Below are 108,227 nucleotides of genomic sequence, written 5' to 3'. Positions count from 1 at the left end.
GGAATATTTGTACTCCTACAACCGAATAAGTCAGTCTTGCCAACACGCGCCCGTGTCTTGCGCATCCCGCATGGGCTGCAGAATTTACAGAAGTCTTGGAGTAATATAATGACCTAGCCGACAAGAAAGAGACCTATTCGGAATATAGTTTTAGCACAGCCGCACCGCCAATACGGTAGCACGGTACCGTTGCCAGGCTGGCCCATCCGAATTTACAACACGGTCGTAGTTACCGAGCTTACCACACTGCAGTGCTAAAGCTGAAGCCGATACGGGCCGCTTTTAAACGGGGCGCGCAGCGGCGATTTAGTCGCGATTACGTTTTCTTTTTTGCTTCGTCGCACTGTTCATGAGCACATGGGCTAGAACACTTTTCTACACGACAGAATTGCCTTGTGGCGGATGCGCACGCTAGGGCAAAGGCTTTGATGGCCGCCTTCTGGGCAATAAGAACTTTCCGCCGCTTGGCCCTGTGAAACCAGCGGGACCTTGATGCCGTCAAGCATACCAAGTGCACTGCCAAATGGTTTTAACCATGCGGCCATGCTGCGGAAACAACTAAACAGCACATGCATCGAGAAGGTTTGAGAACGGGGGAACTGCAATATTCCGCATTGAATCAGGGCGGAAGTTTAGGCATCGTTACAAACTTACATACTCGGCGCGAAATGGCCATTGGCGTTCATGGTACGTTCTTTTATATACAGTGTTGGAAAGTTTTACTTAATAACGAGATAAAAAAAATACATGGGCTTCTATGGGAGCTTCCTAAAGGAAACGCTATTCCTTATATCTATTATTATGTCCTAAACGGTTTCATTATAGCGAAGTTTTGACTACTTGTACGTGCCTGGTCATGAGAGGGCCTTGCTGAGGTCTAACCTCGGCTTTGGATTGAAATGCCATGTCAGCAGGATCAAATTGGCCGCGTTCCGGTCCTGGCGTTTGCGAATGATTTGGTCGGATGACAGTATTATATTTTCTACCGCGATGAAAAGAAGCGCGAACAGCGGAAAACGTGGCTTTCCGCACAATCGGCGCAGCCCAGCGTCGGCCGGCTAGCCGTAGGATCCGTGTCCAACTCCGATATGCCTTGGCTGTCGCTATGCAAATCGGCACTTTCAGTCGGCCCCGCCATAGCGCTAGAATCTTGTTCCGGCCGATTCTTTCGCACCGCGTGTGTGTTCAGAGAGTCGGGAATGACCAGCGTACGATAAGCTTTCCTTGTCATTATGCCCGGCAAGTAAAATGCGTCATGCTTTCATGCTGTCACGATGATTGCGTGCGTAAGAGAACAAGCGTTAAGTGCGAAACCAATCGTCGCTGGTTCCTAGGTCTACATCGAAAATATAAAAGCTTGAAGAAATAAAAACGATGATTGGAAGTGGTGCTGCACATGCGCGTCCTATTCTACGGTGTTGGTCGCCGACAGGACCGAAATGATCGCTTTGTACCGCCAAGAAATTCCCCAGAAAAAAACGCCCCCCCCCCCCCCCCCCCACATACGCACAATAGCTGACTGGACCAGCAGGATCGAGCAAATTAGTCACACCTACAGCAAACGTGTCGAGAACACACCCACGGACCACACCTTTTACATAACTGGGAAGCCCGCCTTTGGCCTTCTGGCGTGAACAACGCCTTAACCGCAAACTTCGCATCTCCGCCCTCACACAAGCCGCGGAAGCACATGCAACCACTCTGGCTCGAAACTGAGCCTCCTTGTGCAGTAGCCTCGAGGGCACATTATACACATAACGCACCTGGACCATTATCCGAACTCTACTAGATAGACACCACCAGCAAAAGCAAACCCAAAACCCGTCTCATTCATCCTTGAGCTGCAAAATGGCACCGACATCACTCAAACTCTGCAAGACAAATACATCCCGACGATCATTCTATCGACTGGGATGGAGCCAGTTACCCGCTGCACCCAACCCGGACCTCGGCAAGGACATCACCTTCGGTGAGTTCAAATGATCACTGATTACCATATGCCGTTCTAAAGCACCCGGACCAGACCACGTCACATACAAGGTACTCCGCAACCTTGACGACACTTCAGTTCAGGAACCGACAGACGTCTTTAATGAACACTTGCTCAATGGGACGCTGCCCTCCGCCTGGAAACATGCACACAACATTTTTATTCCTTAAACCGGCAAGGCACTCCTCCTCCAAAACCTTCGCCCTATCTCCCTCACCAGTTCCGTGGGAAAGCTATTCGAACATGTCCTCAACAGACTGAAACCCTTTCTCGAAGCCCCGGGATTCCTATCCAACAACCAATTCGGCTTTCGTCCCAGTCTCTCTGCACAAGACGTACTCCTATGCCTGAAGGAAACCTTATTCTACTTCAAGAAGCACACGGCCAGCACGCACGCAATTCTCGCCCTGGACATTCAAAAAGCCTTCGACAATAATAGCCACGACCATATCCTTCGCACCATGCCCACCACGGGCCGTGGTTCGCGCATATGGCGCTACATTCAAACCACACAACGAACGGCCCAGATCGAACTCGGTACTATATCATCACCTCCATTCTCCCTCCCAAACCGGAGCACTCTACAAGGGGCCGTTCTCTCCCCCTCCTATTTAATTTAGCCCTAGCCCCGCTGGCCAGACAACACACCAACATACCCGATTTCCACGCGGCAATATACGCCAATGATATCACCTTATATGGATGACTGAATGCTCCATAGGGGAAGCGCAAGATATTTTACAATTGACGTTTGATATCATCACCTAGAGCCTGACCAGGATGGGCCTAGAATGCTCATCGCTAAAATCGGAACTGCTCATGATCCGACCACTTCCCCGGGATCCACGCATATACCTCCGAATGTGTGAGAACATACCACTGGTTGACAGCCTCACGGCCCTTAGACTCTACATACAGGTCACTTTGGATGCAGCTTTCAATCTACAACTCCTAGACAAGCAAACCAAACAGGTCGCTGGCTTTACCTGCAGTGTGTCCACACGCAACCTCGGACTGTCGGAAAGGTTTCTTAATATGAGAGACGCCCTGATCACCAGCCGCTTACCTTGTCACCTTCCTTATCTCTTGCTCACCAAAACGCAACAAGACTAAGCTGATGTGCTTATTAGAAAGGCGACCACCTCAGCGCTGCGCTTACACAATCCGTCAGCACAAATCACTTACTCGTAACCGGCACTTAAAATACAATCTTGGAACTACTCGAAGCCCAACGAAGCAACCAGATACTTTGACCAACCCACACAGAAACCAGCCAACACTTCATCTTCATCTGGCCCCAACCACATGCTCGCCTGCCCTCAACTATCAAATCATCCCACCTGACATCCAGGGCCAACTGCGCATCAAACCTCTACCCAGATATACGAACCCCGGACTATAAGGGGCAGACGCCAGACCCGAGCTGAATATTACATCAAATACTACAAAGGCAGACGTGACATCCTGTACGTGGACGCGGCTCAACACACCCTACATCTGTCCCTGCCTACGAGGACGGCACCAGCGGGGCCTCAGCCACCCTCCACGCTAGCAACCCTACGGAAGCTGAGGGCGCCTGCGTTGCCTTGGCGCTCATACACGCTACGCAAGATCCCAACATCGCAAAAATCTGCACCGACTCCCAAGCTGCGTACCGCCACTATCAGCAAAGCATTATCACATCAACCTCCCGACTCATTCTCGCGTTAGGACACATGCTTACCCAAGATATAACCCTCACGTTGGTTTCATGGGCATAACTCGATACCTGTTAATCGGCGCGTTCATGCACTGGCTCGAGAACTAACCGTCCGGGTGGTGGTGGTGAAAACTTTAATGAACACAGGAGAATTTAGGACACGCAGGTCCTTGGGCCCCCGCACGGCCCCACCGCACTCAAACGTTCATGTCCCGGAGGCTCATGACGCTGGCAGCCCGGCCTGTGGCGATGGCTTGCTTGGCCGGGTCCTCGGAGCGCAGTAGGGTCTCCCATGCCTCCCAAGTGGTAAGGTGCTCCAGGCCCCGCGGGGGGAGGATCCGCCGGGCAGAGGAAAAGGATATGATCGAGAGTGGCTTTGGGGTGGTGGCAGAGGGTACAGGAGGGGTTTGCGTGAACTTGGTGATAGCGCGAGCGTATATAAGAGGAGGGTAAGGTGCGTGTTTGGAGCCGCCTCCAAAGTGTCTGGTGATAATTGTCGAGAGAGGGATGGGGTGGGGGGTAGAGCCGACTCTCAGCTTTGCAGGCCTGCGTGAGTTCAATGAATGAAATTAATGCATGCGCTCCCGTGAGAACCCTATATCGGAGGCCACCGGTGCCCGGTTGAGAGAACCTCGGGCTAAAGTGTTGGCAGCCTCGTTTCCGGGATTCCCGGAGTGGGCAGGCACACATATGAGCTCCATGTGGCGGGGCGGGTGTGCGGCGAGGGAGTTCAGTATGCGAAATGCAGAGACGTGAACTCTCCCGCGAGCAAAATTTAGTATGGCAGTTTTAGAGTCCGAGAGTATATACCGGGCCTCCCTGCGCGTGATGGCTAGGGCAATGGCGGCCTCTTCAGCCTCCTCCGAAGTGGCAGTGGGGGATATGTGAAGGGTGGCAATCGGCTGGAGGGAGGGGTTCGTTTGAAAAGTTGGAAAAGTTTGAAAAGTATTTATTTGAAGTGTGTTTCATACACTTCAGGAAGGAGGCCAAAAGGCGTGGTGCCTGACGAGGGGCTTCCTCCCTGGGGGTAAGCAAACTGCACTCGGCACATACACACACAAAATAAACAAATACAATAAATGTAGCGGTCGCCATTACACTTGCTGGCATGTTAAAAGAAAAACAAAGGAAAAACTGTACAACAATGTTAAGGTATCTTCGAAGTTGTTAAAATGCGTGCTGTTGGATTACAGGGAATTATAAAAAGGGAAAAAAATATATACAATCATGTTGACTGTTATCAATTTATAATATGTCACAGGATGTACCGGTTAGTCATGTAGTCAACAGTGCAATCACTTTTCTCTTGTATATTTTTTGAGTTCTGCATTTATGGAGGAGGTCATGAAAATTTCTAAAATTTCTGTTTTCATTCAAAAAGGTAGTCATCTGATATCTAATCGTTTGGAATCCGTAATTTGTTCTTGATTTTGGTGCTCTTATTGTCATGTGTCGAAGGGGATATGGGTTTTGCGGTAGTTCTGGTGTTGCACAAAAATTAGTTTCAAGATGAAATCTGTTATATGTTTCAAGTGCTAGCCGAAGAGTTTTTAATTGAAAAATTGTCAGTAACCCCAAGCTGTTCCACCACGAGTTAGTGCTATCCAAGTAGCCTAGATTAGCAATTGCTCGTATGGCCTTTTTCTGTAGTAAAAACAAAGCATTTAAATTAGTCTGTGTTGAGTCTCCCCATATCAGTAAACAATAGTGAAGATGTGAATGAATTAAACTGAAATAAAGTTGCTTTTTGAGCCATACTGGCAATAGAAGTCTAAATTTATTTAGAAGGCCCACTGATCGCGAAATTTTTTTTCTTACTTGATTAATATGGTCAGTCCACAACAGGTGTTCATTAAATATAACTCCAAGGAATTTTATTGAAGCAGAATTGACATCTGAGCTAGTTGGTTTTTCATTTTCAAAAATTATAAAGCGCACTTAGGACAACAGACAAGAGAGACCAAACCACACAAGCGCTTGTGTGGTTTGGTCTCTCTTGTCTGTTGTCCTAAGTGCGCTTTATAATTTTTGAGAATTTTATTGACTGTACACGTTGTAAAACATTCGAATTGTATAATATGATTGGCTCATTATCTATGACTTTATTTTTAGCTCTGAATATTACATACTTCGTCTTCGTGATGTTTAGTTCTAACCTGTTGGCCCTCAACCATAATGTAAGGTTTTCTAACCAGAGATTAGCTCTACATTCTATTGCTTGTAAACTCGCGTCATGAAAGAAAATATTTGTGTCGTCAGCGTATAAAACTGTTTCGGAGGAAGGAAGAATATTAACAATGTCATTTATGTGAACTAGGAATAGAATAGGACCCAGTATTGAGCCCTGTGGCACACCAGTGCGTATAAGGCCGTGGCTTGAAGGTATGTCGTTAATCATTGTGAATTGTACTCTGGATGATAAGTAGCTCTGAATAAGATTAAGTGCGGAACCTCGTATCCCATAGAATTGTAATTTGCGCAGTAAAATTTTGTGACAGACCGAGTCGAAGGCTTTTCTAAAGTCTAAGAATAGTCCAAGTGTAAAAATTCTGTTTTCTATATTGTTAATTATTTTATCCTTTATGTGAAGTAAAGCTTTTTCCGTAGATTTCCCTTTCTGAAAGCCATATTGTTCTTTCGCAATAGCTCCGGTCTTAATGAAGTACGAAGTAAGGCGGGTATTGATGACTTGTTCAGCAATTTTTGAGAAGACCGGTAAAACGGATATTGGGCGATAATTGTTAGGATCATTACAGCTTCCTGTCTTATGTACCACACAAACTCTTGCTATCTTTAATTTATCTGGAAACCTGCCTTCTTTGAGCATTTGGTTGCATATATCGGACAACAAAGGTGCGATAATATCAGATACGGCTTTCACTACCTCACCCTTGATGTTATCAGCTCCAACGGAGCAGTTATTTTTTAGACGTATTATATACGAAGAGATTTCGGCTGTAGTTGTTGGGGAAAGAAATATCGAAGGCTTTGGTATGCCTTTAAAATATGACATTGGATCAGTGCATGTTGTTTGCGCAGACTGATTTTCACCAACCGTCAGGAAGTGTCCTCTCCTGTGCATGCGGCATCCACCCACACGGCATGCGGTTCCGTGCCATAGTGTTTGTGGAGCGCCCGTGCGCGACCTCTGCGGCGGGGTTCGTGGTAGGTGGAGTGCATGTTTCTAGGGTGAGGTTTAATAAGTAGTTCGCGGTGAATGTGGTGGGGGACCTTGAGCTGTGTGGGATCCGATGCTGGTATCCTGATACCGAGGGTGTGTAGGATGTGTGTGCCGGTGGTGGTTCTCTCGAGATGTATGTTTTGTGTCTGTCGGTGGGCCTCGATAAGCTCACCAATCGTGTTGTGTAGGCCTAGCTGGAGGAGTTTTTCGGTTGATGTATTTAGGGGTGAGTGTAGTGCTGTCTTAAATGCTGTTCGGATCATGGCATCCAGGGTGGAGACTTCTCTGCCCGGGAGTTTCAGGTAGGGGAGCGTGAAGACAAAGCGTCTTAGGACGAAGACATGAATGAGACGACGTAGGTCATGCTCCTTCATGCCCTGGTGGTGTCCAGAAACTCGGAGGATTAGGTAGGATATCGACACGGCCGTCTGCTATAGTTTGTGGATGGTGAGAGTGTTTTTCCCAATGTTCTGGATGTGGAGGCCCAGTGTCACGGTTATGTGGACTGTGGGGCAGTTTCGGGTTGTGGGGCGGAGTATGAGGGGCTCCAACTTCTCTGTAGAGCATGAGAGTCCGATACTCCACGCATGTGCTTGGGTAAGGGTAGCTGCCGGCTGCATAGTATTCTCTGTCTCCATCACTGCCATGGGTGGTCCATAGCGTGATATCATCAGCATAGAGTGTATGCCGAAGGTGAGGGATGGTTTGTAGTTTGCGGGCAAGAGGGATGGGAGCGACATTGAAGAGAAAAGGGGAGAGGACAGATCCCTGGGGGGTGCCAACCACACTAAGGGTGTATGGTTGGGATGTGTGGGGACCGAAGTGAGTTTTGGGCCGTGCGGTTAGTAAGGAATGCTTGAATATAGGTGTACATACATTCACCTATGTTCATGGGGGAGAGCGCCGCCATGATCGCTTGATGGTCTAGGCGATCAAAGGCCTTGGAGAGATCCAAGACGAGGACAGCTTTTGTGAGGCCCGGTACGAGGGGGTAGATAATATCCTGTGTGAGCTGGAGCATGACGTCCTGTGCCAACAGGTGGGGACGGAAGCCCACCATGTTGTGCGGGTAGAAGTCTTGCTCCGCCATGTGTTGGGTGAGTCGGGCGGGTGCGACATGCTCCAAAAGCTTGCCCAGGCATGAGGTTAGTGAGATGGGACGAATATTTGCAGGTGTAAGGGGTTTATGGGGCTTAGGTATGAATAAGATTTTGGCGTCCCGCCAGGATTGCGGAAGGGTGCCCTCCAGCCAACATGTGCTGAAGTACCCCGTGAGCTGGGCAATTGACTGATTGTCCAAATTGCGGAGCATGCTATTGGAGATGCGGTCAGCTCCTGGGTGGTGTTAGAGCGGAGAGTCAGCAGGGCCACTCTGACTTCTGCTTGCGTAATCTCCGCGTCGAGGTTGGCCTTCGGGGTGCCTGCATAGGGCGAGCAGGGGGTTTGAGGTACCAGGAGTTGTATGTGTATTCCTAAATATGTCGATGAGTGCGTCGGGAGAAAGGTCGGTCTTGTGTATAAAACGTGTGACGTGGTGTTGTGTGGCTGTTTTGTATTGCGTAGGGTCAATTAAGTGGCGGAGGAGTTGCCAGCTGCGTTTGGAGGACAGATTGCCAGCGATACTATCGCAAATCTGTCCCTAGTTGGATCGGCAGAGCTCCTCAGAGTGTTCAGTAGTTTTCGTTTGCAGTGCGGCTAGCCGCTTTTTAAGGGTCCGATTGAGCTTGGCCCATAGGTGGGCCAGTCGAGTGTTGAGGGTGGGCGTATCTGGTGTTGTGGCAAGGGTTCGAGTGTGTGCGGAGACATCGTTCATGAGTGATGCCACCCACTGGTCGATGTCTGTAATGGAAGCGTCAGGAAGTGCCGCCCGTGCGGCGCGGACCGCATCCCAGTTGGTGAGTTTGTGTGTTAGGTGAAGGGTCATTCCTTGTACGGTACTGTAACGGAGAGGATGTAATGATCACTCTCTAATGTGTGATGTTCTGTGTTCCACGTGATACCCGCAAGGTTGCGGCTCAGTGTCAAGTCCGGGCTGGTGTCCGCGCTGACACTGTTGCCAATTCTCGTGGGGGTGGTAAAGTGGTTGTGTATTGTGAGGCGGAGCTCTTGTACCAAAGACCAGAGTCGCTGTCCTCGTCCTGTGGTGGTGTGGTAGCCCCAGTCAGTATGCTAACTCTTGAAGTCCCCTCCGATAATCCGATATGATTCCAGTCCCTGGATGCTTGCCTGCAATACGATGGCGATCTCGCAGTAGCGTTTACATTGAATCCATTGGATGAGATGGTTGGTGGTATATATTTGCAATAAAATAGATGATGTGGAGTGTGTTTCTTGTATGATTTCTGTGATCACGCAGGGTGTCTCGGAGGTGATCTGATGCTTTTGGTGTGTAATGGAGCGAGGCATGAGTGTGGAAGCCCTGGGTGTATTCGTTGCGTCCGAGTGAGCGGATGTGTAGCTGGGAAGTGTGGCAGGGGAATATGTTTCCTGAAGGAGGAGGAAGTTGGGCGTGGGAAGTGTGGGGAGGAGGAGTTGGAGGGGTGCATGCTTGCCCCGGATGCGGCGGCAGTTCCATTGCAGAATTGATAAGGAATTAGGAGGTCGCCCCGCCATACTGTAGCTTGGTTGGGGTGAGGGTAGGGGGGTTGGGTAGGGAGTTCTGTGGAGTAGGTGGGCGGGATTAATGGGGGTGGGGGGATTGGGTAGGCGCAGCGGGTGAGAGGCCTGCTCTATTGTTTGGAAGCGGGTGTCGTCCCGTGCAAGGCTCATATTAAGGGTGTGCACCATGCGCGTAAATGCCGCTTCAATTTGTTTCTCGAAGAGTTGGGACAGGTGGTCGATGAGGTGATTGAATTTTGCCTCTAGACGCGCGTCCATTTCGGCAAGTTTAGCGTCCATGCGGGCCTCTAGGGATTGAAGGTCGGTCTAGGTGCTCTGCTGTGCGTTTTTTTCTTGGGTGGGGGTGAGGTGGGGGTTTGGGAGAGGGATTGGATTGTTCCATGATTTCATTGGGTGTTTCATGTAGCGTAGTGGGTTGGGTGGGAGGGACGATTGGCGGAAGCGGTAGGGGGGTTAAGGTGGGGGTCTTGATGAGAGGGTTAAGACGGCTCACCTACCCTCGCAGGGCCTGGAGCTCCCGGTCACGGGGGTCCACCTGTGTGGGAGGAGGGGGAGGGGGGCTTGGTGGTAGCGTTGATTCTGTTGCCTGCTACTCTGTCCAGCCAGGAAAGTTGTCGAAACTGTTGGTCTTGGCGGCGACGAGACGATGAACGAGACTTGCTGGGGCGCGGTTCGCGTCTCGCTCCGGTGTGCGGGAGATGTGCTGTTGTGGTGAAGCGGGTGGTGAGATGTGTCCCCTAGCCTTGCATCCTCTAGTGCCTGTCATGTGGCCGCCTCCGCATAGTATACAGGCTGGGGTGCACGTCGGGGTGTCCTCTCGGGGGTGCGGGATGCCAGATCTTGAACAGTTGTGCGTACGCTGAAGGGTACACACATCCGCGCGATGCCCTGGTTTTGTAAGCGTCCAGGTGTCCTCTATATAAAGTGCAGCTGTTGAGTTCGCCAACCGTAGGAGATGGTTCGGGGCACCGGATCCCCCCCGGAAGGTGATAAGGATCGAACGGGTCTGGCCTATGCGGCGTGCATCAATGATGGAGACACTAGGGTTGCCCGTGATGAGGTTTTTCAGAATCTGTGCTGGGGTTTCTTCCCAGTAGGCGTTAGTGATTACTTCTCTTACTACACCATCTGAGAGGGGAGGGGGTGTGGGGCGATGTAGGCGGTGACGGCCTTGGCTTGGGTTCGAATGGAGGTTTGTTTGATGGCAACCAGGCGCAGCGCGTCGGCTTGTTTAGGGGGTGGATACGCAAGTTGGTGGCATCTGGGGCTTGGAGGTCCTTGGCTGCAATTATCAGGGTCAGGCGAAGCTGGCGCGGTCGAAGGTCGTTTAAGAGAAGTCCCCCGTTTGAACGAAACTCTATCTTGTAGGCATCCTCAGGCAACCACGGCTGGCGTTACGACCTTTGCGCCGCGAGACGCGTCGCGTGCCGCTGGGACGCTTAGTATACGGAATCTGCAGGTCGCAGCCGGTGGTGGCGTCCGCCTGGTCCTGGATTTTCGGTGCTCCTTTCTGACGGGCGGGTAAGGTCAGGATATGATTCCAGTCCATGGGATCATAGTCCTGTGGGTTGCTGGTCTCTCCGATCACTTGGACCTCCATACTGTCGATGTAGGGGAGGTCGAAGCGGCTTAGGCTTATCGCACGGTGGCGCGAGGCATAGTACGGCAGCTGATCGGCAAAGGGCGGTTTTCGGCCCATGGACCCACTTAGGGGGGACCGACGGCCACTGAATTTGAATAGGTGGTAGCGAAATGCGAAATGCGACCGCCGTGGTTGGAATCGAACCCGGGTCTTTCGGGTTAGCAGCCGAGCACCATAGCCACCGAGCCACTGCGGCGGCTTCCAATTTACTTTCGTAAATGTTAATACACGCAGCTTGAGAAAATACTGGGGCGAGTTCAATTTCATTGCTGAGAGAGCCTTAAAATTCGTATATATACTTATTTAAATACAAATTAATATACAGGAATCAGAAGCAGATAGTTTTACGTTAAATGGCTATGTGGGCAGACTTCTGACGCACCCACTTAGTCGTGGCGGCAAAATCACAGTTTTCGTGAATGACCTGTGCGATGTTTCTGCAACCTTCGCGCAGGCGGAATGCCCGGCACTGAAACTGAGCCATGAACATGTTTCAATACACCGATATACCGCCATCCATCCAACAGTGTGAGCTCCATCCCTGAACCGCTGAAAACGGCTATCATCAAGCCGCTTTGAAGGGAGGAAAGAAAAATGTTGTAGATTTTCATTCTTCCTGTCTTAGCACAAATTCTGGAGAAGTTTCAACTAGAATGCATGACATCTTTCGTACTAGAATGCATGACCTCTTTCGTACTAGAATGCATGACCTCTTTTGTCAACAAATTTTCAATCTTATCGGATAGGCACTATGGTGATGGTGGTGGAAGACTTCTATTCCGTACTAGGCAGTATGGTCTCGTTTGGGCTGGGCAAAATAAACTTTGTTAAACTATTCTCTTACCACCTCTATGAGGCATTAGAAGTGAATCTATTTAGCTGTGCGCTCTTTTGAGATATTTCTAGGGCTTCTGACTCGGTCAACCACAAGCTATTATTAACATTACTTCATTTATTAGGCTTCCGTACCCTACTAAAAAACTATCCGTTCGGACGGCATCAAGTGTAGTTAGAACAGGCTGCCATTGCACTGTAAGGATGAAAGCGGCTATAACAGCTGGAGTGCCACAAGGCTGAATGATCTCCCCGCTACTATTTTATTCGTTCATGAATGACTTAGCCGCCACTGTACACAAAGGTTTCGTTTTTCAATATGTAGACACCGCTGTCCTTGTAAAGCATACAAATTATGAAACAGCAGTTCATCTGCTACAAGAAAATGCTTGTTGGTTTACGTCACGGTTGTAGAGAAATTGCATGTCAGTGAACGAAAAAAAAAACGGATAATATGCTTTAAAACTACTTAAAAATTGGGAAAATTGAAGAAAACTAAAAATTGGCTTTTGGGGAAAGTAAATGGCGCAGTATCTGTCTCACATTACGGCGGACACCTGAACCGCGCCGTAAGGGAAGGGATAAAGGAGGGAGCGAAAGAAGAAAGGAAGAAAGATGTGCTGTAGTGGAGGGCTCCGGAATAATTTCGGCCACCAGGGAATCTTTAACGTGCACTGACACCGCACAGCACACGGGCGCCTTAGTGTTTCGCCCCCATCGAAACGCAGCCGCCGCTGTCGGGTTCGAACCCGGGAACTCTGGATCAATAGCCAAGCGCACTAACCACTGAGCCACCGTGGCGGGGTTTAAAAATTGGAGCAATCGACCAAACTGTGTATTTGCATGAGGCGCGAAATCACGCCTGCTACTGTAAGTCACTTAATTATATTGATTAAGTCAAATATTTCGGCATAAATAATCTTTGATTGTGACTTGTCAAGGCACTTCCATATGGCGCACATCTGCAGCAGACTGCGCAGAGCAGCTTGGGTTTTATGTAATTTAAAGAGCCTGGCTCCAATACTAGTTCAACAACTGTAATGCATGCATTGTCTACAGTGTACAGCAATACGGAATCACAGTATATTGTACCTTTGTTCGTCGACTTGGAAAGAGCGCATTCACAGATAGCTGAACAAATGCTACTAATTATCGCTTACAACTCTCTCACTTCAATATATGACTTCTTCCGGGCATTACAGTGTCCTTTTTTTGCTATTTTTCCAAACCGCTTTTAGGAAATTTTTGGAACTCGCAGTTTAAGGCTACCTATGCTACTGTCCGCGTTTTGCAAAGCCAGCGCAAGTTTGAGGTCTCCAAATCCAATAGTAAATTTGGAAGAGGAAGGCGCTGTGCTTATGTTCCTGAATTTTTTTTAATAGACTTCCAGACGAAGAGTTAGCGATACTTCTTTGAGTGCATTAAAGTATCTGTTGAAAAATTTCTGTTAACAAATTAAAGTTTTTCCTATCTCCCTGGTAAGTTGCATTAGAATGACATGATATGGTGATTAATTTGGTAAGGAGTATCGTGACTTCCCAATCTTTCAGTAAGTGGTACTTCTGAACCGCATAGCCAACCTACCAGCAAGTTTCTGGCGTTTGCCGGGTTAGTCGCGCATGCCCTTGCAATCTTTTTCTGGCCCACAATATTTCGTATTTTTGTTCTCTCTTGGCTATAATCATCATCATTATTATTATTATTATTATTATTATTATTATTATTATTATTATTAATAATAATATTATTATTATTATTATTATTATTATTATTTGTTATTATAAAATCACTAATAGTGGCCTAAAGCTTTCCTAGAGTAGAGTCGACTACCGGTGCTAAGATCCTTGGCCACGTCCAGCATGCCCTTTGAAATGAAGTCCAGAGGCGACATGCCCGAAGACGTGATGTCGACGAGCACGGAGGACTGAGAGTGGAACTTTTTTTAATGCTTCGGAAGAAAAAAAGTGGCGAAGTGGCCGCCAACTAGCCTCAGCATGCTCAGATCAGTTATTTTTCAGTTTTAACCTATCTCATATTTTTTTTTACCAGTGAGTGCTTATTGCTGTTCGCTAAAACCAGAAAGTCCACGGACTAGACGCTTTAGTGGAGGGCTGAAGATTACCTTTGACCGCTTGGAGTTTTTCAGCGTGCACTGACAACACACAGCGCATGGGTGTTTGCCGAGTTCATCTCGATGGAAATGTGACTGCTATATCCGGGAATCCCGCGACCTTGGGCTACAGCTTTAAGGTCATGTTTTTAACGTAATAGCGCAACGGCACACGGCCAAAGAAGAGAAGCAGAAGAAAGAGCAGAAAGGACGAAACATAGCGCGGTGTTTCGTCCTTAAATCCTTCGTCCTTAAACATGACTGTAAATCTACAGTACCAACTATCCCAACAATTAACTCTCCTTGAGCTGTAGTGTACTTGATTACTTGGGCTCAGCAGCCCAACAACAAAGCCACTGAGGTATACCCAGGCTGCTGAACCCAAAGTAGCTGACTCGATCATGGGTGTGAAGACAGAATTTCGACGGAGGCGAAATGCTAAAACGCGCGTGTGCTGAAATTTCAGGGCGTGGTCGAAATTAATCTGGAGCTCTCTACTACGGCTTGCATCATTTTTTGTTCCTGTTTTGCTGTTTTGCATCTGTAAATACATCAGTCAATCGCGTACCGATCACAGGTCGATGTCCATGGCGCTGGCCATAACCGCTTCGCTGTTGGAGCCCTCACATTCTTGGCGCTGCCTTGGTTGCTTGCCATATGATTTAGCCGGGGCGCTTTTCGGCACCCTGGTTCGCTCGACAAGAGCGAGCAGCCGGGATTTGTATTTGGAACTGAGCAGTCTCCATCGTTCACCACTCGCACTGTGCCTCCTCCGCTGTGTGTCATTTTCATGTGATGAGGTTTTCACTGTTCCTTTGAATATCCCTTGTTAGAGTACAGGGAAGTAGCGCACTATACTGAAATCCTAACAGCGCTCTTTGATCAGAGGTATAGCATCTGCCGGCAGCTGCCAGTGGAGGACCGCTCCCTCTCTCTGGGGTGTGCGGTGGGTTACAGGGCATGCGCGGAAGTCTTCATGGCACACGCGTAAGCGTTCCGCGTAGAAATGCACGCTAAGCTCCTGCCTTAGACATTCAGGCTGGGCTCCAACCTGGTTCCGTTGCTAGAAGGCGAGCGCGCGTGCAATCTCGTGAACAGCCGAGTGCCCTGGTACTCGGACACGATGCTCATCCGTGACCATCTGGTGATCATCCTTACGGACTCGCACGAAGCATAGGCAGAGTAAACCGCATCGCGCCACATTCGCTGCTGCCGCATTGGCAGTGTGCGTCCGGCCGCGTTCAGCCCATTTCGAGGCGTTCTGGATGATGACGAAGAGACAAGACAGGAGAGAAAATATCACAGCGTCTAAACTGGACATTTATTGCCGACAACCATGGTTTCAATTCAAATACAGCAGTGCTTTCCCTGATGTATAATTTCCTTCTTTCAAAATTAAACGTATAAGTTCTCACTTGTATGTGAATGCTCTTTTTCTTTGCAACCGGGAATAAGACGCGACACACACATACACACAGGTCCACATTCAAGGTACATCGTCTCATTTTTGTCTTGTCTTTCCAAAAAAAAAGAGAGGAATAATTCGCGGAACACTCAATCGATGACGTCCGATCAGCGCACAGCCTAGAAGAAGGGGATCACACAGCCGGAAAGAATTACAGCAGAGACATCAGTAGCCGGAACACACAACACCCGGCCTCGTTACGGGGGCTCATCACTGAGGGTAACACGTCACTATTTACTCCTAACTGCGCAGCGTCTGCGTAGCTGCTGGACAGTGGATCGCTGAAGCCAATGCTCTTTTATTGCTCACTACGGTGGGAGGGGCGCCGGCCTTCGAGTTTGTCCCGGTTGGCGCCGCCCCCCGACAAGGGAGGAAAACACGGGGCTCTGGGAAGGCTTCTCAAGGGGTAGCTTACGCGTTCTTATTTTTTTTAGACATACATCAACCACGCTCGGCACAATAATTACTGGCACGCCGTTGCGGTGCCCGTTGCGTGTGCGTACAGTTGCGGGAGGGGAGCTTGCGCTCTTCATAAGCCTGCACAGGGGCCGACGTTAGCGCGCGCTGACGCCATATTCGAGTGCCAGCACCGTTGAATTTTTTCTCGCAGGTAGGCTTTCCCGTTCACCAGTGTGTTTTAGGAAGTATTTTGTGCCATGAAGCAAAAACATATTAGCTTTCATCGCGAATAATGATTTGTGCACGCATTCGCTTGTGCACATCTTGAATCTCTCAATGTCGCTTCAGTGTAGGGCAAGGGGGGAGGGGGGGGGGGGGCTCTAGTTTCTGCTTCCCTCTGCGGGGATCACTGGGAGGGTCATGGAAAGAGGGGGGGGGGGATTCTGCCGAAATGACACCAGAAGCGGGCGCCAGGCGCGCGTTCGTCGGCCGCTGTGCTCCGTCGCTGTTCAAACCACGCGCCATAAATTTTCGCGAGAACGTTCACGACAAAAATCCTCTCTCAACGGCGCCAGTGAGGTACGCAGACTTGACACGCATACAAGACAGATCGACATGAAAGAAAACAAGTGTTTTTTTTTTCTTGTCTCAGAACAACTGCTGCTCTCAACGGGGAATGTTTATTCGGCACGGCGCGGGACCTAGTTTCCCTATTTTGGGAGGATCACAGTCCCTGTGTCACTCCCTCCTTCCCAGAGAAAAGAGGTGGAAGAAATAGAAATAATAACTTTAGAATGACGGCCTGTGGGGCGAGTTGGTGCATGACTGAAGAAACTTTAGCGCAACGACGACAACGTAAGAAAAAAGGACAACATATGCGCACATTTTTTATGGCCAACAATGGCCAACGGAATCACCACGGCGTAAAATAGCCGCTCGCCTTGAACAGCGTCGCCAACACAACGTCCTTTCTCGGAGGGTTGGCCCGCAGGCTTCGACACGTTCAACTCGGCGGAGACAGGCGGATGTCCATTGCAACGCGGCAGACAGGTGGGACTTATACATTCGTCACACACCAAGAAGTACAGCGCGACGGTCAACGCGGGTAAAGATGGTCAACTGAAATCATTTTTGACAATGGCAGAAGCACGAATGAAACTCTGTGTGCACCGTCATGTCACCACCCTGAAAATTTAAAGAGAGAAGTCCATGACGGGCAGCTTCCGCCATTCCTAAAGTGTGTCCACTGTGTAAACACATTCGCCTTCTTCGATGCTGACGTCGAAATAGAAGCAGACAGCCGCCATGCTCCTACGAGGAAACGCTGCTCCCCAAAGTGGCGCATTTCTAATCTGCACAGCGGGTGAGCCCTCTTTCTATCACGTCAACCAAAGTGTGGCCGATAAACGTCCGCAGTAAGTATGCGTGGTAGCTGGGTGTACCCGCTTCGCATCTCAACGCTAAGTTCTGTCGAGTTCCCACAGTACCAATGAGCACGAAATTACACGAGCTCAAGGTTTATCCACATATATTCCAGTACAGCAAGCAGCTTCAAGCTTTACAACCGACAGTCTGTACACGCAGGTGCGTACAAACACATTCGATAAAACAAACAGCGCGCGCCACGTAACAAACATTCCGCGGACACATGCGAATGCATCTAAGGAAAGATAGACTCCATGTGCTCCTACGGGCTATCGCGTGATTGAGAATGCAATTTCATTCATTTTCGCGCCGCGTGGGGCGCAGATGATTGTGCTGCGAGGCAGAAATGAGACCTGGTTCGACCTCCGTAAGCATACGACACAGGCTATGGAAAGGAAATCTCTTGAGGCGCCATCTACGGGAGTATACGGGCGTTGCTCTCGTTCGTGGCTTTCATCGGTGCTTGCGAGCGACTTACAGTCACGCGCCATGACACTTGGAAGAACTGGAATTACCTTGAGCTGCTGTAAAATGACGCACGACATTTCGGCAGAGAGGAAGACATTGTTCTCACAGCGTTTAACTCTTTATTAGAAGGCTACTAGGACGGTTAAACAAAGCTGATTTAGCCTGACGCCGTAAAGAAACGCACGTTATGATTGCATGTAATATGTGACAATTCACGCACCACACACCTCATGACAGTCTAGCTAAAGCCAGCTGATAAGATTTTTAAATCTTATCAGCTGGCTCCCGTAGGTAAGCGTATACATTGTTTTAACAATGTATACGCTTACCTACGGGAGCATAAAACTTCAAGAAAAAAATTATTTGGATTTGCGAGCCAACCAGAGAATGAAAATTTAGCGACGTATAGAATACATAAATTAGGCCAACTGAACGTGCGCTTTAGGCTGGGGACGATTTCTTGCTACTGAAAAAAAGAATTCCTTAACGCAATACCGCAGGCGGTATGCTGGACACGGCACTTATACGAGACAAATCGGTCGAGCGCTTGCGGATTTAAGGCGGACACTGTCACTATAAGGTCCATGCCCTTGCGCGTTGGTGCTCCGATATAATACCATCTGAAGCTCGCATCATTCCGTCGTGCCTCTTCGTAGGGCAGCACACAGAGAAATTGCGCTCGCGCTGAGAAGCGCTGCCTTTGGGCCTAGGGAGGAAGCCACATCTCCATTTCGATCTGTAAACCACCTCTGCTATGAGATGTGTCACTTGTTCGTATGCTGAGCCTGCTAGAGATTGATCACAAGTGCAGAACTTCCCCATCAGGTGAGTAACAGCGCGTTTTGATTTGAGTCGCTAGAAATGGTTCTGCAATTCGACTTGATCCACTGACTCTGGCACTAAGATAGGCTGGCATGGCCCACTAGCAGTTGCCTTTGTTCGAGGAATTTGTAAAAAACGCCCGGCATGCATGCGCCAGTTGATTTGTTTACAACGTCTTGGAAGTTTTTAAGCCGTTTGTGCTTTGTTCTGGTTGATCAGAACTGAATATTGCTCGAGTCCCGATGGCGTCAACAGCATGCCAGCTCTTTGAAGGAGTTCACGTTTCCTGCGCCGAGTTTTGCCACTTACACATCATTGCTATCTGCGCGAGTTGGCATGCCGGGTATATATATGCAAAAAAAAAAAAATGTTTATCCAACCTGGCCTCATTTTCTAGTGCTTCTTTTTTTGTTCACATGGGTACCAATCCAAAGCTCGTCGCGCAAGCCCTGACCACGAACGCACATGAGGAGAGGAGCTGAAATCACTATCTCATTTTTGCTAGTTAGTTTAAAGCATCCACCTTGCGACCTTGCACGAAATAAACAAACGCGTGTCAGCTTGACAAGGATGGTTTTCCACGCCGATAATATGCAGCGTGAAAGCAATTCTATACTTCATTAAAAGAAAAAAAAAGAGTTGTATTGCTTGAGGCCACTCTCTGTGTGCTTGGGGGCGGCAGGGGAAGGAGAAGGCTGTAGATAATTGTCTCAAGCAACGAATGAAAGCGATTTGTCATTGTCTGAATTGAGTATATATTTTCATGTATTAGTTCTTGGACGAGATCAACGACGATTGCTTCTCGCGCCCAGTGGAAGAAACGAAGAAAAATAAGCGGTAAAATTTCACCAACGAGCAGCGAAACGAGCCTCGCACGTCTGATGGCGGAAGCCCAGAATTACAGGGATTGTCCAGAACACGAACATAGCTGCTTAGTCACAGACAACGCAAGCTACGTTTACGTCACTTTTCGTGAAAACCATTCTTTTCTAATTAATATCTGCGTTACGTTTCTTGCTACACAGGGGTCAGAAGGAACAAATATGTATTTGCTTACTGAGTGTTGACCACAGTGCGCCGTGCGCCGTTGCTGGGGAAGCCAGCTAGAGATCAAGGTAACGTGTCGATGCGAACTCCTCCGGACTGGTTTTAATTTATGTGCGCCTAATGAGATGCAATTGCACGCGGTTGGCTTTCAGTAGGTGCTTTCCTGTCCATGAGCGATTTGCTAGCTTTCCATTTAGCTAAGCACTGAGCTTGAACTTTTCTAAGGGAGATCTCTTATTCGCGATAGGCAGGCAGGCGACCTCAGAGGCCTTCCATTTCAAGCCGTTCTGTGCTTCTTCAGAAAAGAATGAATTTCTCAGGCATGTATGCAGGCAAGCTAAGTCTGTCTTAACTGCAAACTGTAGGTAGTATTCGAAACACTTGGTGCGATATTCGTCGGGCGTTGTGACAGGCCAGTGGTAAGTCAGTAAATGTGCATTATGCATGGTGAACACACCATGCTGCTGACACACACGCAGACTCGGTTGGTGTGTTTCCTCGTTTGGGCCTATTGCTTCTTGCACTTTCCCTCAGTACAAACTTCTGTCTTGTGATTTTTTTCTCAGGAGCGCTGAAGCAAGATTTAGGCCCGAAATTTTTCTTCCGCACCTTACCCAAGATATTTAGAGATTAAAGTGTTGTTGCAGGCTGCCTTTAGCCGTAAATTCGTCACCGAATCAGTGCGACCTACGGAGGTCGTCTGCCTTCCGTCGGTTAGAAAAAGGCCGTGCGGCAGCAGTACTTTTAATCACAGACGTGATGAGCGGAACAGCTGTATCTCTTCATTTAAATCTACGTTTTGCGTTGCCCTTCTTAAGCGCGTAGAAGAGATGATGTGGGTACCTTAGCGTTTACTGCTGGTGTACTATTCTCATTCGCACGGGAAATACCTACTGCGCGATCCTTGGCCGCTCTCGACGATTAGCGAATAAAACAAACTCAGTGGAGAGAAGACTGGCAAGCCTCAGCATCGCCTACATGGCCATGGATGCGCGCATATTCGGGGGTGAAGGGTCTCGGCATTGCGGAAGTTGACAGCCTATGGTCTCTAGCGGCCTAAACGGGTGCCTGCCGGACAGCTCGCCCGACCGGAACAGTCAGCGTCGGAAGCAATACGTTCGCGAGCGTATCGCCGAAAAACCCTGCTCAGGCAACTTTGTTCGGGTCGAGAGCGTGTAGGCACAGAGCTCCGGTTCTTCATACGTACGGCGAATCAATGCCTGGTCGAAAGAGCTGCACGAAGCATCCTCTTCTGGTTGGAATTTGCTGTAATCATTCACTCTTAACGCTCATGGCATATTGAGCCAGTTCACCCGCACCACAAAAAAAAAAGAATAAAAAGAAATGAAGCTGAGAGGGCTGCAGCCCAAATTCACCTCGCATATTCATAAAGTTTAAATTTCTAGATGGCGGAAAACGACCGAGGAAGGAATATAATGAAGCGCAGTTACATTGCATAAGCTTGATTTACTCTTTACAATAGTGCACTTAATGGAGACTGCAACTCTTGCTTTTGCAACGACAGGGCAGTCTAAGAAGAAGTGCTGACATGTTGGACAAAAAAGACCATCGTATTTAAGAAACAAACGGGAGACAGTATGTTCCAAGCAAAGACAAAAGGCAAAAAAGAAGCTTAGAACGAGGGGGTGAAAGGACAAAACTTAGTGGGAAACTTGGAAAATAGTTTGGGCATGAAGAATCTCACATCTTATTGTCCTACACCCCTACAGCTCTGGACCCTTGCAAGGGCGCTGCGGAGGAAATGGCGGCAGCCAGCGGCGCGTTGGTTGCTTCGTAAGTAGAGAAGGACGGGGGGGGGGGGGCAGCAGCGGGGGTGAGTAGCACGATCGTGCATGTGTAATCGTTTGTGCTCCGACGTCTAACGACGGAGGCGATGGAAGACGGATTCCGCTTGTCTGGCTGCGGTTGTTCGGAACCCGCCTTCGTGAAAGTGCGACGGCTGATGACGTGTGGCGGGGAGCGGGGCCGCCGAGGACAGGGCCCTGAACCGTCGCCACACTCTTTCTACAACAGGCGACGCTGTGCGCACATGTGCGCACGCGGCACCTTTCGGACATCCACTTGGAATAACTTCACACAGGTAGCGCCCGCCAGCGCACCGTTGAAGCAAGGCGCCGACATAAAACAACACACGGCGCCTTTGTCGTTCTGACTTGTTTTGGCGCGCCAGTGAGAGAGCGCCGTCTGGCGGTTAACTGCGGATGATGAGGACGCGGGAACATTAAGGTTCATGCAGTCACCGGGTTGCTACAGGATAATGGGATCTCCTCTCTGCGTCACTTCACAGCGAAGGAGGTTGGCGGGCAAGCCCTATCGACTGCCTTCACGCAGCGGTTACTACGACCGCGATGCATTCACGGTGCTTCGAATGGGCGGGTTCCACGCACGACACATATGACGTCAATGTAGCGATAACAGGTGCCTCTGCATTCATCCGCCTCACTGAAGCTATGATCCTAAACCAGCCGAAATGAAGTGTAAAAAGCAACGGCATGCGAGACACGTTAGCGACATCACATACGTAACACGAAATAATAATACTGACCAGAATGCCTCACGACTCACGACAGATAGGATGCCATTTATTTACACTGCGGGGTCCTTGCTGACCGGATCGGCGCCGCACGCTACCTTTTCGGGATGACCTCAAATTATAATTGCTCCTCGCGTCGCAACATTCCTTTCTCTTTTCGGCTCCTCTTTTGCTATGGCTGAACCTAGCAGTGCGTGCTGTCGACATTTGAGGTCGCCTGTTTGTTAATGCGCATTTCATGTCAACGAGCACAGTGGTTGCAGGCGGCTCAGTGCAGCGGCAGTACGACTGCACAGCCAATTCTCCGCACAACGATTAATCAGTAGGCGATCTGTGAGCAGAAAACGTGCTCAAGAAAGCGTCCGAACCGTCTCTTCTTTTACTTCTTGACTACGGTACAAGGGAAGCGGAATCCGATTAGGCAGGCATAAGAAGGCAGGCCATCGACGGGTTGGGATGGCCCGTTCCAGAGAAAAGAGGAGGAGGCGGAGAGACGACGTGCACTGTCTTCGTTCACGAATGCATCGTGTGTACGTAACTAAATGGCACCGAATCAGAAAAGAGAGAGAAAAAGAACAACTGCCACTGAAAAGCCCCCACTCGACGCCGCAGCGTCCGACTTCCACACGCGCGATGCACTGCAGCGACCGCGACCCGCTCTTTACTCAGCGGCGAGACACAAAGCGAAAGAAAGGAGTGAGGAATGCTCTGGGGTGCTGTTTTTGTACTGCAGTAAGGCTTACGTGCATCCCCGGAGTGCAGGCTGCTGTGGCTGGAGCTGCGAGTTAATAAGCGTCGTGTTACGAGCCCACACTGCTGTGCCACTACAATCTTAAAGAGCCTGCATCGTTCGGTTTAGGCAAGCGGCGTTTGATCGCGGACAGGCACTGAAAAACGCGGCGCCCCAAAGCTGGCACGTCCAAGTCTACAACGCGGACGCAAATGAGAATTCGTGCGACGCCGAAACGTCATCAGAGCTTTTCCTTTTTATAACGGCGCCTTGCCGAGTTCAAGCGTCTGCGCAGTGATGGACGCCGAACGAGTGATTCTGAAAGAATGCAAGCACTTCAGTGAAGTGCGCTGTTCGTGTGATTGCAAGAGATGACGCTAGCGCGTTGCCTGTTTTGGAAACAGGCGACGTGCCAATGTGATCGAAAGCCTTTCGTTTCATAAACCGATGGAGTCGAATGGCAGTAAACTCTCGAGAAAAACGTACCGAAAGTAACGCTACTGTATTGAAGACCTTTATAAACATTTAAGCACTCTGTCCCCTCAACAGTATAGCACCTGTGCCCCTATGGCATGAAAATTATAAGAATGCGCCTAAAACCACAACCTATACCACTTCATGGATCCGAGTTGTGCTCAGGAATGAATCCTAAGAAAGGTGTGTGCGTGTGTGTGGTATTGCAGTACGCGCCTCGTTCGAAGCGTAGCTGTGCCATTTTCTCACCGAATGAGGCGCGTGCTGTCGACTTCGTGCTCGGGGAAGTTAACCACCGCGATAGTGGAACAGCGGAACGCAACAACGGGACCATATAATAGACTCTGTAAAAGCTCAACATGGAATAACTCTTCTCTCGTGCTCGGCTCCTACTAACGACACGTTCTCGTCCTGAGACAAACTCTCCGTCTACACTCAGCCCAAGGCTGAAACGCGTTTGGGCAGGCCCGGGAAAGATGGCGGCGGGTCCCAGTGGCCACTGAGGCCCGACCTGCGCAAGAGGGGGACTCCCGTGGCTTGCCCCTGGAAGACTTGGGATTTTGCTGCTTTGGCACGCTGGGGGCGACACGGGGACGGCGGCCGTTCCGATCACGTGACCTGTCCGCCGCGCGCCCCCTTCTGGGTCCTAACCCACGAACGATTCGCGGGGAGAGATTCAACAGCAACGACGGTATCGAAGAAAACACGCCTCTGTATGGTAATACTCCTACGACGCCTCTCGGTATAACACAGCACGGTGAAACTCAACGAGCGTACGTAAACGTGTCGACGCTACGGCAATCGCAACAGGAACACGATTCACATCTTATACACGTATGTATATACCTATTTATATGTAATCTCAGCGAGTGGAATAACAGCTTGAAACATGGAATTCAGTCTTTTTTTTTCTTTTTCCTAGGGAAGGGCAGTCTTTTCTCGAGCGCGGTGTTGTGTGCACCATAAAGATGAGTAGCGACCTGCGGCGCCCGAGTCGGGAGCGTCGCCGAGACGGAGTTCCTTTCGCAAGCCATGGCGATGGCTGGTTCCCTGCAGCGGCACTGCCCTTAAAACCGTGCTTCCTGTGCAACACTAGGTACACCTTCTATTCTACAACAGTTTCTCTAGAAGCCACATGTGAACAGCTTCGTTTTGCATTGAGGCCTAGCGCTCCGTTTATTCGGTATTGCTCAAGAAAAGAGACTTAATCAATGTAACTGAACTGCAATCGGCAAAAATGATAGCGCTCGCCTATTAGACGCAGCCACAAGTGCCTATTATCGTTACTTTAACTGGCATATGGTTGTGGTTTACCTTGTAAAACCACAGTTACCTGAATATGTTACGCATATTAGCTACGTAACATGACTACGCGCAAAAATAACAGTGTCGTCAAGAAGGTTGTCCTGCTCGTGAGTCGAAGCACAATATCAATGGTTGGCGCAATTTTAAACGTTTCGTATGTAGAATTACCCACGTGAGCACAATTTCGAAATGAAAGAGAAGAAAAAGCCGTTGTAAATATTTCATCAGCAATAAAACAAGCATGTCCTTTGAGCAGATTTCTGCGGCGAATAGGCTAAACGAATTACAGTTTGAATTGTTGATCTGGTAACAGATTGCGCTTTAGCTTCGCGATCATTCTTATTGCAGCGTTGCAACCAACATCTCATCGCTCCTTTCAGCTTAAATAACGCGGTAAAACTACGGCATCCTTGTACGTAAAACATGTGCGGTGTCACGACAGCCTTCGTTTCTGTTCTTTTTTGTCTGTTCGTTCGCTTGGCTCTTAAGCTCGGCTTTTAAAACCTCGTGTAAGCCGTACTATTGCTTTTATGCGTGAATAAAACGTTATATATAGGTTTAAAATTAACGCGTAAAAGGTCTTCAAAAGAAAAGAGACACGTGCTTGCATGTATTAAAACCACGGTCGAGGTATTTTCGAATAAATTATTACAAAACGGTAACAATAAGGAGTGGCATTAAAAAATCACAGATTGTCACTTAGCTGAATAAATATGGCGATGAATTAACGAGAGGAATGAGAGAGGGGAGAAAAACGCAATAGGCTTGGTGGTAAAAAAAAAAGAAAGAATGAAAGAATGACATTCGCTCGTAGTCCCTGGATTAGCCTAGACAGTGCGCTATCTAAGGCACTGAGTCAAAACCTTGCCCAACGTCCCAGAACATGAGAACGTTCGCTTAGAGAGTTCCATCATAGGTTTTCTTGTCAAAGAGTTGCGCATGTCGTCATGCAGGACAGTACGCAAAGCTTTTTTACTGTAGCGCGGTTTGCTTTGACTCGGAAACAAGAATTCAGAATTGCTCCGCTCGCGTATTTTGCTCACATGCTCAAGAGCATCGCAGATTTCGTTTTTCAATCGTTACAAAACATGAATAAGTATCAGAAGGCGACGCAGTGAGTGATGGCGGATGCCGAGCACTTGTGCCCCGGTAGGAGGTGATGGGCAGAGAAAATATGTTGGATTTTTGTTGTTTTCGTGCCCTCATTTTGTTCGCTGTGGACTATGCTGAAAAGGTGCACTAGCATGCAACCTCCGAAATGATACTGCAGTTAAGAGGCTTTTTTAATGAGTACTTGTTCCGACACTAGCGTGGTGGCTCCTCAGCAGCCTTAGCGGAAAGTTCTGCTTTTCGTATCGCACAGCACCTGTCCACACCGATATGTGCGTACGTTTAATAGGACAATTTGGGCGAAGGAAATGCATGCTGCCATTAAATCCTTTTCTCCTGCCGGTCAGGTGCACTTGGAATCCATTTCGGCATCCGTTCATAGTTATTTTGCTTTCTTCCAACTACAAAGCGGCCTTTTATGGCGTCACTATGTTCACAAAAAGGAAGGGGAAGCACAAGCGTGTTCCCCACGAAATCTTGGGTAGCATATGCCGTGGCCAATTGATGGCGGGCGGCTGTTAACAGCCGCGTCTACCCATTGAATCTTCTACTTGACCGCGTAAACACTATGCGATCTGTGGCCGGAAACACAAACGGGGACAACGCAAAGAGGGCGTTGCCGTCAGGTGGATTCAGCCTCGGGTCAACGCTGTCCGCGACTCGGGTCGGCCTCGCTCGTCGCGAAGGGGCGTGGGGGGCGAGAGAGAGGGAGAGGAGCCCGTCTCCCCAGCGGCGGCCTACAGGTCGTGTCCGAGGCGGTCCAGCTCCTCGACGAGGAAGTCGATGTCTTCCCGGCGGACGCCCGAGTTGGAGACGATGTTCCGGAAGAAGTTCGGCTTGTCCCAGATGGGCTGGTAGGTGATCATCAGTGTGCCCGTGTTCATCATGCGCGCCTTCAGCTGCGCGGTCACCTGCGTGACAGAGGGGTGGGTGAAATTCGGGACGGCCTATAGCGAGCGCCGCTAAGCCTTTCGGCCTACGATGCTTCGATGGAAGAAGTCGCGTTTTTTTTTTTTCAGAATAACTACTCACACATAAAGTAGGTGAGTCCGAAAGAAGGAAGAACTTTGGTAGGATTTTGGTACTAGGTCATCTTCCGCATACGTCATAGGCAGTGGTGTTGCAATGCCTCGCCTAACATTCGCTCCATTGAACAGTGAACGTCTATGGAAACGACCAAAATTACGAGCCATTTTGGGCGGCAAGAAAACGATTCCTGAAGACTTTACAACTCCGATCAGTTCTTTCCAGCGGCTGAAAATAGAAGGACTGGGTTTTCTATTGGTGAAGGCCGTGTTTGTTGAAGTAAACAGGAAAATTGTGCAAAATTGACATTTTCAGAACATAGTCACTCTAGATCTCGTTTTATTGCTGTAAGTCAAGGCGTCTACTTTTGTCGTATCGGTCGCACCGCAGCTGGGCGGTCTAACGCAGAACGCTCAGTTCAAAGGTCCTAAGATCAAACCTTTGCTAACGCCGTGCTTTTTGTCTGATTTTTTTTCACATAAAATACAGCCGTTAGTTTCTTGATCTCTGTGCCCAATTCCTATTAACGAGGCCTCAGAGGTAATGTTCGACCAGTCTCTTCTTTCAGCGCCCTGATTGCCTTGGTCACCAACTAACGGTATTTTACGACATCACTTCTGAAGGCATACGTGCCGCGCAGGTTGGTTCCTTTTCGTGGGGCTAACAACAATCAAACAAGCGAACAAACAAAGAAGCAAAGAAATGAAAAACAGCCAGTTATAGCAAAAAAAAAGAAACAGAGAGTACTCACAACTCCCAGCTCCTGCTCCTTCTCCTTGTTGTGCGGCTTGCCGCGCAACCTCTTGGGAATGTACCAGAAGCACACGTTCACTAGCTCCGGCTGCAACGAGGAAGCGGTGCAGAAAACGTTGTGAATTTCGTGACGACCTTTTTTCTGATCAGTTAAAAGGTCACTTTGAATGCGCTTACTATCAGCCTTTCAACTCGTTGGCTGAGGTGAAAGGTCACAAAGGTGCATGCGTCTTGACCTCTGGAAAACAAATGACCCCTGCGCGAGCGCGTCGAGTTTCGTCCCTTCGTCTCGTCTCTCATTGCGCAAGCGCTCTGCAGCTTACCCTCGACGCGAGTAGCGAAATCGGGACTCACCTCTAGTAGTAGGTAGAACATGTCTGGCCTCTCCTTGATTTTCTGGACGAGGTAACTGCAATGCACAGGGCGCGTGATCATCATTATTTTTTTTGCGTGCAGCTCGTTTCGTTTCAGCGTTTGCTTTGGAAATAGCGCCACAAAGACTACTTGGGAAGAGCAATGCTCATAAAGTGCTGTTGCTATCATAGAGTTTCTCAAGTTCGGACAGTTTCCTGAAAAGAGGCGTCACTGTCAAAGCGAGTTTCTTAAAGAGCCCTCCATTCACCACGAAAATGACCGGGAGTTTTGTACTCCGTATTTGGCCTGGCTCGCATTCGGATGAAAACGCTAGTTCGTCCTCTAAAACTTGTTACACCGAAAAACTCCCTTCTCTGCCAGCACGCTTTTCGCTATTTTAGTAAATGCATTGCAAATAAAAGTTTGGTCTTCAGCGCGTATGAAAATTGGCAGAACACTTCTAGGAGGCTAGCCTCGAGATAAGTAGTATCTTTGCAGCTTTATCCATTTCTTCGGCCAATTAATGGCCAAATCAAACTCGAAGTTTACGACTCCCGGCATAGCTTAGGTGAGTGAACGATTGCAGCGTCCCCTTTTAATCTCGGTAACTTTGAGGATCTCTACAGCTCCCACCAGTGGCGTTAGCAGATTGAGAACTTGAGCTTTACCTGACAGGGCTGTTTGAATGCATGTCAGCTTTCGAACGCTCTCACCAATACTTACTTCGACATGTCAAAGAGGTGGTCGATCAGGCGTTCGAAGCCCACAGTTCCCTGAAACAAGAGCAAACGAGGGAGATGTGAGTTGCGCATAGCTGAACTACTTTAGAAAGCTGTATGACAGCGTTCCACGTGACACTGCTGAATGCCTCGGGTCAGACAAAGGGTTTTTGCTTGACAGGAATGCCGTCATTTACTGGTGACTTTTTCTTCCTGCGCTTTTGCGATTCCGCATAGCTCTGAATAATTTTTGGCTAAAATTCGTAACAGACTCGCGGGGGTCGCACAGTGGCTGTTGGGTTCTATATACTGAGCACAAGGTCGCCAGTTCCATCCCTGTCGTGAAAGCCACTAGGGCACACTTGAAAGCCGCGCTTCCGGCCCTGCCCCATAAACGCACGTCTGAATTATTGCCATTCATATTTAAAAAAAAAAAACTCCACAGGAAGACAGCAGCAACAACAAAACTGCGCATAAAGTTGCGGAACATCGCAGACCGTTCATCACAGAAGAGAAGCAAAGAAAATAGCGTCGATTCCATTGAAGTAGGGCCCTTGCATTACAGACTCATTAACACTAAGAATGGCTCAAATAATCCCAGTTTTCGCATGTTATCTACGTAGTTTAGCATTTTGATCTATTTCTAGCTTTTTATGCGCGTGCATTATTACTGGCCACAGTGTTCTGAGCTACAGCTGGAAGCATTTCTCATACACATCGAAATTTTCGAAGCGGAATTCTGGCGAGCGTTTACTCAGCAGTTCGTGCAGAGACCCTGCAAGCAAGAAACGGCCGACCGCTCTTCGCCCTGCCGTCCATCGTAACGAAACATCTTTTCGCGACATCTCAGCCATGAACGCAAGAGGGTCGGGCCGCCCGCAATGGCTCGCGTACCTTGGCCCTCCACATGAGCCACAGCTTGAAGATGTCGTTGTGCCTTCCGCACTGGGGCACCTTGTCCCCTGTGTCAAACGACACGTCGTAGTGTTTGTCCTGCTGGAACAGGTACTCGGCGCACATCTGGTTGCAACTCAGCAGCAGACCCTGCGCATGCGCACACCGCACGCACGTTGAGCAGAGGACGAGAAAAAATCTAGCAGGGTTGCAAGAGTAGCAAATTGGTTGTACCACCAGCAACAAATGAAACGCAAACAATACAAGTGAAACACGAACAGCCAAATGAGAAGATCTTAGGTTGATTTCATTTCGAAGCCGCGAAGGATGTTTTGCAGAGGCTTAATCAACCTCGTTTGTAATCCCTGTCTAGGAGCATTATTATATTTGTGTTTTTGTTTTGGCATTTCAGTGCTCTTGGTCGCGTTTCATTTGTGGCTGATAGTACACATCGAAGAGACGAAAGCGCGCTGCTGCACAAGAACAGGACATGTTGCGTGGTGCGCGAAATATAATTTTTTTATCAGCAGCAAGGATTTTTGTTCTTTTCTACGGTCTACGTCAAGCTTATATAAAATAGAAGCAAAATAAAAAAAAGAAACAGGCACTTCGAGTATTACCACTCAATGAACCCATGGACTCGATGTCTATTTGAAGTCAATTTTTTAGCGGGAACAGCATCAAGGAAGATAGTACAACAGACACCGGGTTCTTGAGTTTTTGCACTCAGAGTGTGCGTGCTTACGGACATTCTTTCTTTCTCCCTTTTGTACAGCATTGTAGGCATAACCTTAGTCAACACTAAACCGGCAAGAAAATCCTCCTAGCGTGCTCGTTGAGAGAGAACGAATCCAAGGAGCGAGAGAGAATGGCAAGTAGGGCGATTTTTTGAAATGTTCTTACTACGTAAAGCACGTATAACAAGGCTCAAAGCACGCGGGTTTAGGTTTTGTCCAAGTCATGCACTGATCGATGTTGTGGAGAGCGGTAAGCATGACAGTGCGTGCCTATGCTTTTTTCTTCTAGCATCCTCAGTGGTTTCAAACGGGGCCTTGCAACAGGAATTCATGAAATACGGGTTGTCCGTTCGGCGGTAACTTGATTCGTTCATGCACTCGTGAATCATCACGCTGCTTTTCTCTTCCCCCGTGTGCACGATTCATATTTTTATTTCTAGGGCACGAGTTTTCAGACATTCTAGATTGAATTGAATTTGAATTGATTGCAAAATCCTTATCCCATTTCAATGAAACTAGTGGTAATGAATTTACAGAGGCATGTTACACCTCGCGCCTGCGCAGACGGCACAAATATATATTTTTCTTCTTTGACTGGGCACTCACGTCCTCCTTGAGGTGTATCGTGGAACACTGCAAGTGCGTTCCCATGAGCTTGTGGGGATTCCATGTCACCGAGTCGGATCTGCGAAGGCAGCAAAGCTGATCAGTTCACGGGATTTCTTATATCTATGTGCACATGAATATCACCGCTCAGACTAGTGCGCGCATTGGATGTCAGCATGCGTACATATCTTTTCCTGGTTAGTTACGCTATGATGCGGTGGGCTTTCGCGTAATGCCGGACACTTAGTAAAATGACGGCCAATAATTATAACATAGAAAGGAGGATGTGAATTTTTGTCAGATTATTACGTGTGCGAGAGTACCTTTCAATCCCATCCAAGAGATGCCGATGTTTCTTAGAAAGGAGACATCCACCACCCCAGGCAGCCTGCAAGAAACCAACAAAAAAACATAAATACCTCTTTTTAGCACCCACGCTTTCAGTGCGCTGGCTCCAGTGAGAACGAAATTGTGGCTGCTGCGCTTTTAAAAGCTGAAGGGAGTACACAGTTTATGCGGGCATCGTGCCCGAGGTCTTCGTCGGCCGTCGTATTCGGCCGTCGAGTTCATTGACACACACTATGCTTCACTGTTCTTTGAAAATGACTCCGTTAATAGCGTCCGCTGTGAACCCTATTAAGGGGGTAACGTGATGCTGGCTTTCTTGATGCTGAAGCTCTGTAAGACAGCGCCATTTGCCCGCGTCGTACTCCCAGAATGGCAGTTTTAAAATACTTCTAGAAGGTTATTTTATGCGGCTTGAAATAATATTTGACAGGTTCAGGCTTGCGCAGTTGTTCATTACAAAAAAGAGAAAAGACAGCAGCCTGCAGCATCTCTCCCCACCCCCCCCCCCCCACACACACACACACACAAACACACACACTGTGCTCGACTAGTAGTCATGCTCTCCTGGCGCGCATCAGAGAAGAGTATAAGGCCCCTCACGTCGACGTGCAGCCACAGCCCGTGCCGCTGGCAGATGTCGGCGATCGGGTGGATTGGGTCGAAGGCGCCGATCACCGTCGACCCGGCGGTGCAGTTGACGAAGAAAGGCACGTGGCCGCGGGCCTTGGACGCCTGGATCTCTTTCTCCAGCACGTCCACCATCATGCGCCCACTGCACACGCGCAACCATGCAGTGAACTGTGGACGGCGCGGGCGGCCTGTTCGGGGCTCCGATTTTCGGAACGGCAAGTCGGCATATTTTCGAGGTTGTTAATAAAGTAAAGCACGCAGTTGATAACTGGTGGCTGTCATGCAAGTTAAATGTAAGAAGGTGGGGTGGGCTTAGTGTGTCTTATAAACACCTAGATGCGGCAGTGCGGTGATTAGTTCCACCAGTTTCGCAAACGAGAAAAGAAAGAAGAAACTGAGAAAACAGCTGGTTTCACTGGTTTCAGTTCAGGAAACAACAGTCGCTTCTGGTGCGTTCCCAAACCATTTGGATATTCTCGAGCTGGCCGGAGCCGTTAAATAAGTAATAATTATTAAAAGTGTTTGCCATTTTTTGATAAAGCGAACACATAATGTTCCAAAACTACCCTCTCACGTGAAGTGAATGGAACAAGAGTGCATGCGTGCTTCTTTGTCTGACTGGAAGATCAAATAAATGTTCAGTTGCAAGTTAGCGCTCGTGCTGTGTGCTCACTGTCCGTTTTGTTTGCCCGCGCTTAACAATTTTAATAATGAGTCGCGAACTATAGCCCAACATTCTACCCTTCTCTTTAAGAAATTTCGCCTCACATCTGTTTGAATTGATTTGAAATACTGCGGAGCGATCGCCTCCAGCATTAAATGCTGGAAACTCTATCATCAGCGTACGTTTAAGGTATACTTTAAGTTTACTGCGAAACCATTTAAAAGGAAACGCATTTTATTATATATATATATATATATATATATATATATATATATATATATATATATATATATATATATATATATATATATATATATATATATATATATATATATATATATATATATATATATATATATATATATATATATATATATATATATTTAGCTCTCTGGGTGATCATGAAGACACACAATGTGGCACAAAAAACGCTAAGCTTTTTACTACTCCGATCAGCGCAGCGCGCTTTTCCACGCACACATACACACACACAAAAAAACATTTTTTGTGCAACTTAGATCAGCGCAACATGCTTTTGCAGAAAAGCGTGTTGCGTTGATAAGAGTTGAATTAATAAAAGTTTGTTTTGCCGCTTCTTGTCACTGTTTCTATGGGTTTCGCCGTTCAATTCGTTGTGGTTCTGCTCTCCACGTCTGCATCCTTTTATATGCTTTAGTTTCCTTGCTCACGTGATGACCTGTAAAATATGTCACCCCACAACACACAACTAGCAAAAAAAAAAAAAAAACACACGCACACACATGCAAGTAACTGCGCCAGTGATTCCTTGCGTGCTATGGAGAGGGAAAAAGGAAGAGGGGGCTGAGAGGACGCCTCTAGACCTGCGGCGTTCAGCAGTTTCTCCAACGTGCGCGCGTGCCACGACGACGAGGTGAGCGCCGCGGAAGCAGCCACGCGAAGAAGCCGCTCGCTTGGCGCGCAAAAGACGGCGCGCGGACGGGCCTCGCTAGCTGACTTTTAATAACGATGAATCACCGCAGCTGGCGCGTTTGCTGGCATCGCGCCCCGCGCGTCGCCCCCCGAATCCCCTTTGGTTCCCGTTCAATTTGCCGTTGGCGCACCGGCTTAGCGAAAACGACCGGCTTCTGCACCCCACCTCCCGAGACCGCGCGCCTGGCTGCTTCCGCCGGCTCCGACTTCTACACCGCGAAGCGTCGCCGGCTGAAGCGCCGCCTCGCGTGCTACTACAGTGTCTAACGGAGCCACCGCCGGTAGTCACACACAGCACGTGGCCAGTACTGTGCAGCGTTGCGCAAGCCGAGCGCGAGCAGAAACTAGCCTCGCCAGCGATGTGTAGTGGGGAGCTTGAAGAGAAGAAACCGCGATGGCCGCTTTTTCTGTCGTATGTAAGTGCCCGACTCAGGCTCGAAGTGCGAGCTGTTCAAACTGGGTTTCTTGGTGGACGACACCGAGTACAGCGGCATGCGGACGCGCCTGTGCATTAAAAACTTTTCAGCCAAGTTTCGGGGTTTAATCCTGCGCCTGACCGAAGCGACAAACACAGTCGGCGGCTTACAGTGTGCTGCGCGGAACTAGTCTCCCGAACGAAATCGATGCAGGAGAGGACGGCTCAAGGGGGAGAGGGGGAAGGCGTCCGTCGTTATGCGCGCAGCGGGCTAATAATTAGCCCCGCTGGTCTGTCATCCGTTATCAGGCCCACGCCATATTAGCTGGCGACAATGGCCCGCGGTAGCAGCCCGGGAGCGCCGGCGTGCCTGACGATTAGTCGCCTAGCTCGGGCTCGACGAGGAAGACGCGCTCCACAGCGCGACGCCAGGCTCTGCCCACGGCTTCGGTGAACGAGTGTCACAGCGCATGCTGTTCGGGATTGCGCGTGGATTTACGGACTTCCTGAATGCGTTCACACGAGCGTCCGCTGTTAACGAAGCCGCTATTGAAAAATAAACGTCATACTGTGCGCCAGAGCTTCGTGCAAATACAGTTTTCACGCGACGCTGGCGAAGTCGACGAATCCCACGTATACCACTCATGATAGCAGGTGCATTACGGGTGACACCTCTGATTGCGCTGAGAGAAGCCTTATTTACGTGCGACTGTATTATGCTGCAGTTCGTGCCGTGCAATAGCCCTGTGCGTGTATGTGTGCGCGAAAGAGTTTTGTGTTAATGAGCTTCCCTGCATTATTATCAATCTCTTCCTGAAGTAGCATTCCAGGTGGATTACCAGGTTAACATCTCCAGTGTTCATTAAAGAATGCCTTCTCACTCCGCTTGGGGACGGGGGAGACGCTTTGAGGGTTTTAATGTACGCCAACTATCTCTAAGAGAACGTTTCAACGTCGTTCGCTTGCGTTTATCCACTGATATGAGCTATGCCCTTATCACTGTTTGTCGGTAATGAAGTGGGGGCTATCGCTCAACGCAGTGATTCAGCTAGACCGCGTTATGGATGCTCTTTGTACGTGGAAGCGTCAATCGTATCGACGACTGTGACAGCTTGGCGTATAACAGCACAACTGCAAGCCTCTCATGCGCTGCTGTAACGCTCGAACAGTTTTTAGGACTTGTCTGCCAGTTTTATGGCTCCAGCTGCGTCTTCCACTGCAGTGTGAACAAATTGTGAGACTGAGCAGAGCTCTCGAACACGCGCTGCACTCTTGTGCGTTCTTGAACCAGGCACTCACTGGCTGAGTTCGGAACGTTCAGTAATGCATTGAATTTCAGGCCGTTGTCATCATCATCAGCCTGACCACACCCACTGCAGGGCAAAGGCATCTCACATGTCTAAAATGAGAATCAGGAAATTTAAATCGATACCAGCAAGAAATAGGATAACGTAATCTCTATATTTATAGAAAGTTCTGAAATCAGCATATTCTCATTTCTTTAGCCTTCTTAATTCCGTTTCTTTAAAGTTTTTATTTCAAAGTTCTTACCATTATATGTTGATAATGTCGCTTCTTCATATCGACACATCATCAATCTGAACTCATTTCTCAACACCTGTCCCTCTGCATACACCAAATGGTTTTCTGCGCGTATTTTTTCAATACGTACATTTGTAGCCTAGCCTCATTTTTCCATATTCTATTTCTTTATAGCGCACGCACGCCGTGAATCAGTAAACAACTTGAAATCTCAGTTTGTACCTTGTTGTTTGTCCTGGAATAACTATTTGCAGTCTACGTGCAGCACCTGTTCTTGAACGAGATAAAGTACGAGGAGAATACTATAACACAAGTAGGCGTCGACACATTTCTTCGCCTGGAAGGCAGCTTGCTTTAGAACTCACCACTTGTCGACGGGAATGGAGACCACGTTGTCAGTGCCCAGGCCGATGGTCGCGCCGGCACCCTTAACCGAGTAGTGGCTCTGCACAGAGATGCCAGAAATGGCTCATCGTTTAGCCGTGCAGCCGCAGCTATTATCGCATTCCACCGTGTGACAGACGCCAACTGGTGGAAAGCTCGCTCACACGTAGTACGTCGTGCGTGAGGCATAGGTGAAACTTAAAAAAAAAATAAAACTCCAAAGACTCCAACTGCCCCACGCCATGCAAGTAATAGTAAGGGAACACAAAGCGTAAAAACGTTCTCTAGCATACAAAATTCATTTCTATAATATACGGGATGACACTAATGGAAATAATGAGATGTGACACATTTTGGGAAAGGATTATGGTCGATATGGACAGAGAAAGGCGCCTTGCGTTGACGGAAAGTGCCTTTACTGCCGCTCAGTCCTCTTGAGTGATGACCACTTGCTCTTGCCGAGATATCCTGGTTTGCAGCAGCGCAGGATAGCTTGAGCGGGGCGTAAATCGGCGCTTCCTGCAGGCGTCAGGCGCGACATCCGGGTGTTCCGATGGTCTTGCATCACTTCAGAGCTACGCATGCCATTCTGATCCGCCAACGCTTGTCTGCACTACGACCCACTGCTCACCAGATTTTTTATGGGACTTTGAATAAAAGGGCGACCGAGTAAGCGACAAAAACAAGCAATAGGCCTGTATTTTATAGCATCATCAGCGTCGCTCGAGTTATAGCTTTTTATTATGGCAGCTCGTTACTTTTCTCTCAGGTAAAAGAGAAGCTTTGGCCGTCACTTCCAGAGGTCTCTGCCCGTGATTTCATAATATTTGTTTTTTCAGTTGTCACACCTTCCCCGGTAACGAGAGCACGCAAAAAGGCACTCGGGATGATGGCCGCCCGAGCGGAATGCATCCGGCTCATTCCACGCAGCTGATTCCTGCCCCGTTGTCTCGCCGGCAGCAGACACGGCTCTTCAGCCACGCCGCGCACAGGTCCCGTGGGCGAGCCCAGCGCTGGAGCAGATGACGACCGAACTCCAGAGAGCATAAGCGGCGCTCGCCGGTCTGGGCCCCACTGCAAGACGCCTTCCACATCCTCCTCCTCTCCCTCACCTTGGGTTTCCGTTTTCTCTTCCCCTATGATCATTCCCGGCGTTGTTTCTTTGTAAGCAGGCAAAATGATCCCTTTGTGGAAAGGGAAGATCGAGGGGGAAAGGGCAGGTAGCAGCCAAAGCGCGTGCCGCATAGATTACAGAATCTCCACCCGTTTCGTGTAACGTTTCCCAGGCAGGCGCGCCCACCGAACACGCGTGACGGTGCTCCGCCGAAAGGCGCGGGCAATTTGCAAGTTCTCCTCCCACACCGCTTCACCCACGACGGCTTCCCCGGCGTACTCACCATGCCGCCACACTCTCCTGCCCGCGCTCCCTTCTCCCCATGCGCGGCACTGTTTTGTCGAACCCAGCACGAGCGCGCGCACTGTTTGTTATCAGCGGCTAGCAGAACGTCATCCTTGCGCACTGGCGCCGCGCGCGCCAACGATTCATGGGCCGCTCCCGTCGGTCGAACCGGGAGGACGTCCGAAAAACGCGCGGCGTGCGCGAAATGACCGATGTGTCTCTCGATCGCCGCGTACCCGGAATTTCCGCCGAGTGCGCGTGGCTCCGGCAGCAATTTTCTCCGAACAATTTGGAGCGCTCTGTCCCAGCTAGCGGCGGGTCATTGCCACGAGTAGGTTTTAGAGAATTTCTGAAAAACTTCGATTATGCAAACTATGCGGAGTTCAGGGGACTTTCGCGCCGAGTTTTTACGCGTTATCGTAGACCCTTGACTGCAGTGAATGGTGAAGGATGTGGTTCGCTGCGCTGAATGACTTGGCACCAAAGGAGGTCGTTTCGGAAAATACTAAGAAATGCTAGTCTGTCGCTGTGCAAACAAAAATGCAAGAAAATCACCCCGTAGCCCTCCGATATTTATCGGGACTTTATCTGCCGATCTTTTCGCGCAAGGTTAGCCTGCGAATAGACAGAGATGCATTTATTCCGAGAATGAAACGGCCGAAGTCAGCATATGGCGATGTTAGGAAAACTGTCTTTGCTTTCGACTGTAGTGGTTTCTCTTCATATCGACGTTATTACAGGCGACTATTGGAACAGAGAACAGTGAAGCATTTCAGAATAAAGTAACGTCAAATTAGTAGCGTTCGTATCGCCCATCCATAAAGTCATCTAGCTCAATCATTAAAATGAACATTCTTTGCAGAAAACTACGTCATTAATCATTTATTTGAACCTTTCAGGCTTTCTGGTTAAGAAAATTAGCTAGCTCTGGATACTTAGACTTAATAATAAATATCATCTGCATGTAATAACAAAACATCCGTCTGATAATATTGTACCGGGGCAGCTGCTTTCATCAATCATCAAGCAGCTTTTGTCACAGGTGAATAAACGTGTTTTGTTCTTGGCAGAGAGAAAGAGAGACAGCGTCCGTGCGTGTACGTGCATGTTGAAGATTGTTTTAGCATGCAAGACAGCGACGTGTACTACACTCAAGAAAGCATTTGAACAGCAACGTTGCTTTACGACAGTGATGTGCTAGTGCATCATTAAATCACACTGTACTGAACCTAATGACGCGCGTGTTCATAACATGGCGGCCTGGAGAGTAAATTAATTTACTTTCCATTAACTGCGCGCAGTGTGATCGAGGAATGCGCCTTAACTGCTGCTTGCTAGTTCACTGCTCATGTAATTCACCGACTGGTGTTTTGTTGCGGAGTGACAAGCACGGCGCGTTGCTTATTCCTAATGGCGCCTGTCTCCCTTTGAAAGTGCACCGATATATCAACTAAACTTGAGCTAATTTTTTTAGACTAAACTAAAGGCTTCATTGCCGGAGAAGGCTGCGCAGATGAGTGAAATATTCTCACATACAGTACCCATAAAAGTGCTCGCTTTAGAATATTCATATAATTGGATCAGTAGTGGCGATGCATCGGTGCATTGACTCCATTGCTAGTTGGAACAGCAAATTTCCTCTTATATTTGAACACTCAGAGGCCGACATCATCCGGCCATACTCCCGCCTTCCCTTCCCATCTTCCAGCACCCTGGTTTGCGAAAGCGCGCCTTCCTGCACAGTTGCTCTTATTGCAAGGGTGCATCCACAGGCGAACATCATCAGAAAAAAAAAAGCAGCACTTGGTAAAACAGCACAGTGACCTTACTGTCGTTGTCGGCCGCTGTGGCCAGGTACGTAAGCACCTTTCCTTTCAGACGCGATTTCGGTGTGCCGGTTCAATCTTGCTGACGCGACCGATTTCACATTCGGTTGCGCTGTCACGTAAGCGCGGGAATGAATTATGTTGAACCACATACTTCATTACTTCTGCCAAAACTTGACAGTTGGCACCAAAAAATCTTTCTTGCACAAAAATGATTGTCGCTACTCTGCAGAATATATTTTATTCTCTATTATACTCTATGTTTTCCTAGAAAAAAAATATGGATTTAAATTTACCGTTATGATTACTTTCTGCGGCTTATTGTTTGCAGATTCAGCAAGCCATGGTCATGAATGATCTTTTCCCGCCTAACTTGAGTAGCGAGTTTTATTGTGGTTCTTGAGTGATCTGACGCCCGACTGACTGAAAGTGAAAAAAAAAAAAAGTGAACTGCGAGCAGCTGCATGGCACAAATTGTACGACATAACGCCAGCTTTGTTTATGGAAGGAAAGCGGCATGATCCGCGGGAATCACGCCGGACCTGCGTCATGCATCGCGCAGTCTTTGTACTCCGAACGCGCGTAATCGGCCAACCGGAATCAGGAAAGACCAAGAAGAAAAGACAAGAGGCGCCTTCGGCCCATCCTGCAGCCCGTACCAAATCCTGGTCGGGTCAGGATGCGTGCCTGATACCGGCAGTTCGGAGTCAGAAATGCGTGCCATTTTTGTTTCTTCTCTTCGAACAAGTGGAGCGGTATACGCACCACCGCGAGTAGTTTTCACTGAGCCCCCATATTAACTTTCCGGCTTGCTGAACATTGAAACAGGGAACGCGTTCAGTCTCGTTCCTGCCGGCGGCTCTCGGCTTGCGGGGAAGTGACGCCGAAATAACGAGCGTAAGCGAGCGGGAGAGAGAGAGAGCGGAGCCGGGGAGAACAACTGCACAGTCGGAGGACGATGACTGCTGGGCGGGGAGGGATTTGACGTCGAGAACGGCTGAGCGCGTTCTTGGGCGAGGAGATCGGGAGCGCCGCGCTGCCGGCGGAGGATGATCACCGAACGCGGGTGGATCACGGACTGGGCTCGCGGAGCAGGACCCCGATCACGGGCGCCATATCGCGGGGGAAGCTGTGATCGAACCTGGGATTACAAACGATACCACCGCGCGCTTCGCTTCCTCTCCCTGGGCGACCCCCCTGCCAAGCCACCCTTCTCCCCTTCTACGGACAGTTGTTTCAAGAGGCCGTGGGCTGTAGGGGGGGGAGGGAGGCCTAATCCGCGCAAGATGGGCTCTCCCGTGTCGCCCAACTCGCCGATCAATCTCGCGCAGCGAGAACCACTTCATGGCTCCCCGGAGGTAAGTAATTACGCTGACAGCCGCGATTGATTCTCCGTCGACCGCGGCCCCGTCTGCACCCCGCTCTGCCCGCACGACCCTTGGCTCGTGGTGCGGCCGAGGTCCCCGGGAGGACGCGTTCCTGGCTCCGGCCCCAGCGAACGCGCGCCGACAGAGAACAGATCGCCGCTGGCAGATGAGAGGGCACCTTGCAACGCTCGGGTACGCCTCCGCTCCTATGGCTGTGTCGGAAACTCGCGTCCTCCCTTTCGGTCATGCGCGACTTCTGCTACCACTGTTCAAGGCAGCACCGTTCACTTGCTAGAAGTCAATTTCACGTCTCTAGTACTGCCTATTATCTTCTATTGTAGAGGCAGAAACTTCAAGAAAATGGCGACTACCTTCACTTGTGAAGGATAGGCAAGGTTAGGTTAGGAAGAGTACGCATCAAGATTTTCAAAGAACAAGAAAACATATCTGTGCCACTAGTGGGCTGAAGAGAGAGCTCTTGTTTGTATGAATGTGCTTTCTGTACTTTTTTCACTAAATACTTCAGTGGCAAACTGCATCACTTCTTACTCTTTTTATATGCTACATCAGTTCAACGTCAGCATCATCACTTTACTGTAGGGTCACTGCGTGCTGTTTGCGGTTGTCAATTTTCCCCTGGCGATGTCACCACAAGGGGCTTTCATGAACGACCCTAGCAATGTAAATGGCATGCACGGATGACAGCTTCCAGCCTTGTTTTTCAGGGGTGTCGCGATATAAATGTGCACTATAAGCCAGTCACAGAAGAAAAGCAAAAGGAAGGAAAAGTATCGATAGTGCGGAAACCTCCCTCCAGAAAACTGCACCTAACCTATGTGAATCAGAGGTTGAATCGTTCAGTGATAGGAAGATCGACCCCAGCTTGGACGCCGCACCAAGATAGGCGTCGATATGTAAAATATGGATACAAAGCTCCGCGTCTAAGCAATTTATGGCGCAATAGTGACCCAACGCAATAGTGAATGCATGATAGGAGAGAGAGAATAGCAGAAAGAGCAGCTATGAGCAGTGCGTGTCACGTGTGACTGCCTTCTCAGGAACAAATGCCTCATCTCTAAAGAACCATATTTTGCTGCAGCGCAGCTATTCTCCAAAAGACTAGCCTGTTTTCGCTCTTTGTACTGTAGAGTGGCCAAAAAAATAAACGACCATTCCCTCAGCAAGAACAAGAAGACGTCAAAACAAAAATGGCAGGACAATTCGAAACACATCCCGGCGCTTTTCTTCTTTCACTTTCTGTCCTCCACTTTTTTCTCTTGTCCTCCGCTGTTCTTGCAAGCTGCGGTTCCGTCCCGCGGCCCTACACCGAGCAGTCAGTGGCTGCAGTTTCCTACCGACAAGGCTGCACCAGCTTCGGCAGCAGTCGCAGCGAGCACAACGTGCACGCGCCAGCCGCGCTGACTCACACTGCGCAGCACGTCAAAATGACAACTGGAGTGTGGGCGCAGAGCTGGCGACAAAAAGACACAGACGCACAGGCGTACTTCCACGCACACACAATAAAAGAAAAACAGACTGGAATAGTACACACCGGGAACTGTCGCAAAACTGGGCGCCGTCGCAAAAGAGCCATTTTGGCCAAGAGCGGGAGGGGGAGGTAGAAGAGGGAGGGGAGCAAGCTGCTGCCACCACGGCGCTTGCGCTCTGCGCCGAAAAAGGAAGCAGCAGAAGCATGTGTGCGCCCAGCGCGTGTTCCGGGCGAAATGAAACCAATAAGGCACGCGCCGATTAGTGCCGGACACGCGCGCGTGGGGGAGACAGGGGGCGCGGCTCGTCCCGCCGCAAGCTGTCGCCACCGTCGCTGCTTCTGCTGCCCGCGCTTGCTGCGACCGGCGCCCGTTCCCTCGCTCTTCTGCTCCCCATTTTCTCCATTGTTTCCCGTTTTTCCTCGCCGATCGCGTTCGGTCGTCGGGAAGAAGACGGTGTGCGTCCCTCTGCTGCGGGGCGTCAGCGCACGTGACGGAACGGGAGCGCCGTCGGCAGCCCTTTCCGACTCTCTTACATCGTTTACAGGCCAGCATCACCCAAGCATTGCGTTGTGGGTGTCGCCCCATGTTCAGTCTGTGTTGTGCGAGGAAGGCAACGTTTCCTAAAGCTGTCTGCAAGAACACTCAGTCGGATATTGTTGCATAGAGTATTCGCTTTTCTATTTGCGCTTGATCTGTTTATATTTCTTTGATTCTAATCTGATTCGTCAAACAGCGCAGGGGTGAAGAAAGTGTTCCATGCTCTCAATATGGCACAGGCCCACTCACATCTTCGGAGGTGTACATGACGAGCTGTGGCAGTGCCTTGAGTCCCAGTGTCTTGTAGTTGGGGAACATCTTGTGCCGCGCCGCCAAAACGGCGTACAAGTTGGACACCGAGCCGCCTGCACAAACAATAAGAAGGAGGAGGTTAAAGACAGGCAGGCAGCCAAGAAGGACGAACGCATCACTCATGTTCTATAGCAACTCCTCATTACCGGGCACTTCCATCTGATAGTTGATAGTCACCGCCTGTTTGTGCTAGTCCTTCGTCTTGTGTCCCGTTCGTGTTGCGCTGTGAGCGAAAATGAACACTTACCAACTCGCCCAAATTTCCGCCTTGCTATCCATCTGCCTGTCTACTTCAAAAGACCGTGTAAGTTGTTGAGTTTTCGCTGAATTATCGATCGCATCTACGATGTAAAGTTATCCTCGCTCAGTCTCTTACGACGTAAACTTGAGTACGCCTTAGCGCTGTCTTCGAATCCCACCAACCGAGTCAACCTAAATCTCTCTTATCCACCTTAAATCGAGCAATAAATTTGTTCTGTGTGAAAACTTCTTGTGTGTCGGCTTAAAAGATCATTGCGGCAATTATTGCTGAAATCTCGCGCAATAAATAATTCCAGTACAAAAAAAGAGTTGACAAAGTTAGCGCGGCTTAGTCGCACGAAAACCTTGATATTTTAGGCACCCAGACTGTCGCTTGATCAAATGAATATTCAAGTAAGATGGTAATTGTATAGAGCCTGCGGAAAATTATTTTTCGATTAATTTATGATGCATAATCTGCCGCTACCCGCAAGGGCATTGAACTTCGTTGTAAAAGTTAATTTGAATGCATCTCGCTTTTCAATGGTCATCGCGAACGACTGAGCGCACTAGCGACAGACGATTATGAGGCACAACCTTTGTCCATGTGTATTCGTATTTTGATACATGCGTACTAGATGAAAAACGTTTGGGAAGCCCATGCCTGGCGAGCAAATGCGTCTTAATGGAAATGTTTTGCGATCTCTTCCGGGGAAAACTCCCGAGTCGGGAGCGGGCGTGGCGGAGAACAGAAAAGGTCGCGAGATAAAGATAGAGAGAGAGAAAAAAATAAAAGAACAAGCTGCCGCTCGAAATCGACAGCTTTAAGTGACAGAATGTCATTACGCCTTCTGCAGTGGTTTGTTTTGTTTTCTTGGCGAACTCGACGGGAGCGGCTGCAGCTCGCGATATGGCTTCTCCAACAAATGATCAGTGAGGGGAATAAAGGTTGAGGGCTGCTGGTTTGCTTCAAAAACTGAAAAGCAAATTTACGAGAAATGAGAATAAAGGGAGGCCGCTGTTTTGTTTTGAAAAAAACTCGCTGCGTTTACGGCGGCGCTATTCTTCCCCGTCTGCGGAAGAACACTCTGCGGTCGAGCAGACCCTAAGAAAACAAGGCCTATTTGTGACCAGTTTTTGTAGGCCCTGCCTGAAAGGAAAACAGATTACTTCGGACTTGACGCTGAAAATCTATGCTGGAAAAAGTACAAAAATGACGCAGTGAAGAATAAAAAATTGTGTTACGACTGAAGACAAAAATAGCGGAAGCTACAACGTAAAGAGATCCCGCATGTTGTATGCCTGGAAGAAAAAAGAAGCCCGAAAACTATATTTTTTTTGATAGTGCACTTTACGCTCGTAGCAGCAGTTCTCTACCGGTCTATATTGAGCAAATGAAGTGCCCGCACTGATTTTCTTTAGCCCTTGATTAAACTCACTTCTACTCCTTCTTTCCTCTTTTCATTTCTGTGCGTGGTCCTACGATGACAAAGAAGACAACGGCGCAACTCTTTTCAAAAGCTGAAAAGCAAATTTATGGGAAATAAGAATAAGGTAATAAGGCCATGTTTTAAGAGGTAGAAGAAGAAGAAGAAGTCTTTTAGACCGCACCTCTTTTTTTTTTTTTGACGAGATTGGTTGCCTCAGGGAATCAATGAGCGAAGGTGTGATGAAAGATTCAGTAATGATTTAAGTAAGGGAAAAACGTTAGCTGATTTTATGAGGTCCAGTAGTGAGCGATGGTAGAGTCCCTGCGTGCAGGCAATGCATGAAGCAGGGTTGCTCGGAGAAAGATCCGCTACCTTCAGGTGCCGGATCCTTGTAGGCTTGAGAGCTGGGTTGAGCGTGGATCGCCGTCGCCGTCGGTGTAACCGGAAGCCGAACATAAGGTCAAACACGTGCATGCAACGCGGGCACGCGGACTGCCTCCGCTAGCTCAGAGGTGGAGCCTTTGTGGTACGTGCTGTAGCGCGCCGTCGACCGATCGCCGATTGCACAATAAGGAACACAGCGCCGCGTGAGCGGAGCTCTGTCCCTTGGACAGTCTGCTGCTGCGGCTCTGCGAAACGCGTCACCCGCGCGATGCCTCCCTCGATCCGCCGAGGCAGTCGCGCGAAGGTAAATTTACGTAGGAAGCCAAAGCGGAGCTCGAATGCTGTGTAGAACCCAGTGACAGCGACATCAGTAGCACTGCGGAACTGAAGCGCCAAAATGAAGTGTTCGACAAGCACAAATAAAAGAAATATAATTGGTTACCTCTCTGCTACTTATAGCAGTTTTAAACACTCCAATTACAATTTCAATGACTGCTTTAAAAAAATCTTTTAGTTGTGTACATTTGGTTAGAAAGTAGAACGCGTTTTTATTAAAAATATATTTATGCTCGCGTTTCCTCACAGCAGCGGGCAGCGGTTCTTGTGCCATCCACCTTGACTATTCTGCGGCTTCTTCGCCGCTGCTCGCCGCTATGTGCTGGCCTTTGCCGGTGCATCTCGTCCTCTCGTAACTTCGTTGCGTGCGGCAGCTCGTCTTTGATCATCGTTAATTTAAAGCGTTTGGTTAGTTTTTATCCTCGTGCTGCGTTTTCGTCGACTACGTGTGCGCGCTTGTTTTTTGCCATACTCCATTCGTACGGTTTTGACGCTGCTGCCTTCGGAAGGTCGGTGTGGTTCGAGGTGAAGAGAGCACAGCACGCGAACTGGTTCTCCGTAGGAAAGTGTCAACAGGACAACTGCTCCACTGGAATCACATTGCAACTGTAGGGTGTTACAGTCTCCTTGGTACTGTGGTATGGCGTTGCCACTGAGTGCCTATACCAGTCAGAAAGGTGCCTTATAACATCTGTGTGGGAGATGTCTGGTTTGACTTTCGGATGATCGCTTCGTAGTTTGTACGAAAGCGCACGTTCCGTAGTGAATTCTGTTAATATCCTGGCACCTGCAGTGGAACTGAATGATTTTGGTATATCTTGCACTCAGTGAAATAACGCATGATAATGATTTGTGTTTGGGATGAAGAAACGCTACGATCAGCGTACACTTGGCAGTGATTTGAAGTATACAGACGCTTTATGTCCCTGTAAATGTTGGGCACTATTTTTATAATAAAGGAATATATGACCCTATCTCTTGCAAATACGAAGTGAATGGTGCCTTGAACGTTTTCGCTACTTACATATTACTGAGTGCTAAAAACTGAAACTTAAGAGGGTTTCACATTGACTTTTGTAGATTCAATGATGACGTGACACTGCCATCTTATTATTATTATCATATATCAAAGAAGAGAGTGCTGTATGTCACATGTCATGGTCTTTGCAAAATGCCCTTCGCAAAATCTCGCATGGCCAGATGCTATTTTTATTTGCGTGTTAGAAACAGAGCAATCTTTAATGAGTTCAGTTTTTTTTAAATCTCCCTGGATAATCTCTTGGAGCAAGTGCTTGCTTTAAAGTGTCCTGCGAGGGCAAGCTTATTATTCGTATTTGCTTATCCTCCCGTGTCTCCCCTTACTTCATCATTCTGTGAACGCTTGGTTTTGTTTCATGTGGTCTGCGTAGATTTTCACTGTATTGACGAAAATTTGCGACCTCCATGTGCTTTAAAAGGCAGCCCTAATTTCACCGGGAAGTGCTCCGAAAATTAAAGCACTTTTATGCCATTTTTGTACAGCAGGTAACCAGCTAGTTTTCTGATCTTGAAAATTTTAAACTTTTCTCGTGGGTTAGTTGAGCAAGCTCAGTTGTCAGTATTCCGAGTCATGTGTGTTGTGGTTTTCTCCGCTCTGTTGACGTCACTGATGAGGTCGCTGCTCACCAGCCAGTGAGGATTTTTTCTGGATGACGCCAGACGGCGCCTGGTTTTCGCTCCGTTGAGGGTTTATGCTATCGCATAATAAGTTTGGTTCTAAGCCTTTCTCGTGCAGTGACTTTAGAGCTAATAGAAAACAGTTTCAAAGCATTTGCGTAAATTATACGTTTGCATAATTTTATTTTTAATTGTAACGTTAAGGAAACCGCGTCACATGAAAGCTACCACAAGTTGATGACACGAAGATTGAGAGCAGCTTTCGCATGTACAACGCTTCCGCGTTACTCAGTGGCGCAGTAAAAGCACACGAGCTCCTCTATCCCGCTGGCGCGCTGGAGCAATGCTTGGGTGCGACAGATAAGGTCACGTGCGCCTCCAAGTGACGACTGAAACACTCCGTGTAGCCACATATATTTCATTTGGCTCCATATCATAAAAAAAGGCTTCATTGGCGGTTTGAAAACGCCGCCTCTTTCACCTTTCGAGCCGCTTTGCGGATGACGTCCGCAGATGGACAAGTGTACAAACGCGAACGGGATGCGGGTCACATCCGTTCGACTCTTCAGTAACCTAACTCACGCGAAGGTATGCCTCTTGAGGGCACCAGGTAGGCGCGATATATCATGACTGAAGTCCTTAGTTCCTCACTCGAGATTATTCATTTTTAACTCAGCTCTCTTTTCCCCTTTTCATTTATATCTTCGAATTGCTTTCCCTAAGTGCAGAACAGCAAGCCAGTGCCTGCTTCTTGTTCACCCTCCCCGATTTTCCTTCTCCTCTCTCCCGTTCTCTTCCTTCGACGCCAAAACTGTTCACGTAATACGGGATACTTTCAGTGGCTGACTGGAGCACGTACTTTCCGCGCAAGAAACATGTATAATGCTCTCCCGGTGCAAACAATGGGGAGCAATAAATGAGATGCTGTGTTGGTGGCAGCACTCACCGGGTGCCAGTATGCTGTCTCCGTTGGTGTAGCCGATCAACTCCCGCATCTTCTGCATCACCACATTCTCCATCAGGATGAACACGGGCGCGATCTCGTACGTGAACCTGCGGAGGAGACGCGCCGCATGCTCCTGAGGCCTGTATGCCGCCAAATGCTGGTGGCGCGTGCCACTATGGAGGGAACAGTGGGCGCCTTCAGACCAGACTTCTATGGAACGATCATGACCACGCGTAATAACTTCGACAACGTTCGTGATTTTCTGCGGCGTTTTAGGCGCGTTTACTCGAAAGTTGCCAGTCGTCTTTAAGTGAAGCACACCCTATAGCGATCGGCGTTCTTACTCCATCGACTGTCGAGTGCACACGTCTCCACCGCTGAGCTTGCTCCTTCGCAAGTTCGCCCAAATTAACAGTGTGTTCTCCTTCCCTTCGGCATAGGCGGCCTGCTGTAATGAATACGTGACAGTATCTCCTGGCTGTATCACAAAGCAATTAGCATTGCTGTCCGTACTAGTTAGGTATTAAATTTCCTGCCTGTGGTTCAGTCCTTCATTGTAATTAAGAAAACCATCTCTGGTGCACACAGCACTTGATAAACGTATCGAAACCTTTTACTTTGAAATACTTTACTTGACAGCAAGACAAAAAGAGAGGATTTAGCCGAACAAGTGCGGCGCTGTCGCTGTGAAAAGCTGAAGTGATACAGTAGGCCCAACTTTTATGCATGCTTAGAGCGACACAAAGCACGCGCCAGAAAAAGCGACTACGCGAGAAAGCGCATCCTCACATGTTGGTGTTTGCGGTCGCGCACAGCCACTCGCCGGCCAGGGAGACGATGTCCAGGCCACTCGACAGTTGGTTGAAGAAATGCGGGTGACCTGCACGTAAGCAAAACGTGCGCAGGCAGAGTTAGTGACGCTTCACCGGGGCACCGCACATTTCACTCGCTGCGCTTTGCAGCAGTGACCGTTGGACTCGCTGGTGCTGCACACTAGACAACGTGATACAACTTACACAGGCAAGAATGAAGACTGAACAGTCACCGCGAACACACTAACTGCATGCTGGCTCTTATGCGCTGACCAAGTAGGCGCTGATCTTCAGTCGCCATAGAAACTGTGGCGTCTGTTCTGTCTTCGTCTTTGTATGTGCTCGCTCTCCCATTAATACGAAAATTTCGACACGCGGATTTTAACTTAGTGGTTAATTCTCATCTTTTTTCATCGTTTGTGGAGTCCCCGAGCAGCGTTCAGTAGTGCACGCGGAATATCTGTAAAATAAAATTAGAATGACCAATATTGAATGTTCGATGTATCGTTGTAACCAAAAGAAAAGGGAACTTTTGGACGTTTAAGCTTTTCGCTGCCATGCCATCCGCATATTAGAACAAGGGTAACAATGAAAGAAAATACCTGACTTTTTATATTCCGTTTATAACCTGAGGTGAGTGACTTTCACTTGCCTCGTGAGTTCTAAAATCTCCTTTAAATACCTAAGTCAGTATAATATCGTCACGTTTTCAAATCTACGATGAACCTGGTGCTTGCAACAAACAATGTCTAGTCACACATTCCATCGTGTGCTTGCCATCTGGATCGCCGTCGGGAGCAGTATTACCCCGTTAATACGGTAACTTGGGCTAGTGGGTAATGGCTTACTGGATTCGTTTTCTTAGCGGCAAAAACACAGGTACTACATCTTAGACAACACACGAGACACCCGCTAGCGTACTATATCCGGGGCTGCATTCGCTTGACAAGCCCTACGCTATCTGTTCGCAACCCCATGAGTGGTGTGCAGATAGGCAGACGCCAAATGAAATAATGCAAGCACATGAAAAAACAAACTCATCCCATGTTCTCTAAAAAAATTCGCCTCTCGAACAGTTTTCGTTTTCTTTGAGAGCTGATGAAAGCAAGCCTCTTGCTCACAAACAAAAATTAAGACGAGAGTTTTACACTCCCGTCGGTTTCATCAAATTTGTGATGTTTTACAGCAGCATTCATGCGCTTGTCCGCGTATAATTTTTTAGTGTTTACACCACGAACGAAATGTCCAGATGTCGCTGGCAACTGTCTGTTTATGTAAGCGCGTTTCTGACTCAATTGACCTAATGTACGCCGTCGACCTATGCTCCAGTTTCGCGGTTCTGCAGGGATGTTGTCAACGCCAACGCATGAAGCGCAAATCTCTCTGTCACTACCGTCACGTAGCTCAAAGTGCGGATATTAGTTTTATAACAGCATTAGTTGATGAAGAAAACGATGTGTAATGCACAAAGCGAGAGTGCGTTGCAGTTTAACACGAGGAGCGATCGGCAGCGTGATAGCCTATAGCGCTCTCGCGCAGTGGCCTGCGAGGTTGTTCTGTTCGCGCCGCCGTGGGCTCGAATCCCAGTTGCGGATATTTATTTATTTCACTTGGCTCAAGCCCACAGACACCGGAAGCATACAAACATCGCACAATGTTCACCCATTGGAATATTGCTCTCGCACTAATAATGCCGTCTTTTCGTTGTTGGAATCTTCGTGTGTAGACATCTGTTCACTTCAGTAACTAATTATTTGCAGGCTAGCAAAAAACATTTGAACTATTGCTCTGGCATTTCGAACCATGGTGAAAGGATAAAATAAGAACGTGTTGGCACCTTGTAAGATTTGTATTTTGGTAGAACCGTCTGAATAATTGTTTTCACCAAGCACGCATTTGCTAGCAAGGCGGCCTGTACTCTTAAACAAATCGCTTATGTGTCAGATATGATATACTGGTAAGAATCTTAAGCACAGAGCCTTAATTATTCAATAATTTGAAATAGGAAAGCCCGAAGGTTAATAATATCTACGGCAAAATGACGGACCAACAAGAAAAAAAACATTCATTTTTTGTCGATAAAACTGTTAATGCTACTGCTTATCTTCATTCATTTCAACTTGGTTGACAAATATGGTATTCTGCACATCTGAGAAGGAGGATATTTTAAGCCCGACAGGACATCTGCTGCCAGTGCTAGAGCTTCTGGAAGCCATTTGGATGAGTGTCAGGTCAATAATATGGCTCGCTAAGTCTACGTCCTCTGGAAATTACAGACCCCAACCTAGTGAATGAATTTTCCTCAGATTTTTTTTTTCAGAATGTTTCCGCAACGCGGCAGTGTCCGACGGACAAGAGCTAAGCACAATGACTGCTGGATCTTATAAAAGAGAAGCCGCACACGCAACCACATTTCCGTCAAGACTGAACAACGCTTAATTGTCTGCGTGCGGAAATAGACAAGCACTTTGAGACGGAATAGCCGCGCTGAAAAGTCACTGAGTGCGCTTATTCTGCTGGCGGGTATCATGCGCGTAAAAATTGGTGGTGGTTTAGCTCTGGTTAAACCTGGAGTGACGCGATAGCTACAACTGGTCGAGTGGAACTTGCTCAGTTGAATTGCAAAGTCAGTCTTTCACCCCCCCCCCCCCCCCCCCGTTTCACTGGGTGTTCCTTCATCTTCGTCCTACTTGACACGACGCATGTGCACAGCTGTGACAGCTCGGTTTCGCCGGCACGCCGCGCCGCTGGTAGCAGCAGCTGCTCCGCACCACGTGGTCAACCACGTGACAGCGTGGCGGTGCAGCCACTGGGTGGCGGTGCAGCTGCGGGGTGGCGGTGCAGCCACAGGGTGGCGGCGCAGCCACAGGATGGTGGCGCAGACACAGAGTGGCGGCGCTGCCACGCTGAAGGCTCAAAATGCTATCCTAATGTAGCTATCGCTACAAAACTCGCTCTAGGAGGATGCATACTTTTCTGTCTGATGAAATCAGTCCCGGACACCGCAGCCGTGGCCTAGTTGGTTGGGCGCCCGTCTCGGCTGCGGGAGGTGGTTGGTTCGAAACCCACCGCCGGACACCCACCGGTAAAAATGGGTACAAGCTGCCCCCGGCCTGGCGCCCGGCTTTCTTTAGAGGTGTTCGCTTCGAAGAAGCTCCGCAAACCCCGCTGCGCCCCTCGCGGGCTAAGCCGCGGTTTCGAACGACCTCGCAGCCTGCTAAAGTTGGTAGGGCACTCCGGTCAACGTGTGATCAGCAAAGCAGCAGGCCACGACTGCGGTTGCACAATGTACAGACGCAGAACATCTTTCACAAAAACAGTGTTGAGCCCATGGTTTCAAAACCACTGGTTTCCGCACTTTCGTATGCGAATAAAGTGTTTGATTTAATTTCCCACAAGCTACGCAGCCTAGCCACTCCTTTCCCATTCGCACATTGCAGCACAACGTTTTCTTGTTTGGAACTTACTGTAAAGAGTGCACCTCCGCAATAATGTACTTATTGCAGTGAAGCAGTCCCAACGTGCCATTAGCATTTGAGCATATTTTTCTACGCATTATTGATGTCCCCACTGAAGCGCTGTTCACACCAGTGCTTTAATTTTAATTTCATATAAGGAATGCATTTCGCCTCCTCTGAGGCGTTCAATGCGAAAGTTTATTCTAATAAATATGCTTAAAAACATTTCGGAAAAGCAGGATGGTGGAAAAGGACTACTGACAACGCTGGACAACAGTCTAGTTTGCCATGAATGTGCCTGCCTATTTATATTTTTTACATATATGTTTTTTCTAGTGCGCGGTATGTCAGAGGTTAAAACAGCGGCGCCTGCGAAGCTGTGACCCGTATTTTGCTTTTAGCGTGGTAGCACTTATAGTGGTAATTGCCCGCATTTAGTCGTTGTATGTTTGTCTGTCTGTCTCCTTGCTTGAAACCTGCTCAGTGGCAGGCTGCCTACTTGCCCACTGAGTCCTTGGCAACTTGCCCAGGTGTTGTCTGTGTGTGTGTGTGTGTGTGTGTGTGTGTGTGTGTGTGTGTGTGTGTGTGTGTGTGTGTGTGTGTGTGTGTGTGTGTGTGTGTGTGTGTGTGTGTGTGTGTGTGTGTGTGTGTGTGTGTGTGTGTGTGTGTGTGTGTGTGTGTGTGTGTGCGCGTGCGTGCGCGTGTGTGCGTGCGTGCGTGCGTGCGCGTGCGTGCGTGCGTGCGTGCGCGTGCGTGCGTGCGTGCGTGCGTGCGTGTGTGTGTGTGTGTGTGTGTGTGTGTGTGTGTGTGTGTGTGTGTGTGTGTGCGTGCGTGCGTGCGTGCGTGCGTGCGTGTGTGCGTGCGTGCGTGCGTGCGTGCGTGTCTAAACAAATGCGGATTATCAGCGCTAGCTGGTTCACATCGCGCTTTTAAAATTATTGTGTGTTGCTTTGAATGCCTGCGCCGCGCAAGAGTGTGTGGCGATTCTGTTACTGTTTTGGGAGGAATGCAACGAGCGCTTTACAGCGCGAGAAAACTGATGGCCCGGACTCTGGCCGGGAATCTTGTCGTGCAGCCTTTTTTTGGACAGCAACTAGAGAGCGCGCGTTCGACAAGTCGCACGTTTGTGGCTATGGCCTTGCGCATACGTTTGTTCTGCTTTCTGCAGCGTTTGGAACTCGACGCTCCGACTCTGTTGCATCCATGCCCGTCTCGAAACGCGACTGATTGACGCGAATGCGTTTCAGGCGAGGCTGACAGTAAGTAGTAAGCGTGGTAGGCTTCCTTCAATTGTGTGCCGCTTTCGGGAGCAAGGGAGCAAAAAAGATATGAGCGAGTGCTGGAAGCGTTGTCAGGAAGAGACTACGCTTCGAGTGGGAGGTTTTTACTTTTGTATCCTTTCTTGTTTCTCAGAGGGCAATAACAGGATTAAAAATATATTTTTGCATTAAATACACTGTCAGAACTCTGCAGAGAAATTTACGTTTTAACTGTACCTAGAGAAACACCACGCGAGAAAAGAAAAAATAATGAGGGACACAGAAGAAGGAAGCAGAAAAGGATGAGGAGGTGGCGGGTAGCCTCCGCGTGAAGAACACAACGGCCCTCAGCCTGCGAGGTTTCCCACGCGACAGTGTGCAGGCTTTCTGCTGGCAGGCGACAAGGAAAGGCTCTTACGAGAGCCGTACCGGCGTCAAGGATTGTCGCGGGCAGCTTTTGCTACTTGCCCCTCTTCTGTCGTCTTTTTTGTGTTTTCTTTTCAGTGCAACCCAAAAGGCAGACGACGTCGGCCATTCGAAGCGCACCTGACGGAGACGGCTTTGCGCAGCTTGCGTCAGAGTCGGGGCTGCCTGGGTGGTTCCCACCAATGTCCGCCGCTATCTCCAGTCACGCTTCGCAAAATCTGCGCTCGTGTCACCACGGATTGAACGCGGGAATCCGTTGCGCATTCAAACCAGGGGGGCTTAAGTGGGAAGGGTCCTGAGGGCCATCGAGGGGCACTTTTGGAGAAGAAGCAAAAGCGCTGGCGTGAATCGAGCCAGCGACGAGCGTGACGGACAGGTGACACGCTCTTCATAGATGGGTTTCGTGTTGACCCGGTTCATTGTAACAGGAGGCGTTTTTTATCCGGTTATTGGTACGTATAAAACGCATAAGTAAAATTAAAAGCCCTTCGTTCTCAGGGTTATATTTTTCGGAATTCATGACGGTAGGGGAATAGACGCTGGGATTTATAACAGTAATTTCAGAATTCGCTCTCTTTACGATTATTTTCAAACCGTACAGAATATTGTACTTATGAAAAGTCGCTTTGACGCGGCATATGAAATATGTTTACTCTACAACCAAGGCTACGAAAGCCAGGTTGAACTAAAAAGTGTTCACCACTTCACATGTTTTTCCTCTGGTTTGCTTCTAACAAGCCTTCCCCGCTTTTGTTGCATACTGCATTGGTAGTATTTACATGTGATTGTAGGCCTCCAGGGTCATGCCGTTTCTAACCCTGAAAAATATTTTTTTTTATACCATAACGGCCATTTAAATTCTGATGGCTCGAAAGCAGCATTGGTGAAAGGTGGTGCTTATGACGTTAATGCCAACATGTATTTTGGGAGTTTCATTTTAGCGCCCACTAATAGACCCTATGCTCGAATAAAGCCTCGGCTCAAGCGGTTGTGACGGTGGGCATTTCGCCAACAAAAAAATATTGCTTTTTGTTTTTAAACGGGTTAATCGAAAAACTGAAGTCGGCTGAAAATAAGCTACAATGTAGAAATTCCATGAATTTTTCTTTTTCAAGTAATGTCAAAACAAAAGGAGTTAAATAACGTCTGCAAAACATACGTGCTGATTCTATTTATATTCAGAAATGAGCCGTACATTGCTTATGTACTGATAAAAATAAGCCAAATTCATCCGTTCAATAGAAAAGTGTCTTGGATACCACGGGATCCAGCCTACATGGGGGCCTTCTTGTAAGCTTGCACCACCCAGTTCGGACTGTTTCAAGCATTTTGTCGCTTCTTCTCTCTTCAGTAGTTTCTCGCCGAGCGCGAAGGACATGAGATCGGCGGAAGATCTGTACTCGAAAGACGATGACGATGTGATCTGAAGCCGCACCACAGAAGAACCAAGGATGCTCCACTGCTACATTGAACTGGAGTGTATTTTAGTTTCAGTGTATTCTAGTTCATTTTACCGCTACCGAAGTGTGAGAACAAAAAAGAATGTTCTCATGTCAGCGCTTGGGACAGAATCCTGCTTTCCACATTTTGTTGCTTTCATCGGAGAAGCTCACCAGTAGCCTTGACTGCACCCACTAAACGTTCTAATATGTAAGCGTTGTTTTTCTTGAATATAGTACTCTTCACATAAAGCTTTCAGGAGAAAATTGGGTCCAATTCAGTCTATTTTTTCTATAAAAACCAATTCCAAAGTTACATCTTGATATTCATCAAATTAGCAGCGTAATTTTTCATTATTTATTGGTGCATAGTTGTTCTAACATGTAAAGCGTATCATATAACACCTTCAATAGCGCTGCGGTTTCTGCGGATAACAACCACATACGTTTTTCTCAGCTTCTGTCGAAGTAGATTTGGCTCATTTCTGAACAATCTTTTTTTAAACGTAGAAACGTAGATATTTTTATTATATGAATTAGGTAAGCTGGTGGTATTCGTAAGGCGCCTCATTAGCAGAAAAGCATATTTTTGGAAGGCACTTTTTGAGCAGAAGTCACGTACGCCGGGTTTATTGAAACCTGTTTGAGATGAGTGAATAAAAAAAATATTAGGCTTTACCCCGTTATGAAGAGCCCTTAGTGCAGAGTGTTTAAAAGTAGGCTTTCAAGATTTTTTTTTTCTTAAAACAAACGATGCACTGTATATGCGAGTTATTTTCGCATATTTTCGCAGTCCGTTTTAGCATTCAGGTGAACACAACGCGACAGAATACTTGACATCGCCAATTGCCTAATTAACTAAAATAAATATAATCTTTTCAGTGCCTGTAGTTAGCATGTATGTATATATTGGAGCCTTAGGCTTACAGGCGGTCGTGTTCCTAGGCGGTTCCATCTGGTAAAATTCCTGTACCACGCCGTGTGCCGGAATATTCGCCTCTGACTTCTAGCTAAATGCACGTAATGGCGCATGGCGACAATCGGCGCGAAGCTCCTCCCGGCATGACGCACTTATGCCTATAGCGTTTCGTCTGAGAACGGCATAGGGCAGTAGGTGAAGATAACTTTCTTTTTGCCTTTCGTCCACCGAAGTCGAGGAAGCGCCGTGCACAACAGTTTCATGAGACCCGCAAGTAGCTTTGCGCTGATCACTACCACCTTGCATGCGTAATCACACGGATCGAGCTGGGAATGCAGGGGCAAATACCTCGAAACATAGACATGATATGAGAATTATACCAAATGGGCTAGTTTATGAATATAACCATTTGTAAGATTATAATGCTAGCATATTCGCTAACTTAAGTAACTTGTGAGTTTATTAATAAAATTTAGTGAATTAGGATTGTATCCACCTGTCCGCAAAACCTGCTTTTTGTATTGCTCATCCTTTGCTGTAAGAAGAGGAAAAAAATTAATATTATTTTTGAATGCGCTGAATAATGTTCAGTCAATGTTTGGTGTTCTATAACTGTACTGGAGATCTGAAGAAGCTTTTGCACTGCCATTTTATGTGAATATACCTTAGGAACTTTAGCACGAATTTATTAGGGAAGCTTTCGTTGCTCGTTCAGCGCACGACGGGTGCTGCGACTAATGAGCTGCTGAATCTCGCATTAAGTAATTTAGTGCGAGAGCGCTACTTGACGGGGTAAAGCGCAACCAAAAATTTTGTTTGAAGCCTCGTAGTAACTTGGGAAAGCTCGGCTCAGTTCGTAGGAGCATCGCACAAGTTTCAGCCAATAGAAGAAAGCTCGGGTGAGTTCGGAGGAGCGTCGCCAGCTGTAGCCAATGGGAGGAGGGCATTGCGCCAGCTGCCGCTAAGTGGAGAGAGGATGTGAAGATGAAGAACGAGAAACGTGGTTGCGTGCACACGCAGATGCCAGAAGGAAGAGGCCAACGATGAACATATGCTTTCACACGTCTACTCGGTTTAGTTACGTTAAAACCCTACCACTTTTTTCCACACTAATTTCGACGAACTTCGCTCCAAGAGAAAGCTCAGGGATGCTCCGTCATTCTTGAGACTGACCTTCAGAATGACGGGTGGAACCATAAGGACACTAGATCGAATCCACTACTCGAGCAGATGTTCTGCAACTGACTGTAGAAGCAGCTAGTGGCGCCGTGTTTCAGTGTCAGCTTTTAAATAGGAAGGTGTGGAGTTCGCGTCGTTTTTACAGCACCTGCAAAAATGACTTGGCTCATAGGCTACTGTCAAAGTGCAGGAAGGTTTTATCAAGAAAATAATTACTGTCGGATCCATATTGTTATCCTTCTATTTTATATCGTAGTTTTAGGGGAGAGGGGACGTGTAGAGAACGCGTCATTTGAGACTTTGAGCGCGCGCGGAACAGTTAGTCACAGCCGACACGACAGATGTACATCGTATGAGACCTGACGCCACGACAGCACTCTCTCGCCTCACTATGTTGCGTTCTAAAACCCATTCGTGAAGCATTTTCATCGCGACATGAGCATCTGCAGAGGCAGGTCGACCAAAGTTCACGAGAAGAAACGCGAGAGCCTCACCGTGAACGTGATCATGAGTGCAAGCGATTGCGGCGTCAAGACCCGTAGGTGCGCGCTTGCGAAGGCGATGCCGCAGGAAGTTCACGACTGGGAGATGATGACATGAACACGTGCGAGCTTGTGAGTGGGTGCGCATGAAACAAGACCTCAAGGTACGGGTTCGCGATGGCGAAATGGAGCTAAGGCTGCGAGTCTCATAGTCGTAAGAGTAACTGCGCAGGATTTTTTTTCTGCTACTTATGTTATATTTTGCGGTGAACATCAATTTACAAAGCTGAACTGCATACCACCGGATCAAAAACAGAAGGCGCTTCATAACCATGCGACGCATACAAACTCATTAGGGTGTGAAACAGCGGTGAGACTGCGTGACTTCTGGCTGGAAATGACAGCTCACAGCAGGAGACACCGTCAGACGTCGAGACTTCTGTAACTGGTTCATCTATCCCGTTCATCTATCCACAACAAGCATATCTAATCACCGCATTGGTAGCTGTGCAGAATCCCATCCTGCAAATTCTCGCAGCCCATTTCGCTTATTACTTCCACCAAGTACCAGTCACGACTGAGACTTAACTTTGAAGTTATAAAATCTCAGCAGACCCGCAACCCCAGGCCTACCGGTATTGGCAGCAGCGTGATGTAGATATGCAGCATAAGATAGTGATTGTTTTTTGCAAGCGCACGTGACCGGTGCTTCTTTGCGGGCGTTATGTCTGCGCCACGGCCCGTGAAAACGAAACCGAAAGTGTAGGTGAGAAAAAAGTGCTTTAATAAATTATTGACAGCGCAAAGGGCCATGTATCCTGTATTTCTAGGATTACTGCGGTCCTGTGTACCTTTACTACCCTCGCAAAAAGAAGCGAGTGTTTGGTGTCTCTGATCCTTTAAAGCGTGCACTGCCTCAAACACACTAACCTTGCGGCGGAGCCCTACCAACAAGCTCCTATGCGCGCACAAGCATAAGCCTAAAGTAATCGTGCTGCTTCTCCACCATGCCGTGTTACCCTTTTCATGCATACTGATATTTTTGTTTCACACCAGACATTTAGACCAATGCTCCTGTTGACCCCCCCCCCCCTTTTCCTCGCTCTCGCTGTGGAGAGGTTGCTTGGGCCGTATCATATAATTGAGCCTCCAGACTCCTGACGGTTGGCTGTGTCCGACACGGGGGAAGCAAGGTCGTATACTTTCTACATATATCACGTATAGGCTGCTTTCTTACGATTAAATTGTTATAATTATAACTACTGACGTCCTAGGTCTCTAATGTGTCCTTTTTATTTTGAGGGCCAGAATGATCGCTGCTCGCTGCGCCGTTATCATAGCTGCTTTTATTCCCACGTGTATACTTGATTTTCATGTATATGCACCGTTTGTGGGCTGTATCGAACTTTGGTAGTGCTATTTGCTCTAACTTAATAAATCATAACGAATAACAAGGAACTTTCATAAAAAAGCCTAGTTAAAAACATTTTGCAGGAATCAAACCTCCGGGCTTTGACTGTATGGCATTGTGTGCGAATAAAAAAAAACACCGAAAAACTTTATTTTATCTTTGTCTGGAAAACTGCGGGAGGCGTAATTGTGTGCTAATAAAAAAAACACCGAAAAACTTTATTTTTTTTTGTCTGGAAAACTACGCGAGGCATAATCAGTGCATAACCCTTGTGTAATATATTCTGGTATCGGCGTTGTCCGAAGACGATGAGTGACTAATCGAATGCACGTTGATACCGGCGTGTGGTATGCGCCTCCAAGACAATTTAAACTCCGACGGCAGTGTGACCGCTCAGCTGCTAGCTGCGTACCAGATTACCCGTACGCGTTGGTTAACCAGCTTCCGTCTGTACAGCTAAACAGCACACGCAATCAAAACCGCCCGTAGCGAGCCATCGTCGTGGGCGGCGAGGGCGGGATCGGGCCTGCGGAGGAGCCGGGGTAGGGAGGGGGTTCCTCTTCGTCCCTTTCGCTTCAGGGGCAGTCCTTTCCCGAAAGAAAAGTGGGCGGGGCCGCCCGCCAGGCCCCCGCCCCCGTTCCAGTGGGGCTGCCCGAGCGAAGCATCCAGACGGAGCATCGATCGCCTGAGAGGGCCGATTATCTCGCTCGGTGGACCGCGAAAGAGAGGACGCGCGCTCCTCTTCGCGGCGCGACACCATCCGTCTTACTCGGCTTTCAAACGTCGAGCTGGAAAGCGCGCGTGCGGAAAAACGCTTCCTCCTCTCCCTTCCTCCGTGCTCCTGCCTTTTCACCCCACCTTCAGGTTTAGCTTCTGCCGCGATGGAGGGAATCAAGCAAGAAGAAAAAGAGAGAGAGAGGTAGAGAGAAAGGAATGAAAAACACGTCGATGGAAACAGGCACCGCTGCATCGAGCGCAATCCCCGCCGGCGGCGTTAGCGGGATCCGTTGCGTAAGGCACACCGGCGGCTGACGTCAGTGGGCTGCCGATGGTGTAGTCGGTGCGCGTGTGCATCCCTTCCTGCTTTGTGCTCTGCCGAAGCGGACGTTGAGTAACGCGGTGAGGCCGGCGGAATGCGCACTGCGCCAGACTGCGCCGCCGGAATGCGGCGCCCCGAGCATCGCGCGTCACAGCTGCAGGCTTCCCGCGTGCCTCTTCCTTCCCGCTGCTCGATCTTTGCGTCGGAGCTGCCGGCACTACGGGGCGCACCCTGCGGCGTGTTCGATGACGACTTTGATGATATACAGAACCAACATCCAGTAAATGTGACTGCGACTGTCTGCCGCATCTCTCGGTGGCTTTTATGACCGACATTTACGCACGGGCAAAACACGTAAACGTCTTACGCACGAGTCGTCTTTTTAATAGGGCTCCTGGGCTCGTAATTTTCAACGATTCTTTGAACAATCAATTACACAAATTATTTATTGTTTATCTGTACTACGTTTGTCACTGGAACCACTGAGTTACATTATGCGCTGGTCTACTATCAGCATTGATGGTGAAGGCGATAGCTTATGATAATATAGGAGTGAAATAATGTACAAAGAAGGGATTATTACAAACATGTCCCCTTTTCTTCCCCAAAAGCTGTAAACGGTATCTTCAAGTTTCCGTGTAAAATGCGTCCTCGCATAGCTTCATTTTTCACTTTTTTTGTCATGAATTATGCTAAGCAATATTTGATAATGACGGTGCTTGTCACTATTCACAAGGTGTGACATAGATATAAATTTGTGCCCTAGCTCTAAAGCTCGAAGAACTTATTTTTTCTTTGTGGACTCTGCGCATACCAATGCACTCATCAGTGACAATCAGGTCAGCCATATGATACTTTAATAACATTTGTGACACAAGCATACAGTAGTTCGCGTACACTCACCTTTCACCAACGGGCACTTTGCAACTCGCATATTAACTCCTCTCTTAATTAGTGTTTTTCTAATCACATGCCTCATTAACATGCAATATTGACGATAATTGTGAATTTTTATGACGCAAAAGCACCTGCGGCCAAAAAGCGCCATGGCACAAGGCATTTTCGTTAGCTCAAGAAGGGGCCAAATCCCAAGCATTTTACCCCGAATTAACCGTACTCCAGGCCAGGGGAAGCTTGTACCCATTGTATCACCGGTGGGTACCCGGCGGCACTGGGGATCGAACCCCGCACCTCCCGCATGCGAGGCGGATGCGAGCATACAGTATTAAGCTACCATACAATCTGAAAGACCACACGACGTACATATAAATCTCTGCTTTAACCAAGCCCTACGAACGTGCCTGCGTAGCCTAGGGGTAGCGTGTCTGACTCGCGATCCAAGGGTCAGGGGTTTGATTCCCTTCCCCTCTAATTACTCCAGTTTTCTTTCCAGCGCAGTTAATTTACTTTACACACTTACACGTCGTTCTGACGTTTGAGTCAGGTTGCGACCTTGTAATCACGATTTATGTAACGTTTTGATCACTTTTTTAATTTCGCCTGTCCACGTGTGACGCCAAAATTTTCGACCAATCCGGAGTTTCGCGACAGAACGCCGGACGCCACATTTTTTACGCTGAGCAGGGGTCTTTAAGGTTATCGCTTTAATAGTCTGTGCTCAAACACGTAGGAAACCAGCGTAAACTTGCACCACACAGCTGCAGTCTAATCCACATCCACAGCAGGTCGGAGATAAGACATCTAACAGGCGTGGCAGCAAGATTGCTTGGAGCAACGGCAGAATTTTTCTTGTGCGGTCATAGTACGGGACTCGTCTCAGACGAGGGAGACAGTGGGCACGAATACCGGGATGATGTCGCCGATTGCAGTTGGTACTGTATTCGATGAACTATGACTTTCACGTCATACTTATTCTCAATCTTTTTTATTTTTGTACACACAATGAAAATAGGGCACCGCCACCATTTTTCTGCGCCTATCACTACCTTTATACCAATTTGCAGGCTCATTTTTTCCGCGGCCTCTTAGAATTTAAAAGCAACTTCTCACATGACACGAGTGGCACCTGCAAAGAGCTAGCTGCTTGGTACTAGTCGGATGACTGCCGAAGCTAACGTAAATAAATTAAGTGCATGAAACTGCGATGACAAACCTAATGTTTGGCTATTTAAAGTGCTCGGTAGTGCAGCTCAATCAAAATTAGCTGAACAGTTCGTTGTGCAGGCGCCCAACACATACGTATTTTGGGAGCATCAGGTTCAAGCACGGAAATTCCATTCCGTTAGAATGAAGAAATTTTAGCCTTACATTTTATTGCAAACATTGAAGACATTGATGACGTCTTTTATGCTGTTCCAAATTCCAACAAAAGTCAAACAATCGTCAACACATTTGTGGTCATATCGACTAAACTCTACTTCTTGTGCAACTTCAAGCAGGCTGAAAAGAAAATTATTGAAGGTAGGAGCCATCTTAGACCCAACTCTGAACCGTTGAAGATAGCCGCCCTGAAACGTGAACTGCAAGCAAAGTGTCACAAGACTGTGGGGCCCACGGCCTTCCTATGGCTTGCCGCGTAAGGCTGCGCGAGACGGGCATACGTTATTGGCGTCGCTTGGGTGCAACAGCACTGTGCATGTCCGGCAAGCTCTTTGATGACAGCGCGGTGAGCATGCACGAGACCTAGGCGTTGGCTTGATAAGAGTCAAGGGAACTGCGCACCAGGATAGTTGAGTGCGGAAGCTCTCACCGTGCGCATCGCGGTTTGGGCTTCTGAACCCAACCACAGATGTGTTCCTGTACCATGCCTACGGAGCGGTATCCTATCAGGCTTTCCAGCGGCAGTCTACCGGCAGCGTAGAAACGCCACCGTGCGTGAGTGGCTGTCAAGACCACAGCCCCGTCAGTGGTATTACGTTTAGCAGACGCGTTATCACGTTTGTCCGATCGTCGTATTAGAGCCATGGTTTCCTGGCAAAGCCGTTGCGTAATCTTTGTGCGTTGTAGCGCGTTTGTGTCGCTGGAAGCGTACCGTTGACAGTTTTAACGCTATAGAGTTGAAGGCCTCGTTGTCCATAAAATCTGGTGTCGGCGTTGTCGGCGTCGGCGTTGTGAGCGAAAAAAGCAGGCGGTGTCCAGAGAAGCAACCTAGGAAGCAGGTGGGCCACCTAGGTCACGTGACCTTGCAGCGTCATCACAACCTATCCATCGGATAGTGAGCAAACTGTCCACCGTGGCAGGTGACACTTAATGATTGGTCCCTAGGAAACAGCAACCTGGCCCACTCAAGGCCCACCACTGGGAGCACCTGCCATCGCAGGCCAGTGGCGCATCGCTTAACCGCTGCAACACTGTTCCAGAAGGGGTATGAGGACACCCAAGGGATCTAGAATCTAAAGTAGACAATGATCTTCTGATATGGGCATAACCTATTAACGCTATCTCGTCATACCCTTCAGGCGGAGCTTAAGTGCCCCCCCCCCCCCCCCCCCCAATTTTTGTTTATTCTCTCGTGCCTAATTCAGAATATCGCAGTGTCAGAACAGTAGCGGCGATTCTCCTGTTGTAACGAGAAAGAGCTCCGGCATTCGCATGGCCTCGTGATGGTTTATTCAAAGCAATCAGAGACTGTATTGACGAACATGGTGAAGTTGACTTCCAGAATACTGCTGGCATTAGCACAGAGCAGTTCCTAGAACTTTTGCAGTTTTATCTTAACTCTACCGCTAGCTTTCATGACGGGCAATTTTATGTTCAGAAGTCTGGCATTTGTATCGGTTCTTCTGTAGCTCCTGTTTTGTGCGACATATTTTTGGCTTCCTTTGACAGGTGCCTAAAACTACAGCTTTCAAAGCATTCGGTGTTCCATGTGTTTCGTTATGTTGACGACTATCTTGTGATATTAGATTACAGTACTAATCTTCACCTTGACAACACGGTTGCTAGCATTCTCGCCACCTTCTCCTCTGAGGGGCAAGGACTCCGTTTTACTCATGAAGTAACAAGGAACAACCGCATTCAGTATCTAGATTTAAAATTGCATTTTTCTGATGTTCATGTCTGCTGGGCTTAGTCCCAGGTCCAACAAAAGCCTCCTACCTTATAAAAGTGCTCATTCGAAGTTAGTGAAGCGTAGCATTATCATGTCGTGTTGTTTTTTCTGCCCTTCATAAGTCATGTGTTCACTCTCTTTCATCTAGTTTCCATAATCAAGTCAAGCGACTTGAATCCGCGGGCTACTGTCAGGAAGTAATTAGCAGCTCATGTGAGTGCCTTCTTCAGAGGATGAAAAAAGCAATGAGGAAAGATCCAAGTGCCGTCAGGACCCCTCCCTTCGTCATGCCATATTTTCACTGTCTTTCCCACAGCATCAAGAAGGTGGAAGGCAAATATGGAATAAAAGTAGTGTTTTCAGCGCCTTGTAAGTTAAAATGTTTGTCCCATGCTCCCGGAAGAGAAAAAAGAAACAAGCTCGGAACGCAGGTCTTGCAAGAAGAATCATCAGACCAAGTTCACCAGGTGTGCCTCCGAGATTATCTACCAGATACTTTTATCTTGCGGGCGGGTTTACATCGGCCAAACTGGCTGGTGCGTCAATGAGCGAGCCCTGGAACATAGACGATCGATGCACACCGGCACAAGCAGCAATCTGCCATTACACTGCAAAAACTGTGACAGCCGCAACTCCGTTCCTTACCTAGACAAAACTGCTTTCCTCTCCTATGCACGCAGCAAAACTGAAAGGGAGGTTATCGAAGCTTTCCTGATAGCCAGAAGGGGTGACGACTGCGTTAGCTCGCCCTCGCTGTTGCTATCGACACCAGAGCTAGAGTTTTTAGAAGGGCACGTTCGTGTTCACATCGGATCTGATTAACCTGTTAATTTCTGCTGATGTTTCTTTCGTTGAACCCTATGGTGATAGTGTTTTTCTTATTTTTTCTTATGTTCTCTGGCCTTATTAACAATGTGTTTTTCACAAATAAAATCCACTTGGAAGTCTGCGCTTTGTCTGTCGATTTGTGTGCCTCTCGTCCCGTCTTGTTCGCGCAGTTTATACCCTTTTTGTTCATGTGAAGGAAGCGAGCGGTGCGAAGCCTGCGCTTTGTCCTGCACTCCGAGCGCCTTCCGAGCGCCTGAACAAGTCGCCTTCATCCAATCTTGCTAAGCACTGTTCGAAATGCAGTGGTTGTAGTCCTTTGCTTGATCAAACCAAAATGTTTTTTTCGACACGCTAACCAGCTAACTACAATGGTTTCAGAGGCCTATCTAATCCGTAAGAATGAGCACACGTGTACTGCCGACCCCATGATGGTTCTGCATGAAAAGGAGTTTTCTTATCTTGACGCGCCTGCATGAATACTTATCCTGATGCGCTTGCATGAAGGCTTTTGTTTTGTTTGCGGTTTCTTTCTCTCTTTTTCTGCGTTTTTTGAATAAACGCCCAGTAGCGAGTAAGCGCTTGTGTTAGTTGGTCTTCCTTGTCCGTTGTCCTGAGTGCGCGTTGTTTTTTCCATGTTACTCTTTAGGCTTTGCCAGAGTTTCGCGTTTGTTTTATCTCGCCGGCGCGCAATCACGGGACTGCCAGGCAACCGTCTACCACCGTGAAGCCAACCCTCTGGCCGCATTTCATCACCTCTCGTGGTGGCAGCGTGCCGCGCTGAGGGCAAGTCTGTTTTGATACTCCGTGTCCGTTTGCTACAGTGAGTTTTCATGCATTTCTTGCTTCTCGCGGATGTCATTGCAGCCACTGTGTCAGGGTGTTCTGCTCCGAACTGCAGCAACCGCTCGGAGTGGTTTTACTCAATCCCATATGGAATGGTTGCTGCGCATGAGCCGCGAAAAGCCCATTTCAAGAATATGCGAGGTAACCTAATTCTTGAGATATGGAATGCGCTAATTTTATATGTATGAAAGCAAAATATATATCATTGCAAGTTTAACAAGACAACCGAAGCGAGAAAAACAAAAAAAAATGACGCGGGTTGCTTGAGACTACTCTTGGTTTTCAATACAAAGAAGAAAACCACGTTTCGCGCTGCGGTTTTATAACCTTTACAGCAGCTGACGCTTCACTGTTTAAGGCAAGGTCTTAATTTGATGTTTGTGTTTTATGTCGCGCTCGCGGAGGTAGAGGTACGGACAATGTAGCGTACGTTATGTAAAATATATCTAAAGATGGCATTGCGATATTAGGCTTTTTCAAAATCTAGAATGGCATCGAGCAATATATCACACCCGCTCAGGAATGCAGCCTCACTGTTGCTTTTCGATGCAGCTCCTTTACATCGAGCATTAGATTGGCTTCTGCCAGCAGGTAAAGCAAGTCATCGATTAGTGCGCTGAAGGCTCAACAGTTTGAGAGATTTCGATTAGACAAAAACTTAGCGACAGCACGAGGCACGAGAAGTGGCTGTGCTTCAATGGTATCATGTGTTTCAAATTATTCGATACGGGTTGTTCATCTGAAACATGTGAAATATATGTCGTTGCGATGTGTGTGGGTGGATTGCACGACAATACGCACGTTTTTTACTTGACAGAGCGCGATTGAACGACGATCAATTAACTAAAATATTCTCACTTGACACCCATTCCTGCATTAGAAGCGGAAGCTCAGCTGGGCATTGTTAATGAACTCGTGGAGCAGCGTCGTAGTGCGCGGCGCGTGAAGCATCAAATGAATTGCGTCAAGAGATTTTGGGTGGGCTAATTAGTTACGAAGCATCGTGAAGTGAACAGCAATCTGAGACACGCACACACATAGGACAAAGAATGAAAACGAATACAGCGCTGCATCAAGCTACTCTTGCTGCAGCTGCACTGGCGCGTTGCTTTGATTCGATATATTCGATACTACCTGCACCTCCTTTGAATCCCTCTCCTTGGCAGCGACAGTTGATCACAGGCAACCGACCACTCAGTGACAAGCGTAATGCTCACCGTTCACTGTCACAAGCAGGGCCCCCCTCCCGATTGACTCGGTGGGCGCGCTTCAAGCGTCGTCGAGGCAAGCATGAAAGGTCATGTTTTGCACATCAGTTTAGTTTGTACAGCTCTCCATGATGTGCATCTCACATGTTCATTTATCACAGAGGCACCTCTTTCCTCTTTGCTTTCAGAGCTCTTAGCCATTCGAGGCGGTTTACCCACATTGGCAAATCACCTCGGTACCGCACCGATCACTCTTGTATACAAAATACACACAAGCAGCTCGGGTGCTACACCGCGCTACCAGTTCCCTGGACATCGTTGGTGATGTGTGCCCGATAGTGGAACCACTTCTGGGCGCTTTCCGCGTTGCGTGCGCTAAACGCCCAACCTCAATAAAGCTGACAATAGCTCTCATCCACTGGATGTGATACACCCTTTACATTTGCTGAAGGTATCCGCAGGGGACGCAGTCCTAAAAAAAAAATCTCCCTGGCTCTCCACGCGTGCTTTAATCCGACCGCATGGATTCTTCATTGTTAGGGGTCTGACTCGTCGTAAGGAGATAGCACTGCGGATAATTCGAGCTTGTCCTGCGCTTATTCCTTCGCTCAGTGCCTCCTGGACATCGCAGATTCCCCACTTACATGCCCCTTCTGCGCAGCTCCGGCCGCGGAGGCAAGGGCAGACCACTTTCTGAAATCTTGCCTCGGACTGTGGGCAGCGCGCAAGCAACATTTGCGCAACAATTCCTTCCACCCTATAGCTGCCCACCAGAGAACAGCACCCGGACGCAAGGGCCTCAACACCGGGCCTTGTTGGCATTCAATGCCGAAACGAGCCTGTACCTTTTTCTATAATTTAACTTATGCCGAATGAAAAATTTGTCCTAAAACAAACTAAAATAACTAGCGCACTTATTCTTATTTGGTCTTAGACTACAAGACCATACTGCAAAGTTCAAGGCTTTGCGTATGGAGAGTGACCTGATATTTTTAAATTTCCTGATTGGTAACGCAGTTCGAAACACCGAACGTGAAAAACATGCCTCAGAATGCTCCTTATGTTGGCTTCCCCACGCTGCACATTCCTACGCTACGCGCAATGTCGTCACGGGAACAGGTTTAGTTTGGTTTGGTTTATGGGGGTTTAACGTCCCAAAGCGACTCAGGCTATGAGGGACGCCGTAGTGAAGGGCTCCGGAAATTTCGACCACCTGGGGTTCTTTAACGTGCACTGACATCACACACTACACGGGCCTCTAGAATTTCGCCTACATCGAAATTCGGCCGCTGCGGCCGGAATCGAACCCACGTCTTTTGGGTCAGCAACCGAGCGCCATAACCACTGAGCCACCGCGGCGGCCACGTGAACAGGGTCTACATTCTAGAGCTAAGTATTTACAGCATTATATGCTCAAGTGAAGCCATTTAGACATTTTGTAAGATGGGAAAGCCAAGTTGACGAGTTTTCAAACGCCTGTTTCTCACGCTTGATACCTCTAACCATTACGTCGATTCAAACATTTTAAAAGCTTAACTCGTCCTCGATGCTGACAGCCTTCAATTCCGCAATATGATCTTGCATCCTAAAACAAAAATAAAAGTTGATAAGTTAATTTTAGTTAATCAGTATTGAAGAAGAACATCGCAGGGCTCGTGCAAGTACAGCGTTAAAAACGCTTTAGTAAGCTACCGGCAAAGCGCCCCCTGTTTCAAGGCGCTTCAGAGCATTACCCAGCATCGGCCAGTACAACACAGAAAGTAACGGGCCACAAAGCGATCCGCGAAAGCGGTGTCATGGTGGATACTGCGATGTGGAGGCAAACTTCTAAAAGTGTAGCATTCGTATATATTCCCGGTATTCTCATATAATGCCCGCTCTCATTTACCCTTTCCTTTCCTCGCTCTAGAAACTCGGCGCTGATGTGCATTTATCAGTAGCCGCTTTCTAGGCGCCCTCTTTCGAAAGACCTCTCGCGGAATGCAATAACAGAGCGTCTGCGTCGCAATTCGTCGCTGCGCAGCTCTTTTGAGCGTCGAGCGAGCGAGCGCCTCCTTTGCATCGCGATCGCGGACGCCACTGTCGCCACGCAGGCTGGGCTTTCATCTGCGCCCGCTCGCGGCAGACGGTCCCGGCGTTGGAGCGGGAGAAGGGAGCGAGGCCGTCGAGGGCCAATATCCCAATTTGCTTTTCCCTCCGCGTGCCACGACTGCCGCCTTGAGCCGACGCGTGCCGTCGCCCGCGTGGCTGCATCGCTTTCCCGCTCGCCTCAATTTCACGGACTCTCTCCAAGTCTCCCCTTTTCCCTCGGAGAGGATCGGGAATGTCGAGGGAGCCAGGGTGACAAAGCGACGACGCGCGCTTTGGCCCGCTGTATTGCTCCCGCTCCTCCTTTCTCTGTCCCCCTCTCCTTCGGCAACGGGGCCAGCTCTCAGTCGCGCAACCATCGAGGCGGCAGCCGCCATTGTCCAAAGGCCCCCGCCGCCGACACAAATATTATTTCTTCGCCGCGTGTCTCTGATCTGCCTGCTGCCAGGCGCCCTCTGATGCGGGCTGGAGCCCCGTGGTCGCGTCTATCGCTGCTGCTGAGCAAAGCGCAAAGAGCCCCATTCGCCTTGGCGCAGTGTTGTTGTTTGCCGTGAAAAGGAAGCGAAATGAAAATGCAGGTCGGCTAATCGAAATAAAAAAATAGGTAGGGAGAGAAACAACAGTTCACGCCCGCAACGTCGGTCGTACATCTGTACATCTTTAGCAATTAACTTATGGCCTGGATCAAAATTGTACAGACCAGAGTCTACTTTTGAACCTTGTTGTAAGGAGCTTGGACAATCGACAAGGTACCGGACTCCTAAGGATTAGGATGTGGGTCCTTCTCGCTTTTTCAAGTGGTACAGCTTTAGGAGGCACGTAAATGTCCCACTAGAAGGCTTATATTTACACACCCTGTGGCCTCAACAATTTTAACTCAGGCCGAACTCAGCTTGCTCCTTCGGCGTCCCCTCATGTTTTAAGTTATCAGTCCATGTACCCTTGTACTCGCGCATCTTGGGCATTGCAACCAGGTTTATATCTTCTCAACGGCTTCAGATCAAGTTGTAGATTTTTAAAGTTTGTATTGCAAGCCATGTTGTATTTATTTTTCTTGTCCTTTGCTAGAGGCCCGTGTGCTGTGCGATGCCAGTGCACGTTAAAGAGCCCCAGGCGGTGAAAATTTCCGGTGCCCTTCACTACAGGGTCCTCATAGCCTGTGTCGCTGTGACACATGAAACCTACGTAAACCAAACCAAACCATCTTTTTGGGGCCATCTCTCGGCCTCAACAACGACTGTCGCCGACGGAATTTCATGTAATGGGTATAGTAAGCCTTTCGCCTTAAAATTAATTGCTTAATTTTTACAAATCTACTCCACATTGTAGGATTCTCCTGAACAATGGATCAAATAAAAATCTCTACGAGCTGTTCATTTACCCCTAAAGCAAAAAGGACAGGCACCTTTGCCTAATTTTATTTCTTTCGACGGCTGGGAAACGAGTGCCGTGTTAGTAGGACTGTGCCTGAACTTACGTTTCGTACAGCGACGATGGAGGTCGCACCAAGAGTAAATGAGACAAATAATCACCTGCGCTTGAAACGGGGCTTGCTCGCCTCACCTGTGTGCCTGAACGAGTGACATCTCCAGGACCCGTTTCCACGGAGTCGCGCGGTGTTGCGTGTGTTGTGCAGCACCTCTCGTCGTGCGGCACCGAGCTTATCCGTTCACGTGCCGGCTACTCACGAAGCCTGTCGCGCGGCGTCGATGGTGGGCCTCAACTCAACTCAACTCAAAAGCAAATAAAAAGCCGTTTTTAAAAACTATTCAACATCTTCTTCATGTTATTATTACGTGCACATCCGTTCACTCTGAACGGTGCCCCAGCATCAAAAGTCAGGCCTCAAGTAACCGCGTAGAGTTTAGCAAAGATGCTTCGCCTAAATGACATCTGACAACGTCTGTGGCACGAAAAATCTGCCAAGAAAAAGCACTCCGAATGCGAAACTCTGGTCGGAGGTCAGCACAAAAGCGAGAGTTCGGTCTCTCCTTGCTATTCGCGTAGAAAACAGCGTGCACAAGCGCACGGGTGAAGGAGCGTACCTGTGCGCACTTGGTACTTGAGTGCCTGGGCGCAGTCTGCGAGCACGCGCTGCAGCGGCTGCGGGTCCTGGGGCAGGTCCAGGTCGAGTATCTGCATCAGCTCCTCGGGCATGTGGAAGTCGAGTATCTTGCTCGAGCGGTCCTGCTGCTGCTCCACGTACGCCCACAGGATGTCGAACACGCGTCGCAGGAACTCATGCGTCGGACCGGAGTCGTCTCGGAACGGGTACAGGTCTGCGCACGCGCAGAGAGAAAAACAGTAAATCAACCAAACAATCGAACAGACAAGCAAACACTGCAGTGTCCACGAGCTTTAAGAAGTTGTGAATGGTTCACTACTCATGGGATCTCAGTCGAGCGTTTGTTTTTGTGCCCTAGGACATCCTTATTTTTTTTCTTTTAGCACTGGTGCACGGAAAACCTACTCGCGCACAGGTTATTAATAACGCAAAAAATGGGGGGGGGGGGGGGGGGTAGAGTGTATAACATCGGGCATAATAGCTTTCGACGAAATGGACATAACTGACAAGCAAGCATAGTATAGCGATTTTCTGCATCAGCAGAAAATCACACTTGTGCAGGCGCATCAAATAAAATATTATAGAGTACTGCTTGCTCGGGGAACTGAAGCAAGACATAGTTGGTGGACTAGTTGAGTTAGCAGAATACGTGTTTTGACATATGATTATTAAATACTCATAGGGAATTATTCACTACAGATTTAAAACGTTCATGGTAGGCAAACGTGCAAAAAATTTCTAGATTATTGAAAGATACCGCAAATGGCGCTAATCATAGAAAGGTAGCTGAAATCATGAAAATGCTGCTGTGGGAATTTCATGGGGAATGAGAATGGCCTCTCGTATTTCTTTATTATTTAAATGTCACCACGGTGGATCAGTTGCTGATAGAATAATCGCAATGCTAACAACATCTGGAGCATCAACCTCACCGTCAACAATGGCATCAACCTCAACAGCAGCCTGCGGGCCTTGGCAGGCAATGGATGTTCAACACACGCGCTGCACCAGCAGGCACACCGCATTACGCGTTTTGCTCATAGCTCAAAAGAAGCACAGTGGAGTTATTGTACAATTCCACGCCCATTTTGTACTTTCTTGACGCTCTACAAGTTTCTTAATGAAATTTTCACGTGTCTCGAGCGGTTAAAAGCTTGGTTGACAAAATTTTACTAGCGCAAAATTCGGTCAATATTTGGTCTAGGCGACCGCGAATAATACTGCTTCTGTTTTATGCCCGTATCATTTAGCCATTTTGGCTTACGTTGCCTGGCACAGCCGCCATAACGATGAACAATATTTGTATCACCAAGGCTTAAGAAACGCGAACACACCTATGCGTTATCTCTCGTGTTTGGCGCACCACATAAATGCAAAGCTGCTCTCAATTAGAGTTTATTAAGCACTTGCAGATTTATTTCCGCCCAAGCACGGATAATGCTAGTTACTTTTTATGGCTGAACGCAGTAAAGAGGAAAATTTCGTTTTCATAACCCGTGTTCGCATTTCATTCCGGTGCCTAATGCAGTGCAAGCACGCAGTAGTTTCATGTTGGGTCAGCATCTCACTTTTGTCGATAAAGAAAGCACCCTCGACGGCAAGAACTGCAGAATACTGACTGCAGGTTCTCTGAAGTCGGAATGAGACACAGTTATAACTACATAAATATATAAAGTATGGTGCCGGCCACACAAGGCGCGGCCAGTTGTGAGAACGGTGCCGGTTCTGTTTCCTCTTTCATCGTCTCCGTAAAGTTTGCGTCCACAAAACATAATGAACATGCTTGCAACTCGCTCCGCTTTCTATTCTGTTGTACAGGCGCGATGGAAACAAATGCGAACAGAACGAAACCTAGGCGCTCCTTTGGTTATAGTGTATGGCTTATGGATTTTTAACGTCCCAAAGCGACTCAGGCTATGAGAGACGACGTAGTGAAGGGCTCCGGAAATTTCGACCACCTGGGGTTCTTTAACGTGCACTGACATCGCACAGCACACGGACCTCGCACAGCACACGGAAAATTTCGCCTCCATCGAAATTCTACCGCCGCGGCCGGGATCGAACCCGCGTATTTCGGGCCAGCAGCCGAGCGCCGTAACCACTCAGCCACCGCGGCGGCCAGGCGCTTTTTTGTTCGCATTTATTTTCATCATGATTTTGCTTCTGTGGTAGCAAAATGACGCTACAGTCGTCCGTGATGCATTCTAGGACGACTCTAACGTCTTTTTCTTTCCACCCAGGTAAAAGCGCGATGAAAAGAAATCCAAGCAGCGGAGCGCGTAGGCGCCGTGTTCTTCGCGTTTCTTTCGTTCACGATAGCGCACAGGTTATTATTTTTTTCCCTATATTCTGATGACAGCAGCGAGGAGGTTGGTGCAATGAGTTGCACGTACAGCAATGTACGAAAAACAAACAAAAAATAAGAGGTCCTGATTTGTAGCAGTCACTGCTAGCTACTGATTTATCTCTTAGTTTGTAGTTTGAGGTCTCTTTGAAGGAGACAAAACCGACAGTCAGCAGAAGATCAAGAACACCTCTATTTGTCACACTCTTAATACATACTTTAAATGGCCGCAGCCTCTTTCTCTTAACTCAGTAACCGTAACTGCGGGTGATGGCTTAGACAGATGATAAAATAACGACAGGCGACAGTAGAGGGGCTCGAATAACCGCCACTTTTAAATTACCGCTCTGGGGACATTTCTATGTCCTTGCCTTGAGTAAATATTCACTACGGTGGAGGAGCATGGGAAGGTTGCACCACGCGTTGTCCATGCGAACGAGGAGCGCAGCGCGAATGGGAGGCTCTCGTAACCCACGGTCTTGAAACAGGACGGCGGCATCCCTGGCGTACACTCGGTGGGATAACCCGCGTTTCTGGCGAAGAGCCCAATAATCCACCGATCATTCCGTCCTCCTGGTCCTCTTCCGAAAACAGGGAGCACATGGTGGGGGCTATAGAACGGGCAGGAGTCACGTGTGTTTAGACTGCGGAGAGGCTTAGTTCCCTCCACCGCAGTACACCACATCTCCAACCCCCCCCCCCCCCCCTTCCTCTTCTGCATTTGGCGATGCTCTGGGCGCTCTTTAAGTCTACTGCTCCCCGCACCGCAATTAGAGGAACAAAGCCAACGGCGCTAAACGATTGCGCTTTCCCTGCTACGGGCGTCCAGCCGCCACCGCTTTCTCTGGAGGCGCCCCAGCGCGCAGAATTCATTAGCGGAGGCCGCAGCGGGAGGGCTACCGATTCGAGAAGGGGGACTCCCTAGTGGGGAGAGCGGCTGCGGGATGCAGAGAAGGAAGGGGAGTCTCAGTCGCGGGCATAGGCTTCCCCGCGAAAGTCGGCGTTCAGCCTGTCGACGCCATGTGTTGCTGATCGTTTGTTCCCTCGCGTCCTTTTTTTATTATTTACGCCTCGTGAGGGAGCAGTATTCGTGGGTGCCTTTATTTCCCCCCTCCCCTCCCCCCATTTTTTCCTCGCACTTAGCCATGCAACTAAACACCACAAGAAGAAGCAGCAAAAATTTAACTTGGTTCGCGACCTCTGCCGCTGACGGAACGCTTCTGAAGATGATAGATTAGAAAACGCGTGCTCGTGGTGAATATGAGCGGAGAACCCCTTGCTGCAATCGAACGTACAGATATTGCAAGCCACGAAAATGGTTTTTTCTAAAAATATTACCGGCACAGCACGTGAAAATTCTATTCAAAAGGAAGGTCACTTCTGCTGCATATGCGCAATGCGTATTCCAAAAAATAAAAAAAGAGCCGACGCTGAGGTAGCGATCGAATATCGAGCGTTATCACATCTAACAAAGGTCACCGTTTCGAATTCCTGCCGCGAGCTAGGATTTAACTAGTAAGTATATGCTGCACGAAACGCGAATTCGTATGCCACCATCACGAACATTCTGCGACAAACGGTTGAGCCGCAATGTTCATATGAAGATTCGTAAAGGCGTGGAATTTGGAGTACGCAGGTCGCCGGCTAGAATCCCTGCCGAGAGCTAGGCTGTAACTTAACTAGTAAGTTTATGCTGCATGGAACGCTGAATCGTATGACACCATCCGGAATGTTCCGCGGCTAACGATTGACCCACAAATTTTACTCAAATGCCGGGACTAAGTGGCCCGACTTTGACACCTGCCAAACGAGGACACCTGCCGAGACCGTTTATAACTGTTTGTGGTGGTGAAGGATCAGGCTGCCACCTCTTACAATTTTATTCCATTATGTAACCACCTCTGTTACCGTGGCAACCACTGGGATACAGTGTCGTTGCTATAGAGGCCGCCACCTTGGATTCTATCCGTTGAATTCAGCATAACTCGGAGGCTCGAAACGTGACCAGTGGAGCTAACGCTCTAAAAAGTGCATTGAGCGCCGCCGAAAGGTTGAAAATATTGCCGCGATGTTCACTAGTGCCGTCGTCCAACCGCTTCGAGAAACGTCGCCGGCGCGACGAAACGAGCATTATTTCTGCTCCGCAGGTTTACTTACCCCCCATTGAGATTTGCAATGTATTTCAGCTCCAGCTGGGCCCTGTCTTGTGTGAGACTACATGCTGTAGTCAAGCCTTTTGTCAGGGCTAGGCCATGCGGGCTCTACTCTCACGGCTGTCATATGGTGCTCATGTTTAGAGGTCTACTCAGGACTCATTTCAGGGAACGATTCTAGCTATTTTTTTTACTTGAATAAAAAGTTCTCAGAATGACTTTACTAATCTAAAGTTCTAATATGTACCTCGGTCCTCATTTCCTGCATCGTTCCGGCAGTGATGTACGTTGGAATGCTATCCCAAACTACTCCCAGGATGCCTCTCGAATAATAGCTGGTAGAAGCGCTCGTGAACCTGTTTTTTTGTGTCCCTTACTCTGTCCGTCGTCCGGTATTTTGCGCTTCCTAGTTTACAACATGCATCACCAACTAGCCCGGCAGCTTGCTCTCCTGAAATGGTTCACAAGTGTGACGTCCCGTCTTTTCTCCGTCAGGTAGTTACACGCAGTGACCAAACGCTCCGCGAGTTCTACCTTGAACGATTAATAACTGGACGCCCCACTCCAGTTGTAACCTACACAGTGCTGTGCGCGTGTGTGATTTAATTCCTCTAAAATGAACTAATCACGCGCACAACCTGGACACATTTCTTATTGTGTAAATAGTTTGTACATATTACTTCTCCCCCTGTCCTCTATTCCTGTCCCCTCACCTCTTTCATTTCATTTCTCCATTCTGCCTGCTGTCCTTTATTTCCGCTGCCCCAGCTCAGGTGCTTCAGTATCGACGGCAGTTGCCGGGGCTAGCAAAAATCTTTTCCTTCCTTTTTACTATTATTTTTAATAAAACCACTACCACCACCACCAGTGACGTGGAAGCAGTTATTGCGGGGGGTGGAAGGGGAGGGAGCAAATTTATAGGAGAGAAGGTGCAATCTCCTCCTTTCCTCAAGCGAGAGATTTTACACGAAAAAAAATTATGCTTAACTTCATTTTTCGACGAAAAGCGTCTAATAAATAAGTGGTTCAAATAAGACCGCCCTTCATCTCGAAGAATGACCTATATATCGTCCACTGGTGGCGGGTTGGCAACTTTCGACTGCATGGAGTGGCTCAGCAGGCAAGTGATTTTATTTTAGGGTTGGGTGCTCTTGTCATTCATGCGTGCACATTCATTTCATGATTCGTGCAAGGAACTGCATGCTTGCGTTTACTTTTCGCTTTACTGCGATGCTATTGGGCTTTTTTTTTTCATTATGTCGATAATTCTATTTCGCGACGTTAACTTTTTTGCGTTTTCACACACAGTTCTCATAAAAATAACATGCAGGAAATTACAAATTGTAAATCATAACAAAATCACAATAAACCATTTGAGCCAAATCAGTACAGATTAACTTGAGGATACGAACCCAGGCCCGAGCACTGCGTTCTGCAGTAGTCGGCGCCGCTTCCAGGCACCAGCCTCTCCTCTGAAGCCCACGTAAGAAAGAAATAATTGAGACAAACTTGAAACACTACATTAGCGCCGTAAACGGCAACAACGCCAACGCTTTCATTAACATAAAAAGGTAGAAACTGTCACCTTTGTGTGCGGTAGAAAAACTGCGAGACAGTTCAGAATAAATTTCAAGTGCATTCATCAGAACGAACTAATACGGGGTTCTTTCCACGTACTAAAGCCTTTTCCCAACCCTAAAATTGTGCTGCTCGGACCATTTCACTTCAAACCAAAATAATCTATATAGATTGGCAGCAGTGAACAAGCCAGTTGAGAACTTAAAATTTCAGTGAATATGAAGGACAGAGCGGCCTGTCTACTTATTGTAGGCCCCGTTAACTGTAATTGGCGAAGCAGATTTCTAGAATAAGCGCTACAAAGGCGAATGCAAAATCAAACTGAAAATAAAGCCTAATGGCTAAACATAACAAGTCAGCGGAATCAAAGAGCGCCATATATAAGTCTGTGCGTAAATGAATCAACAAGAAAAAAAGAAAGAAAGAAAGAAAGAAGGAAAGAAAGAAAGGAAGGAAGGAAAAAAGAAGAGAAAAAAGAAGGAAATAAGGAAGAAAGAACGAAAGAAAGAACGAAAGAAGTAAAGAAAGAAAGAAAGAAACTACAAACGTTATACACTTTAGTTTTGCGTTACTTAAAAAATCTCAAAACGATCCGGACAAGCGTGTTGGAAAAAGGCGAACGGAAAGTGAAAGCCATCGGAGAGACGATAAACAAACGAACAACCCAGGAGGCTCAAAGAGAAGGAAAAGTGCGAGCGCGAAGGGTGTCCGCATGGCACAAGCAGTATGCAAAAACGGCTCGCCGCTGAGTCCGCGGACCCCGACCGACAGCCGACAGCTGCCGCCGAGGCGGGACGAGAAATGGGTCTCGGTCCGGTGGCGGGAGGGCTCCCCCACGCGCGTTCACGAGTCGCTGGCTGCGCGAAGCGGGGCTGCCGGCGCCCGATAAGGTGCGCTCGCGGGGACGTCATATTTTTACAAGCGGAATCCCTCCATGCCCGCCACCAGACCACGCCAGTGGAAACGGAGGCGCACATCTCGCGGACTGGCTGCTACACGAGGGTCGGCTGAGCTACGCCGTATCGACCTGCCAGGAGTCGGCGTCTCTGCCATCGCTTACGGGCCCCGCGCACACGACAATGCCTTCCCGCTGCATGCCAAGAAGGGGGCGAGTGACTCCGGCTGACGGCTAGCGGCCCCCAGATTCCCCTCTGAATGAAGCCTCACAAGTGCCCTCACCCTCCGCTACACACCCCTCCGTACGCACAACTGGAAAGTTTTGTGTACTCACTTGCTTCGCAGTCCTCCATATACGTAATAAGCATAGCATATCCGACCAGCAGGCTTCAATTTCTCGAGCCCAATATTTGGTTCTCGACGTCTTTGTGTTGGAACGCTTCTTAGCCGAAGACTGCCCCCCCCCCCCCTCCCCCCGCCCCATTTCTCTTATTTGGGAGCCATGCTATCGACGCTCTCAGCCCGGTCATGGGGGCTTCACTTTCGACCGTATCGCTTACTACGGCCAGGAGGTGACGCCGTTATCTAAGAATGCCAAGTGCGCCAGCAAGCTGTTGAACGGGCCCTGTCAAGATCGCCACGCTGAGAGCGCTCACCCAGCTCCTTCCTGCCCTTTCTCTGCCTCGGCTGTATAATATTTTTACTTCGCCGTTTCTTGGGAAGGAAAACTAGAACGGAGCGTTCTAAGCGGATCGCCAGATCAATACAGGGCCGGCCGATGCCGATTGCACCACTTCGCCGAACCGTGTATTAGACGCGGCTGGAGGCGCCATGAAGCGTGTAAATAGAGGGAAGAGAGGGCTTTATTCTACATCCCTCGAGCCCGGATAACACGACGGAGAGGATCGGGCATATTTTTTATTTTCTGTTCCGCTCTGCGCGTGGTGCTAGATGACAGCGCAGCTTTAGTCCCCCAAAGTGAAAGCCATGAAATTAGCTACACAAACAATGTACACTTTCCTCATCCTAGCTTGTAACTCGTGAAAACGACTGCAGTGTACGACTCCTGTTGGCGATAAAAACTGCGCTCATACCAGAGAACTGAATTGAAGCCCGAAGTGAGCCAAAATACGGCTTGAAGCCAGTGCCTGACTGGCAAAGCAGTTCACGCAGCGAAGAGGACAAAAATAATACGTACGACTAAAGCCGTACCTCCTACCCGGCACTTATCAAAGTTACTCAATCTTTTCTCGTATTTATCATTAGAATCATCATCGTCAACAGCCTGACTATGCCCACTGCAGGGCAAAGGCCTCTCTCATATCTCTCCAATTCACCCTGTGCTGTGGCAGCTGCGGCCACCCCATCCTCGCAAACTTCTCAATCTCATCCGCCCACCTAACTTTCTGCCGCCATATGTGCAATCATGGATGAATTTTAGAGTATTCTGAAGTAAGCATGACATTTTTTAACGCTGCAGCATTAAAGGTCCCGTTGTCCTGAAAATCCGGCGTCGGCGTTGTGGGCGAAACATCACGAGCATGACTCTGGAAGCTGGTCCCCAGACAGCAACCTAGGAGGCAAGTGGGCCACTGGATCGTGAGCAAACTGCCCACCATGGCACGTAGCAGTTAAATTAATGATTGGTTGCTCGCGAAGAGCAACCTGGCCAGCACAAGCCCCGCCGCTGGGAGCACCTGGCATCGCTGGGCAATGGAGCATCGATCGCTTAACCGCTGCGCAAGGAGGGGCATGACGACTCGCAGGGATCTATGGATGCAAAGTAGAGAATAACCTTCCGTATATGTGAGAATTAACCCACTATGTATGCCATCGCGTCATACCGTTTAGGCGGAGCTTAAGTTCCCCCTCCAAATTTTTCGGCTGTTTCGCTGAAGTACGAGAGTCCTAGAGAAGTATGGCCTAAGCATATCGCTCAAATTAGGCTGTTAAAATGTGAACGAATGGCTACAAAAACGTCGACATAGACGGAGACAACGCAGGCACTCTGAGGAAACTAGAGAACAAGCTTCTTATGAAGAAAATGCCCCCCCCCCCCCCCCCCCCCACATAATAAGACTGAAAAAAACTCTCATTGCTGTTGTCACCCATAGAAAACTATACACATGTTCATGCGTTTTTTAGAGTAAGCGCAAATCTCTAGCCCATCTTAACACACCCATTATATGCGTCCAAATGACAGCGCAGGTATTATGGCGCAGCGCTCATAGAATTTTACGTCTTTGTAAGATAGATTAGTTCCAGACTTTGACCGAGTGTTATCCAACTTCACTGAGGCGCGTTTTTGAGCCACTGAGCTCAGCAGTGAAGCTGCGAGAAGAGAGGAATACGCGAATGGAGGCGGATAAGCGGTGCGCTGGTTCAACTTCATCTCCTTTTTTCTTCCCTAATCGTGCTAATATCGCCTCCAGCATGCTAGCGGGGTTACAATTACTTATATACATATATAAGCCGCCGCGGTGCCTCAGAGTTATGGCGCTCGGCTGCTGACCCGAAAGACGCGGGTCGAATTTCAATGGAGGCGAAATTCTAGAGACCCGTGTGCTGTGCGATGTCAGTGAACGTTCAAGAACCCCAGGTGGTCAAAATTTCTGAAGGCCTTCACTACGACATCTCTCATAGCCTCAGTCGCTTTAGGACGTTAAACTCCTGTAAACCATGAACATATCATATCAACGGAGGAAGCATAGATGTACAGTCGTGGACAGAGATTTGCGTTATGTGGATTCGCGAAAAAAAAGAAAAATTCTGTGATACCTCGCTAGCCGGTCAGCTAGTATCCTTCCAAAGGATAAAGAATTCAAGTCCCCTCGTCCTCCTGAGTTTTCATTGACGCTGTTTGCCTGACAGCGCAGAACTAAATTTTCTTTTTCGTGAGGCTGCAACCTGTAAACTTTGTCGATCACTGTGCACTGTGTTTTCTTTGATAACAGGGTCCCCCCTTTTATTTATTTCAGTGTTCATTGAGCTAGCCAGCTTTAGACGCTGCCAGGCGATATAACCTGAATAAAGTACTGCAGCGGGAGGCTCAGCAACACTGCTCGGGGGAAAGAATGCCACCGCACCATCAAGACTGCAGCGCGGTTGGCGCAACATGTCCCGCATTCCGGCAAAACGAGAGCGGCGCTGATAACGGAGGGCGAGGCACGGCAGCAGGTGCCGTAGACTGGTTTGCCGCTCCAGTGGATGAGCAGCGCATAAAACCGACTTCTTTTTTCTTCTTCCTCTCTCCCGCACCCGTTGTCATCGAGGGAGTATCAGACTGGCAGAGAGAGAAACAATTTGTAGGGTCGTATGTCTGCGACTTCCTATGGGACAGGAATGGCCGGGGACGCGGAGGGAACGTCGGAATGGCACACAGCTGGTGCGCACTAAGCGAGAGAAAGCAGAAGGAAAATAGACCGCATTAACGGCAGACAGGGAACGAAAACGGGAAGAAATAAGAGGCAAGGGAGGTAGCAACGTGCATTGCGTCACGGCAAGGCATGTAATAGAAAAGAGGAGGCGGACACAGCTAAAAGTGAGGGAAGAAACGAAAGACGTGGGGATAAAAAGGAATCGAAGCATGCAGGGAACAATGACTTAGCAGCGCTGAAAGAGGAGCCTGCCGAAAATCGCGAGGGGGTGCCGGGCTTCAGGGAAGGGGAGAGGGGGGCGTTGGCGCAAGACCGCGTCAAAAAATAACGACGTCGGGATCGGGAGGCGATGAACGAGCGCAGTTATGAAAACGGACACTCCCTCCCAGCTCCCCTTATATTCCGCTCTGGCGCTCGCAACGCGACGCCATGATTGCGGCTTTGCCGCCGGGGGGCGCGCTGAGCGGCAGCGCTTGGGTTGACATCTCGCGGCAGTGGCCCGCAAATCACGGCACCGTCCTCTCCCGCTACCGCTGCTGGTCGACTACCGCACCGGCCCAAGGCAGTTTCGGCTAATAACCGCCTCGATAGTAGACCAGCGCATCCGCGAACGCGACGCGCGTAATGTGAGCTTCGAAAGGAAGTCGTTATCGGTTCTCACTGAGAATAGGTGCACGTTGTAATCTCTTTTTTTCTTTATCGCCTAGTGTTTGGATATCCACCTAACACGAGGAGGTGTGACGTTCGATCCCCAGTGCTGCCGGGTACCCACCGGGGCTCTTCGGCCAAAGGTGCCCTTCTACCATAAAAATACATAATCTTTTTCCCCCAGTAGTTATGCTCCTCGGCAACTGACTTTAAAGCAACGGGTTTGATCCCGGCCGCAGCAGTCACACTTCGATGGAGGCGAAATGCTAGAGGCTCATGTACAGTGCGATGTCAGTACACGTTAAAGAACCCGAGGGTGGTTGAAATAATCCCAAGCCCTCCACTGCTGCGTCTCTTATAGCGTGAATCACTTTTGGACGTTAAAACCACATAAAACCTAAAAAAAATCATCTCCTTTTTCATTTGTGGATGCTGTATGCCAGAGCACGTTAAAGTGATTTCTGTTTTACCATGAGTGTGCAGGAGTGAAAAAATAGCTGTTCGGAATCGTGTTATCATATTCTTGCGACACTTATTCAGGCGAAAGCCTTTAATGGCTCATACTCGCGGCCACGAGCCTGTCCGTCCGATGTCACGCTCTTCAGCGACTCGATAAGGAAAAAAAAATCTTTGGGCACGATGGGATTCGAACCATATGTCGTTTTTCTTGTCTAGGAAGCTGGGAGTGTTTGCGGAAAGGCGTCCAATCAGACGGATGCCTCCCAAACGGCTTCCAGTGTCTCCAACGTTTAAGATTCACAAACAATTGTGTACTTGATCAACATCTTAACCACACATCAGTGACACAAGCAGCAACATCGCGCTAAAGGCTTTCGCCTCACCGCACTTTAGATGATCAAAGTGTCCCCCTGAATTTTTATTACTCTTTTTGCGTCTACAGGTTTTTGTATTTTTCATGTATTGCATTTATTGTATTTGTAGTTATTGCATTTCGCAGAAAGGCACGTTAAAAATTACGCACATGGCTGACGTACGCTAGGACACAGTACATCGGTGGCTTGTCGGAGCTTCAAATGAAACTGTATGCACACTGCAACCCCCCCGAGACTGTAATGCAGTGTAATGCACACTCTCCGGAGGAGAACGCCATTATTTATTGTTTCTCTCGAGTGCCATCCACGCGTTGATGTCTGTACTGCTGTTGTAGCATTCCTCACAGTGGAGGAAAACACGTAACTAGAAAGTGCAAAAAGTGATCGACACTCTTAAAATAAGTGCGGAGAAGTAATAAAAACTGTATTTCTTAGCATGAATTTTTCACTCTTACGCATGTTCCAACGGTCTCTCCGAACAACTCTAATTACATTAACTAGATGGCTAGGTACACGACCGACTTGGTGAGGCCACGTGCAAGGAAAACATACCTGTGTCAAGTTATGTTTTACTCTGGCGGCGATTTGATGGCGCCACGTTGCTGGCTTCAGCTTACCAGGACCCGAAGCCTCGTGGCTTCTGGCACGCAAGAATGAGATGTATTGGCACTTCAGCTCTCGTGCTCCAAGTCACCACGATTTCTGATGTGAAACCCACCAGCCTGTCACCAATCGTTCGTACGCGCGAGATGGTTCTATAATTTAGCCTATGATTGGCTGCGAAAAGCGTTTTATAGCCTCCATTTCCCTGCCAACCAATCTAAAAGCAAAGAAGAGACTTCAACAGCTGCGACAGCAATGGAGACGAACTTTCCCGCAATTTCCACGAACTTTCACTTGTAATCTGGACTTGTAATTACGCTACTTATTTGTCGTCTGCCACGCCGAGGTCATTACAGTGTGGCTACAGGTGCCAGATCTACGTCATCCTTTTACACGCCGTTTCGGGCGGGGGCGTTCTTGTTGCCGGCGTCACGGGAAAATCTTTGGCAGATATGTCTCAGGATCACTGAATGCTTGCGAAGTGCCTCGAACAATTTACGCCGGAATTATCGCTCGGGCACCGTGAAGGTGGCCATCTCAGCACGGGGCGTAAAACGAGTAAGCAGAGGCACTTTCGGACGAGCGCTCGAATAGCTGGGCCTTTCACCTCGTCCCTACTTTAGCGCGTCTTCTAAGCTGGCTATTCCGCGTCTCTATGATCACCTTGTGACGGTTGCACTGAGATGAATCTGTAGCGGCGCTGGCATCGCCAGCGGCGCTGATGAAGATGAAGTTGGCGTGACCTGCCTCGAGCAGAACAGAACGCTTTCGGCAACCGGCCTGGCCAGCAACGTGAACAGCCCGCTCCGCCGGCTCACCAGCCACCGCTATCGGGACTCCAATAAATGTGGACCACCCACCAAAAATGTAGCATCCGTTTCCAACACATACATGTGCAGCCCTTGTCAAAAATATACAGCCCAAAGGGTTTGCTTCTAAATGCTGCAGCGTTGCTCGTTTGGCTTCGTTTTGCATCCACAGCCCTAATCTCTCCAAAGCGGGAGGGTCCTGAGTCTTCTACCCCCCCCCCCCCCCCCCCCCCCAAGCTTGGGGCTGCCAAACACGGTGAGAGCCCCGCTACCCAGCTTACAAGTAGATCCCTCGGGCTGTATATTTTTGAGAAACGCTGTACGTGCCACATAAAAGCAGCCAACCTGTTAAGCTCGCAAAAAGTGATGTGCAAGTACACAGACAATGTGGCCAAGCAGCAAGCATTAGCAGCTCTGTAACACGGTTACCGCATACTCTGTATGATACGCTAAGGGCCCTCCGTTGGCAACATTCCTTTCATAGCTGATTTAAAAGAAAATAAAATGTTACCTCTTCAATACTCTTTCAGAAATTTGGTTGCATTACAGGGAAAATACAACAGCATAACATCCAAATGTAATTATCTCATAGAAAGTTTTACTGCATGCCGTCTTACACACCTGATCGCTTTTCCCGAGTTCCTTCTCATCTTTTCTAGTTTTTTTTTTCTCGCATTTTCATGCTTGCTTGCTAAAGAGGCTGTTTGCTGAAAACGGTTACATCCATAGTTTCCTCACTGAGTGGTTACCCTCCGGGTTCTTTTGGGGTAACCACAATTTTCACCGGCACATGCTGCAGCTCCACTCGGTGAGGGCTCCGTGCAACTGTTGTGGCTGAAAAACTGAGTGGTCATGTCATGTGGCACTTTTTCGTGACGCTTATGCATGGTTTCGCGTCAGTGCTCTTACACGCAGTGCCCTTACAGTCTGCTTAACCATGTATAGCAACTGGCTTAAACGGGTGGTGGTGACAGCAGCGCTTCGCTAGCAGATGTCGATGAGATGGGGCCTCCCAGCCTGGATAGGCGCGTATAAATAGCACAGCAGTGCCTCGGAACGTACTAAAGCGCGACTCAATTCAACAGCACCATCCTCTCACTATCCACTGGACGTCCGTATTTTAATCTTGCCCTCTGATTGAGTGTAACTCCTGCTCATTAGCCAGCTAGATGGGGTGTGCATGTGAAAGATACTGAACTTTATCAGTTAGTATCCAATTTATAAATCTGAATTCTAGTATTTGCATCGGGTATTTTTTTTGTTTAAGTTGAAATGTCCTACCCCTGATTACAAATAACGCACATCATGTCTTATGCAAATGCAGAGAGGTAGTTTTCTTTATAAAATTTTTTCCGGGGTCTGCACGGTGATTTCACTCGCGCGGAGTCGCCGCGAACAAGAGACCGTTCGTTTAGCCCTAGCACAATGATGCAATCACGGCAGCAGCGAACGCTTAATCAGCCAGCACCTCGCCCCATCCCTGTCAAGGAAGGTGCCGTCAGCGAAGCGTCGTCCGCACACGCGTTCTTCGGGCAGCCGGCTTGGCGGCGCACAATAGCTTGCAAATTTAGCGGCGGAAATTTGATCAGCGTCTGCCCCGCGCGCACGCGTGAACAGGGAAACGAGGTAGGATTAGATCGTGTTTCTCCTGGGCTCCGTGAGGAAAGGAAAACAGAAAAAAAACACGCTGATCCCTCTGCTTGGAAGTCGCTAAATGATTCTGTATGAGGTGCATTTTCTTTCTTCTCCTTTGACGGGCTTATCCGTACGCAGACGCTGTTTTGTCACGCGAGACCGGGGCCGACGAAAACTGGCGTTACGTGCGTAGATCTTGAAAGGTGCCACACTTCCTCTGTCAGCCGCTTTCTTTCCTTATTCTTTTTTAAAACCTGACGTCGAATGGCGGTTCTGTGCTACCACACAGTCGGCTGTTAGATCAGGACATTTCCTAAAACGCATGCGTCCAAATATTACAGGGGCGCAAGTCTTACCTCGGATAGTTAGTGAATCCGATTCTTATTTCCTCTGTTCCCTGAATAAAGATGCTGCCGACTTCGGTGGCAGTGGCTCAGTGCTGGCGGTATACCGTGACTCAGCTTTTAACTGTCACATTTAGCTCTCCCCAGCGTACAGCACGTGCATTAAGGAAGTTTTCAGAACAGTCAGAGATAGTGTAATCGCCTGAGAATGTCAGCTGCATATGCACTTCAAAAATGGCCACAGTGGCTACGAGAGAAACCAATCGCAATGAGACCAATCGCACAGAGACCAATCGGAAAATATGGATATATAAAGCGTAGTATTTTTTTTACGCAGTCTCGTATCAGCCAAGCTGCCGATGCAAATATGACCCTTGCCCTGATGTACAGTGTACTAGTGTTTCATTCTTTTACGGCTACGAACAACGGATTAGCTGCGGAGTTGAGGAAGCGCTGGCAAGGCACGCTTTGTGGTTGCCAGCTGGCCCCGTTCAGCGATCTGACACCATTTCCGGCGCAGCAGGCAAATGGTTACACGTGCCATTTCAGAGGACATTGGAAGGTCACGCAGGCGCGCTGGTTTCTGGCAGCCTGCACTACGGCAAGTGTACCTCGATCGAAAACAATACGGCCATTTTTCTAAGAAGATTTATGTGCAGTACACGGCCAAAAATACTGTTTTTCTTCCGCCCTTGTTTCTCAATGGCAAAAAAAAAGTGAGAGGATGAGAGAGAGGGAGGCAGTTGGGTGCTTTGCAGCAGGGTATCACTTTTTTAAACACTCGCATTTGATGCGTGTTTGTACAAGGAAGGTTGGGGGTGGGGCTCCTTCATACGAGGCCAGAGCCAGGAAACGCTCGCAGGATTTGCGTGCACTCATTCGCACCTGTGTGTGGCGTCGGGATACGCTCGGGAGCCCGTAATTTCATTCAGTGGAAGCTCAGCAACGGAGCAGACCACCACTTTAATCCTGGAGCAGATGAACAGCCGCCTGCTTGAGCCGTACGGAAAAGATCAAGGAAGCCACTACCGAACCCGAGGGCTGGCTTAAACCAGGCCTGACGCGTGGGAGAAAGAACAAACTATCTAAAGGGGGACAGCACGAGGCCGAGAGCTGGTTGAGAGCGCTCGCTTGACACAGCGGCTATTATGCGTGGCATGTTAGCGAGTGGCGGCATGGGCCCTTTTCATGCGGATAAAAAGTAATTCGTAACGAAGAGCACTGTAAAATTTCCTATCTTGGAAGTCTTCTATGGCGCCGCGAATCTTTCTTATTGGGATCCCGCATTTAATTAAGATGTTAAATAGTTAATTCACCAGTCGTAAATGAACAACGAGAGCACAAAAATGTGAGATTTAATAAGCGCATATGTTAGCCAGCGACATTTTTCGGCTGCGCCCTCCTATGGTCCGCTGGTGCATATTGAGGCCTTGGCTCAAGCAGCGCAGTTTGCGTGGGACGCATGATATTAGTGATTCTAGAAACACAGGCCACACAGAGATAATCTTCTTAGATTTTCATCACGGTGTTGAATTTGCAGGCGTAAAAGAAAAGTCCACAAGCACACTCACTGTGTTTCTGCACACAGTCGTGCTTGTGCAAATTCAGTGCTTCGCAGCTGCCATCATATTTCGAACACGCGTATGCCAAAGAAAAAAAAAAGAACTGTGGAAGTGAACGGCGGCTAACACTTAATTAGCCAAACTGCTTGTCTCTTGCTGCAATACATATATAGGAGGCGAAATGAAGACGAAATTATTTTTCGTTTCCATTTGAAAACGGAGATTTTCGCGTTAGCTTCTCGTTGCGTTTACATTCCTCTCAAAATTATTTTATTTCTGGTTATTGCTATAAAATTTATTCATTCGACCCTCATCGCTTTTCCTCGATTTTATTTTTGATTTCCTCAAGATCTCTCAAAATTGGTGATTTCTTTTTCACTGATTCCTCCATTTGTATTTATGAGCCGCTTGAGATAAACCTGGGTGAGTTTTCTCCTGTTTGGATCTACACCAAACCCTAGAAAATCCCCCAACATGGGTGTGTGCCATCGCTTTTGAGGCAACAGCGACAACAACAAGAGCGAAAGACGTCCAAGCGAGCAAATAATAGCCATATATCGGGGACAAATACACGAGTAAGCGAAGTTTGGATGGAAGCCTTTCTGGCGGTTTTGTAGTCCGCTCCGTTATTGCAGTTTCTACAGTGGCACAACAGGAAAACATAACTCGATAACAACACCTAGCTTCGCTGCTGCGACAACGTGAAACGGCTTTCGATTTTCGCTCGCAGCTTTAGAATGGGATTGCCCGGAGGGTTTGTTGTGCGTATTCCTGCGACCAGGCTGAAAGAACGTCAGCCGCCTAGCTGCGCATACACAGAGCCAGCCGTTCTGGTACCTCGATGCCTTTTCTTCCCTCTCCGGGCGGATCGATGAGCCGCGAAATGTGACGCCGCTGCCGCCGCATCCCGCGCTTATCGGCCTCCGCACCAGGGGGACACTCCATTTCCTGGCGGTTACACGGCACCGTCGGTGATAGGGGACGTCACGCGGAACCCTCCGGAAGGTGCAGCCGCGCCGCCTTTATCGGAGTCTGGCATCGAGGTTTGCACCGCAGTGTAGTTGTGCCATCGAACCTCCCACCCTCGGCTTTTTTTTCTTTTCTTTTTTACCGTGCCAAGGGCGCGAGCGATGAGAGCCATCCGCGGAAGTGCAGGGACGTGCACGAGACGTCGCCCGCTATGATAGCGGTCCACGGGAGCGGAAGCGTGCGCCGTCCTACTCCGACCGCAATCAGGGCCCATTCACGCCCGGCCTGTACCGACCGCACACGTCGACGGCGGGAACCGGCAAGTGCGATTCCGCAATGCCAAAGTAAAGCACGTTCTCGTTACTCTCGTCTAGTCTCGGAGAAAATTAACTACATGCAGAAAACATTTGCGGTCATTGTGCCATAAGGCTTTTTTCTGTTTTGCAGGCAAGCAACACAAATTCAAAATTTCTCTCCATCGTATTGTGAATGTCCCATGAATCCACTGTTGGTACCGCGCTTTCAACCGCCATGGTGCGCACTAGTCGTTTTTCGTCATTTGCCATACCCTGTCCAATGGAGTGACGTTGTAGCTGCCGCGGTTGCTCAGTGGTTATGGCACTCGGCTGCTGACACCAAAGACTCAGGTTCGATCCCGGCCGCGGCGGTCGAATTTCGATCGAGGCGAATTTCAAGAGGCCCGTGTACTGTGCGCTGTCAGTGTACGTTAAAGAACCCCAAGTGGACGAAATTTCCAGAGCCCTTCACTACGGCGTCCCTCATAGCCGGAGTCGCTTTGGGACGTTAAACCTCGTTAAACCATAAACGAAGTGACGTTGCTGCGCCCTCCTTGCGACGGTCACTTGTCGTCACGAAGACTGCCGCTCCACTCATATTCCCAGTCCCTCCACGCTTCCGCACATCACGTTACATTGTATCCAGTTTGTTTAGCGCACCCAAATCCGCATGGGCCACGAAGAATAGGCACAGTCCACGGCTTTGGGTGGCTTATAGTGTCGTGCTGTGCACCTTCCATCCGTTGATGGAGCTAGGAACAGCGTAAATTAACTTGCGCCCTTGTTCCGTTTAAAGCTGTGGTCCTGACATGTTCGTTCAAGCGCATCTCAAAGAGTCGCCATTTAGCCAGCTTAATTGTTCTGTGTGAGGAGTGCTGACACATCATATCGCGCAGTTTCTCGTGCCGATCGAGTGCGCAGCAGTCTATGGCTAAACTGCTTCACATATTCTCGCATTTCAGGCATAGTAGACAGTGCTGTTCGTGTATCTTGACAGAAAATCCACGTACCTCACTGCAAGAAAGCACACCGCCAATTGGAAAGCTCTTCTCTGATTTCGAAGGCTTCTTTCAGAAAAAACCTGGCCTCAGACTTTCACTGGCCGGTTGTGATGTGCTCCAGTGGCCTCCATCACAATTCGTGATAAAATCCGCTTTATAATTCTCTGCAGACGTTTAAAATGAGGGTTCCCTGGGCATCGCCGTATTGCTCGCTGGCCCGTTGAGTGCACCTGACGCTATCACACTGAAAGTGGCAGCGGAACCTATTTGCAAGAGCCTCGACAGAAGGGGAATCGGCCTCTTCCTCACCCGATGTAAAAGTCTCTAAGCCGGAGGCGCGGGGTTCGATCCCCAGCACCGCCGTTTACACAGCGGTTTTCCAGTGCTTTACCCAGGGCTGGCATTCGACCGTGGTAGAATGCTGGAAGAATGGGTCTTGGACGCCACCTTCTGCAGAAAAAAATGCTTTAGCCTCGGCGCTGTTCGCCTAAGCTGCCTTTGCGCCATCAAAATGAAATCGTTATCACCACAATCCACTGTTTTATTAGGTCATTCGGCAAATTAACGCGTTCAGGATTACATATAGGTTGTGTCGTACAAGCTTGGTAGCCTTAATATCAATTTTGCGCGCTACTGCCATTCTTTGGTGGATATCACAACCCGGCACTTTAATTGGAAGGAACAAGCGCCCCAGCTTTCTTCAAATCGAAAGTAAGTTGAAATAACAAAAAAAGAACCTTCAATACCCGTCACATATTCTCTCACTAAACCCATTCAGGATATTTATTAACACATGAATAGAGTTCAGTCAAATTTAACAATTAATTTGCAAAACACAAACATTCGTTTCAAAGCCTTTCGCAATATTGGAGAAAAAATGAAATGCAGTGATTCAGTCTATCACTGAACATGCTTTTGTCAAATACGTTGCTGTTTTGACACTGAAGACCATCCCGGACGCATAAGCCTCTAGTGAGATATAGATAGAATTTGCAAGAAAATGGGAGAGTTTTATTGCAGTTTTAAGTTAGGGAACTGCTTTGTTTCGTAGTAAAATGAACTACATATTGCATGACATCGCACAACAGCATCTCAGCGAGTTTCTGAAATCAACCAGTGAGCATACTTTTTAAAATGAACATTTATTTCTCTAACGCCTGCAAAAAAAAAAAAATCGGAGCTTGCGTGTAAAGAATACAAACTTCTCACAAACAGTTAAGTAGTTTCGTTAAACGTGGCCACCATTAAATGAAAGCAACGCTTGTCCTGTGTGAGCAGGAATTAGGTATATTTCATTTATTCCGGGTATTTCGCCTCGTCGTTGTTCGGGACCGATAACAATGAAAATTTGATGGATGACAGGTGCTCTCCGACTGATTACTTTGTATTAAGCATGGCGGCAGCTATTTTGGCTTATTTGGCGGCCAAACAATTCGAACACTGTCTTGAAACAAAGGGGTGAGCTATACACTGTAAAACAAAAGAAAACAAAAAATAGGAGCATTAGCGGAGTCGGTAACCTCGCTCTTACGATTTATGGAGATCCTATGTTACCTCCGAAGCTGCTTTACACGTAAAGGTGTAATAGTTAGGTCGGATGTTTTGGCCCGTGCCTTAAAATCTGCATTTTCATATAATTTTGCGAGTTGCTGCAATGTGTATTACTGCCACATGTCGGAAGCGTAGCTTTTCAACAAAAATCTTGCCGTTGGTGCTCATATAAATTAAGTGGCAGGGTTTTAACGTAGCTAAATGGGGAAGACATGCGAAAGCATGCGTTTATCCTGGTTGGCTCATGGTTTTGATTTGCAGGGTCGTCGGCATGTCTGGCGACGATATTAAACTCAGGTTAAGCTCTGGTCGAAATTAAGCTGATCTGATTTGTTCGCGCCGCAGATGGAAGTTGATGAAGACGATGGTGTGCAATGCATAGCATAGTGCTTTCGTGTATTGGCCAGCGAAGCTAATCTGTTCGCGCCGACGCGGGTTTGAAACTCAGTCGTAACCCAGTCGCGACAATGTTTATTTTATTTCTGGACCCTCAAAATCATGCAAGCCACAAGATTCCTGGTTGGGTTTGACCTCGTGAAGTAGTGCTTTCACATTAAAATTCATTGCGCAAAGGCAATGTAATTTTTTGACAGTTTCCATATCCTTCATGGTTCATAATTCGAACGAAAACAGAACAGGAGACCATCCGAAAAAATGCCCATGCATCGGTGATGTGCCACTCAGAGACTATAAGATGATCCCTTAGGCTGTATAAACGAAGGAAATTGGCCGTTTACGAAAACTAGGCATGAAAGCACAAACCACACAAGACAGCTCCGCGCTATTAACTGCTCATTTGTCTGATGTCAGCGGAAATAATTAACCTCGCAAAAAAAAAGTCTTCCGAATGTGAAAATATACTGAAATCAAGGTGAGATGAGTCATAAAATTTATTTCTTGCGTCAGACAAATTTATAGCTTTGACTGTGAACCTGTTTCGGGTAGGGCAATCTTATTTTTATTTTTTCTTTGGGTCACCCAGCTAACGAATGTAAATCTGTTTGACGTCCACTGCTCAAGCGTTTGGTGATCCCTCGCTGTGTTGTCGTGTACAGTATATGTTTTATGGCTTGCTTTGTTAAAAACATTATGCTGCTAATTCAAGCAGTCATGTGCCTACTAGCTCAGTACAGTTCGGTTTCAGTCCCCCCCCGGAAAGACCGATTTGTTTCGTGTACGATTAGTTGTCCGCCGAAAGCGAGCTTTTCTTGCAGAAAATGTGAATTTTCATTTTCCTTAACCACTGGATATTCGCGAGACTTTTGCGGCAACCTGGGTATAACACAGCAATCGGCAGTCGCTCCGGCCCACTGCCTGCTATCTGTGTACGGATGCTCTTAATAGCACGGCTACCATTTAACTTCGGTTTTGGGAGGAATATTGAAGGGTTAAATACGGGCTACGTGACGCCTCTCTGAGAAGCCTCCCGGTCTGGGCTTCGTATAACAGCTTTCGCTGTATGCTAAAATGGCACGTGGCGGCGAAATTTGGAAAACAGTCTGGGACTGGAGGAAGGAGGGAGGGTAGGATGGGACATCATTGCACGGCATTTGAGCGTGAGCAGTCAAACCATTCTTTTCTCATTAAGTTTCGCGGTATCCATCATTTTATAGCGTGTAAAATTTACCACACATTCAACCCATTCACTCAAGCTTACTTTCATGTGAAGTGCGGCAGTGAAAGTGGTCTTAAGCCCAGTAGTCGAACGGCTTCCTCGGCCTACGTGTTACGTGAGGTTGGCCGTAAGCCCTGATGAGAAGTTGTTCGTAACCATTGCCGATGGGGCGTGTCTGAGGCGTCAAACGTAACAATATCTATCGTTTACGGAATGACAACCAAGCCAATCAGCCTTAGGTGATGAATGCAGTTTGAGAACCGCTTGGTGTATTGCGGGACGCCCCCGTTCCAGGAAGGGCCATTTCCTTTTGTTGTTCTCTATTAGTGCACGTTTATTAGGGCACCACCAGCAAGTGATATGATCTCTGAGGCTTTTCACGTACCCTATGAAAAAGGTGGTGAGCAATAGTTGGCGTGTGGTCCGTTAGAATATGGAAGTAGCTTGACAGACAACGAGAAACGTAGACGTGCACCTGGCCGCAAGTTCGATTGAAATAGCTAGCCCTTCTTTGAATTGGACCATGTGCGTCTAACTCGCACCGCCAATACGTCGCAAGCAAAGAGAGCTTTACGTTGCCCTGAGCTCAACTTGAGCGCTCCAAGCCGTCACCATAGGCGCGTTTCAAGCCCGCGGGTAGCCTCGTGTTTTGTTTGGATCGACAAGCCTACCCACAACGAAACAGAGGAGGCTAGAGCATCTGAGTTCCTTCGCGAATGCACCACGCATTCCCTCGTGCCCGGCCAACATCATGCGCCTATATACTTGCGAGGCCCCGGCCGGAGTAACGTCACGCAGAAGTAGACCTACACGTGTACACCTTCACTGCCGGAGCACGTGCAGGCTCGCCCCGACTGTATCTCCTTCATTCGACTATCTCAGAGTAGTTACGAGGGCGGCCGGGGCAGAAAGTTATTAGAGGGCCTTTTCCCTTTCGTAGGTGGGGACCGGCTTAGTACTGGTTTTCTCCTCTCTTCCAGGAATTAATCAAGCTTCCTAGAAATGGCAGAGTTACTAAAAAATATCGTGTCACTGCGCTCCAATGGTTGGCTGCCGCACAATCCCACTTCTTTTGCTGAGCCGTCCAGGAGTCGCTGGCACGAACAGTACTGTCAACGACGAGATTTTTGCAGAGCGTATATTCTAGTGACGTCAGGGGTAAATGGAACATTGTTGTTACGTCAAAGTACATTCACCCGCGGCCGTATATTAAAGCGGCACGCTGTGCCTATGTGCGAGCTCTTCAGCGCCATGTTTGTGCACCAAGAAACTTCGCCCTTGAATTTCCGATACCCTGTGCACCATCAAGGGTAAGCTATGGGACTATGGAACCTCATGCCGCTTATTGACGCGACTTCACGCAGTGCAGTTGTCACTGTACGTATAATGCGGGCGTGCAGAGGGCAGTACTTTACTGCACGGCAAGAACGAGCAGGAATCTGCTGAAGAAACCGCCTTTCTCTATTGTAACCAGTCGGAGCGATGGCACGCGGGATGTGTTTTGCAGTTTTAGCGAAGTACACTGGCTGTTGATAATCATCGGCCATTCAAAAGAGCGTAAACTTTGCAACATGCAATGTGTATTACGTGGCAACCGATTTTACTCCGGATGTGTTGATCTGCTACGTAGCGCGAGACAAATGCCATGTTTAAATAGGAAAAATGAACGTTGCAAATGTGGCTAGTGTGCGGAATCACGAACGCTGCGGTGAAGAGCTCAGAATTAATTTTAACCGATTTCATTCGTTAACATATTCAGCAGAGATGAGCGCCTCTGAATTTTACCCTATTCGAATCTATTAGCGAACGGCTGGCATCGAAACTGTGGCACCGGACCCAGGAGCTGAACGCTATAGTACCCTCTGAGCTGGCTCAGTGGTCATGGCAGTTGGTTGATGAGCCCAAGGACACGAGTTCGATTCCGTGTTACGGTGGCTGCACTTTATCTAAGGGGAGAGAGTTGGAAAAACGCCCGTGTACTGGTGTTTCAGTTCCTAGGTGGTCACGCGCCAAGCAGGGCGCACTTTGCCACCTGCATGACATCACATTTTACTACAAGAATCCCAGAAACTTCCCGTGTACCATTTAGCACCCCCCTCTCCCCCTCCTCACCCCGAGCTGAACACCTTCCAGGCCCATCTTCTGCAGAAGGTCCAGCTCAATACCCTCCTGACCCCTGCCCGTCTCTTTCTCTGCCGCATCCGCTCCGATCCGTGTTGCCCCTGTAGCGGCGCAGACCTCGAGAATAGTCTTTTTCAGCGTACGGTTGCCACTGAGTTCCCTCGTTTCGCCCACCCTTCACCACCCACTTGAGCGGCTTGGCTCAGGTCGGACTGCCGAAGCGACCATGGTTGTCCGCCAGACTGTAAATCTCCTGGACATTTAGTTTTCTTCCTGAAATAAGTCATCTCCTCTATTTATCTGGAAGTTTATCCGAACTCGTCAACCACAGCGGGCCTTATAATAGCAAACAGGGTTGCTTTGGCACATAATATCCATGAATCAGTCAGTCATAGCGCCGAGTCATTGCAAAGGATATATGTCACATGTACCTCATGGTGAACATCTAACTTAGCTCAGACATCTGTCTGTCCTTACGTCAGCACTCTGGCATGTCGCATGTTATTAGTGCGGTGTCGAAATACTGTGCCATATGCAATATCTAGCATCCAGACTTCGTTGGATTTTATATGAGGCGAGGGGCGTGTCAAACGCAGCATCCAACATCAAAAGTTTGTCCACTGAGTGACATTAGTTTGTCCACTGAGTGACATTACGCAAAACTTTTTCTAAAAGCGGTTAGCAGTGGTATTTTTGTTGAACAGCAGCTGACACAAGGCTTATAATCCCATCAAGCACAATTAGATTGCAAAATTCAAATAAGGGTTAAGAGTTACTGCTCAGGCCCCTGAGGTGCGTTAGAGAAGTGGGTCCTTTAAGCGGCTCGCAACCCAAGCGGGAGGGGGGTGGCTCACCTTGTCAGGGTAGTAAAGTCGGGACACGCGTTTTGATCACTGACATCTTTTTGTTAGCCATGATAAGCTACGTCTTCTCTGTCCAGCAACCTTCGCACTGAGTGTGTGCTTATCACATGCTTGACATCAAAATTTGCCGTTTTAAACATTCTGCGCCCGTTGAACACGTTCGGCGAATGCCTCACCCAGTGTATTATTAGCTCCTTACGCCCCCTTACTTGTCGGCTCTTAACATTCGTCAGCTCTCGGTACTTAATGCCTTTTGAAATGAAAGTATACGCCCAAACGCCCAGACCAGCGGTATAAAATAGGGTGCTTGACGTCTTGAGTGATACTGTCTTGAGTGCAAAAAAAGAAAAGATCAACAGTGCATAATTGCAAAGAGGTAATATTACGTTATTATGCGCTACTCTTTTTCGTTTGAATATTTGTCATGTAGTATCTACTGACTACCTCTTCGTTAGTTATGGAGACTATTTTAGTTCAGTACCATGAGCATGCTCCGGCTCTTATCGTTTACGCTCATCCCCATGAAGTCGTTTTCCTCCCTGGCCCTGAGTATTACTATCTGTGTAGTAGTCTGGCACTTGAGACCTTTTTTTCTTCACGCATATTTGTTTCTTACGTCGATCCAAATGCATCCGTTACGATCATTGTACTTGGATGAGTCTTCTCTATTGCATAAGAAGGAAAAGATTGTTGTAATTTTTCGCGCCTGCTGCTCAGAAGTATCAAGATAGCACGAGAGGATAACTGCAGCAGTCTTCTACGTTTTTACTTTGCACTGATGACGTATTATTTTGTGTGCATATAAATTGTTCCTTGTGTCAATAAAGGCCTTTAACTGCGGGACAGCGCTTGTCGCGCGGTGATTTTTGCTCGGTTTAATGCGTTTGCCAAAAGTAAACAGGCTGACGTGACCGCGGAAAAAGTGGGTTGATGGCGGAGCGACAACACTGCGGTCGCGACTCGCCATCCCTCGTCGACTGCGCGGATAACCTTTGTGACGTGAGCATGCACCATCGCTATCCTCCTCCGGATGATAAGTTTCCAGACAGCACGAGAAGCGGTAAGAGCAGCCTCGTTATTAGCAAAGATGATACTTGTCCGTTTACCCTGAATGCGCCGAAAATGGCAGCCAGTCTTGCGAATTAACTTTTTCCTCCTGCATCTGCATGCGCCCTGCATGCGAGCCACCAGTGTGCAGAGCCGAGCACGCTCTGGCCGCCATCGCCGACGGCTAACGGTGGGTCACTTGTGAAGTATACGGTAGAAAATAGTGGCGGCTTCCCTTCTGTAGCTTATTCGTTCCCACTGCAAGCGTCCTCTATCCGACAATGAAAGAAATCGGAGAGAGACACTTGAGCTTCGCCTTAAGGGTATGACGCGATAGCGTATTGGGTTAATGCTTATATATGCAGAAGTGTTCATTCTCTACATTCATAGATCCCTGAAAGTCCGCATACCCCTCGTGGCGCAGCCGTGTAGGGCTTAAGCGATGGGCCACTGCCCTGCGATGGCTGGTGCGGCCACCGGTCGGCATTGTGGGGCCCTGGTTTCTTTTCCCGAGCGACCAATCATTAAGTGCCACCCGCCCCGATGGGCAGTTTCCTCACTATCCGGTGGGCAGGTTGTGATGACGCCGCAAGGTCACATGACCTAGTTGGCCCACGTGCCTCCTATAGGTTGCTCTCTGGGGACAACCTGCCAGAGCCATGCCCGTGATTTTTTGCTCACGACGCCGACAATTATATAATTATAATTATAATTGGTTTTGGGGGAAAGGAAATGGCGCAGTATCTGTCTCATATATCGTTGGACACCTGAACCGCGCCGTAAGAGAAGAAATAAAGGAGGGAGTGAAAGAAGAAAGGAGGAGAGAGGTGCCGCAGTGGAGGGCTCCGGAATAATTTCGACCACCTGGGGATCTTTAACGTGCACTGACATCGCACAGCACACGGGCGCCTTACCGTTTTTCCTCCTTTCTTCTTTCACTCCCTCCTTTATACCTTCCCTTACGGCGCGGTTCAGGTGTCCAACGATATATGAGACAGATACTGCGCCATTTCCTTTCCCCAAAAACCAATTATAATTATAATTATATAATTGTCGGCGTCGTGAGCAAAAAATCACGGGCATGGCTCTGGCAGGTTGTCCCCAGAGAGCAACTTATAGGAGGCACGTGGGCCAACTAGGTCAACGCCGACGCCGGATTTTCTGCGTAACGGGTGCCTTTAACGCTGTCGCGTTTAAAAAGTGCAATATCCAGGGCCACAACAGCGATATCTGCTCCAGAGACGTATATCCCCAACCCGTTACACTCAACGTCGCCAGCATCGGGTCTTGCTCATTTTTAGGGACACGGAACCAGAACAACCACCCGGCGATATTTTACGCTTTTACGAGGTCCGGCGTTGATAATAGCGTAGTTTACACGTCTTGGACGAACTGTTACGGGGATGGCGTCGACCCAATTAACCACCACGCCCCACCTTCGAGAGAGAGAGAAGGGGAGCGGTTTAGGCAGGGCATGCGTCTGCACATGTGCACTAAAGACGCAACACTCAAGCGTTAATTGTTCCACGAAGAGCAAGCGGCCCGACAGTCTCGTACTGCGCTGCCCAAATCTTAACGGCGGAAGTCGTTATATTGCTGGTTTCCAGGAAGTTGAGCGCCATGCCGGAAGTTGACCGCCATGTGGAAAACCTCGAAGAAACCGGCACAGCCACTTGTTGGCGCAGAGCAATGAGCAGGTTACTTGTGGCTGATAGCGCTTGCAGAACGACATGACTAATTTCTATGTGATTTCAAATGAGTTCTTAGCTGATGTTTGAAGTCACACGCAGCGCCCGCTATGCAAATTTTAACGTGTGTGCGCGCTAATAGCTGTTACGAAAAAAACTGGCAGTGGCTTAGCTCGGCTATGCCAGGATATACGTAGCGAAAACTAAGGCATAGTTTGGTTAGCCTTGGTTAGTTTTGATTGCAAGTACAGGTTAGTCTGGTTGTCTGGCTAGAGTTTGTAACGTGGTTCGTCACGTGGATGGTCACGGGGTGCGGTGGGACCACGGTGGGACTGCGAGCACGGCGAAACTGCGAGTTCGTGGCCAATGTAGCTTTCGCTACAATATGCAAGAAAGCGTAGCTTCTGAAGTCAGTTTTTTGTTTAGTTCTGCAATCATTACTCATCCTGTAATGTCAAGCATGCCTGGGTAGACGCGTTGTAGCTTCTGACACGTAGAGAGATACGTGGTATGCCCAAGTGCACCAGGAAACGCATTTTCGCCGCTTCTTTAGGCCTAGCCTATGATGTTGCCGCTAATGTGTGCTCTGTACGTGGTGATCATTTAATAACGCGGGCTCGTGTCTAGTAGAAGAGACGTGACAGAATAGGGGCCGAAATATCTCCTGAGATTGTGGTTAAAAATGGGATATCTTTTGTAGCCTAATTTCAGGGCTGACGGTATACCTTTAAAGCATGCAGTGGCTCAGCCTGCACTCCACCCCCCGCGTCTTGTTCTCGACCGTTGCGAGGCTATATGGGTGGGTCGCCGGTGGCTTCCCATCCACCTTGCAGCCGAAGCTGCCCCATTTTATTCCCAGGCTTTCCACCTGTGGGCATCGGATTCGATTACACTGTACTTTTGGTAACCAAAGCTGAAGTATTGAATCAGGTGGCGTATTTATGCAGAAGATCCACTTCTCTCACACAACGTATTAGTGCTACTTCAATGAGTATCATGGAACTTATCTGATCTCATACTGCTGCGAATATTTGTAATGTTAGTTTGTTGATGTTCAAAGCCATCGACGCACGGCTTTATCACTTTGTGACTCGAGATGCGACCAGATTTATCTCGAATGATAGCAGTTATGCGTAGCTAATTCTGCGTTCTTCATATTGTAGTGGTTGCTTTGCGTGCAATATCTCCAAATTTCTTTGCCAGTTTCAAATTGAGGGCTGCCTAGAGCACCGGTGATGGTGTCCTTTGACGACCGCCGAGCACTTGTGTTGCTATCGCCGCCGCCGAGATGTTCAGTTCCTTGTGGGCGCCAGTCAGCCCACTAAAACATTCGTTTTAGTGGCACCTCAGTCTGCTCATCTGCTGTATCCAATGTTTGTGAGCACCTCACATCTGCTTTAACAGAATTCGAGGCAAAAGGGAGAAAATTTTCTTTAACATTTTTTGAAATGCCACACGTTTCTGAAGTAAGCATCGCTTAAATTTGAGCCATTACTATTCAGCCGGTACAGAGTTGAAGTGCTCTTGTTTGCCTCATGCGTCTTGAAAATTAAAGCTTTGGTGTAAAACTAGTTTTAGGTTCTTTCAGTGAGCATAGCTTTTTCTGGCTATTAAGATAAAGATACGCCTTAGGGAATCCTATGCAAACACATTTGGAAGAAATCATTTCGTTCCACAACATTAGAATGCATTTCGAAGAAGCTACCTTGCACTTTTAAAGTCAACGAAAGGGTATGAGTGATACTAGAAACTGTATTTTGATTTGGACCCTAAAATTGGCAGCGAATAATTTCGGAAGTGTCGGGATTTTAAAATAGTGAACTTTGGTTTTTACTACCCCGCATCGCAGTCGCCGAAACAGATAGCAAAATTATGCAGAGCACACCTGTCAGAGAGTTTAGAACTGAGATTGACACTTTTAATTTGACATTATGTTGTGCCATTGTAAGACAAATAACACTTTCTGTGCTTGCTCTACCATAGTAGCCCTCTTATATAAACTGCAGTTTAAGAGGTCAATTCTGTCTTCCTGAAATGTTCAACCAAGTGCAGTATATCGAAATTTGATATGTTCTCTATTTACGAAGAGTCGGCGTTGTAAAAATGTAAATACACAATTTCGAATTCATCAACTTCCGGCGAGTTCTTTCTGCACGAATGCCCAAAGAACGAACCTCCTCAGAACTTGCAGCCCTCGAATCCTGAACAGTGAGAGGCCTGGAGGGCGGTGACGAGATCCATGGCGTTAGCTGAGCGCGAAGGGCTAAAAGTCACCTGACGGGCTGAGACCCTCCACTCACGTCCAACCAAGCCTTTTTGCCGAAGAAATAAAAGTTTTCATTTCTATCTCTTCATGAGAACTTACTTGAACGCGTGCATCAAAACTGTTTGCAAGTTTCACTAGCGTCCAAGTGTTGTGTTTACGTGCAGAATGCTTCATTCAAAAAGGCCGCCATGCTGTCTCAGTGGTTAGGGCTCTCGGCTAGTGAGCCGTAGAACCCGAATTCAATCCCAAGTGGTCGTATTTGGGCACATCTGTATAAAACCGTTCCCCGTACGCACACCGTTGCGCAGGCTACGTGCACGCGATTGGTCTATTCTGCCTACGAACGACCTCAAGTATAAACTCCTTGGTTTACAGTTTCTGTAGGTAGTCGTCCATCTTTATGAGCTGCAAAGTTGCCTGAGCGCACTTGTTTACATGCTGTAATGACAAGGTCGTTTTAAGTTATTGCATATGTGACTCCATTCCTTCCATTGGTATGGGAAAGCCAGCACAGATGTGCAGAGAATTTTTAATAATAAACCCCGATGTTAACTACTCAAAACTGAGCTGAAAGACTGAAAAAAAGGGTTGTAAAACGACGGCATTGAGGACAGGAAAATGCATGTTGCTTGAAGGCCACGAAAAGGCGCTGAGCGTATTATGACGTATCAGTCTTTTACTTGTATTCAAATTACAGCGACGGCTATAACTTATCAGGCACGCGTTCGTTTCTTCAATCAAAACGCCTCTTTTATTTAATAACTATGGCTCCGAGCAGCCATACCAGATAGGTTTTTAGGCTGCTGCCTTCAAAAAACTTGCACCGACTGGAACCAGCCCAGCAAATTCATTAGTAGCTGGTGTGGTCACTTAAAAACCTCAGTGCGTCATCTTTTGCCTTGTTTATTTTTTTTCGCTTCAGCAGCCTTCACATACACACTGACTTGCAACTAGGTTAGTTATCTGGAAAACAGAGGTTTACCCAATCAGACAATCAAGCGATTAGAAATGGGCACGCTGACGTACAGCACACGTCGCACTGCGACACTGAACCTGTGCACTTACTTTTCTCCTTGAGATGCCAACAAAACACACTTTCCCGTGGCTTCATTTTCATTTGTTCCTTCATGCGTGGTTTCTTCGCAGTTTCACATTAGACGGTGCGCAGTGACGTAGACACCGGGATTCTTATGGGTAAAAAAAAAACTTCAGAGGTAATAATAGCATCCTAGCCACTGACGCTTCCTTTCTTCTTTCTTTTTTCCCCATTAGCTAACCTTGCTGAGGAAAATACCTCCTGGGGAAGATGTCTTGTTGCGCCACTGATATAGCGCGCCTTAACTGGCCGTTTGTTTACGAAACCGTGCTCAGGTTTGTTCACTAACCCCTGGCAAGCCGTCTAGGTATGCGGTGCGCTAAACCAAGAGCGGACGGTTTAGCAGATTTCAGGGGCACAACCAGCGAAAGAGAAACTTAAAAATTTCGTAAACAGAACTGGGCACGCGCTGTTCGTTGCGCCTACCCTGCAATTTTTTTTTTCCCCTTGGTTAGTCACGGTTTGCGTTTTAACGTCTTAAGACAGTCCCAGCGTGCTTTTAGTTATCGATTGTGCGTAATCTCACTTCAGCGTTTGTTTTGGGACTTTGAAGTTGTTTTGCAGTTTATTACGCTGCACTTGCATGACGCCACTGGGACACCAGTTTTACGAAGAGGTATAGTCCAGGACATCTCCTGACATTGTGTACGCAGGAAAGTGCCCCCCCCCCCCCCCTCCCCAATCCTAATTTTTAACGTGATTGTGTTGAGGAGCTCGTGTCGCAGAAAACCCGGTGTGGACGTCGTTGACCATCAGCGAAAAATCCACGGAAGATCCCCGAAAAATTCCTAGAGAAGCAACCTAAACCACATAGGTCACGTGACCTTGTGGCGTCATCACAACCTTCTCAAAGGAATGTGAGCAAACTGCCCACCGTGGCAAGGTGGCAGTTAAATTAATGATTGGTCGCGAGAGGTTGCTCGGAAAGAGCAGCCCTGGCCGCACAAGTCGCACGGGAGGCAGCACCTGCCATCGCGGAGCAGTGGCCCATCGCTTAACCGTTGCACCACTCCCTCAGGAGTGGTATGAGGACCCCCAGCAAACTTTGGATATAAAGTTGAGAATTACCGATTCCGCATATATGGACATTGACCCATTAACGATATTGAGTCATATCCTTAAAGCGAAGCTTAAGGGTTCCCTCTAGCTTTTTTAAGCTCGACCCAGAAAAATTTAGTCCGGCAGAACATTTTTAGCTTGCAAAGAATGAGATTAAAAGGAACAAATGCCGAGCCTTAGGTTATATAGCTTCGAAACAAAAAGTAACTAGTCTCTGTACGTCTGGCATACCTGGAAGAGTCATGGTTTGTAACTCATTTTTCCGATCACACAGAGTACTCTTGCGGTCTTTTGAAAAAGAAAAAAAACACCAGTTATTTCACGAAGCAGGGTCTGCATGCAAGTATCCTTTAGTGCTTTATAACACGCACCGTTGTGTTCTTTTTATTTTTGACACTATCCGTGGCATACCCACCACGGCAAACGTATTGCATCGCATTAACGAAGAACGGCCAAGGGCGCCGGAGCTTGGACCGCTGCCCGGCGGTTCGTTTTTCACCGGTCGTCGTCGGGCGCAGGCCTGGCTTGCTTCAACGTTTACAAGCAAGTTATGATTGTTGTTACTGCCGGCTCTCGCTTCCTGAGCGCCCGTGACGTAGGCCAGTGCGAGCGCTAGCACGTTGAGCATAAGGGCCAAAGCCCGTGCCAATCATAACAAATACGTCGCTGTTGCCTGCACAGAGCGCCCGGTGGCCGACTTTTCCGCGGTCTTTTGAGTGACGTGTATAGGCCAGCTAGCCCCTTTTTCATTTGCTTCGGAACATTCGCAATTGAAACCCCGACAACCGGGCCATGCGGCAGAGCTCAATAGAACGCAAGTGAACAAGTAAAAGAGGCAGCTGTTATCTGGGACAGTATTTTTTTTTTCTATGTGCGGCACGCAGGTGCTTAACACTCCAATGCGTTCTGTAACTGTGCACATCGTTTAACTGTTGCTGCGTCCTCTTTGCGCGTACAGTTTTTCATATCCTCATTCGGATGTGACGACTTTTCATGAGCACATTTTTTTAAAACGTAAAGCCTGTTGCGATGTTCCTTCTTTCTCTCTCTGTCTCTCTATCCTCTTATCGTGTTTCGATAGTTTGCCATGCCCACAAGTTGGAGCAGTCTATCCCAGTCGTGCAGACCTGCGCCAAACATGCGCGACAGTATTATGAGCACAGTACAAGTGCATTCATGTCCTTCTGAACGAAATTCTCTTTACACAGCGGCTCGAGATCTCCTGAAGCAACTTCAATTCTGCTTCAAGCGCTTTTTCGTGTCTTCGATTTCTCTCAACGCTGTAGAGTTAAGCTCAAGCTTGTTACAACAACGCTTGAGACAATGATTTTAAAAGTTCCACTTTTAAGACGGACTAAAACCGAATTAACTTACAGTCAAGAGTACTCTGGAGCTTTCACTGCTTCCACGTAAGCTGTGCGCTTGCTGCAGAAATCCTGCCTTGTTTTTGCTTGTTTTTTTTTATTTCCAGACACATGTATTCTTGCTCTTTCATTCTAAATACCAGTGAGTATGTCAACCGAGATGTTTCATAGGTGACTACATAGGCAGTTATTAGCGGCTGTGGGACGGAAAAAAAGTTCTGCTTTCAGTTCACCGCTATAGCATTAGCGAGATGCTGTATAATTTTGGGCTTCGACTATACAGATGATATCTAATGAACGCTGTGTACCTTGTCTTCCTAACGGCTATAAAAGTGATGCAGCGTGAAGACGTTTCCTTTTGTACAGCGCTATGACAGTTAATTACGATACTATGACAGTTAATCAGGAGCTGCAGCTTTCATTCCAACTCGCTGGTATCTTGTCCATGTGTGGTACCAAGGTCTACCTAACTTACAAAAGAAGAAAACGACGAGGGGGATGTGCGTACTTGAAAGAAGTTCCACAAGCGGCATAGGCGTCTACTCCTAGACGGCTAAAGCATGCCACGAGCAGATACGCCACAGATTCGCTCATATTAGGCGATTATCGAGTGAATGTAGCCTAAAGTTGCGCAAGAGCGAAGTGGTCCAATCGAAAACGGCGAACGGAGTTTACCAGAAGGGCGCAATTCCTTCGCAGCGGTCAGATAGGGCCACCCATAAGGTCATCATGGCGCTAATGGCGCTCTTATTCTCCTTTAAAAAAACAAAAAAAAAGAACAAAGATGGAAGAAAGAGGGGGCAACGGGCAGTATGGCGGTGGCGCTCCGCGCAGCGGTGTCACCTTGGGCGCTGCACTGTGTCTTGGACGAGTGGCGTGTGCGAAACTCTGAATGGAAACAAATTTCGGAATACACCTACTCGCTCACTGCCTCCAGTCCTAGATTCTGGACAAAAGCCTAGACGCAGTGACGCGGCTGCTGCCACTAGCGGCACTTGTCGCGTGGCGAGAACCCGAGTGGGAGCTGCCAGCACAAGGATGAGCGAACGAGGGAGGCGGCTGTCACTCGGAGCGTCTCGTGCCGGGATTCCGGCGCGGGACTCCACGCGGGGCCCGCGCCCCTGCGTGGCGAGTCGGTCGGCTTGTGGAGTGGTGCTCACCTGTGTACCGTAGCGCGGACACATCCTCCGTCCTGTTCTGCGCGGCCATGTCGGCTTGGGAGGAAGCGGACCGTGCGTCTCCTGCGCTGGCACCCGGCTAGCGTTCCGGCGGCGCACTGCAGGCACGCCGAAGTGCCCCGTCGCTGCTTTGTAATGCCGGCCAGGGGCCGCCCACGAATCGGGCGCTGCATCGATCGGCCGCCTCTCATTGGCCCAGGCAGGCCTGTGACGTCAGCACGAACCCCGGCCCACGTCCTGGAGGAGCCCTGCCCGAATGTCGAAATCGATTCCGCCAGAAGAAGAAGCACGCGCTTCGCTGCACGTCGCCGCGCGGAGCACTGACGTCGCCGCGGAAGGCGGTGGGGTGCCGGCGACGTCCACGCCGCCGCGCTCACCCTCGACACTGTTGTCCCTGGGGCAAACATGGCCGATCTCGGGTCGAACACAGTTCTTCATCTGCGCGCCACGGCGCTCACTTGCGACGAGAGCTGGCTGGCCCCTAACGAGTCTATAAATAGCCGCATTGACCCGCGACTCAGCGGCCCTCGAATGCTCGGGTCTCGGATGAGCTCGCGCCAACCCTGCCGAGCTGAAAGCCATGGGCGCTGCGAATGTTGCCGCACATCCGCAACCGTTCGGAAGGCACAAAATGCGATTAGTATCCTATTCAGGAGAACATAAGCGCCGAATCACCAAGCGGTGCAACGGAAGTTGTCGCCGGTGGGTCTTACCTGACTGAGATTTGGATATTTAACTATTATCGTCTATATCAGCACCACCTTTTTATCTTTTTTCTTAATTCAGATTGTCTGAATCTCTTCAGAGATAACCATGGTGCTTTAGCTGCGCAAGTGGAAAAGCTAGATAATAGAGAAAGTGAATCCCAGCGAAACGAGTCGGGATGACTTCTTTCCGTGGTTTTGCGATTTTCTGATTATTGGACACAATGTCTAACTATGTCTACACTAAACTGGTAATCTATGAGGACTGCGGAACGAGGGGCAGGTGAACAGCTGCCCTTTAGCTTGTTTGCCTCTTTCCGAGCAACAGACAGCAAGCTCAGTGCTGTGGGGAATGCAGGAATTCAATGAAGAGCTCCCGCTTGTGTCAGCAGCAGTTCATGCGGAAGTTAACAGGAAAGAGGACGACAGAAGATATAGAATATAAGAACGAAGAAACTGCCAGCGGAGAGAGAGCAGCGAGGCTATATCCGCTTCACCAAAGGTGATGACGGATAAGGAAGCAAGTATGGATACAGGGAGGGTGAATTAAAAACAGGCAGCCTGAAATTTGAGCAGACGGGCTAAGACCTAGCATCACTCATTGCCATAACTAGCGTGCAGAAGACCAAACTTTGTAATGAAGTCAGGTGATGTAGCTTAAACGATGCTCACAACGCAGTGAAAACACACTTAGAAAGACTACAATACAAGCATGCGCGGAAAGAAAAATGCCACGACGGAAGATACCCACAATTGCTGAGAAAAAAAAACGCGAACCTTAGCACAAGAAGCAGCGTGTGAAGAGCCCCGCTTACTGACTCTCAATGCAGAGCTTCCTCCCAGGCACAGAGACTGCAGCGAAACGAGGTATTGGTGCCAACACATGCGAGCGACTGCGGGCCCAGCTACGACAAAGCTTTCCTCGGGTGATTTGTGAAACCCCAGCGCGCTCAGCTGCGATGAGAACCGAAATCAGCTGCTGCCTTCGTGCTGAATGCGAAACTAAAATCTCGCTGGCGGCGTTTGGGTAGAGGTGCGCAGCTGTTCCACCAGCGCTTGCTGCAGTTACAGGACCACATAATGAGGCAATTATTAGCATGAAGATCTTATTAAACTTCTTTAATGTGAGGCTGAAGGCAAAATTAAGCAGTCCAAGGGAGGGCATCGCATTTCGAACAAATCAGAAGTGGGCTTCTTCTGTTCACTCCCTTACTCAACAATTCTGGACAAAATCATTTTTCAACAAGAAGTATATGAACGCAATTTTTTCACATATTGTATGATTTCACTATAACAGTAAATACATCCGCAGATCTCCCGTCGGCAGGCTTGCATTTT

At 48.4% G+C, this 108,227-nt stretch overlaps 1 protein-coding gene across 1 annotated transcript; it reads right to left on the bottom strand.

Moving 5' to 3' along the window:
- Window positions 1-24,134: 24,134 nt before the first annotated feature.
- Window positions 24,135-106,307, bottom strand: Gad1 (glutamate decarboxylase). Its single transcript, XM_077668484.1, has 14 exons — window positions 106,168-106,307; window positions 71,269-71,502; window positions 48,610-48,700; window positions 47,821-47,927; window positions 42,766-42,881; window positions 35,879-35,958; window positions 31,912-32,083; window positions 31,287-31,351; window positions 30,964-31,042; window positions 29,621-29,770; window positions 28,731-28,780; window positions 28,008-28,062; window positions 27,652-27,741; window positions 24,135-26,785 (listed from the first exon to the last, which is right to left on the bottom strand). The coding sequence occupies exons 1-14, from the start codon at window positions 106,214-106,216 to the stop codon at window positions 26,612-26,614; spliced, it is 1,512 nt and encodes a 503-aa protein (XP_077524610.1). The 5' UTR covers window positions 106,217-106,307; the 3' UTR covers window positions 24,135-26,611.
- Window positions 106,308-108,227: the final 1,920 nt, after the last annotated feature.

The sequence above is a fragment of the Amblyomma americanum genome, chromosome 6, assembly GCF_052857255.1.
Source record: "Amblyomma americanum isolate KBUSLIRL-KWMA chromosome 6, ASM5285725v1, whole genome shotgun sequence".
In the NCBI taxonomy this organism is placed as follows: domain Eukaryota; kingdom Metazoa; phylum Arthropoda; class Arachnida; order Ixodida; family Ixodidae; genus Amblyomma; species Amblyomma americanum.
This window is presented reverse-complemented; position numbering and strand designations above follow the sequence as displayed.

Bases quoted from the DNA above. Each gene is read 5' to 3' on its own strand.
- Gad1 (XM_077668484.1), bottom strand. From the start codon at position 106,216: ATGGCCGCGCAGAACAGGACGGAGGATGTGTCCGCGCTACGGTACACA. The intron at 71,503-106,167 runs GTGAGCACCACT...GCGCGTGCGCAG, and splicing joins GTCCGCGCTACGGTACACAG to ACCTGTACCCGTTCCGAGAC. The intron at 31,043-31,286 runs GTACTCTCGCAC...CTGCCTTCGCAG, and splicing joins CTCTTGGATGGGATTGAAAG to ATCCGACTCGGTGACATGGA.